A 137,472-nucleotide genomic window follows, 5' to 3' on the forward strand; every position below is an offset into this window, starting at 1 on the left:
CATGGTTACTCACTGGGCAAAACCTGTTGGCCACTTTGTGTGACAAATCCCTGTCCTGTGCCTGTCCTGGAGATGAGAAGTTCCCACCACAGCTGGAGAAGCCGTGCTTTAGCTGCAGATGCCTGCAGGTTCACCTTGGCTGCTGGCTCTGCTGTGTTAGCCAGATGTGAGGGCTGAGGGACCACTGCTCCTGGACTTACAGAAGCTCTGGGGACACCACCATGCCTCCCCCACCACGGCTTTAACTTCATTCCTTATGTCTCAGGGCCAGTGCCCCTGGCAGCTCTGTGCCACCAGCCGTGGGTGACAGGGCATCAGCCCTGTGCTCTGTCTTGGGACTGCTGTCTCTGTGCACAGACAGGAGATCCAGGAGCACTTTCCCAAGGGACTGTGGCAAGTTCCTGGTGCACTGCCCATCCACTGAGGCAGATGGACAGTCCTGTGCTGTGCTGAGCTCCAGTGGGATGAGAGCTGGTGTGGGGCAGGTGCCAGCAGAACTCACCCCACCCCTTCCTTGGTCACTGCCATCAGTGTGGCCCGGGGTGTGGCCAGGTTGTCACATGTGGGTGATGTTCTGCTCTTCTCCACAAAAGCAAGTCTGTCCCGTCCTGAGGCTCCCTCCTCTGCCATCAGCTGTGGAGCCAGACCCAGAGCCTCTCCAAACAGAATATGGCTCTGAGCAAAGCCCAGGGCGTAATGACTCTGAACACCACAGGGTAGTTCTGATTGTGGGAAAACAGCAGAGAGAGGCTGGGGGGTTCCTGCCTCTCCTTATCCCTGGCAGCTGCCCATTTTGGAGGAGGCAGTCCTGGCTGGGCTGTGGGGACACTCTGGGAGCAAGGAGGACTTGTCCCTGCAGAGCCCTGGGCTGAGGGGAGTTGTCCCTGCAGAGCCCTGAGGGGTGATGTGGTGCCAAGAAGGACAATGCCCACCCATCCAGGGGGGCAGCCAGCAGCACAAGTCCCACACACTGGCTGCCAGGCCCTAGAGAGCAAAACCACTGGTCAACATTCTTCTGTGCCCCTCACAAGGCTCCTGCTGGCCCATGGCATCCTCACTGTCACTGTGACTGGCCCTGCTTTGCAGGTAGGGCACTCCACAGATCTTGAAATCCTCTGAGACAATGAGCATCAGGTGTTTTAACATCATAAACCCTGCAGGGACATACAGGTGCACAGGCTTGTCTGTGTTGAGTGGAGACTGCACGCCTTGAACAAAAGCCTGATGCTAAACCTCATCTCTATGCACACCTTGGGGACTTTACTGTGCTCAGCACCCGGGATTCCTGTGCCACACAAAGCCAGGAGAGCCACAGGCTGCATCCAGCAGCACCAGCCGGGTGACGCTGGAGTTGGATCCAGGTCTGGATCATCTCTGCCCTGTTTGAGGCCATGACACCAGCCCTTCCCCACACCAGCAGCTCTCTCACTCCTTCCCACACAGGGAGCTCTGCCTTCACGTGCTTTGCAGATCACCTGTGCTGAGAGAGAAGCAGTGAGAGGAGCACTCCCAGTGGATGGGATTGAGTCTCCAGTGTGAAAGTATCAGCATTTTCACTGTTCTTCTAGGGGTATGTTGGACTAGACCTGCAGGTCCTGGCAGAAAGGCTGCTGTCCTGTAGCACAATAATTATTTTTAAGGCTGGATGCAGCTGGAGAGTGAAAGCTGGACATCAGGGTTGTTTCCAGTGGAGGATGGGGCTATGTGCATGTGTGAGCAGGACACATGGTCTTTGAGACTTCTCCTTCTTGGGGGCTCTTGGGGTAAAAGCCCCAGCACTGGTGAGATTCTGTGCTGCTGGGCAGGTCTCAACTTCACCAGCCTGTCAGCTCCAGACTCTGGACAGACAAATGGCACATCATTCTTTGGACCAGGCTTGATTTTGCAGCTTGGTTGCTTGATGCCAACATCCAGTGCGCACTGCTGTGTCCTCCAGTGGTGGTCCAGATGCACAGGGCAGGTGCTGCTGCTGCAAAGCATGGGGACCTCATGTGCAGCCAACAGCCCCACCCCACTGATCCTGGCTACGGGGCTGTGGAAACAAATGTTTCCCTGTTGTGGCCCTCATCCTGCAGCACCAGTGTGGTTTAGGGGTTACTGGTTACATAAAAGTCATAAAGCCATCAGGCTCCCTGTGAGCAAGGGCAAGGGCTGGGCTCCTCCCAGAGCAACATCATAAATCCTTTTGTGCACATAAGAATATCCACTGAGCTTCACAAGCCCTTTTCATGTTGGAAGTATTCACTCATCCTCCTGCAGAGCCCCTGGCATGTTGGCACCTCACCAGGAACAGCAATGCAACGAGTCACTGGATGGTCACTTGTGCAGGCTGAGCAGTGAGTGATGGGTCACATCACACGGGTGGGTGACCCTGGTAAAAAGATGTAGTGACATAGAAACATTCCCAAACAGCAACTGGATCCAGGACAATGCAGGTCAGGATGGGTGAGGGTGGCCATGGGCAATCAGGATGCTCTGGGCTATGCTGAAGCCAGCACTGCACACACAGCATGTCCAGGGTGGGAGGAAAACCAGCCCTCTATGGGGCTAAGGCTCTGCACTGCCTGGGTTTCCTCCAGCCCAGGAATGCTGCAGCTCGGAGCTGGGAGCAGAGCACGAATACACGGAGGCAGAGGGAACTGAGCAGCTCTGCCAGCAGTACAGGAGGTTTGTTGTGTGCAGGGAGAGACTGCTCCCACCCAGCTGTGCCCCTCCTGTGGCCACACCTGGGCAGTGGGTGCAGGGGACAACGGGCAGGACTTGGCTGGGGGCTGCACAGCTCTGCTGGGTGGTGGGGATGGGTGGTGCACGGTGGGAGCAGGAGGTGCCTGGGACAGCAACTGCCAAAGAGGAATGTGATTTAGGAGAGGGAAAAAAGGACACCCAGTTGCAAAAGAGGCCTCAGCCCAGTGCTGGGATGGCTGATGCTGAGGTGCCCTGGGTGTCCCATTCTGGGGGGCAGATCCTCGTTCTGGAAGAGGGAGAAGCTTCTTGTGGAAACACAGGGGCATTAGGATGAGTGGCCAACTCAAGTCACCCACCTGGGGCTCTCAGCTCCTTGTAACAGGTCTTGGGAGCCCCTCATCAGACCTGTTATGTCTCCTCACCCCACTCCAAGGCAGCTGCCACAGGACATGGAATAGTGGGCAGGAGTGTGGGCCACACTGGGACAGGGTTACTGCTTTGGGACTGCACTATAACCCCACCCTGCTTGAAGGGGCAAAGAAGGGTAAACAGGCTCCCAGGTACAGTTTTATCTACATGAGGAATATGCTTGTGAAACCATCTCCTTTTTTTAAACTCTTCCTTCTGTCCTGTACTTGCAGCTCAGTGAACTGAGTTGTTACTTGTGATTTCAGCTTGTGCATGGCCACTCCTGCTTGCAGAGCAGCCGTGTCCCTGCATGGACAACCCAGTTCCCAGAGCAGCAGGACTGCTGGGGCTGCCAGCTGCTTACCAGTGTGTCAGCTGAACCAGGTGGCTCTGCCCTGTTCCTTGGTGCTGGGGAGCCAGCAGGTTCACAGCTTGGAGCCCAGGCTTCATCTGAAAATGTGTCCCTTCCTCGTGAAGCTGTGGGTGGGCTGGAGATTCACTGCAGAAGTGTTGCCTCAGGGGAAGGAGCAGATGAGAGTGAGCAGAAGCTGCTGTGCCATGGACTGCAGCATTGAGTGCCCAAGGGACACTGCAGTGTCCCATGGCTGGGGACACAGCTGCCCTTTTGGGAACAGCTGCTATGCTGTAGCCTTCACATCAGCTGGACCCCTCAAAATCCAAGCCTCCCTTACAAGCACACGCTTTCCTAGGGCTGTTTATTGTTTGTACCTAAGACCATTCCACCAGCCGAGACAAGCCAGCTCTGTCCACAGCACATCTGAGACCTCCACACGCCGGTGCCCACGGGCACGGGGAGACCACGGTGCTCCATACTCGTGCTGGGCCTCAGGGGCACCGTAGAGCCCCATGGTGTGTGGTGAGGGGGGCTAGAGAACCTTCCAGGCACCAGGAATCCCAGGAGATGTCCAAAGCAAGAGAGCATCCTGCCCAGCCCGTCACCGTGTCTGCACTGAGGGCTGCAGCGCTGCGTGGCAGGACACTGTCCGTCTGTCCAGGACACCCCACGTCACAGCTCACACTGTGAGCGACACACTGGGGACAGTGCCAGGGGAGGCCACCGCTCGCTGCAGGGCTCACTCTGTGCCAGGAGTCCCATGGTGCTCTCACCAGCTCCCGGCTCTGTACAGGACCCTGCAGAAGGGGAGGCAGAAGGGTGCCAGGAAGGGCCAGGTGGTGCTAGAGCTGGTTCTGAGCAGTGATGTCCTGGATGCAGGTGTACAGGAGCATGTACTGGTCCTGCAAGAGAGAAAGGGGCATCAGAGTCAGGTTTCTGACAGAGACCTCCTGGTCACAGATTAACCTCGCAGTTTGCCTTAAAAAATCCTAATTAAGGAACAGTGTCTGATGGCAGAGCAGGATTTGCTCTCCCAAGTAGTCCACGATGGTCCTGTGCCACCACAATCACCCAGAAAGGAAGAATCAAGCCTGTTACACCATGTTTGTTTCCCCTTCTTCACCCCCCTGGGATGGGGCTGAGAGGAACATCCCATCTGAGATGGAGAGGAATAATTTCATTGGGCTTCCTCCAAGTGCCCCAGTGGCTTTTGGATGTGCTGTGGTGTTTGCACCCGAAACAAGAGCAAAGAGCAACTCCAGTGATGCTGCAGGGCATGAAGCTGGAGTGCATGGGGTCTGGCAGTGACCTGAGGCCATGAGGGACCTCTGGACCAGAAGTTTCCCTTGGTGTAGTCCCAGTGTACCAGTCAGGTGCTGACAGCAGGTCAGGGTAGATGCTTGTAGGCTCACAGAGGTACAGAAAAATCTGTGTGGGTTTAGCCCAGCTGCATTGTTTGTCTCTTTTTAATATCACCAAACGGATCCATCAGGTCCAAATGTGGGTTCAGAGGTCCCAAGTCCCCTGTGCGTTTGCTATGAGGTTCTGCCCGAATGCCAGGCTGCCCCAAAATGACACCAGGCTACAAACGCCCAGGACTGCCTAGGCAAGATGTGAGCAAGGTAAATGGGGTTGTACTCAGGGCACAGAGCTGGAGGGCACGGCCAGCTGGCACATGGTGTGGGTTGGAATCACATGGCAGTGGGCAGGGGGGATTAGAGACTCGCAGAGGGGCCCTGACCAGCATTCCCCAACAGCTCGTTAATGTGCTGGCTGAGCCGCAAGTCACGAGGAGCCTCCTCCCTGTGGTGGCGGGTTCAGCCTCACCGGAGGGCTGGGAATGCCGCGGATCACACAATGGCTGAGGCTCCAGGTCACCAGAGCGTGCTTTCAACGAGTCAGGTCTGATTGTGAAATCTGCAGCGACAGCCCAGGGCTGACTCCAGCCCAGGCACACTCAGTGACTGCCACATGCAAGAGCACATCCCCTGAGACACGCACCACTCTGGAGCTGCTGGTGCTTAATATCCGACAGTTAGCCAAGGATATCCATCAAAAGTTCATCCTCCTCCTTGCTTCCCCCCCCCAAAATCTGATGCCTTCAGCACGACAGCAGCCGCTGACCCCGCCAGACATTAAGGGGTGCTGGCAAGCCCCCACCGGGATGGAGGAGCCTGGAGGGCTGCAGGACAGCAGCGTTTGATGGGCGCTGGTTGTGCCTTTATGGGTTATTGTGTCCCTGCAGGGCCGGGCGCTGCGGGAACACAAAGCGGCTCTGAAGCGGGGGCAGTGGACGCCTTGCCCTCCTCTGGCTCCCACCACGCACATGGTTCACATTAATTAAGAATGTAATTAGCTTCTTGAAGGAGGCTCTGCATCTGGGAAGCCTTGGAGAGATCTTCCCCAGTTCTGCCGTGCCCTGTGGGGAGCGTTTCCAGGGCTGTGCATCAGCTCGTTCAGCAGTGGCAGCAACTGAAGCACGTCCAGAGGCATTGGTGCCAGGAGCAGGACTGGCACGCCGAGGCTGGGCTGGCACGGATCGGCACCGGCAGACAGTGCTACAGCCCACAGGGCACCTGCCCGTGTGGCAGCGTGTCCCACCGACCCCCTGACAGGCAGCCCCAGCTGCAACACCAGGCTCTGGGGGATGCACCAGGAAAGGTACTGGCCAAGGGGGTACCCAGCAAATTCGGGGTGCCCAGGCTGACAGCCACGCCCAGGAGCCAAGGGCGAGCAGGCAGGTTGTGTAGGACGACACCAGTGCTCCATACTTCTCTGAGTACAATGGGAAGAGTGCCTTGCACTTACTGTGAGCTCACATGCAATTTAACTGATCTTAACTCCAGAACTGAGGAGATGGAAAACTTTTGCCTGGGAGAAGTCAGTGCCCTCAGCCCTTGGTGGCTGGCAGAGCCACAGGGTGGAGAGGAAGCATAAAGTAAATCCCTGCTGAGGCTGGACAGGCTCCCAGGCAGCAGGGAACACCCAGGAGTGGGCAGGATGCTGCCAGCTCCAGGCAGGTCAGCACGAAGCCTCTGCTCCACCCTGTCCCCCACCCCTTCTTCCCACCTACCAGAGTTGGGGTCATGAGGCAGCAGCTTCTGGCCAGCTGGAGGGTCACGCCGTAGATGTCCACGGTTCTCTCAGCTTTCATCTGGTACAACAGGCAGTCCAGGGAGATCAGTGTGCCCATCTGGCTCATATCACCACTGCAGGGGACAAGGGAGGGTCACTGATGCCAGGCCAGGCTGAGCTGAACCTCTTTGGAAGAGGGCACCAGTCCAAGGAGCCATGTGGGCACCGTGCTCTGTGAGCTCTCTCTGTGTGCAAGTGAGGATATCAGGGCTGCTCCCAGTATCCCTGCAGTTACCCAGGGCTGGCCTGGGCACCCCAGCCTGGGAATGCCTGCTCCACCCACGCTCCTCGCCCAGCCCCATTAGCCCTGTCCCAGTCCTCAGCAGAGCACTGCTCCCTGTGACCTCCCAGGCTCAGAACCTCCACTGGCTCCCATGGACCTACATCAACGTGTCCCCAGGGCATGGAGGGGAAGGCTTGTTGGTACCATGCCAAGGAGCTGTGGTGGCTCCCAGCTCGGGAGGCTGCCCATGGATGGAGATGTACCCTGGGGTACCTGCAGTGCAGCAGGAGAGGACCGGCTCTCCTCCGGTGGGGCGTGCACCGTCTGACAGCCACGAGCAGCTCCACCAGGCTCTGGACATCGGGCTGCTTCTTGCTGCTCCAGAGCGTGTACAGGAACCTCTGTACCTGCCTCTCCTTTGCTTTCTTCTCCTGCGAGACCAAAGAGCTGACATGGATGTTGGGGAGGGATGGGTGAGTTCTCCCATCCTGAGGCTCCCTAAGGCTTCCCTGAGCTGACTGCCAGCTCCTGTAGAGCTGTGCAGGCATCTCTGCTGGGGCACTGCCCACCACCCATGCTGTGGGTGTGATGATTCTGGCAACCTGCTCTCCTTCCCCATGGCACTCTGACTTGTCCCTGGAGAGGCAACTGAGAACTGTGTGGGCCTTTCCAAAGGGGTCAGAATGACCCATCAGCAAGGGGTGGGGGAAGCCCCCAGGGCCTCTCCCATGTATCTCCTGTGTCCACTCAGTTCTGGATGTTGCAATCCAGACTCACTCCTGCATTTGTGGACTGCTGACACTCTGCTCTTGCAGCCTGGAGAAGTCCCACACACCTTTCAGCCCCTACAGATCCCTACAGACCCACCCCCATCCCAGGAGGTGGGAGCCAGGACAGCCCCACGGACACACACGTGTTTCAGTTTGAGCTGGGTACATCTCCATCCCGAGACAAGCTTCTCCGAGTCACACTGGATGGTCAGCGTCTTCGTGCACAGCGAGTCTCCTTCCAGGGGCCAGCACACCTCACCTGGCACCTGTGTACAACAAGAAATTTGGCTTCCTGTTGAAATTTGGCTTCTCTGTCAATCAGTCACCATCTTCAGGGTCTGTGGTAGGGCTGGACCAAGAGCACTCCCGGCATCTCTCCATGTCAGTTCATCCCCCACCTAAAGCCTGAGGGAGTTCTGGGAACACCAGCAGGTTCAGCCGGGTCATCTGGGAACCCAGAGCTGCCTGGCAGCTCTGCTCAGAGCTCTGAGCTGGAATCTGCTCTGCCAGTGTCTACACCTTGGCTGGGCAGAGCAGGAGCTGCTGCCCTTAGTCCCACACAGATACAGCTTGAAGGGCACCAGCTGAGTCCAGGCATGGGGGGCAGACAGAACCTGGCTCCCATGACAAGCTGTGGGAGCACCTGGACACAGGAAAGGTCCGGCTCCAGCTAAGCTGGATCTGCACCCAGGACTCAGGAGGCAGTGAAGTGTTTCAAGAGCTCTGCTAGTCCCAACTCCACTGAACAGATTCGCCCAGTGCCATGGCACAGGTGGGCACAGTGCCTTACCTCCCCCTTCTCCTGCCATGGGAGAAGTGTTAGGATTGTGTGAACATCCTGTTCCCACACCAGGGTCCAGAAGTCCTCCATGGTCAGCTTGTCAGGGCCGTGGACAGCCAGATAGTCCCTGCTGGAGCTGCAGCCCTGGGTGGGGAATGAGAGTGTTACTCTGCTGCTGGAGAGAGTGCTCTGTTGGCTCAGGTGGCTGCAGGAAAGGTCAGGAAGAGAAGAAAGCTCAGCAGGTCAGGAGGCAAGGAGAGAAGAGAAAGAGGGAGGGAAGTGAGGACAGCCCAAAGTGGGCAGGCAAGGGAAGTGATGTCCTCAATCCTCGTACTCCCCTCTTCTCCACGCAGGATCACAGTGACAGTGACCAGTGGAGCAGTGCAGGGCACAGGAGCACAGCCAGGATGGGGGACCCAGGCACAGGGGTGGGCGTTGCTGCTGGGGGTGAGACTCACCGGGACGCGCCACACCTGCAGCAGCCCTGAGAAAGGGCCCTGTTCCAGCAGGGAAAACTTCACTCTGGAGCGATCATCTGCAAAGAAAGTGGGAGCTGCAGGGATTCAAGGCAGTCTTGAGCTCCAACGGGTTTTGCAGAGTGACTGCCACACAAATCCAATCCTTCCTTGACCATTTCTTGGCAAAGGCACTCCCTTCTGCAGGGCTCATCTCCAGCCTGTGCATGTTGGCTCCCAAAGGACAGGTCTCTATCCCAAGCTCCTGTAGTGCAGGTCACTCAGTGTCTGAGCCAGTGGAGACCTGCCTCTCTCCAAGGACGGAGAGCCTGCAGGTGCTCTGGGCCTCTGTTCCAGTGTTTGACCACCTTCAGGGAAATTTACTATTCCTTCTGCTGAGCTGGATTACCCTCCCAAATCATCCTCCTTGCATCTTGTCCCTCCATGGCACATCTCTGAGAAGACTCCACTCTTCCCTGTGCCTCCCCGCAGGTAGCTGAAAACAGCAACAAGATCTCCCTTCTCTTCTCCAGGCTGAGCAAACCTACCAATCCCAGTCCCAAACACCATATGCTCCACCCAAACACCTTGGTAACCTTCTGGTTTCACCCGAAGTCTCAAAATACTTTCTTGTGCTGTGGGCTACCGGCCCTGGTCCAGCCTAGCTCCATGCAGGAGGAAGAGGAACAGAAAGGAAGAGGATGCAGGTGTCACAGAACTTACATGGCAGGATGCTGGAAGAGGGCCGTGTCTGCTGGCTGCCTGAAGATGGTGGTGCAGAGCTGGCTTCTTCCTTGACAACTTCCAGGAGGGCCTGCCAGAGTGAGAGAGAGTGGAGGAGGCAGTGGGCAGGAAGGGTCAGGAACAGGAGGAACCAGGGCCTCCTGAGGACACCTGCACTCGGCAGAGGGGGGTCATGGCTGCACATGCAGAAGCCTGAGCAGGAGTGCCATGAGACCAGCTCCAGAGTGGGCTGCCAGGTCTGTGCCATGCTGCCAGGAGAGGGCTGCTGCTGTCCAGGGAGGGACCTGGGAAGGAGTGGGTGATGGACAGACCCTGAGCAGTGCAGAATGCATGAGGGAGCTGTGCCTGGGCATGCAATGCCATGGAGAGGGGACACTGCCAGAACCACTGTGAAACGGGGGCATGCGACCCACTCAGGAGGCACTTACAGGGCATCTCTCAGCCCGAGCAGGTACAATCCTTCCCCAGGTCCCCTCAGCACATACAGCCATGGCAGCACTCCCTGCCCAGGACAGCTCTCACCTCGTACTCCCTCAGGAAGCCCATGTGGGACTTGGCTGCCTTCTGGGCGTAGTGCTGGGCAAAGTTCTTCAGTGGGATGGGGCAGGACCTGGGGAGAGAGCCAGGGCACAAGGGTGAGGCTGAGCTCATTCAGCAGCACCCAGGCTGTGTCTGCAGCAGGTGGACAGGGCTGTGAGCAGACCTTCACTCCTCAAATGCCAGGGATCTCCCAGGTTCCCAGCCCAGCTCTGGCCTGTGACAACCCGGTCTCCCCTAGACAGAGGCAGGTCTCAGGGGTGGCACAGCCCAGGGCTCATTCCCAAGAGGCAGCAAGGACAAGGACATCCTGTTCTGTGTGAGGGAGGAGACAATCTGGCCACAAAGACAGGTGCATGACCTCCAGATGTAGCCCCAAGACAATGAGATAGGTGGCCAAGGCCATGCCCAGCTGCACCCTGCTCTGTCCTCTTGGCCTCCATTAGGAGGCACATCCCAAGGCCACCTAGCTGCCACGAGCTTCTCCAGTTTGAATCACAGAATCACAGAATAAACTAGGTTGGAAAAGACCTTTAAGGTAATCTAGTCCAACCTATGACCTAACACCTCATCAACTAAACCATGGCACTGAGTGCCACGTCCAGGCTTTTTTTAAACACCTCCAAGGACGGTGACTCCACCACCTCCCTGGGCAGATGATTTCAGTGCCCAATCACTCTTTCAGTGAAGAATTTTTTCCTGATGTCCAGCCTAAACTTCCCCTGGCACAGGGAAGCCGGTGTCCTCTTGTTCTGTCACAGCTGCTGCCTGGAGAAGAGCCCGACCCCTACCTGAAAACAACCACCTTTCAGGGACTTGTAGAGAGTGATAAGGTCACCCCTGAGTCTTCTTTTTTCCAGGTTAAACAGCCTCAGCTGCCTCAGCCGCTCTTCATAGGGCTTGTGCTCCAAGCCCCTCACCAGCCTTGTTGCCCTCCTCTGGACACGTTCAAGCATCTCAATATCCTTCCTGAACTGAGGGGCCCAGAACTGGACACAGCACTCAAGGTACAGCCTCACCAGTGCAAAGTACAGGGGAACACATCACTAGGGCATGCCTGTGGGCTGGGAAGCCAGGGGCTGAGGGAAGTGCTTTCCCCAGCACAGCTCTGCAGATCTCTGGCATTGGCGTACCCAGGAGATGGCACTTTGTTCTGTGCTGGGCTCCCCGTGCTGCAGGGAACAGCCCCCCCTGTGCTGACCCTGCTCACAACACCAGGTGGGATGGCTGGCTGGGCTTCCCTGTCCTTCTGTCCTGGAGCCAAGGCTTTGCCGGGAGGGGTTGTGGATCAGGGTGGGCATAGTGGCAAAGCACAGCAAGGCCTTACCTCTCTGCCCCTGATAAATCCAGGGGAGGTTCCTCCAAGATCTTTTCCAAAATGCAGCTGTGCAGGAAAATGTACTGGGACTGGAAGGCAAAGGCAGACAGCAACACAGACTGTCACACTGCAGAGACAGCATGAGAGGGTGGGTATGGTCTCTGTCCTGAAGGGTCATTCTGACACCTTGTCCCAGCCCCAAGGGCTGGAGATAGGAGACAGGCTGTGGAGCATCACAGATCAACAACATGGTGTGAGCTAAGGATTGCCTGCAAAGGGCCTCATCCTGTTCCTCAGTGCTCCGGGGTGTTCCTGAGCCTCCTGGGAGGTCTCTGGATGCTGCCGTTGTGGGTCTAGCAGGGCATGAAGCTGCTGAAGACCCCCCCCGGCAATTTCCACTCCAGCAGAGCTGCTGCTTTCAGCAGCACGATGACACAGTGACAGGCTGGCGACCAGCCTGGGGGTGCTGGGGCTGGCCAGCCAGCTCATCCAACTGCCAGCCCTATGAACTTCAATGGAATGAAGTGAGGGGCCAGGGAAAAGAGGGAGCAGAGATCTCACCAGCGTCTGAATCATCAGGTACCGGTTCATCCGCAAGGCGTAAACGACACCGAAAATGTCCACCACCTTCTCCTGCTTCATCTGCTGCAGCAGCCGGTCCAGGGCAATGAAGGTGCCAGTGCGGCCCACGCCAGCACTGGGAGCACAGACAGCAAGGGTTGAACAAGGCCTGAATCACAGTCCACGGGCTACCTCCTGCTACTGGACATGCTCCTAAAGGCTGCTCCCTGGGCACCGCCTGAGCACACCCAGGCACCGGTCCCAGCACAGTACGGGGCTGGGAGCCATTCAGGCTGCCCTGGGTTGGTGCTGACCATCTCCACCTGCCCCATGCCCTGGGGCTAGGGGCAGACTGCCAGTAGACTTGTAGTCCTCAACACCTGAGCAGGAGACTCCACAAGCAGCTGTGTCTCCTGGGCACTGCCCTCCCTCACAGTCTGTGCACGAGTAGGACCCCCCTTGCTCTCTCCCACCCTCTCCTCCCACCATCCCCTGGGGCAGAGCCTCACCTACAGTGCACGAGGGTCGGCCCTGCATCCTTAGTGCTCTGGATGCGCTCCCGGACCAGCTCTCGGAAGGTCATGATGGAAGTGGTGGACTCCGGGATGCCGTGGTCGGGCCACGCCGTGTAGTGCAGGTGGGACACAAACCGCTCTGCCCGGAGACCCTCCTGCACGGGGATTGGTGATGGGTGTGCAGCCCCCCGAGGCAGGCTCACACCCCACAGCCCTGGCAGCACCTGGGGACTTGAGGACACCTGCCTCAGCTGCAGGGAACAGCCAAAGTCAGGTCTGCACTGCCTGGTGGCTCCTGCTCCTCCATCCTCCCCCACAGTCCCTGCCATGCTGGGACATGTGCAGGTGGGAGGGAGGAGACCTGCCTTTGACTGCCAGGGAACATGCCCTGGAAACTGCAGGCTGTCCCAGGGCAGGGACATGGAAAGGAGAGAGTGAGGGTGGAGAGCAGCATGACACATGCTGGACACCCCTGTGTCACCCATCTGAAGGGGCAGACTGCTCCTAAGGGCTCAGATCTTCTCTGAGCCCCACAAATGGCAGGGAAAGGTGCCACCACCACTGAGTGCCTACCCCCAACCCCTGACAGGTTCCCACATCCCCTGGGGTCTGTACTCACGTGCCACAGCTTGAACTCCCGGATGGTCCACTCCTCAGAGCTGCTCTGCATCAGCAGGTGGACCCGCACCTGCCCGTAGGACACTGGGGCAGATTCTGATGGCCAGTAATGATCACAGAGGACCTAGAACAGGACAGGGTCCCAGTGAGGCCAGTGAGGGACCAGGTGATCTTCTGGCTCCCAGGGAGCATCTGGAGAGCAGTGGCTGTGAGGGGAGCCAGGACAAGCCCTGGGGAGCAGGCAGGGGTGCTTCCCCTTCCCACTGGGAGCTTTGCACAGCTCTCCCTGACAGCCCCTTCATTTGGATTTCAGCCTCCTCCAGAAAAAAGGACCTGTGAGGGTCTCATCATCCCTGGAGATTGGAGGAACAGTCCACGTGAGGTGGCCCAGAGGACATGGCAATTTCAGATTCTGCGGAAATAGCCGAGGGTGGTGGGCATGGTCCTAGCTAAGCGCCAGTGCTGGCTCAGCCCGCCCCAAGCTACAGCTGAGCTGCACAGATCAGCCTCTCTTCCCCCAAACTGCCTTTTCATGGAAGCTGTATGGACTGTGCTCATCCTGGAGCCATATGAGAGCAGGGGTTTTGTGGAGGACACAGACCCAGCCCTGGGCTCAGCTCACACTGCCAGGGCAGGGCTGGGCTGGGGCTGGCACCGACCTACCCGCCCGTTCTCCATGCACACTGTCAGCATGATGATGTTGCATACGTTCTGCTCCCACACCAGCCTCCAGAAGTCCTCTATGGTTTTCTTTAGGGGCCCCTGGGTGGCAATGAACTCTTGCTGGGATGTGTAGCCCTGAGCAAGAGGCAGACATGAGCAAGACGAGTTGTCAGGTTGCCAAGGCAGGTGGGTCCTGCCCTGGGACCAGTCAGTGCCTGGTCTGCTTTTGTGGTAGAAGGCAAAATTCCTGTTGCCCCTAGCCCACACAGGCACAGTTCCCAGGCAGCTGATCTCAGAAGCAGCTGATTTCACAGGAAGCATGAGCTGCCCAGCACACACTCTCTACACATTTGGAATAAAGTGACCCACGCCATTTCCCTCCAAGCAGTTCCTCATTCAGTGTAACCAGAGAAAGTCACATTTGGGTCTTCCCTGTGCTTCCCCCTCACTGCTGAGGGTAGGGTAAGCATGCAAGGCCTCAGGGTATTTCTTTGCCCTTGGACACACACATGCCCCACAGATCCACACAACGGCACTGCATGCTGTGTGCCCTGCTGTTACCTGGGAACCTCCCGGATGGGGATGAAGGCACAGCTCCAGGGTTGTTCAAATGCAGCTGCACAGACCAGAAGGAAAAAGAGCAGGCAGAAAGACAGGGCAGTAAGCTGGGAGGTGATGGAAGAGGACAGACAGTCCACGAGCAGAAAGCAGAGAGACTTGCCAGTCTTCCCACAATCACACCTCTGCATCACAGCATTTGCCATCTGACAGGCTCCATCATCCCCTGCTAAAGGGCACCTACACATCTCCATCTTCCCCCCAGAACCTCGCTGGCCTGTGCCAGCTGTGCCTTCACCAGCATCTCATGTCCCCCAGCCCTCACACAAGGACACTCTGCCTCCAGAGTTTCTGTGACAGTGCCCTGTGGCCATCTCTCTGTGGGGAAGGCAAGTGGGCACTCACAGGCATGAAGTTGGCATTGATGTAGTCTGAGTGTGGATCCTCCCCCAGCTGGCTCAGCTTGACCCGAGAATGATCATCTGAAAGAGACCCCACACAGGTGAACCCCAAGGCAGCCCTTCACCAGGACATGGACAACTGGGTAACCCAGTGGGAGAAGCCTCAGCAGCTCCAGCAGGGAGGCTCTGTGCTCTGCCAGGCACCTTCTCCCTGGGGACGTGAGCACTGCCTGCCAGCTAGGCTAGCAGGGGACTGGAAAACAGAGCTGGGGTCATGAGGTCCATCAGTGAAGCTCACGGACCCCCTTTGGTCTCCTGCTGGGACCTGTCCTGAGCAGGGCTCACCCAGCAGCCTGCTGGAGGAGCTGGGGAGGACGGTGGCTCAGCTCTGGCTCAACCATCAAGCCTCAGGTCTCCAGAAGGAAAATGGAAACTGAGGCCCATTTCAAGAGTCCTCCTGCTCCCAGGAGAGGAGCAGGCACTGACCCCGGCAGCGAAGCAAGGTGAGCCTGTCCTTGAGCACTGCCCTCTGGGCTCCCACACCAGATGCTGGGGGAGAAGGGAGGGGACAGCACTTACAGGGCAACACATGGCGATATCTGTTCTTGGAGACATTTGCTGGGAGCTCAGCCTCCACCTTCGACTGCTCCTTCCCAACTTCCTTCAGCTCCTGTAGGACAGGGGAAAAGATAAGCACAAACATTTCCTCTGGAGAGCTCCTGGTCAGCTCAGCTCCCTGCTCATGGCCAGTGGCTCTGTCTGGAGGGTAAAGAGGATTACTCTCACACAGAGAACTGCTCCACTCATCCCTCAGATGGCCTGCACACTCTGAGCCATGGTGGCTTTTCCCAGTGCCTTTTCCAACAGCACTGTTCATATTTAAAAGAAAAGCCCAAGAACAAGTACTGGTGAAAAAAGCCTCAGAAATCTACCAAATCTACCACAAAGCTCAGAGGATTTTCCACCGAGCAAACAGAAATATCTTGTGCTGCATCAGCTTCTGCCCCTGTCCTCACTCAAGAAGCCAGAAACAGGTGATCTGAGGAGGGCTTGAAATTGCTGATGGGAATTTGAAAGATGCTGCAGCAGAACAGTCCAGAGGCTGCAGATGTTGGCAGTGGGAGCAGCCTGAGGTGAAGCTCACAGCCTGACCCTGGAGGTCTGAGAGTGCTCCTCGACCTTCCCTCTGGCTGCACACTCTTTTCTAACAATGTCAGGGTGGTTCTCATCGCCACCCCTCTCATCTTCACCTCCAGTCAGGGCTGGGGCACTTTGCTGTGTCCTAGTTCACCCCACACCACACGTGTTTTGACCAGAACTTGAACAAAACAGGTTTTGAGCAAAGGAACTGCTTGATCACTTGGTCCATCCAATCTTTGGCCTCCAAGGCTGCTTCACAGGGTGGCTGGATTGCTAGACATGGGAGACCCACCGAGTGGAGAAATCAAATGTCATCTCTAGGAGGAGTCTCATCTCACCTCAAACTCCTGGAAAAAGGCGTGGTTAGCACTTGCTGTCTTCATCTCATAGTACTGCTTGAAGTTCTGCAGGGGCACTGGCCGGTGGACGTTTCTGCAGGAAATGAAGTCCAGAGGAAAACCTGCCTTAGTTACTGGGAGGCCTGGCCAGCCAGTCAGATGCCACTGAGACAGCCCAGCCGTGAGACCTGCGGTACCTGGATGCACACAGGGATGGTTTATAGCCCACCTCAATCCCAGGGAAGTGGGTACAACAGTTTAAATACTGGGAGGGACTTCAGGGTGATGAGGATATTCCCCTGCTGCAGAAGACCCACAGAGGAGGTGTAGACAATGCATTGACTTGGAATGGAGCTGGGCAGTAAATGCTGAACTTGGGAAAGACTGGTTTATAAAATAACTGAGGAGAGGAGACAGCTGGGTTTTTCCGGAGTCAAAGCATGAAAAAGGAAGTAGGTACAGGACAGTGGGAGCTGCAGGGAGGCCATACAGAGGGCAGACTCCAGCACTCACCTCAAGCTGTAGGTCACCATTTCCTGGGGCAGGCTGCTCTTCTTGGTTCTAGAATCAAAGCACAGGAGCTGTTACTTTTGCCTGCAGTGCAGGGATCGATGCCATGAGGTATTGTGTGCCACTGGCAGGCACACTGCCTTGCACACCTGTAGGGTTTTGTAACTTAACTGCACATGGGCAGCTCCTCCTTCCCCTCTGCCTTTGGCTTCTGAGCTTGCCAGGCACAATTCCACTAGCCCACATTCTAGTTTGTCTAAGTCTCTTTTTACACCCTCTTCCTGCTCTCCTCCAGGCTTGGCACTGAAGGTTGGGTACCTCAGCCTGCACTCAGCAGGTAAGATACGGCCCATGCTCACCTCTTTGCTTTGAGCTGTTTCCAGTAAACCAAAGCAAAAACAGCTGCAAGTGTGAGAAGAAATCCCACAATGATTCCAGCAATTATTGGCATTGAGAGTGGAGCTGTGTCTGCACTGGATCCAGCAGCTGGAATTAAAAAAAGAGAGTATAGAGAGAAGTAAGAATCAGTAAAAAAGTTTTTTATGATGAGAGTGGTGAGGCCCTGGCACAGGTTGCCCAGAGCAGCTGTGGCTGCCTCATCCCTGGAAGTGTCCAAGGCCAGGTTGGACGGGGCCTGGAGCACTCTGGGATAGTGGAAAGTGTCCCTGTCCATGACAGGGGGTGAAATGAGTTGAGCTTTAAGGTCCCTTCTGACCCAATCCATTTTATAATTCTATGATAGATTGCTGCATTTATTCTATTTATTGTATTTCCTGTAGCCTATGAGCTCCCTCTGGCTGTTCGTTACCTCTAACCCACACAGCCAGGTAGGGAAGAGGCTCTTCAGCTTACCTGAGAACAGGGTAAATGTCACAGCAGGGGCTACTGGGTCATACTTGGTGAAGGCAGCAATGCTGAACCTAAAGGCAAAGCAGAGTCCTGTGTCAGGGACACCCTGAGCCAAGCACAGTGCCCAGAACCCAGCACCCAGCAGGCAGCACCCAGGGGAACAGGACCCTGCCTCTGTCCTGAAATGCTGAATTGGAAAAAGCTGGTTTTCTGTTATGGATTTAGGGGATGTGTGGGAATGGTCTTTCCTCCCTTTTCTACCTCTTGGACAAGTTTGTTCCACTGGGGGGAGCATGAGAAATTGTTCAGAAAGCACAAATGGGAAGCAGCTCTGCTCCGAAGGGTTATCTGCAGAGAAAGGTAGTGTCTGGTCTCTCATAGGACACAAAACATTAAAAACACACAGTTCATGTCAACTGGTTAACTGGGTTGATGGGAAAGAGCTGAGCCCTGTTTGACACAGCGGCATTTCAGCTGGAAGCTGGCTGACCCTTCCTTGCACACACAGAGGTGGCTGGTGCACCCTCTTCCCCATGGAGATCTGCCCCTCGTCCCCATCCTGGCAGCGGGCACACCAATCTCCACAGCTCTCTGCAGAGCTGACTCCCTTCTGAGCAGGTGACTTGGAAGGGCCCCTCCTTGTGCCCTAAATGCAAGCCAAAGCTTTTAAAGATAGCATTGGATTTTAGCAGCCAAGAGCTTGTCGACTGTGTGTGGGTCCCCTCTGGCAGCACCCCACACCTGGCTGCCAGGGCACAGACCTCCTTTGAAAAGTGAGCCTGCAGAAGTCATGGCATGAAAGATGAGGGCTTGTGAATAAATAACTCACTGGAAGACAGGAAACAAGAACAGAAATTCTGAGTGGGGATGGGCTGTCAGCTTTTCACCACCCTAATAATCACTAACTCAGAGAGCAGCACAGTCTACTGAGGATATTTAGGTCGGATATTTAGGTTGAGTGTTCCATGTACTGAAGAGTATTTAGGCTGGATATTTAGGTCAAGTGCTGTTTGAACTGAGAGTATTTAGGTTGTTGAGGGCAGCCAAACGGAAAGAAAGCTGTGGTGTAAAAGTATCTTCTAGTCCTGAATAACTGGACAGTTCAGTCCATGTTACTGAATCATGTCACTGAATCATGGCAGGTGGACTAATGACAGGGCCTGATGTCCCTGAGTAAGCTGCTCCTCCGTGGGAGGCTCCTGTTGGAGTGAAAACTGGGAGGTGGCTGGGGCAGGTACAGAGCCTGGTTCTTCAGTGCCTGCATGTGGAGGCTGTCCTGGAGTGATTGTGCCGTTGTTAAAGTCCCCTCCAGGCTGCTGATACACCCTGGTCTGAGGCCTCTGCCCTGCTGTTCCCTCTCCATCCCCAGCTGACCCTCCAGAGCTGAAGCTGAGGGGTGAAGCAGTAAGTCCTGCCCTGCCACACCTGAGGTGACGCGTGAGCAATACAGAACAGACAGATTTGATGGGTGGTCAGCTTTCATCTCCAAGCTTCTGAAACTTTCTGAGATCTCCACGCCAGCTCAGGGACCTGGGATGGGCATGAGATGGACACGGGATGGGAGTGCACTGCCAGCCATTCTCCTGCCAGGCAGGATAACACAGCACACAGGAATTGCCCTCTGCTCTTGATGACCCCACTCTGGGGGAAATTTCCAAGGCAATGGCTCTCTGGAAACTCCCCTTTTTTTTTCCCTGGGAGAAAACAGCCATTTCCCACCTCCTGTGTGTTATCACCAATCTGGACCAGTGCTGCCCCAACCAGCAGTTTAAGAGCCCGTTTAGCATGAGTGTGAATATAAAACAACTCAGTAAGAATCAGTTAAAAATTTTCCATGTCTGCACATAGGAAAAGTAGTGAGAATGAAAAAGGAAAGGAAAGGGAAAGGGAAAGGGAAAGGGAAAGGCAGCAGGTCCAACCCCAACACCCACTCACCACAACACTCATGGGCAGATTTAATTCTCCCTTAATTCCCAGTGGAAAGGGCAGCTCTCTCATGCACATGCTCTCCCCTGGACTTTCAGTCTCTTTTCATAATGCTCTCAGTGTCTTTATCACCCATCAGCCACCTTGCTGCAAGTTTCTTAAAAATGAAATGGGATAACCTTCCAGAACTCTGGGGGATCAGAGAAATGCCTGTGGAGATGGTCCCCATTTGATGAAACTGTGAGCTGCTAAATTAACAGGACTGACTAAAGATACTATTCTTTGTTGGCAGTGGAAAACCTCTTTTTCCATCAACAGTTTTAAAGGTACCCTACAAGAAAACATGTACCTCCATGTTCCTGGATTCTATTTACTGTCAAATAAGACTCTGAACTTAGGACTATTGGGATCTATGTGTGTGTCTCATGGGGAACTTGGACCTTAGCCTGAGTGTTTGCTACCCCCAGCCTCTGGGCCCCACACTGAATAGGCACCACTCGAACTGTTTCTAAATCGGTTTCATTTTTGCACTGTCTGCACATGGTTCTGAGTCACACACCAAAGTCCTACAAGTAACAGCATCTGTTTTAGTTCCTGTCCTGGGGCTGGACATCTGCTCAGCTCCCGAGACAACACACACAGCCCTTCGCAGCCTCAGCTTTCCCTCTCCCTGCCCACTACACTGCCTAATATTCCCTGCATGCCAGCCCCTGCCTTCTGCAAATGCTGCTTGGTGGAGAACCCTTGGGGTCCCCTGCTAGGGATTTGGGGGTGTGAGGGTGAGGTGACATCCAGGGAGCTGGTGGCACCAAGGACACATGCAGTCCTTCTTCTCCTCCAGCCCCTTCCCTCAGGAGGGATGCTGACATCTCTCACCTGTACTGTTCGTTGTCTTTCAGCTTCCCATTGCACGTTGCCCTGGACTGGCCGCACTCCTCTGTTCCCACCGGCACTCGCCAGCTTTCGGGGGAGCTCCTCTGACGGAAGGGGTTGGGGATGAGCACTGCCAGGTAGGAGTCCTCTGTCCCGTAGTAGTGGTCATACCATGTGCTGGACATGATCTCCTGGGTGGGCCTCAGCACTGGAGGGGAATGTTCAAGGTGACAGTGACAGCCCCAAAGTGACGTCCAGGGGCCCTGCTGCCCTCCAGGGAGCCACTGCAGACTGGGACAGGCAGGGACACTTACATGACTCATTAGTGGTGGCAATGACACCGTAGTACTGGATCTGGCCATTCTCCTCGCTGAACAGGTCGGGTGAAATGATAACTGTGGAACTGGCCTCCACTGGGAAGACGTCTGCACGCAGGGGTGGGGGCAGGGCTGGAAGAGGAACCGGCAAGCACAGCCTCGTAGTGTGTCCCTGATCCCAGACCCCCCCTTTGCTCAGTCTGTGACTGGTTGCAGCAGCACTGCCAGAGCCCCAACCCACCGCAGGTCAGTGCAGCCATGTGGGCCTCACAAGCACCTCAAAGAGCCCCTGGGTTTAACCAGCAATACCAGGGGTTTTCTCCTGGGGCCTGTGGTAAGGCCTGTGGGAAAGAAGGGGACTCACGCTCCACTGCTGTGCTGCAGAGCAGAGTCACAGCCTGGCTCCTCAGCGTGTTCATGCCCACGGTGCTCACAGTGATTTGGTAGGAGGAGTTTGGCTCCAGCCCCTCCAGACTGGCCTCGCTTGAAGGGATGCTCATGGTATACTTGGAGGTGGGAGGTCCTTCAGAGAGTCTCTCTGTCACCACCTCATAAGCCTCCACATCTCCAGGAGAGCTCGTCCAGTTCAAGTAAAGGCTCCTTGACTCTGGTAGGCATTGCACATTTTTCACCGGATTTGGCTCTGCAAAGGAGATAGGGCAGGCTCTGGACTCACTGGGTCAGAGAAATCCCAACCTCTACCCCTGCCAGCATCTGCCCCCATGGCCAGTGAGACGAGCAGAGCCGGACACCTGCAGCCTGGGGGCCTGCTGTGCCATGGACCACAGGACAGTGGGAATGGGCAGGGCCTGAGCTCATGTCTTACAGGAGATCTCTGCAAAGTCTGCTCTGCTTCACAGGTAGCCAGGAGACAGGAGATCTCTGTGCTGGGACTAGCTTAGGGAGCCAATGGCTACCAGAAGGTCACCTTGCTGGCTTTCCCCATCTCCCACCACAAGACTTCCCATGCCTCTGTTGACACTCAAGGGTCGATCCAGACTTGAGACCACCCAGGTGTTTCTCCCCCTTCCAGCCTGCCCTGCTGCCTCCCTATGGCAGCGTGTACCCACCCATGGGCACTGCCAAGGGCTTGGTGCTGCTCCAGTACGGCCCGGCCACGCAGCTCAAGGACACAGAGTAGTTCCTGCCCGGGATCAGCCCCTGGAGGAGGTGCTGGACTTGTCCTCTGCCCAGGGAGTGCTGCCAGGGCAGCGAGCTGTTCCGGGGGTCCCGCAGCCACAGCTGGCAGTCGTCCTGCTGTCCAGAGACACTGCCCCAGGAGATCAGCATTGTGTTGTTCCCTTCAGCCACCGCCGAGAGATTTTGGGGAACTGAGGGAGCTACAACAAAAACCACACCAGGAAGAGTTACTGGCATGCATTCTATTCTACAGCGACACAAGCAGGAGATGGGTGACACACAAGGAGACTCCACATGCTCAGTGATAACATTCCCGCAGCTGCTGTTTGCCAGAAATGACCTTTAAGTGGCAGCTGAAGGACATACAGAGTGAGGAGCGTGGGGGAGATGGATTCTTCTTCCTGCTAATTAGCAAGTTTCACTAGAGACCTGCCCGAAGGGCTCTGCACATGACTCCCTGCACCCTGCCAGGGGATGGCTGAGCGTGGGAGCAGGGACCGCTGGATTCCCCAAGCAAAGTGCAGGGGCTGTGGGGACAAGCACATGAAAAGGCTTATTGTGCTTATCTGCATTTCCACATTCCTTAAAAAGAAAAAAAAAAGCCCATCCTCCCCTTATATCCCATGCCAGCAATTCTCGGAGTGCCTGGAAGAAAGGCAGCAGGAATGGTGGGGTGAGGCCTCATGGTCCCCCAGGCTGTGGGTGTCATCTACCAGAGCAGCACTACTGCCATGGGACCCTGTGCTCTTGTTCAGTCACCCGTGCCTGGAGGAGCCAGACTGTGCAAGCAGGGCGCCGTGGGCCGGAGGCTGCCTCCTGAAACAGCACTCGTGGCTGCCAGGCCCTCCCACAGGCAGCAGCACCGCCCTGCCTGGCTCTGCCACCCACCAGGGCTTGCCCAGCCCTAGATCCCATTGCTACACTGGTACATCCCACCCCATCTCATCTCGTCCCACCCCATCTCATCCCACCTCATCTCACCCCATCCCTGGAAATATGCAAGGTCAGGTTTGACAGGGCTCTGAGCAACCGGATCTAGTTGAAGATGTCCCTGCTAGTAGCAGGGGGGTTGGACTAAATGGCCTTTAAAAGGTCCCTTCCAACCCAAACCATTCTCTGATCCTACAGCTCCCAGGCAGCAGTCCTGGCTGAGTCTCTGCCCCTTCCCACCACAGGTGCTGAGCCCACCCAGGTGGGAAGGCTGAGCCTCATGCAAGATGAAGAATCTCTGGCTCTGACACTTACTTGTCCAGTCACTGATGTTCCCTGCGGAGGCTGCATAGGGCCCTGCCATGGACACCACTTCCAGCAGGTATTTGTGTCCTGGAGCCAGGCCAGAAAAGGTGAATTTGCTGGTGCCTTTCCCAACAGAGACATTGGCTGCCACAATACCTGACCCCGAATGATACAGGAGGAGCCTGTAACTGTCTTGTCCTTGGGGTTCGGCTCGCCAGGACGCGCTCAGTCTGTTGGGATACCCCTGGTTCGTCATGTACACATTACGGGGTGCCAAGGGGTCTGGAGAGACAGGATGGGAGACATGTCAGCAGTGGGCCCGGGGACATTGCCTGGGTCTCTTGGCAGTGCCATCAGAAGGGAGGCACCACGTTGGACAGGGCACTTAGCCTCGACTGTGTGGCAGCACCCAACAGCCCAGAGGAAGCTTAAAGCTTCCGCAAACTTCTCTGTGCTTGTCTGAGCAGGGACAGCCCTGTCCCAGATGGAGCCAGACACCTGGGGAGAGGTGAGGAGGGAACATGCAGCCAGCCAAAGGACAGGGAAGGTGAACGCCCTGCCCTGTCTGCTGCTCCCTCCTCCATGGCTCTCCCCAGATGCATGGCTCTGGAGCTCCAGCTTCCCTCACCCAGGCTGGTGGAGCTGATGATGGGAGTGCTCCTGTCAGCACCTGCTCAGTGCCATGGCACTGACATGCCCCAGGCAGGGCTTGGGGTCTGCTATGAAGGTCAGTGGGGCCATGCTCTTGGCCATGAGCTTTTGTGACTGCCCAGAAAGGCACACATCCCCTCAGAAAAGGTACTCACATGTCCAGTTGCTGACATTCCCTGCAGGTGCCCTGAAGGACCCAGCCACAGATGCCACCTCCAGCATGTATTTGCTTCCTGGGACCAGTCCCGTGAAGGTGAAGTTGTGGGTGTCTCTCCCAAGCAAGGCTGTAGCTGCCACAGTGCCCAGTTGTGCGTGGTACAGGGTCAGTGTGTATCCATCTCTGCCCCCGGCCGTGGCTCCCCAGGCCACGCTCAGCTTGTTGGGGTGCCCTGTGCTCAGCAAGCGCACGGAGACCGGGGGCAGCGGGCCTGGGGAACCAGCACACCTCACGTTAGGGACCGGACACCGTGCAGAAGGAAACAGACACCCGACGGGTCACTGTGCAGCAGGACAGGTGCCCCCTGAGGGAGGATCCCCTCTGGCCCATGCCTCCTCATCCTCATTTTTCTCTCTTCCACTCCCATCTCACCTCACCTTTAACGATGCTCATCCCTACTGGTGCCTCAGATGCCAACCCCTGCTCATCCAGGTCACCCTCATTCCCACAGCCCAGTGGGAACACTTCACCCCACTGTGTGCACACGTGTGCTCCCACACCCTGCTGCCCAGACAGCACCAGCACAGCCTCTGTACTCTGACCAGCCCTAAAATCTTAGCCCATCAAAGACCTGCTCTCCTGGGAGGACTGTGGAGTGGCTTATTGTACTCCACTGATTAATTTCATGAACCTTTATGGTAAGGTGGTTTCTACCTGTGGGAGGAGACTCAGTGAGTCTCCTGTACACAGGTACAGTACAGGTGCCCTGTACACCTCTGTGCTCCTGTACACAGGGAGATGGGTCAGCACGGGCAGGAAATGTCCCAGCACAGGCACATCTGGGCAGCCTTGTTTCATCAGCACATCCTTGTGCAAGCCTACAGCTGAACACCCCAGTGCCATGAGGGCCCCTGCACTAACTGCTGTGTGTCACACCTGTGCACGGCTGTGTGCACATCTCCAAAGCCACCAGGTCCCCTGTGAACCTCCCAACTCTCTTCAGGACAGCCCAGTGGTGTGATATCTCCCACCCCTCTGCAGGGGACAGTGCTCCAGGTACTCACATGTCCAGCCGCTGATTTTGGGTGCTGCTGTCTGGTACTGTCCAGCTGTGGCAGTGGCTTCCAGGGAGTACTCATATCCTGGGGCCAGTCCCGTGAAGGTGAAGTTGTGGGTGTCTCTCCCAAGCGAGGCTGTAGCTGCCACAGTGCCCAGTTGTGCGTGGTACAGGGTCAGTGTGTATCCATCTCTGCCCCCGGCCGTGGCTCCCCAGGCCACGCTCAGCTGGTCAGGATGCCCCGTGCTCAGCCAGCGCAGGGCGGCTGGGGGCAGCGGGCCTGGGGAGGAAACACAGGTCACTGCCAGGAGCCACATCTGGCCTGAGCTCAAGCAGATGCCCCACGTCTGTGCCAAGCCCGTGCTGCAGGAGATGGGTCAGCTCCACCAGGTCCCACGGGCTGGCTGTGACTCTGTGGCAGCTGCTTCCTCCCTGGCTGCTGTCTGAGACTGTGGATCACTGTGGATGGCTGCCAGGGGTGGGGTGTGGCACAAGATCAGGCACAGACTCCTCATGCTACGTCCAGCAGGGAGTAAGCACTGGGTGCTTGCACAGGTGGGAGAGGAAAGCAGGAAGGCTGCACCAGTGTGGTCTCTGACTAAACTGGGAAGGGGAGATCTGGTAAAGAATACCTGGCTGTAAGGAGAGCATCACACTCACGTGTGCAGTGGGTGAGGTTGGGGGTGCTGGCGTGGAAGGGCCCAGCTGTGGCCCTCACTGCCACGCTGTAGCGGGTGCCAGGGCTCAGGCTCCTCAGGATGTGACTCCTGGCATCGCCACCCAGCACCGTGTGCCCGACGGGAGCGCCGGAGGCTGCGTCACCAACATTCACTACGAAGCCTTCTGCCCCTCGTCCCACCACTGCCCAGGACACCACCAGCGCTGAGGCTGCAGGGCTGCTCAGGGTGAGGTTGACAGGGGCCAAGGGATCTGGAAAGCAACATGGAGACAGTCAGTTACCCCCCTGCTCAGTGCTGAGAGCTGCCTGCTGTGCCCAGGGGCCCTCCAGGCGGTGGGCAGGCTGGACCAGAGATCCTCTGGAGAGAAGCTGGGGCACAAAGAGCCAGGCAGGGCACATGACTTTGAGTGTATCGCCCCTGGGGTCTGCAGCTGGATGTGGCAGGGGAGATACCCAGAGCCTCTGGGGTGGATGGGGGGATTGGCTCTGTGTCAGGGATGGAGTGAGGGCAGTGAGCAGAGAGGTAGGACCATTGAATAGAAGCTGTGGGCACGGCTTGGGATGGGGAAGGTGGCAGAGGGTGCTCTGGAAGGCTCAGGTGGAGGCTCACACCGGAGCACTGTGCCCAACCCAACCAAGCAGACTCACATGTCCATTGGGTGACATTGATGGAAGAGGCTTCTAATGAGCCTTTCACAGCAGTGACCTGCACAGCAAACTTGCTGCCTGCCTCCAGGTGAGTCCAGGTGCAGTTCAGGGCATCTGCACTCAAGGTCTGGACCGGAATCCTGCTCTGGGTGCTGAGGCTATACAGAGTGATGCGGTAGTGGTCCCTCCTGCCCGGGGGCTTCTTCCAGGATGTGTAAAGCTCTGAGGAGCTGCCTGGGTTGGTAAGACTCAGGTTTGTTGGTGCAGCAGGAACTGTGAGGAAAAAAAGACACATGAGTCAGAGAGGAAAAAATCCACTTCTGAACATGCAGCCATCTTGGTACAAGGAGGCTGTGAGAGGCACGATGTGACTACAGGCCAGCTTCACCAGGAACCAGGCCAGGGTGCCCTCCTCCTCCCCTCCTCTCATTTCCTCTCCCAGGTGCCAACACTGATCCCACTACCCGTGGGTGTCACAGATGCTGACCTGTGCAGCGGGTGATGTTCTTGGGGAGGGAGCGGTAGGGTCCAGCCACTGCCCAGATCCCAACAAGGTAGCACGTTCCTGGTTCCAGCTGTGGCACAGTGACATTGGTGCTGTCCTTCCCTGCTTCCAGGGTCCTTGGCGCTGCAGAAGAGTCCTCCTCAAGCACGCTGAGCAGGTATCCATCCCTGTGCCCAGGAGCAGGCTCCCAGTGCACAGCCAGAGCCCAGGCTGTGCTGACAGGACTGGCAGACAGAGAACGAGGAGGCAGTGGGACTGTGGGAGAGAAACAATGTCACTGGGGACAAGCCTGGGGTGCTCAGGACAGACTTTAGTTTGGGAGTGAAGCTGGGAGCTGGAGGACTGTGAGCATCCAGACAATGTGTAAAGGCTGGTGGGAGCAGGGGAGCTGTGTTTCTACCAGTGTAGCCGATGGCAGTCTGAGAGGAGATGCGGTGAGGCCCAGCCTGGGAAATGATCTCCACGCGGTACCGGGACCCTGGCACCAGCCCCTCCAGGTCGAGCTGGGTGACTCCACGGGGGACAGACACATTCCTGATGATGGACAGGGACTCGGCCACTGAGAGCTGTACCAAGTGATCTCTGCCACCTCCGGATTCCACCCAGCTCACGTGCAGCTCCTGGGGTTTCCGGCCAGGCTGCACACTCACGTTAGCCAGGGACAGTGGATCTGGAGGTAAGCAGAGCATGGACACCCGTGAGGTGGTGGAGGAGCCACCTGGAGAAGCCAGGGTACAGCCTGCACCTCTGCCCAGGGCTCAAAGAGAAGTGGTGGCACCTGACCACCAGATCTCCTGTTCTCCTGGGGGACATGCAATCTGCCTGTGCATGTCCCCAGGGTGCTGCTGGCAGGCAGGTGCTGAGACCACTCAGCTCCCTGTGGGCTGCCCTGCTCCACGGACAGGAAGCAGACAGCCTATACAGGTCTCTGTGCTTCCTCTCTCACATCCCCCTCCCACTAATCCCTGGCTGGCCTTGAGATCACCAGTGGTCTAGGCAGAAGGTTCAGCTTGACTGGGGAAAACCTAAGCTGGGGAAAACGGTCTTTTGGGGCCCAGCAGCTAGCACACAGTACCTAACCTATGACATGTGCTCTGTCTTCCAGGACAGGGAGCATGCAGGTCTCACCAGAGCCCTCCCTCCACCCAGACAAGTTTGTGTCACTGCTAGTCTTGCAGGCAGTGCCAGGATGTCCCATCTCCGCAAGAGACTGCGAATACTTCTGACTCACATGTCCACTCAGTGGCAAAGTGTGACGAGGATCTGTATGGGCCAGCAAGGACAGTCACCTTCAGGAAGTACTGAGTGCCAGGGGACAGCCCCAGGAATGTGAAGTTGTGAGTGTTTGGCCCCACTGAGATGTTCCTCTGTGCTGCATGGCTCTTGCTGTAGAGCTGGAGGTGGAACTGGTCCACGTCACCAGCAGCCTTGTCCCAGAAGGCCGAGAGCCCCATCGGGCGCCGGGTGTTGGTCAGGGTCACGCCGGCCGGAGCCAGGGGGTCTGAGAGAGAAGAGACACCTGGCCAGTGAGAGCTGGCTGTGGTGTGGGGGCTGCACACCCTTGTCCTGGGCACCCTCCACTGCCTGTGCCTGCTGGGGTTGGGTCAGGAGTCAGCCCTAGCACACCAAATCCAGAGCAGCAGACATGGGAGTGGGTCCCCACCTTCCCCTGGGTGCTGCTTGGAAATGTTTTCTGTTTGGTGATGGGTCCCTCCTGCACTGCAGGTCCTTTTACTTCCAACATGGCTGAATGTGGCTCCAGTTGACCTCCCATTCTGTCTCTGCACCCCTGTCCCTGGTTCCCCACCTCCCCACACCACCTGTGAGCATTCTGCTCTGGTGGGCAGGTGGTGGTTGTGACCTGCAGTAGGGTGAGGTAGGACTGTCGCACTCACACGTCCAGTCGGTGGCCGATCGCACCGGGGATCTGTAGGGTCCAGCCACAGCAGCCATCTCCAGTGTGTACGGTCGCCCAGGGATCAGGTTCTCCAAGGTGACATTTGTCCAGTCATTCCCCACAGTCACATTCCTGACCTGCACCTGGGACTTGGTTTCCCAGAGGGTCCCTGTGTAGCCAGTGCTGCCAGAGGAAGCTGCTCTCCAGGAGGCTTGCAGAGAGGTGCTGTGGCCCCCATTGCTGAGGGTCAGCTGCTCTGGGGGCAAAGGGTCTAGAAAAGAAAAGGTCTACAATCACCTGGCAGAAGTGCAACTCCAGATGTGCTGGGGCAGGAGCTCCTTCCCTGGGAGAACCTGCATGCAGGTGCTTTGACCACTGTCACTCCTGCTGACACCCACACACCAGTCTGGCAGGGACTGGGCCAGCACACTTCAAACTGGCACAGAGAAAAAATTGTTCTGGTGCTGGGGCAGGTGGTGGGTGGTGGAGGGGGTGGCTCAAGGCAGTGGCAGCCTGAGTAGCGCCATAGGAGGGTGGGCTGAGGAGAAAGGCACTGGGCTCAGCTGCCCCTTGTGCCTGGTGATTGGCAAACAGAGCAGGGACAGACACATCCAGCAGCACCTCTGCCTCCTCCTGAGCCTTTTGCCCAGTTATTGGATGAAGCTGTAGAAGACGTGTGCTGTCAGTGCCCTGAGGTGTGACATCAGGGGGAAGGGAACCCAGTGGGGATCCAGTGGGAACCCAGGGCTGTGGTACTCACACGTCCAGTTGGAGATGCACCGGGGTGAGGATGTGTAGGGACCAGCCACAGTGCTGACCTCAAAGGTGTAGAGGGTCCCAGGGTGGAGGCCCTCATAGGTGAAGCTCGTGACACCCCTGAGCAAGGAGCTGTTCTTCACGGGGTGCTCTGTGAGGCTGAGGGCCAGCAGATAGCCCTCCCCCATCACCTCCTCCCAGCTGGCCAGCAAGCTGTGGGGGCTACCCTGGCTGGACAGGCTCACGCCAGATGGAGCTTGTGGTTCTGCAAGGGAAAAGGACAGCACAACACAGGGCAGTGCATCAGGCAGGAAGATTGCTTTCACGAGGTATTTTCTGCTTTTCAGATTGCTCTAGGTGACCCTAGAACAGAGGGGTTGGACTAGATGATCTCCAGAGGTCCCTTCCAACCCTAATAGTTCTGTGATTCTGTGACACTGCAGTTGTCTCCATCCCACACAGGGGCAGCCGGGGCTGCAGAGAGAGCTCTTAGTGGCCCCAGCACCACAGGCTGGGTGGGTGCCTCCCCACACTGTGTACAGCTTCCATCGTCCCTTCCCGGAGTGGCAGCTCTGGGACAGCACCAACTGTGGCTCCACAAGTCACCCAGGAGAGACTGGGCATGGGGAGATGCTGATCTGAGGGGGCTGATGGTGCTTCCCTGCCCACCCACCCAGCTGTGGTGAGGGGAAGGGGAGAAGCTGCCTGGAACCTGCCGAACACTGAGTCCAGAAGGCACGAAGCAGGATCTGTTCTTGATTTGTGCCTGATGCTGGCACAAACCCTTCCAGGACCTCTGAGCCCACCCTCACCAGGAACCGTGGGGAGGCAGATTTTGCTGCTCCAATCCACAACCTGCTCTTGAGACCAGGTGTCACATGTGTCCTGTCCTTGCGCCTGCCTCCCCCTCAGCCCCCTGCAGGCAGCAGCCCCTTCATCGGGCAGCAGGAACAGCCCAAGGGCCACACATGGGCTTATGCTCACCTGTCCAGGCTACTGTGCTGTGCGCTGATGCCCTGTACGGCCCTGCCACCGCCACCACCTGGACAGAGTACTGCTGGCCAGGGCTCAGCCCGTGGAAGGTGACATGATCGTTGTCCCCACCAACAGAGATGTTCCTTGTTGGAATGCTGTCCTCTCCTTCTCGCAGCGTCACCAGGTAGAAGTCCCTCTGTCCCCCTGGGATACTCCAGCGAGCCTGCAAGGAGTTCTGCTCCTCTGCACTGCTCAGGGTCACATTGCCAGGGCTCAGGGGGTCTGGAAGGGAATAGGATTGTGTGAGTCAGGATTATGGGGTACCCTGTATCCCATATTCTCCTGGGCCTCATTCCCAGCAAGGTTACGTCCAGCCTCAGACATCCTTTTGGAGCGTGCCATCTCCACTCCCCAGCACAAGCATTCCTGGACTAACAAGAGTCCAGACAAAGCTGGCAGCCTTGCTGAGAAATTCCTGAGAGTCTCCCTCCACTCCACTCACATCCCACCATGAGCTTGCTGATATTCCCAGGAACTGGCCTGGACCAAACTCCTGGCCAGACGCCCCTGGCTTGTGCGTCTGGCACGGGGGAATTTTGTTCAGTGGAGCAGGTCAGAGCCGCAGACAGCAACAGCAGGAATCAGCCTCACTCCAGAGCAGAAACAAACCAGCTGGAGCTCTGGAGGCCTTCCAAAATCCCATCTGCACAGTCAGCAGGGAGCAGGCTCCAGCTTCCTGGGCTGGCAGGTGGACCAGGAAGAGTTGGAGACTTGACACCTGGTGGCACCAGGTCCTCCCAGCGTGCACCTGACCAGTGTCTGGACAGTGCCAGGACAAGTCACTGGCCACAGCAGCTCTGAGTCTGCAGCTTGGCACCGCCATCGTTTGAGGGCCAACGCTACCTTGGTGTTCAGTGTGAACCTACTCTGCCCTCTCTATTTCCCTCCTGGTTTTTCTGGAAACATCTGGGAGAGCAAGTTCAGGACTGGAACTTTTTACTGTGCTGTGGACATGGTGTCACTAGCAAAGTCCCCCTCTTCCAGGGTCCTCATCAGTCTGAGGCCGGAGCAGAGAGTGGGCTGGGGGAATGGTGCAATAGTCCCCACACTGTTTTGACCTGCCAGAGGCTCCTGGATTCCTTGGCTGTATTTGCACAGCACCCATCATGTTGGGAACATCCACCCGGATGAGTTTATTAGGTGCTACCACAACACGTCCTTGACAGCAATCAAAGAGCACCAAAAATCCATTTCATAGAATCATAGAATTGTGGAATAGTTTGGATTGGAAAGGATCTTAAAGCTCATTCATTCCACCCCCTGCCATGGGCAGGGACACCTTCCACTATCCCAGGTTGCTCCAAGCCCTGTCCAACCCAGGCTTGGACACTGCCAGGGATGGGGCAGCCACAGCTGCTCTGGGCACCCTGTGCCAGGGCTTCATCACCCTCACAGGAAAGAATTTCTTCCTAAAATCTAATCTAAATCTCTCACATTTTAGTTTAAAACCCTTCACCTCTTGTCCTATCACTGTCTGCCCATGTGAAAAGTCTTTCTTGCTTTTCTATAAGCCCCTCCAGAGGCCTCCAGTTCAAACCAGCTCAACTGCTGCCCCCCTGCCCCATTTTTTCTGCTGCTCCTGTACAGCCCTGAGGCACATGAGGGCCAAGCCCCAGCAGCACTGAACACCAGTGGGATCTGCTGCCCTTCCATCCTTCTCCTTGGGGAGAGACCACAGGCTGCTCCCACTGCATCCCAGGGAGAAGCAGGCCAGCACAGGGAATCCACCTGCTGAAGGGATTCACTGGCCCCACTACAGCAGTACCCCAGAGCTGGGTCCTGGAGCAGCTTTCAGCCAGGTCCAAGGAAGATCACCCTGTGCACCTGAGACTCTGGCAGGAGGCCTTTGGATTCAGAGGCTGGACCAGAGGCAGGGAGAAAGCTGGGGTCACCAAGTTCATACTCACATGTCCAGGCAGTGGCATTGGGTCCCACTGCGGTGTGGGACCCAGCCATGGCGCTGAGCCCCAGCCAGTACTGAGTGCCGGGGTGGAGATGCTGGAAGGTGTAGCTGGTGAGGCCCCTCCTGGCCGACAGGGTTGTGCTGACCTTTTGGGTGAGGAGGTTGCGGAGCTCGAGGTGAAGCCAGGCAGCCCCTGCAGCACCTGCCCAGGAGGCGACAAGGCTGGTGCTGGAACCCGGGCTGAGCCTCAGCTGGGTGGGGATGGAGGGAGCTGAGGGGAAGAGCAGGAGACAATGAGGCTCAGCACTGGGGCCGGTGGTCCCTGGACCCTCCTCTCTCCCCAGGGGCCTCTGTGCCCACAGTTGCTCTCTATGGCGTGGGGGCTGAAGGTCTGGTAGGGGACTACCCTCTCGTGCCCCCTCCCATGCAGGTTGGGGGGCCCTTGGGGTCCCTCCATACTGTCATGTTCTTTCAGGCTGCAGGGCAGAGGGGTGGCAGACTGGGTAATGCAGCACTCCTGCAGCTCTCAGCAGCCAAGAGATCCAGGACCCCCAGACTGCATCCCTCCCTTGGGAACACACAAACCCAAGCTGTGGGTGCTGCAAGGCAGGCCCAAGTTTTCCCCTGAAACACTCCAGCTGCTCCCCACCATACACAAGCTCCCCATCCAAAGCCTGGAGACCTCCTCTCCTCACCAGCCCAGCACATGTGCTGCATCCTTCCTGCCAAACCCCTTCTACCACCCCTTCCTCCTTGGGCAGGCACACCCATCCTTCCCTACCTGTCCACTGGTGGATACTGGTGCTGGCCTGGCTGGTCCCAGCCAGCGTGCTGACCTTCAAGGCATACTCGCTGCCAGCCAGCAGCCCGTCGAAGAGGAAGGTGGAGGTGCTGGGCAGGAGGGACACGTTCCTCACCAGGGTCTGGGAGTCGCTGTGCCACAGGGCCAGGCGGTACCCGTCACGCTGGCCGTGCCCATGTGCCCAGGCTGCTCGCAGCGAGGCAGAGCTCCCGCCGCTGCTCAGGCTCAGGTTGCGGACAGCTGACGGACCTGCATCAGACATGGCACAGGCACTGCTGGCTGCTTGCCTGGGGGTGCCTGACCTGGCAAGCTGCTCACAGGCTGGTGGAACTTGCCTTTGCCTGGTGAGGTGCTGCCAGCCAGCTTCACAGGACCCAGTCACAGAATCACAGGATGGTTTGGGTTAGAAGGGAACTTAAAGCTCATCTAGTTCCACCTCCCACCATGGGCAGGGACAACTTCCATCAGACCAAGCTGCTCCAAGCCCCGGCCAACCTGGCCTTGGACACTTCCAGGGATGGAGCAGCCACAGCTTCTCTGGACAACCTGTGCCAGGGCTTCATCACCCTCACAGGGAAGAATTTCTTCCTAAGATCTGATGTAAACTTCTCTTCTGCCAGTTTAAAACTCTTCCCTCTTGTCCTGCCACCATCTGCCCACATAAAAAGTCCCTTTCTCTATTTTCAAATCCCCTTTAGGTACTAAAACGCACTTCAAGGTCACCCTGGAGCCTTCTTTTCTCCAGGCTGAACAACCCCATCTCTCTCAGCCTGTCTCCAGAGCAGAGAGGCTCCAGCAAGGATCCCTGAAGCACAGCCCCATCACCTCCCTCACTGCTCACCAGCCTCCCATGGGCTGTGTGGGCTGCACCATCCCCTTGGATCAGTCTCAGCAGTTACTCTGAACTGAGCAGGGAGGCTTGGTCAGGGCCAACATATAAAGGCGAAGCAATCATCACCTGGAAGCTTACCTGCTGCCAGGTCATCTGTTCCTGCTAGCCCTGTGGGTCCTGCCACCTGCCTTTCTATGAGAACCAGCTTCTGCTTCCGCCACTGCTGCCTGACACCAGCCCTTGCACTGTCCAATCTCCTCCCTCCAGCTCTACTCTCCTTTGCTAGGTTTCCCACCTTCACTTGCACTGATTTACTCAATGATCTTCTGGAGAGGTGCAGGCAAGGGCTGCCATCCCCACCTGAGTCGTAGAGCCACCAGCCCTGTCCCCTTCCCCAGCCCTTGGCACAGAGCAAGGCCTGGGGGTGAGCAGTGATTGACAGAGACGTGCCAAAAGTGTGGAGCAGATGCTCCTTCCTTGTAGCTATTTCTAGACCTCCAGGCATGACATTTTCCACCCCTCAGCTCTCTGCAAGCCACATCACGGGCTGGTCTATCATTAGCTCCGTTATTGTAGGAGAAGATACAGCATGAACCCAGCCCATATAAAGTGCAGGGGCAGGACCCTTCCTCCACAAGGAAGAGGGAATGACCCCTGGGACTCTGGGGACCAAGGAAGGACCCTGGTTCTTGTGAAAGTGAGGAAAAGCCCAACGACCCCACAAACTAGTAGGACTCCAAACAGCACAACGATGCAAACAGCACAACACCCTCCAAAGCAGCACAACGATCACTGGTAGGAGCACTGAGATGAGCCCTTACTTGTCTGTGCTGTGATGGTCTGGCTGGTGGTGCCCATGCAGGCCAGCACGGCTGTCACCTCGATCTCGTAGCGTGTGCCAGGGGTCAGCTCATGGAACCAGAAGCTGGTGGCGTTGGGTCCAGCAGACCCATTCTGCAGCAGCGTGCCTGACTCCAGGGAGGAGAGGGCAAGCAAGTACCCCTTGGCACCTCCCTCTGGCTCATCCCAGGACAGAAGGAGGGAGTCTGACCGGTCGTGGTCACTCACACTGACATTCAGGAGGGTGCCTGCAGAGGCAAATCCGAAACCCTCAGCAGGGAGTGGTGGTGCTGGGTGCCAGCCTGCAGGGCCAGCTCCCAGCCACCCACCCTTGCTGGGTACACCAGGCAGTGGCCACCACCCCGACCCCGAGGGCTCTGAACAGCCTTTGGCAAACACAAGAATGTTCAGAAACCTTCATGGACTCAGGTCAAAGGAAGCTGTCAAGGGAAGCTGTCAAAGAGATGCTCCTAAGCATGGAGCATCTGCTCCACTGGAGAAAGACCAGAAGGCTTCAGGTCATCATGTGCTTTGTCCAGAGAGTCCTTGTTTAAGGCAGAGAAGTTCCCTGGCTGGGTATAATCCATTGCTCACCACCTGTGTTGGCTTGAGCCCCCCAAAAAGATGTTGAAGGCTCTGAGTCCACCATGGAGAAGCAAGACAGTGGCCAGTTGGGGGGCAGGATGGATATGGCAGGGGGGCCATTCTGCTCCCTGCAATAATCTCTGCCTCTGTGTGGGCTCTGACAGAGAAGGGGGCAAAGGCTGCTTTGAGGGGACCCAGACAATGAGTTGCCTCCGTCCTGCCCAGTTCAGAGGTGACATGGGAAGAGTGGGACACTGCACACATGGAGGAAATGTGGGACCAGACTGGCCCCAGCCCGTGCTGAGCTGTGTCCCTGCCTTGCTTGTGCTGCAGCAGCCAGGTCAGTGCACTGGGGCTGTGGGGCCAGTGCTGTGGCATCCCAATGGAGAGTGTCTGGGGACAGGGAAGTGGCAAACTGGGCTTGGCCTAATTGGTGGGTCAGTGGCCGAAACTGCTATTGAATTCCTGCCCTTAAAGCCGCTCAGGAACCACCTACACAACAGGAGCCAGGCAGAGCCTGTCTGTCAGGGCCAAGCTGGCAGAGTGACCAGGGCAGGGTCCATCTCTGCCTCCCAATGCCTCCAGCAGATTGTTACACACCCCCATCCTCAGCCTTGCTGTCAGTCATGGAATCATTTAGGTTGGAAAAGCCCTTTAAGATCATTGAGTCCAACTGTTCCCCCAGCACTGCCAAGTCCAGCACTAACCCGAGTCCCCAAGTGCCACATCCATGAGCTCTCTGTGGCTCTCAGCCTTTGGAAAATGCCAAGAGAGCTCTAGTGCTAATAAGACATTTGTGTAATAATTAGCACTTAAAATTTATGGTGTACAACACGTTATGACAGGCTTACGTAGGGTCTGGCAGGGAGACAGCATGAACCAAGCACAATGACTGCCCCAGAGGTCTGCCCAGGGGCACCCTTTCCACAGCCAGGGAGGAGCAGTGGGGTGAGCCCGGGGCAGGGACACCTTTGGCACAGATCAGGAGCTGTGTGTGTCTTTCCCAGAGCTGAACACTTCCAGAACTACATGCAACTTCTGTTCCATGCAATGCTGTGGTTTGGAGCCTGCTGGTGAGGGCAGAGGGACCAGAGGACATCAGATGGGACACAAATAGGGGCATGTAGTGTCCCTGGGAAAGGCCTTCTCAGTGCCATCCCTGAGAAATTCAAGTTCATGTTTAGGATCAGACTGCTTAGGAAGGGTTGGCTGAATGTAGCTGGGTGCCCATGAGTGAGGTGTCTGTACCTGGGCCAGCTGCCCTGGACTACCCTCACTGTCAGCAGACACCCAGAGCACCAGGCACAGCTGAGCTCCTCCTGAAGGCAACCCACAGGTCTGTGTCCTGCCTGGAGTTCAAGCAGGGATGGTTTGTTACTGCAGGCTCTTTCTTATCTCCTGAAGGTATGAGTTCTCAACCTAGGCTTCTCTGCTACTCTTGAGTTTCCAGCAGCTTCACTGCCTGCCTCCCTCTGTCACCTTCCTCACATCTGCAGCACAAATGTACCTGAACTGGGCCAGAGGCCCGTGACCCCAGCACTGCTCTCATGTTCCCACTAACCCCATCGCAGACAGCCACATCCAGGTACACCCCATGCCCTGACAGGTGCCTGTGGATCATCCAGGTGATTTCTCACTGGCATAGGCTGATGCCATGTGGGCACTGTGCTGACTCCCGGCCCACAGCAGCTGTGGGGCTGCCTTACAGACTCTGATCCTACCCAGGCAACCCCAAGGCTCTGAGCAGGGCACCTATGGCTGTGCTGCTGCTGAGCCCACCTGGTGTTCTGTGGAAGCAGGGAGCTTTGGAGCCTTGTCCATCTCTCACAGTGCCCCCATACAGATGGGACTGACTCTCCCCCTTCCCTGGGCATGATCTGTAGCTCGTAGTTAGCCTAAAGCAGAGTATTTACAAAGCTACTCAACTCCAAGAGTGGTCCAGCACATCTGCTCATCTCACCACTCCAGGTACCGAGACCATCCCACCCCTCTCAGCCTGGGAACCTCGTTCCTGTGTCTTACCTCTTTCACCTCGTGCATCCAGCCCTGCCTGTGCTGTGTGGTTGCATCCATCACCCTGGGGGATTGAAGGTGTCAAGTGAGAGAGGGGCAGGATGGGGGGGGGGGCTGAGCTGAGACCAACAGCTGGGAGAGGTGCCCGTGCCAGGCCAGGGGTCAGGCTGGCCAGGCATGGGTCCCACCCTGACATGGCATCTGTGGGCTGTGACCCCTTTTCCTAGGAGAGCCTGGGTCACTTCTCACACCTCCCTTAGCCACGGCAGGGAGACAGACTTGGCAGATGCAGCTTGTGGGCTGCCCTGGCCTTTTGCACGGGTCCTGGGGCTGCAGACCAACACGGGGCCATGCCCACAGGGGAAGAGGCCACCAAACCAGCCAGAGCACAGGAGAAGATCTGGAGAGGGAGGGAAGGAGCGAGCTCTGGACAGGGCCTGGCAATCTCATTCCCTCTACACCTCCTTCCCCACCACGGGGAGAGCATGGACGGACCACAGACTCCAGTTCAGCTGCCACCCCCCACGGGCAGAACAGAGCCCCCGGAGCCCCCAGCACCTTGCCCGGCAGCGGGGACACCCGTTCTCTCACAGCCTGCTCCCAGCAGGGTGTGCCCGGCTTTGGACTGGCGTCAGTTCCCCCCACGTTAAAGGAAATGTCTCCTGCCCACTCCCTGTCCTGCAACAAGCCACAGCAAAACTAGCATGTTCCTGGCGTTCTTTCCCCTCGGCTCTGCGGGCGGACTCGTTCCGACTCCTCACCGATGGCGGGGCTTTTGGGAGAGAAGAGCGAAGCGGATGGGGACCCTTGGGAACAGCAGCCGGGCCACTGCCGGGCGAGGAGCGGCGCAGCCACGGCAGCAGGGACACGCTGCGGTCCCGGGAGCTGGGGCGAGGGGCAGCGGGGACAGCGGGGGCAGCGGCTCTCGGAATAGAGAACACCGCTGATGGGGCGCAGCTGCACGGCCAGAGAGAGGCACCCGCAGTCCCGCGTCCTTCCCCGGCGGGGCAGCCCCTCGCGGCAGCGAGCTGCGGCCAAGAGCTGCGGAGCCAAAGAGGGGGCTGGGGAGTCAGGCGCTTACCTCTGCCAGGGTCCCTGGGAGCCGCGGCACCCACAACACCAGCAGCGGGAGCAGCAGTGACCTCATGGGGGACCTGGTGGCTGCAGATCAGAGGGATGACAAGTTGGGGAGGGAGTGGGGGGGAAGGCAATTTCTTAGCAGTGGCTGTCCCCAGCCAGCCCCTTCTCCCACGGCTGCCAGGAGTCGCGTCCCCACGTGCTTTCCGAGCGCAGGTGGCAAGATAACATCAGTGGGGACCGGCCAGCGCTTGGCACCTCGGCCGGGCCCGCTGTCCCTGGGCAGGGGCAGAGCTCGCCTCCGGCCCGGGAGAAGCCCAGCGGGGGCGGCTGCCTCTCGCCGGGAGCATTTGCTGTTGTCCCCGCGGGTCCGTGTCCTCTGAAGTGACTCCGCAGCTGGCCCGGAGAGAGCGGCTGCGGGCAGAGCTGCCGGCTGGGGTGGGGGGCTCGCTGCTGGCCGGGGGCTCAGGGAACCTCGCTGCGGCGGGGGCTCTGCGTGACTGGAGCCCTCTCTGGCATCGGCAGGAGCTCCGGGAGCTGCAGCGGAGGGGCGGGAGGAGCGGGAGGGGAGGAGACAGGACTGGCCGCTGATGGCGGCCCCAGGCTGGGAGGGAGCGCCCGAACCAGCCCCCAGCGCGGGGAGGGAGGGAAGGAGGGCGCAGCGATGAGCTGGGATGGTGCAGGGGGCGACGACACGAGTGTGGCCGCGGGTGCTGTGCCCCCCGGCTCTCTGTGTGCCGCACCCTCAGACACCCTTCAGCTCTGTGGGCATTAATTCCTGCGCAGGTGCGGCCGGGGAGCGGGGATTTGGGTACGCCGAGGGCAGGGATTGGGGGTGTTTCTGTGCCGTGCCCCCGCAGGCTGCGGCGGGCGGAGCGCACACTGTGGGAGACTCCTGGGAGTGGCATCTGGCGGGCACAGAGGTGCCCGAACCACGCTTCGCCCTTCTGAGGGGGTGGCTGTGCCCTGTGCCCGGGTGGGTAGGCGCTGTGCTTTGGGGGTTGCCTGGGGATCAGGCTGCGCCCCCGGGCTGCGTGCAGGGCCGTGCTCTGCGGTGTCTGTGCAATGCGTGGCAGAATGCCAGCTCTCATTCAGAGCAGAGATGCCATTGGCTTCACATCAGCGCTGGAGATCTGGGACAGTGCTGGAAGAGGTTCAGTGATGCATCAGTCCGGAAGCCAGTACAGCCTTTGTGGCCGTGGGAGTCTGTCCCAGTGGCCAGCACGGCCACCTATGGGGGTTATTCAAACTCTGCTCATTACTGTGAGCCACCGAGCTGTCAGAGTAGGACACATCCCCCACTTGTCCGTTGGAACACCAAAATCCCTCGACAAAAGACTCAGAAGTTTGTCAGGTGGGACCTGTGACAGACAGAACAATCCCCAGTATCTGGACAAAGACACGGAAAAGCTCCAGCTCTGCATGCAATTGAGAGGAGAGGGGGACACAGGGGACCTGGTCTAGGACCCATCTCCAACCCCGCGTCCATACCCCAACCCTTCTGACAACCCCCAGGCTGATGGAGCCAGCTGGGAAAGGAGACTGAGAATATGAATCCCCTTCCCTTTGCATGGGCGACAGTTAATTTCCCAGGTCCTGGCCAAATGGGACTGGTGCCAGGAGTCCGGGGCCGTGGTCACAGTCACGTTTCTGCAGAGGTCCCTGCCTGGAGTGGGCTGAGGATAAAGGAGCCCTGGCCCCGCAGCCCAGCCCAGCAGTGAGGGCTTGTTTGTCACTTCTGTCTAGGACTCAGATGTCCCCCAGCAGAAAGGTACAGCTCTACCACCAGAGCCTCTTCGTGTCACTCTGTCTCCAGACCTACCTTTCCCCTGCACCCTGAACACAGAGATCAGGGTGGGAGCAGAAGGCAATGCCTTGGCTCCAGCACAGGCAAGATTTTTAACCCTTAATGCCCACAGCTCGAAGGGCTGAATGCCAAAAATGCCGTGGGTGCATCTGCTTAAGTGATGGATGCCCAAGGTAAGAGCTCTGGCTCTTAGAGATCCCCTGATAAGCATTTGGGACTGAGATCCATTAGCACGTGGCATTATCAACCAGTGACACAGCCAGCTCTGGGATACCCATCCCTGCTGCTGGACACTGGCATGATGGGCAGCTGGCCACCCCCCCTCACCTGAGTGCCAGGTGAGTGCTCACAGGTACTGGGGGTGAGGTCCTCCAGCCCCTGAGATGGAGTACCTCCCAAGAAATGAGACAGGGGGAGATTTGGGCCTGATTGCTGCTGTCTCCAGTGGGCTGGGGACTGTTTTTAAAGGCCCCTTTCCAGAGCTGGGCAGCTGCAGCCAGCTGGGAGGAGACTGGAGCTCCTCGCTGCAGTGAGGGTTTGCCAGGTTTACCCAGGGGCCCAGGGCAGGATCAAGGAGGTTACAGCTGGCTGGTCCCCAAAACATGTTTGCAAAGAGGCTTTCAGTGGATGTCCATTGTGGGGTGCAGGCTGCCAGCACAGGTAACAGGGTTGTTTGCTCCCATGAGCAGCCTGGAGGGTCACCTGGAGGGTGGCTGGGATAGAGGCAGTGCAGGCAGCGCTGGGGACTCTGGTGTCCCTCGAGCGTGGCAGGTGATGGCAGAGCTGAATTCAAGGAGCCCCTGGCTGATGAAGCAGGGGCTGGCAGTGAGGATGGAGGGCCTTGCTGGGCTGAGAATTGTGACCCAGGGACATGGGACAGGAGGGAACCTTGATTATGAAGGAAAACCCTGGAAGGAGATGTTGCATCCCCCAGTGTCAAAGGGAGTGTCCCCTGCAGTGATGGCACAGACAGGAGGTTTTCCCAGACTACAGAGTCAAGGTGGGGCTCCTGCAGCTTCAAAGCATACCAAAGAGCAGCTCCAGGCCAACAAGAGGACAAACCCAGCCACTGGAGTCCTGGGACATTCCAGCTGGGTTGTGCCTGCCCGGCCCAGCTGGAGAGAATCTGTGCATACTTACTGCACCTGCCTGGGCACAGCCTCTGTGCCCCTGCACCAGCCTCTCTGCAAAGCCAGCCATCTCCAGCTCTGGCCACAACCTCTGCTGCTGCAGCCCTGCACGGGGGCACAGCTCCACCATGGAAGCAGTTTCTCTGGACACTGGCTTGCCCTCAGAGCAAAGGGTCTGTTCTGCCTGCTCTGCTCTCTGGGCTGGGCAGCCAAGCAGGGACTCCTGGAACACAATGTCTGTTCTCTCGGATCTTGCTGCCACACCGTGCCACTGCTCCACACCTCCCCAGCCAGGGGAGAGCTAACCTCACTTGGCATGAGGATGGGCTTAGGGGGTGCCTTGCTGCCCCCCAGGATGGGATTGGCCTCTGAGCATGAACCAGGAAACATCCCAGCAGCTTTTGCAGCCTCTGCCTATCCTAGTGGCACAGCGAACTGTCACCCCCTGCCATGGGAACACATGTTTATACCAGCCCCGCTGATTTAACCTCGGGTCCCAGTGGCTGTGCTCCCTGAGCTCAGGGAGTTTGGGCTGTGGCTGCAGTGGAAACAGCCCAAAGCACTGTTGGGAGCTGAGCCCAGGGCCTGTCCCTGGCGCTGCAGGGCTCAGCAGCCTCCACACGGGACTGAAGCTGCTCATGCTGTGCCAGCACTGCCTCCCCCACGGCCACCCCAGTGACACCGTGCCACCTCAGGTAGGGACACAGAGAGAGAGAGCCCTCCTTCGGCTGGGGATACCAGATCTCCCCTCCAATCACCCTTGATAGTGAAGCCTTCAGCTGTGCCAAACCCAAACACAACTGCAGAAGGTTTCTCCACCCAGCAGCTGGAACCAGGCCTGGAAACTCAGGGGCTGCCGAGTCATCACATTTTCCGCGAAGCAGTGAGCGCTACCGCAAGGCGCAGGGGGATGGGGACGCCCCGCTGGCCGGGATGGCTGCAGAGCTCGGCTGGCCAGGGCTGGGAGGGGACTGGGGCTCTGCAGCCAAGCCACTGCCTCTGGCAAGCGGCAGAGCCTCAGCACGGGACATGCTCATGCCCTGTGCTCCAGGGGGATCATCCAGGAGCAGAGATGGGAAAGGGGGCCCCCGACAGCATGCCTGTCACTGTGGTGTCAGGTCTTGCTTATGCTGAGGTGAGGGACAACAGCCACAGTGCAGTGGCAAAGGTCCTGCCTGGCAAAGGCTCTGGGCTGTCCTCCCGAGCAGAGCCAACCCCAGAGCAGAGTAGAGCAGGGTGCACCCACTTCGCACTCCATGCACTGGCCTTCTCTCCAGGTGCCCTGGGCATGGAGCTGGCAGCACTGGGTTTGTCCCTGCTGAGGCATCTCCCAGACTTGAGCATGGTCCTGCACACCTGGTGGGAGTTGAGGCCTCCCTGAGAAGCACCTGCTCGGGTGAGGATGGGCAGGGTGGACAGCAGAGTGCCCGCCTCGCCCAAAGGTCCCAGTTGTGTCACAGGGTCTGTGTGAGGTGACAGTAGCAGGTGATACTCCCAAGGCTGGGCACGGGCAAAGCCTTGCAGGGCCCCTGCCAGGGAGGCAGCATGTGGCTGAGGACACTCCCACAGGGACTCAGCCTACCACTCAGAGGGCACAGCCATGACCTGGTGCTGTGGGCAATGCTGTCACTGCACAGAAGAGCCTCTGCTGCTGTCTGAACATGCAGCCCTGATGTCTCCGTGGGAGCTCTGCCATCCCTCCCTGGGCAGGATTCTGCGCATCCAACCTGGCACCCTACGACAACATATGCCCAGGGGTCCCATGATATGGGGTACTGGTGCCACTGGGATTGGGCTGGAAACAGCTCTGGGGCTCCTGTCCTGCCTCAGCCCAACAACAACCCTTTGGTCCCTATCCCTCAGTCCCTCCCAGTGCCCACCAGCACTGTGAACTGCCCCAGGCCACAGTTTCTTCCCTTTGCCACTCTGAGGTGCTGAGTGCTGCCCAGTGCTGCGAGGGAGGAACGAGAGGAACAGGCTGCTCCCAGGGCAGAACCTGCAGAGGATGCAGGTGCTGCTGGGACCTCTCGCTTTGCAAGGTTCACACGCCATGGTTCTCCAACGCTAAACCCTAGAGCATGGGGATGCTCCTTCTCCAACCCCGTGCAAGTATTTAGTCATTCCCACATGGAGCCCTGCCAGCACCGCCGCTGCCTCCTGCCCCACGCTTTGATACCTTGGAACCCTTCCCATTTTGCAGAGGCAGGAGGGCAGGCAGGGAGTGGCGGACATCACCCCCTGCAGGGCAGGGCACAGCCACACTGTCCGGGCTGATGGACAGCCAGGAGTGGCAGGAGTGACTCTGTTACCATCACCTGGGTGATGCTCTTCGCTCCCCCCACTCGCTGCTGAAGCCCTGGCAGCTGAGCCCGGGATGCCTGCGGGTTCGAGCCAGGCGCCTCGCAGAGCTGGGAGCGCAGGGCTGCGGTGACTCAGAGCACGCCCAAAGCCGGCAAAGCAGGGCAGACCTGCTCTGCACCCCCGGGGTGTGGGTGCCGCCCCTGGGGCTGAGCAGGCTCCGCTTCCCCTGGCCAAGCAACAGGCACCCGCTGGGGAGGGCTGAGAGCAGCCTGGACAGTGCTGGCCCCAGATCTACTGTGAGTATTGCTGGGGCAACACCTGGCTCCAGAATCACCCACCCAGTCACCAACAGCCTGTGCAATCCCGTGGGACTCTGCTCCCACCCTGTGATGCAGTGCCAGCACAGGCTGGCAGTAAGGGTGCCCGATGCTGCAAGGATGCCGTGCACATGACGCCAAGAAGCCACAAAGCAGCTCCCAGTGCCCACTTGTGCCGCACCGTGCCGAGGGGCCCAGCACCAGATTCCCCCGTGCAGGCACAGCCACCGAGTGCCAGGCTCTGTTCCTGGCACAGCCGTGCTCGGAGGCTGCCCATCCCCTGCCGCCTTTCCCGGGGCTGTGGCATCAGATTTGCCCTGCACCTTTCCCTGCTGCACACATCCTGGCTTCAACCATGCATCCGGGAAGAGCGAGAGGGACAAAGAATGGGAGTCGTACCTCAGCTGGTGGGTGTCCCTGGCGTGGTCCACAGCCCGTTCCTGCGCGCCTGGCGCGTGCGGTGTCAACTTGGCACGCTCACACTCGCCCGTTTACTCTGCTTGTGCACGGCCCTGACGTTCAAGTCTGGGCTGGACCGGCGGGAAGGCCCGCCTGGGCTCGCCCAGCTCTCAGCTGCAGGATGCTGGGGAGGAGGGATCAGCTGGACAGGGATGTCTCCTGTGGCCCCTTGAGGGCAAGGGTCTGCACTCTGGAGCAGGAGCTGTGTGCCAACGCTGCAGGTTGGGCATGGCTCACTTCTCCCCGCACCTTGCCAGAGTTTGTCCCACATGCTGTGGGTTCAGCCAGGTGCTGGGGACCCTTGGTCATGGTGAGCATCCCCTCGTGCTGCCGCTGCAAGGAGGAACAGGGAGAGCCCCAGGACAGTGATGAAGTCAGCACAGGCATCCAGCCCATGCCCCAGCCCTGAAGGTGTCTGAGGGTTGTGATTGCCAAAGGCTTTGCTGCCCTGAGCCCCATCAGACCAGGCACCATCCTGGCCCCTCAGTCCCTCATCAGGAGGGATGGAGAGGAGCTGGCGCATTGGCTCAAGAGGTGCAGAGCATTCCAAGGGCTTGTCCAGAATGGCACTTATCCTTGCCCTGGGGAACGGGTGGCAGCTGCTCCCAGGGGGAAAGGAGAAGGGTCTTGCCAGTGGGTTTGGGGGAGAGCTGGAAGCAGGTCCCAAGGTGCTCCTGCTCCCATCTCGATGGCTGCAGCCAGAGGAGGTGCAATAGCCATGGCACTGAGTGTGACAACTCCTGTCTCCTTCAGTCCCAGCTGTGAGCAAGGTCTGGACTTCACAGGTCCCATCTCCTTGCCAGGGACTGGCAGGATGCACCCAGCTTAGCCTGGCATGGGAGCAGAGGGTTCCTGCATGGCTGTGCAGCTCATGGTGGAGGAGTTCTGCACCCAACCCTTCTCAGTCCCACACAGGAGGGTCACACATTTCAGCTGCCACTCAAGGTATTCAACCTTTCCCCAAAGGGCACCCATCCCCACCTCAGCTGGGCTAAGCTTTCTGCAAACAGGGAGAGGGACAGCAACAGGAAGCCCTGGACACTGCTGCCACACTCAGCAATGATGTGAAAACCCAGCCTCCAAATTTGGAAAGCAGCTCAGTTCCAAATACTGCCATGAACTGAAAATCCCAAGTCAAAACGAAACAAGCCCCAGCCTCTGGTTCAAAGTTTCCTGTATAAAAACAAATCTGCAGACGGGTGCATTTGCACACAAAAGGTTTTGTTTCCAGGAGGAAGGTTTCTTTTTCGGAGGAGTAAACACAAAGCCTGCCCATCTTTCATGTCACAGGGTAGGAAAGAGATCTGCCTGGCAGCTGTGGTCACAGGCAGGGCATTGTCCCCTCTTACTGCCCAGCTGCTGTCCCTCTCCCATGTGCCCTGGCCTGTGTCAGTGCCAACACCAATGCCCCCACCAATGCCACCACCAATGCCCCCACCAATGCCCCCACCACCACCGTATCCAGCGGCAAGCCCTGGACTGAGGCTTTTCACACCCGTTCCTGTAGCTGTGCCACCTTTGAGTGTCCCATGGCACGGGGACAGGCCTTTGCACTGCAGCAGTCCTGGGATGCTGTGGTGTGGCACCCAGGGGTGTTCCTGTCCCTGCAGTGTGTGGCCACAGCCTTGGCAGTGCCTGCTTATGCAGCTCCTCGGCTTCTCCCTGGCATCTCCTGCAGCTCCTGGAGCCAAACACGAGTCCACCTTGTAGACTGTCAGCAGTGCCTGCTGCTTTCTGCATCCAGACCCCAGCAGAAGCAGCTCTGCTTCTTCACAGGAGCAGCTGGGGGACCCCTTCTGGGTTCTACTCCCCCAGCCCAGCTGCAGGGAGCCCCAACACCACCCTCCTCAGGCTGAGGCATGTTTGGGGCTGGCACAGCCTGGCTGCTCCCCAGGGCGCTGCTGTGGGCAGTCACACATCCCAGCGGTAGCTGCTTCTTGGGACACATCCTGGCCACAGGCTCGGGTCCCACAGCCATTGATTGCCAAAGGCTTTGCTGGCACGGGCTCAGCCTCGCCTGGTGGCTGCTGCAGTTCTGGAGCATGGGTGAGGCGGTCGCAGAGGGATGCAGGATCAGCACCCTCCACTGCTGCCTGCTGACAGTTCTGTCTGTTCCTTTCAGCTACAACCTCTGCTGCTTGACTAGGGTCAGTGGGATCATTCACTAGGCCTTCCAGAGTGACACAGCTCAGCCTTGCCTCTCCAGGAGTCCCCAGTGAGGTGTCCATTGAACCGGACATCCTGGTTTGAGGGTTTGGGAGCATGGAGCACCTGTGAGGCTTGGAGACCTGCCCAGATGCCAGACTTGGAGTGCTGGTCCCTACCCAAAGCACTGGCAGAAGCTATTTTCACCTCTGAGCTGGAACACACCTGCCTTGCCTCAGTTTACCACTCACACACCAGGAAGCAGAGACGCTCTGCTGCTGGAGGGAAGGCTGGTAACGGGGATGCATCAAGCTTTTGCGAGCCTACTCATCTGCTCCTGGGCTCTCATTAACAGCACGTTTGGCATCTGGGCTGCAAAGCCACGCTGTCCTGCATCTCTCGTGGATGGTGGCTGGGTTGGGTTGGGTTGGGCTGGGCTGGGCTCACGGCAAGGCCTGGAGGAATGGCCCCACGGCTCAGAGGGATCAGCCGAACTGCTGTTCAGCTTGAGCCGCTTGGCTGGGAGAGCCTAAAACAACAAACATCGCAGAACAAGGGAATGTTTCACTGCTTCTTCTGGTTGAGTGGTTTCCTGTTTTCTAAGGAGCTCTTCCAGCACCTCTGGGGCAGAGGACTTGCCTGCACAGAGCCTGGTCCCAGAGCAGACCCCTGTCCAGGAGGCAAGTTCTGCTGCTTGACATCTGGCAGAGGAAGAGGTTGCAAAAGATCAGCTGCGACCTTTGCCAGAGACCTGCAGCAGGACTGTTGGAGGTCAGGATTTTTCCTTTTTTTTTTTTTTTCCTTTCTCTCAGGGCATTTTGTCCCATTTGTTGCCTAAGAGATTATAACAACCAGTACTTAAAAGAAGTGGCCAAGGTGGAGGGAAGGGTGCAGCTGGCTACTCTCTTAGCTGGGGGGGTTTTCTTTTGGGAAGGGCAGAGATACCCAGAGATTTTGGCTGGGGGGTCAGGGGCTGGGCTCAGCTCCTCACTCTCCCGCTCTCGGATCGCAGGGGAACGGTCAAGTTGCTGCTACCACTGGGAGAATTCGCTGCCACCGCAGAGTCCAACCCTTTTACTGTTTTCTTCCTTACCGCGGGTGAGCCTTTGCTGTTGAACTGGGACCTTATTAACACCTGACTGTTCTGGAACAGCGCCCTCACCATCTACTCAGGTGCCTCAGGGGAAAACCCGGGACCCCAACCCCCTGCCCTTCCCACAGGGCGCGTCTCCCCGGCTTTTGCTTGCCGCAGTTGCCTGCAAAAACCCGGCTGCCGCTGCCCAGCCCCGCTGCTTTGTGCCGCTGCTCCGGGTTTTTCGTCACACTATAACCCAACACCCCGTGCCTGCGGGGACACCCCGCAGCTGCTGCTATGGCTGCGGAGTTTCTGCTGCATTTTGTTTGTCACCCCGGGTGTGGCCGCCTCTGCTGTTCCAGCCGCCGCTCCGGGGTTCCTGCTACAGCCCATTCTGCCATCCCGAGGGGCACCGGGCTCAGCTGCCCCATGGGTTTGTAAAGGAAGCCGCTTTTCCATCCCTCCCGCCGGCCGAGCCGCCACCGCCGCCTGAGGGGAGACGCGGCCGAGCTCGCGCCACAGCGCCCCCTGCCGGCGCGGGGGAATCACCGCACCCGCCCTGCCCGGCCGGGAGCCGCCAGCGCCCCTGGCGGCCGCGAGAGGAACTGCAGCGAGGGGAACGGGCCCGCGGCGGGAGAGGCGGCACCGGGTCTGGAACCGGCACCGGGTCTGGAACCGGCACCGGGTCTGGAACCGGGTCTGGAACCGGCACCGGGTCTGGAACCGGGTCTGGAACCGGCACCGCGTCTGGAACGGGAACCGGGTCGGGAACCGGGTCTGGAACCGGGTCTGGAACCGGCACCGCGTCTGGAACCGGGTCTGGAACGGGAACCGGGTCTTCTGGAACGGGAACCGGGTCTGGCACCGGCACCGGGTCTGGAACCGGGTCTGGAACCGGGTCTGGAACCGGCACCGGGTCTGGAACCGGGTCTGGAACCGGCACCGCGTCTGGAACGGGAACCGGGTCTGGAACCGGGTCTGGAACCGGGTCTGGAACCGGCACCGCGTCTGGAACCGGGTCTGGAACGGGAACTGGGTCTTCTGGAACGGGAACCGGGTCTGGCACCGGCACCGGGTCTGGAACCGGGTCTGGAACGGGAACCGGGTCTGGAACCGGGCCTGGAAACGGGTCTGGAAACGGGTCTGGAACCGGCACCGCGTCTGGAACCGGGTCTGGAACCGGGTCTGGAACCGGCACCGGGTCTGGCACCGGCACCGGGTCTGGCACCGGCACCGGGTCTGGAACCGGCACCGGGTCTGGAAACGGGTCTGGAAACGGGTCTGGAACCGGCACCGCGTCTGGAACCGGGTCTGGAAACGGGTCTGGAACCGGCACCGGGTCTGGAACGGGAACCGGGTCTGGCACCGGGTCTGGAACCGGCACCGGGTCTGGAACGGGAACCGGGTCTGGAACCGGGTCTGGAACCGGCACCGGGTCTGGAACCGCGTCTGGAACCGGCACCGCGTCTGGAACCGGCACCGCGTCTGGAACCGGGTCTGGCACCGGGTCTGGAACCGAGTCTGGAACCGGCACCGGGTCTGGAACGGGAACCGGGTCTGGAACGGGAACCGGGTCTGGCACCGGGTCTGGAACCGGCACCGGGTCTGGAACGGGCACCGGGTCTGGAACGGGAACTGGATCTGGAACGGGAACCGGGTCTGGCACCGGGTCTGGAACCGGCACCGGGTCTGGACTGGGAACCGGGTCTGGCACCGGGTCTGGTACCGGCACCGGGTCTGGAACGGGAACCGGGTCTGGAACCGGCACCGGGGTCTGGGACCGGCACTGGGTCTGGAACGGGAACCGGGTCTGGCACCAGCACCGGGTCTGGAGCCGGCACCGGGTCTGGAACGGGAACCGGGTCTGGAACCGGCACCGGGTCTGGAACCGGGTCTGGTACCGGAACCGGGTCTGGAGCCGGCACCGCGTCTGGAACGGGAACTGGGTCTGGAACGGGCACCGGGTCTGGAACGGGCACCGGGGTCTGGCACCGGGTCTGGAACCGGCACCGGGTCTGGAACGGGAACCGGGTCTGGAACGGGAACCGGGTCTGGAACCGGCACCAGGTCTGGAACCGGGTCTGGTACTGGCACCGGGTCTGGTACGGGAACCGGGTCTGGCACTGGGTCTGGTACCGGAACCGGGTCTGGTACCAGCACCGGGGCTGGTACCGGGGCTGGTACTGGCACTGGGTCTGGCACCAGCACCGGGTTTGGTACTGGCACCGGGGTCTGGTTCTTGCACCGAGTCTGGTTCTGGCACCGGGTTCTGGTTCCGGCACCGGGTCTGGCACCGGCACCGGAGTCTGGCACCGGCACCGGGTCTGGTTCTGGCACCGGGTTCTGGTTCTGGCACTAGGTTCTGGTTCTGTCTGGCGTTGCTGCCACTGCTGTTGTTTGTTTGTCTTGTTATACATATATACACTAATAAAGAACTGTTATTCCTTTTCCATAGCTTTGCCCGAAAGCCCCGTAATTTCAAAGTTATAATAATTTGGAGGGAAAGGGGTCATATTTTCCATTCCAAGGGAGGTTCCCGTCTTCCTCGGCTGACACCTGTCTTTCAAACCAAGACAAGGAGACAGCTTTATTCCTTCCCCTCTGGGCCAAAAGCATCCGTGAATGTGTGGTCGCACCCCGGCCAAGGACACCACTTGCAGCACAGCCTGGCTGGTGATTCTTACCGACAGCTTCCCATGGCCTGACAATCACAGGCATGGCCAGCAGCTCCTCAGGCTGCCCAGCCCGGGAAGCGGGCATTCCTGGGCTCAGTGCACTCTGGCTGGTGCTTGGGGAGCAGGAACAGCTCAGTGCTGCAGATCTGCAGGGTGCTGCTGAAGGCGGAGACCAGGGCAGGGAACCCCATGGCACATCCCTGCTGTCTCCATCTCCCCCAGCCCTGCTCCACCCAGCCCAGGTCATGCACCCCGACTGAGCAGTTTCAGTGTTGTTCCAGCCTGGGGTCATCCCTGCTCCCCCTGAGCCCGTCTGCAGTGGTGCACACAGGTAAGGTCACCCTGCCTGGTGGTGCCCACCCAGCTCCTGCCGCTGCTCCTCTGTTCCAGCCCGGAGCCCTCTGCCCAGCTCTCCTTCTTTGTCCCTGCCTGTCACTGAAACTCCCCTCTGCCCTGGAGGGTACCAGGGCTGGTGGAACTGTCCCACCAGGTCTCCAGGGAAACACACAGATATTTTCTCCCTTGACAAACATACCTTTCCCCTCCTTCACTGCACATTGTTAAAAGAGGTCATGGCAGAGTCTGCGCTTCGTCAGCCCCTGGGGCCTGGCTGATCCCTGGGGAAGAAGCAGCAGAGAGGAGGACGCTGACATGCAGGGGGGCTGTCACTGCTTGAATTTTCCTGACTCCTCGTGGGAGACAGGATCCATCTGGACCTCCTCAGGGTCCAGTCCTGGATCCTTACATGCTTAGTCATCCCTGACCATGACAAAAACATGAACCAGCCCCTTGCAGGGATGGAGCAAGAGGCACATATGGGGGGTCCTGTCAGAGCCCTGGAGCCAGGCAGCTCTGCAGGATTCAGCCCCACACACAACATCTGCCCAGAGTGCTGCATGGGTTCTGTGGGGCCTCTGGCTGGACTCCAGCTCCCCAAAGTCGAGCAACCCTAAAGCTCACTGAACTGTCCCCACTAGTGCTTCTGGGGACAGGCTCAGGAGGCCCACAGGAGAGGGGCAGGCAGAGCTGCCCAGGGGGCTGTGAGAGGAGCTGGAGATGCCCCTGGCAGGAGTAGTGCCCAAGTGGGACGTGATCTGCCACAGTGTTATGATGCCAAGCTGGCTGGTGGCATGGCAGGGCAGGGGTGGCCTGCCCCAGCTGAGAGCAGAGCTCGCTGCCTTGCACCCTTCTCTTCAGCCCTGGGAGTGCTCAGCTGGTGCTTCTCCATCCTCTCCCTGACTTGCCAGCAGCACAGATCTCTCCTGCCCTGTCCTGGTATCACAGGCCTGGGCCCCAACACCACGGGCAAGCACCCCAGCAGTTCTGCTGCATCTGGGGCTCCGGTGACACCAGCTGCTGCCTCGATTTCTCCTCCAGTGCTGAAAGCTCCATGGCTCCATCCTTGAACTTGCTGGCAGGAAGTCCCCAGAGCAGCTAGGGACCCCTCTCAGCCCCAACAGCAGAAGAAAAGAAACTAAAAAACTCACAATTTCTTTGCTTTTCCTCCAGATCTGGGGCAGCTGTGGCTCCAAGCACCATAGCTTCCCTACTGTGAGCAGACATGAACATTTCTGGTGCCTGGAACTGGGACAAAGCAGACCCCACGTTCTGCAAGCTCCCATGGCTCACACCTATGGCCACACAGTTGCAGCAAGACCAAGAGGACTCAGAGGAATAGCACAGCATCTCTCAGCAGGAGCATGCATGGCCCAACACAGCAGCTTCTTGAATTTCTGAGGCCAGAAAGCACAATCCAGAACAGCTTTCAAAAGCAGCCAGGCCCACATTCTGTTGTGGCTCAGAGCCGGAGGAGCAGCATTGGGCAGATCCATCGTCTCTGCATTGCTGCCCTCTGGCTGCCTCTGCTCATCCATGGCCAGTCTCCTCCAGAGAGAGATGGGACGTGCCACGGCTGTCAGGGACTGCCTCTTGCTATGCAAGAATCATCATACAGTTCTTCAGGTTGGAAAAGCCCTCTAAGATCATCAAGTTCAACCACTGCCCTAGCAGTGCCATGTTCACCACTAAACCATGTCCCCAAGTGCCATATTTATGTGCCTTTGACTCCACCCTGGGCAGCCAGTGCCAGTGCCTGATCGCCCTTTCAGTGAAGATATTTGTCCTAAAATAAAAGCTGCTGGCACATCCTCCCTGGCCTTTTGGCCCCAGGCAGCTGCATCCACAGACCCATCCTGTGCCAGCACCGGAGGACACAGGCAGCATCACATGCACAGTCTGTCTTTAGCAAGGTTAAGAATCCTAACCCCCCAGCAGTGACTCCCTTGCCAGCGGCTGGGCTCACCACACACTATTTCTGCACCAGACAGTGGCTGAGCATGGGCTATTTTAGCCACCTTTCTAGCTGTTATCAAAGGCCAGACGAGGATCTGGGCCCTCGTCACAAGCACTCCCTGGAGATCCCAGAGCAGATCAGGCTGCGGAAGGGCAGCACTGTTCCCCCGCGCCCGTCGGTGCGTGGGCGCAGGTTCTCTTGCAGCAGAAATGGAAGTGACGGCTTTCTAACCGCTTCCTTTCTTTCTGGGTCTCTGTCTCCCCTGCCCCTCCTGCCCAGCTCGTTTCCTGTTATTGATAATGGCCCCTGCACCTGGCAAGAGGTCACCAGGCTCAAGAGGTCACCAGGCTCAAGAGTTCCCCTGAGGGAGCAGCCCAGGGACTGGGCCAGCAGGGCTGTGCTGGGCAAACCCAGCAGGGCACAAGGCTCAGCCCTCGTGCTGGCTGCCGAGGTCCCCGCTGCTACAGCGTGCCAAGGGACGCAGAACAGGAATAACGTGATGAGTCTTCAGGATTTTCAGGCCTTTTTGTGCCTTTTTCATTGAGACCTGCTTTGCCCTGTGTGCTGCGAGGAATGAGAGGAGCTGGGGGTTTTTCTGTTCCTAGGAGACTTCTTCCTGCCCACACAGCTCGCAGGGTTCTGCAGGCAGTTCGAGAGGATGTGTGTGTGCCCTGCAGGTGTCCAAGCAAGGCGGACAGCTCACTCCCCAAGGGAAACTGAAGCACACAGCATCTTCTAAAAGCACAGCTCTCTTGGAGGCATCCAGGGAAGCACAGAAAAAGCCCAAGTGACACGTGGATGAGACGGGTGCTGCCACAGGTGCTGGGGCTGTGTCCCCAGCAGTCTGTCATGGTGACCAAGTCATTCTGTGGCTCTTGCCGTCCCTCTGTGGCTTCTCCAGTGGCATTTGTTGGCTAGATTGTCAAAGTCTCAGCACTTGGAGGTCTGGTCCCACGTGTTGGCTTAGATCCCCTTTACCCTCACCCCCTGGGGACATGATTTAGTGAATGTGGCAGTGCTCAGTTAATGGCTGGACTTGATGATCTTAGAGGGATTTTTCAACCTTAGTGTTTCTGTCATTTCATTGTTCTATACTCCTGGCTTAGGAACAGTCCTCCATGCAATTACTCCACTGCAGAATGAACGGGGGGAGCTTCTTCCCACATGAGGAGAGGAACAAACCAAGCACTTTCAGTCTGGGAGATCACCTTTCCCAGGGGAGCTGTTCCTGTGCCAAGGCGCCTTCTGTAGTCCACAGCATCACCAGCTCTGCGTCACTGTTAGCCCAGCCCAGCAGTGCTGGTGGTTCACCTGCTCTGCCCTTCTGCTGGCAAATTTGGACGAAAGCTCAGCTTGTTTGCAGGAGATACAGGAGGGTATCTAATTCCAGAAACCAAAAGTGGTTCTACTCAGCAGTCATGGAACCACAGAATATGCTGAGTTGGAAAGGATCCATCAGGGTTATCAAGTCCAACTCCTGGCCCCGCACAGACACCCCAACAATCCCACCCTGTGCCTGAGAGCTTTGTCCAAGTGCTCCTTGAGCTCAGACGGGTTTGGAGCTGTGATCACTTCCCAGGGGAGCCCGTTTCAGTGCTCAGCCACCCTTTGGGTGAAAAACTTTTTCCTTTCTAATTTATACCTCCCCTGACACGGATCCAGCTGTTCCTGCTAGTCCTGGTCACAGAGAGCAGAGACTGGAGCTGCCCCTCCACTGCCCCTCATAAGGATGCTGAAGAGCTCAGTGAGATCTCCTGTCAGACTCCTCTTCTCTAGGCTGAACAAACCGAGCGATTCAAAGAAGAAAACAACCCAGCAGTTAAGCAGGAAATCCAGGTCCTGAACTCTTCCTCTGGTTCTCCTTGAGGAGAGGGCAGAAGCACAGGGGCTAGCAGGATCAGCGGCAATACCTTGCCAAAATGAACCAGCAATTGCTTCATTGCTCCCAGCTCAAGCCACAGCAGGAGCAAACTCTGCACAGACCGTCACCGGCCACGGGAGAAAGGTCACACAACCACTGCCTCCGAGTGGCTGCCCAGGTCAGCTCCATCCCGGCGGGATGCCCGAGCGTCCAGGCTGGCCGGCAGCGCTGCGCTGCGGGCTCTGAGCTCCCGCAGCCCCGCCAGCCCGGGAGGATGCTCTGCCGGGGCTGTCCTTGGGAACGCGCTCCCGTGGAGGACGCTGGAATAGCGAGCCGCTGCTCCCCGGAACAGCAATCCGCGGAGCTGCTTCCCTCCGCTCCCGGCTCCGGGCTGTCCCCAGGCCGGCGGGCGGGTGGCTCGGGCCCCCCAGGTAAGGTGCCCCACCTCGGCTGTTCGCTGCCCCAGGCCGGCTCCGCGGGATGCTCGGGATGACCGCACCGTCCTCCTCTGCCCCGCCGGCAGCCGATCGGCCAGTTCGCACAGCGTCTGCTCGGTCCCGAGGCAGCTGCTTCACCTTCAAGCCTGCGAGCGATGTTTCGGCAGTGGAGGAGATGGGCTAATTTCCAAAAGCCTGCAGGACATCCTGACTCCCAGTCGTGTCAACGGAAGCAGGACCAGCCCTTCCTGAGTGCCGGACCCAGAGGTGAAGGGGCCTGATGGGACCAAGCCGTGGTGTGGTAGGCAATCCTGGGGAGCGAGACCACTGGGAAGCGCCTGTGCTTTGGGTGCCAGCTCAGTGCCTGCCTAGGCTGAGGTGACTTTGGGGCTACCTCCTGTCTGGAGGGGGTGAGGAGAGGTGCTGGGGTGTGTGTATCAGGGCAGGGAGGCTGCATGAGGAACCCCGTGCTCAGGGGGCTGGGGGGGGCAGAAATGGGCATAAAGATTGGCTGGTTGTTAGTGGGAAAACAGGTCCCAGTCTGGGGCTGGAAGGTGCTCCTTGCACCAAGGGAACTGGCTGTGAAATCATGGCCAGAGGTGCGAGATGACCCCATGGAAGTGGAGTTTTAAAATGCAAGTGAACAAACAGCAAGTACCAGTCAGGGATAAATCCAGATCTTCCTCCCCAGGGCAACTACTCCATAGGGTCCCCATGTCTTGCAGGAAGTAAACCCACAGCTATACAGACCCTTCAAGGCCCCTGAGACTCTGTCACAGAGCTCTCTAGTCCTTACATTCCAACAGATAATCCTAATGCACAGATGTCCACGGACAGAGGACACAGGGGATCCCATGTCTGGCACATCCCTGGTTGGGCCAGGCTGAATGGCTGCTGTGGTAACAGCTGGGACTCTTCCCTCCATGTCCATCCCTCCGTCGCCAACCCTCCCAGCACCACTCTGGGCATCATCATCACCCCTGACACCCCATTGCTACCAAGGTCAGAGCAGCAAGGAGTGCTGGGGGACAAGGGATGTTCTTGTTCTGGGACCTCACCAGTCCTTCCCCACCAGGGGAGGGAGGCAGGAAGGTGAGTGGCACAGCAGTGACCCTATGGGACCCCCTGCCCAGAGCCATTTCCTTCAGTGTTGCTTCCTCCCACCCCCTCCTGGGTTTCACCCTCTGGAGACTGTCAGGTTCCTCTTTGCTGACACCAGATTGCAATGGCTGTCCCGGCGTCCTGGTCCTGTCCTTACAGCACACTGACCCTGGCTTGGGATCTGCCCCCAGACTGGACACCGTCTGTCCTCAAAGCCAGGTCCTCCCTGGCCCCAGCAGTCCCTGCTTGTAGGCCCCAGCAGCTCCCTCTCTGCTCCCTGGGCCAGCCTGGTGCAGCTGGTGCAGACCTGGTGATGTGACACAGGACAAGCATGGCTGCACACGAAAGGCACAGTCCATGGCCAGAGCATCTCCCAGCTCTTTGCTCCCCACTGCACCCTTCTGCAAACCCAGCTGGTGTCCCTCAGGAGCAGCCAGCTGGCAGCATCATGTTCCAAGCAGGGGCTCAGAGGTGGCCGGAAGTGATGTGCCCTAAAGTGCATTTGGGGGGAGGGAGGGAGGGCATGTCTGGACTTCACTGCCCGAGGTCTGTGCACGCCCGCACGGATGGGCACCGATGAGTGACCAGGGATGTTTGCTCTGCACGTGTGGGTGTGCACCTGCTGTGTGCCCCAGCGGGGAGGCAGGAGGGGGCAGGTGTCATTCCCAGGAGGGCAGCAGACGTAGGTGGGTGCAGCAAGGTACAGGGGAAAGCTTGCTGCCCCAGTGGCACTGAGAGCTGAAAAATGCCCTGGGTCAAGCAGTGTGTTCTGGCTCCATCTGCTTCTGGTCTCTCTCATATCCAGTCTGTCTCTACCAGCTCATGCCTTGTTTTCCACCAGTACCTTCATTTTCGTGCTGGGGGTCTCCACAGGTCTGTGTCCCCTCCCATGCTCTCCCTTCAAATGCACCTCCTCAGCATGCTGGTGCTTCGGCAGAAGGGAGGAAGAGCAGCCATGCTGGCAGGTGGGAGCACAGTGAGGTCCAGCTGTGCACCGTCAGAGGCAGCTAAGGGTCAGGACATCTCAGCAGTGCAGACTTTTCTGCTCCTAGGAGCCTGGGCCATGGCACATCTCTGGACTACATCCCTACTTCCCTCCTGCGTTCCTTCTATCCTGGGTGAGTTGCCATGGCCAGGACAGGCCCCTCAGTCGCCATTGGAGTTTTCTGCATAAGGAAAAGCCAAAGGGGGCCAGGTGTGGTTTCCAGAGGCTGTATCCTGGGTGTCCTGCACAGGCACGTGCATGACTGGTAGAGCCAAGCCAGCAGCACAGGGAGGTCTGTGAGCAGCACAGGGAAAGTGCTGCAGGGCTTTTCTGGGGACATCCCTGAGCATGAGTACCTTGGTGTTGTGATGCTTCAGAGGCAGAGGATACGCTGCATCCCAGCATCTCAGTTTCCTCTTTTTACCCTGAGCGTGGTCCATTGTCATGACCAAATTCGAGTGGAACCAAATAAGCCATTTTGGAAAGGAAGTGCATCAGCATCTTTCCTGAAGCATCCAGGGGCAGTTCATGACCAAGGCGGAAACTGGCAGGAGGAAGAAGGGATTTACTGCTGAAATCCTTTGAAATGCCCATCAAATCTCTTAAATCACACTGGGCCACAGATCACTGAGACAAGCAGTGCACAGGGAGCTCCTGGCCTCCACAAAAGCCTTTGTTCCATACCCCTTTTGCGGCTGGAGTTTGCGTCTTGCAGAAAATCATGTGTTGGTAAAAGGTTCCCATTCCCTTTGGGTAAAACCAGCCTAAACCCAGCTCCCAAAGGCCTGTGCTGTCCCGGGTCTCCTGCTCACTGTGCTCTGTGCAGAGGATCAGGATGTGCTGTGGTGCCTCCCGGGTCCAGCGAGGGACCCTGGACAGCCCCGCTGTCACAGCCCCGCTGTCACAGCCCCATTGCTCTGCTCCTCTGGGGTGCTGGCAGATTTGTGGCTGTTCCCTGGACCCTATGAGGTCTGTGAGGGTCCAGCTGTCTCCACCCTCCCTGTCACAGGTGGGGATGTTGGGAGGGAGTGTGGGCGCACAGGTGTCACTGACACATTCCCAGTGACTTCCATGTGCTGGCGGCCCTGTGGCATCTGCCCCAATGCCACACTGAGCTTGTCCCCCGCTTGTCCACCAGTGGCAGAGGAACAGGGCAGTGAGGAGGCAGCAAGATCAGATCAGCAAAAGGCAGGAAAAGCAGCTCCAGGGGTTTGCATCTTGGCTGCATCCTCAGGAATCCCTTAAGCTCAAAGACACCCAGATGGGACAGGTGCCCTCTGCACTTAGAGGGCAGATACAGTCCCAGCCTCAGGACACTTCTGCATGTCTGACAGCCTGCTACTGCAGCACAGAACCCTGTTTGTTTACTCTGGTTCCTACTGAGAGCAAGTTTATGCAGCCACCTTGTTAAGTCCTGCTGGTCATCCCAGCAATTCCTGAGTTCCGTCAGGGACAGGTGGGAAGGAAGGGCAGTGTGTGGTGGGGCTGCCTCTAGGCCTTACAGCCGTGTTCGCTCATCCCACCTAGGGCAGGGAACAATTCCCCAGTCAGTCTATCCTCTGGCCACTCCAGGATCTGCAGGTCAGACACAGGCGCTGGTGGCCTTTCCTCCAGGATAAGGCTGTTCTGCTGCTGGCCAAGCCCAGCACTTTGCTCTGGAGCTTGGGCCCTCTGATCTCCTAACCCTTGGGTAGAAGGTGGCACTGGCAGGGTCTCCCAGGGTTGCCCAGGGAAGATGTCCTGGCACACCTGCAAGCACACACAGGCGTGCACGGACACAGCTCTCCAGCGAGGTGAGCGGGCACCGCACGGCCCAGGGACAGCACGGTCACCACAGTGAGCTGGGCTGGAGTGGCTCTGGCCGGGGCTCCCCGGGGCAGCGGGAGGAGCCCGCGGAGCAGACACGGGAAAGGTGTTTGGGGTGCGTGTGGCTGGGGGAAGCAGCGGGAGCTGCTGCAGCGCAGCGGGGTGGGGGCTGAGGAGGAAGGAAGCGTGCAGAGCCCAGGCAAGAGCAAACAGGAAGAACCGTGGGGATGCGTCAGGAAGGATGTGCAGTACCCCAAGGGCAGACCTGTCCTACCTGAGCCAGACCCCTGAGCCAGGGACCTTCCTCCCCAGATACACCCCTGCCCTGCCCTGCTGGGGAGGGGGAGCCCACACGTCTTCCCCCGAGGTACCCAGGGATGGTTGTGGGTGCAGAGGGGTGTCCCCACATGGACATGGGTTGGGGGACGGTGGGGTGGCACAAGGAGCACACTGCACAGGGGCAGGCACTGAGGTGGGAGGCACTGAGCGAGTCCTGGCACATTCCACAGCGGGATGGGGACAGCTGGGCACGGCCTGGGCGAGAGGACACGGGCAGGACAGCAGGCATGGGAGGATTCATTCTGGCTCCCTGCGGGGCAGGTGGGGTCTGGTGCCCCCAGAGCAGCAGCACTGCACCATGCCAAGCATCCTGCCTCACCCCTCCTGCCAGTGGTCCCCCATGGCTGAGCCTTGCCCATCCCTCCGTGCCCCACGGGTGGCACCAGTGCTGGTCATGGCTTGTCACAGAGGGCATCAAGCACACCCCACCAGCCCCATCGGAGATGCCTATGGAGACACTGCAGGGTTTTGGGGGAGGCCAGGCCGTGCCCACAGGCGCAGGACGAAGGTGGGGCGGTGGGGAGCAGGGCTGGGTGTGCAGGCGGCCCAGCAGAGCCGAGCTGCAGAGATGTGGCCGGTATGTGTGTGGGCGGCAGCCGGGGTGGGGGAGAAGGAGGGAGAGGAAGCAGCAGAAGCAGCAGCTCCTTTGATAAGCAGCTTCCTGAACACTTTCAAACCGTGGTGTCAGACCGACACGCGCGGTGCCTGCGGCCTGTGCCGGGACCGACCAGCCCACGCCACAGGGCAGCAGGTAGGCAGCCCCCCAGCCCAGCCCAGCCCAGCCCAGCCACGCTGCCCGCTGGAGAGGAGACCCCCGCCGGGCAGCGCCGGGCCCTGGTGCCCAGGGGCGGTGGGCATGTGCTCGTGGACAGGCAGCCCCAGGCAGGGCTGGGATGCTGGGCAGGTGATGCGAGCACTCTCCCTGCAGGTGCTGGCAGCTGAGGTACTTCCCAGGGCCCCTCTGCTGGCGAGGGCATCTCCCAGGTGTTTCCTGGCTGGAGTGCGAGGGACAGCTGCTGGGATGGGAGCTGGGCTGTCTCTGGTCAGGATCTCTCCTGATGCTGCCGCTCCTGCTAAGGAGCTGCTCTTGTCCTGCCTGTCTGGAGAACACCGGGACACCCTGCATGGGGTATAGGGATGATGTGAGTGGCAGTGGTGGCACTGCCACCCCCAGAAATGCCACCGGGCAGCAGGGAATCATGGGGAACAGCTCCTGCCCTAGCTGTGTTCCCAGCACCATGTGGACCCCGGCTCTCCACAAGACCTCCCTGAGCAGATGGGCTGCCTGGGATCCCACTCTTCGCCCACCAAGAGCTCTGACTCTGCATCATTCCCTGTCTCTGTGGGTCTGTCTCCTCCTCATGGAGGCAGCTGGGGATGAGCAGGAGGCTCAGGATCCCAGGGTGCTGCCTGCCCCATGAGGAGCTCTGCCTGGAAGTGAATCAGCATCACCTGCACCTCCCCAGCCCTGCCAGGGGCTGACCCGTAGCTGGTGATGGGGAGAGCCTGGCACCTTCCCCAGCCCGGCTGCCCCATCGCCTCTTGCTCAACCACCCAGATAAAGCAGCTTCCTCTTGACAGTTGCTGAGACCCACAGGATGGAGGAGGCTGTCCCAGGGCCATCCCTCCCTTGCCAGAGCCATGAGGCTGCTGAGGGTGCCTGGTCTGTGTCTCTGGGCAGCAGGAGATGGCCAGACTCCGTGTGGTGGCTACAGCCACCTCGTGCCACCTGCTGGACACTGCTGTGCTCACACGTTCCAGCTCTCATTCTTCCCATCGTGTCCCCAGGCCGAAGCAGGGGGATGTGATGGGGAAGGGCTGGAAGCGCAGGGCATGTGCTTCCATGGAGGGGAAGAGCTTCTGGGGCTCCCCCAAACCACACCACACCCTGCCACCACACAGAGTGGGTGTCCTCCCCTCAGGGGAAGCAGGTGCTCCTTGGTGCCATGCCCAGCATCACCAGTGGTGCCCGTGTGGGCTGCAGTGCTGCAGGCATCCCCGAGGGTGGGTGTGCTGGGAGCTCTCCATCTGCCTGGATACGGGGGCTGGGGGTCCTGGTTCCAGGACAACTGAGGACTTAAAACCCATCCCTTGCTTGCAGACCATCTGCCAGGGGCTCCACCCAGCCTCTCACATCTGCCTTTTCTTTTCCAGCTGCTTTTCCTCTGATGGCTCCATGATTTCCCAGGAGCTGAGGGCCCCCCGTGTCCCCCCGCTGTGCTTCAGGACGAGGGCTCCGTGGCTGCTGCAGCATGGTCCAAGCCTGCTTGGTGTGCTCCAGAGTTCATAGGGGCAGCCTGGCAGCCCAGGCAGCTGCAGCAGACATGGACAAGCCAGACAAGCCCAGTCCCTCTGCCAAGAAGCACGTGCGCCTCCAGGAGAGGTGAGTGTGGCTCCCCCCTGGCCGGGGTACCCATGGCACTGCTCATCCCCAGGGCTCCCCTAAAATTCCTTCCTGCCAGCCCTCTGCCTGCCAGCCTGTGCAGGTGCCAGGTCTGAGTGTGGGGGCAGCCCTGGCCCCCACCCAGCCCAGGACAAATCTCGACACCGTCCTTCAGGGGCTTCCCAGCCAAAAGGCAAAATGATCAGCTAGTTCCTTGTTCCCCATCTGCCGGGTGTCTATCTGGCTTTTGCTCAGTGTGGGGTGATTTTATCTGATGATACGGGGGGTGGGCTGTCCTTCTGTCCCAGCGGGGCAGTAGGTCAGCCAGGGACCCCTCTGCCTTCCAGGAGGGGCTCCAATGTGTCACTAGTGCTGGACATGAGCTCTCTAGGGAACGTGGAGCCCATCCAGCCTGTCTGCACACCACGGGACATCACGCTGAAGTTTCTGAGGACATCCAGCCACGTGCTGAGGAAACAGGAGCTCCAGCAGCACGCCCAGAGCCTGGCACAGCTCCAGGAGGAGTTTTCGGTGCGGTGATTCCCTCTCTCTCCTCACAGGAAGGGTGGCAGGGGCTGGCGGTGGTGGGACTGACAGGGGTGAGCATCAGGCTCTGAGCCCGGCTGTGCCCCACAGCCCCAGTGGGAGGGCAGGGGGTGTGGGCACACAGAGGGGAGGGGTGCCCGGGTACCACCTGCTCCTCGGTGCACACATGTCCCATTGGGGTGCCTGGAAAACCCTGTCCTGCCCTCCCATGCCACCCTCTTCTCCCAAGGTTGCGTCTCTGGAAGGAGTCCCACCACAGCTGGACTCATCCCAGGAGCTGGCACCTCTGGTGATGCCCCTGGGTTAGCTCTACCCTGCTGGGAGACCAGGTCTGCCACCACCAGGGGACACAAGTGGCAGCGAGGGGCTTTTCCTTATTGCTGGTTTCTCCCCCTGCAGAAAATCCCACCCAACTTCGTGAGTCCGGAGGAGCTGGAAATCCCTGGACGTGCCTTCAAGGACAGATACAAAACCATTCTCCCCAGTATGTGCCACTGTGACCCTTTGCCTCCCACTTGCCTGTGTTTGCTTGTGGGTGAGGGTGACTCAGAGCAGCCCTGGCACTGGAGTGGGCACTCCTGGGGTTCTGCCATGCCTGCTCCTACTGCCCGTGCTGCAGGAGCTGGGTGCCGTGTTCCAGGGGGTGGGCACAGTGCTGTGGGGTGGCACATGGGGAGCTGTCCCTGGGGTGGGTGTTACTTGTCCCCAGGGCACGGCCTTAAGGGTGTAAAGGCTGAGCATGTTCTGGAAGGACTCAGCTGGGCTCTGGTCAGGTGCTGTGGGGATGTCCTGAGGGGACACTGGGGATGAGTTATCCCACCTGCTCACCACGGTACCTGCAGGTTTGGGCTGCAGCCAGGCTGTGCCCTGCCAGGTCAGGGAGGCTGAATGGGACAAGAGCAGCTGTGAGGGAGGGTGCAGGCAGCTCTGAGCATGGCATGCAGCAGGAGGACTCAGCCTCCAGGCAGGATCAGTCCCTTGGGCAATACCTGCAACATCTTTCAGATCCTGAGAGCCGGGTCTGCCTCAGGAGGGCCAGGAACCAGGAGGAAGAGAGCTACATAAATGCCAACTACATCACGGTGAGTGTCCTGCCAGGGCCTGCAGCCCAGGACTCACAAGGCACCGGGCTGCAGCTGCCACACTGCGTCACGTGCTGGACACTGTCGCCTGTCCCTTAGCTGGGCCAGTGTGACTTCTTGTGAGACCAAACCATAACAGGATTGCTGGGAAGGCCTGGATTTTTGGTACCTTTAGCAGTTTTATACTAGGAGAAGTGGCTGGAGATGGAGGATGTTTGGAGCTGTGAAACAGGGATTCCTGTGTCCTGTGGCTGCCCTGGGGCAGCAGACTTAACTTGCCAGCCCTTTTGGGGCTGGAGAGATGTGGCTCCAGCTGTGCAGGGCAGACACGCTGTTCCTTTTGGGGGGGAGAGTCTCCTGAGGGAGCTGCTCTCAGCTCCTGGGCAGATGGAGCACCCCGAGAGGCTCCCTTGCAGGGGCTGCTCCATCTCCTCCTCACACACTAGCCCATGGTCTGGAAAAGCCATGGGAGGCAAGCTGTGTCAGCAGATTATGGCAGCTCAGAGATCCTCAAACCTCACACATCCTGGGATTTCCTCTCTGCTCAGGGAGCTTGTGGCAATTTCCCAGGAGGGGAGCTAATGAAGGTGGGGTGTGGCTTATTTTTGGCACCCAGTGGGGTCCCTTTCCAGCGACTGAGAAGTCCCCAGACCCTAGGGTGTTACTGAGACAGCCTGATTTTGATATCCATCCCTGTGCCAACCTTCCAGGCTGCAGTCTCTCCCACGACAGGATCTCGTGTCAGCCAGGTGCCAGCTTTGCCTGGTGGGCAGGCTTCTTTCTGAGCAATTAATCTTCAGCACCCTTCCCTTGGGGCTGGCCAGGGCACTGGGAAGCAGAGGTGGGGCCGTGGCTGCTGTGAGTGCTTGGCAGTGAGGGAAAGCAGGGCTTGGGAAAGCAGCCCACAGAAAATGCTGTCTGGGGTGGCAGACAAACCCCTGGGAGGTGCTCGGAGGGTGTGGGTTGGAGCTGGAGGGCACTGAGGAGCATTTCTTTTCTGATGGTGCTTGTGGCTGAGATCCACTGAGACAGCAGCACCCAGCACCCCGCAGGGAGGGTCAGAGCAGTTTTGGGACAGGAGCACTGTGCCCAAAGCTGCTGGGAGGCTTGTCTGGTCCGAGGGCAGTGTGACCACGGGCAGCAGAGGAACTGTGCCTTCCCGAGGCAGCCTGGCAGCGTGCAGCTGCATGCCAGCTGACACTGGCACTCTGTCCCTACAGCCCAGGCTGTGCCTGGCATCCCCTCTGTCTCACATGAGTGCTGACTGTGCTGCCCGTCCCCCTGGCACACACACCTGAGCACACCTGTGCCCACACACCCCTGTGTGCAGCTGACATTTCCTGACCCCTTCCTTCCCCTTACCTCTCCAAGGGTGTAGCAGTGCAGGAATTTGTGGGCACATCAGAAAAATCAGCAACCCAGCCTGCCTGGGCATGCCTGGGAGGCACAGGAATCTGGGAGGGCTCTGCAGGCCTTTGATCAGCCCCACCTGGGACTGATGCTCTTCCTGCTGCTGGTGTTCCATGAAGTGTTTTTGAGCATGGGGTGGTGGGGAGAAGGTGGAATTCCCAGGGTTGACACCTCCAGGTCTCCTGAATGGAAAATCATGTTTCCTAGGAAAAAAATGATCCTGAGGCCTGAAAATAGGGCTCTGCAAAATGTTCCTGAGAACATTCCTGTCCCTTAGCTGGGCCAGTGCGACTTCTTGTGAGACCAAACCATTAGCAGGACTGCTGGGAAGGCCTGGATTTTTGATACCTTTAGCAGTTTTATACTAGGACAGGAAGTGATTGGAGACAGAAGATGCTTGGAGCTGTGAAACGGGGATTCCTGCTTGTCCTTGTGGAAACACCCACAGTGAGGAGTGCAGCTCCCTGTGTGAGCTTTGCCTCGCCAAGGCATCCATCACGCTGGCTCTTGTCACACTGATAGCCTGGGGATGCTTGCAGGCACTTGGGTGTACAAGGCCAGCTTCAAGGACTTGCTCCTGGGTGAGGGGACCAGCGGGATGGGGGGGAAGCCGGGGGGTTCCTCAGCAGATCTATAAAAGCTTTTTAGGGACAGGTTTAGTAGGAAACAGCATGTGTGGCTCAGCCTCTAAACTGTAGAGGCAGAAAAGCTTCATGAGGGCCGGAGTGGCCTGGAGACAGGCCCCCCTCCCCTCGAGGCCCCCCAGCCTCCCTGACGGGCCGTGTGCTGGGCAGGGCTACGCGGGGCGGCCCCGGGAGTACATTGCCACGCAGGGACCCTTGCTGAACACCGTGACCGACTTCTGGGAGATGGTGTGGCAGGAGGAGGCGCCTCTCATCGTCATGATCACCGAGCTCCAGGAGCGCAAGGAGGTACCGCTGACCCTCCCCGGGCTCAGGCACCGCCCGGCCAGGGCACAGGGGGAGCGGGGTGCTGATGACAGCAGAGGGTTGTGTGAGGCCAAACGTGGGGTCTGTGCACCCACTTAGTGTGCTTTCGTCTCAGAGGATTCCCTGATGGATCACAAGTGGAGGAGAGAGCCCCAGGGCTGCAGCCTTGGCCCTACCTGGCAAAGCTTTTCCTCCTCACATGGCTGTGTGCCCTGGGCACGCTTTACCAGCTGGATAATAGGATAAAAACACCTGGGGATGGGGCAGAAGCAGTGGGCAGCAGTGCCCCTCTGGCCCCCCAAGCTCTCCCCTGGGCTGGGAGCTCTCAGCCAGGGGATCCAGCCGGGATGGAGCTGACAGCACCTGCCTGGGGGAACTGAGAACTGGAAATTCTCCTGTCCATGTCCTTGCTCCCTTCTCTCCCAACAGCCTCCCTGTGCCCTGGGTCCTGCTGCGTCTGGAAGCTTCCAGGGCTGAGGAAGGCTGTGCATCCCTGGGGCCTGAAAGCCAGGGCAGGGCACGGGAGAGGGTGCAGAGCAGCAGGTGCAGGGACAGGGATCCATCCCTTGCTTGCTTTCCCTCTGTATCACCCTACATCCACCTTCCCCGCTCTCCTACCACCCCCACAGTGATGCCCCCTCCCAAGAGCACTGACCCAAGCACAGTTCAGACATCCAGGGGGTGCCTTGAGCATCTCCACAGCTACAAACCTGCCTTGTTCTCCAGAAATGCGTCCACTACTGGCCCGAGAAGGAGGGCACCTATGGCCCCTTCACCATCCGTGTGCAGGCAGTGAGCGAGTCTGTGGAGTACGTGGTCCGGGAGCTCTCCATCCAGGTGGGTCAGAGAGGGAGCACGCTGGGGCCCAGCAGTGCCCCTGACACCCCTGGGATGTCCAGTGAGATGGCAATGCTGTGTGACAGGAAAGAGCAGGGTCCATGATTCTCAGGAGCCCCTCCTGCCTGGGGAGGCTGGGAGGGAGCAGGACCCAGCCCTGGGCTACAGAGGAGAAGGGGTCAGCTGGGCAGCACCACCAGCCCGGTGTTTGTGTGCTGTGCTGTCGGGCTCTGCCCCATGGGCTGTCTGTACTCTCTGGCTGACACCAGCCTAAAGGATCCTGCTTTGCCTGGACGCTGGTGACAGTGTTGGAACACTCTGCATCTGTTCTTGTCTTCTGGGATGGGACACATCCATCGTCTCTGGCCCATGGGTCTCTCCCTCATGTCTGGCAGAGGCTCAAAGAGGGATTTGGGAGGAGGGTGGCAGAGATGGGTACAGGCTGCCTGGCCTCTGCTGGAGCTGCGCTCCACGTTTCATTTGGCCCCTGCTCTCACATCCCGATTTCTCTTTGTTCTGTGCTGGAGAAGCTTGAAAAGGAACGCCGCAAGGTCAAACACATCCTCTTCCCTTCCTGGCCGGACCAGCAAACACCTGAGTCAGCCAAGCCCCTGCTGCACCTGGTGTCCAAGGTGGAGGAGACTCTGCAGACTGCAGCCAGCCCAGGGCCCATCGTGGTGCACTGCAGGTAAGGGCTTGCACCTCACCTGAGCCCCATCTGTGCTTCACCTCGGGGTCAGGCTGCAAATGCCTGAGGGGAAAATCCCACGTGAGTCCTCATGCACGAGTCCTGCTGTGGTGCAGAAATCCTGGGGCACAGCCACCCCACAGCAGAGCTGTCAACCAGCAGCTCCTGTCCTGGCAGCAGGATGGTGGCAGATCCTGCACCTGCGTCCATGGGCAGCTGGGTGGGAGCAGGAGAGGTCTGCATTTGGGACCCAGCCACCAGCCCCACTGTACACCCACAGGTCTGGCTCTGGAAGATCCTTGCTTGAGCAGGGAGATGGAACCAGATGACCCCATGTGATGCCTTTTCCCTGGTCCTAGAACTATGAGCCAGACACAGTTAAGGGATGAAAGGGTTCTTACTTCGGTATTTAATAAGGATCCTTATGGTGCAACAGTTTGTGAAGGTGGAATACACCAAAATGCACACACACGGTATATCACATATATAATCTTCTACACCTTATAAATTAGCATATCTGACCAAGATTCCCCAATGAGGAGCTTAAATGAATGGTGTGACATCTCCTTATTCTAAAGTATTTCCTCCCAGATGGGCTTAATCCTAGTTTACAGGATATCTTCTAGAGGGGCCTTGCTTTCTCAAGATAGCGTAAGGCTTTTCGGCCTCCAGCTGTGAGGCCTTTAGGATGTTTGGTCTTCTCGCTTAGCAGAATACCAGGACTATGTTAAGATATCAGGCTTAAAGTATTACAAGTATGTATGCTAAGAATACTGGGAATACATAAGAGGTATATAAAAAGAAAAGGCAAAAAATCATGGCATCACAAGGCCGGTCCCTTCGAACTTGACCCATTCTGTAATTCTGTGATTCCTGCTCTCTGTGTCACCAAGCATGGCCTGTGGCTTGGATGTGGAGCCATGTTTCAGGACAGCCCTCCTGCAGGATGTGGCCTCTGCCTGTTTCCTCTCCTTGCTAAGTGAATTTGGGGACAGTGGAGCAGAGCACCCAGTTGTCCCTGTGGAACACGCTCAGCATGCACTGCTGCAGGCTGAGTGCAAAGCACGGGTGCTGGGGTTAGAGCCCAGCTGGGAGGGGAAGGGGCTGCAGAGCCCCCTGCACTGCACAAGGACGGGGCACAGACTGGTGTTGTGCTTCCAGAGCAGCTTCAGCTGCTGTGCAACACGGCAAGAACTCCTTGCCATGGCAGAGTGACCCCAGCCCACGGCTTTTGGTGCCTGGCTGAGAAGCTTGGTCTGGCAGCTGGGGCCAGGACCCCCTCATCCCTCTAGGAAGAAATCACAGCAGCAAACCAATCCAGGAGTGCATCCAGCTCAGCAAGATGCAGGTGTGGGCAGTGGATGCTGTCGGTGCTCAGCACAGCTGTGTCTGTCCTGCAGCGCAGGCATTGGCCGCACCGGCTGCTTCATCGCCACCAGGATCGGGTGCCAGCAGCTGAAGGACAAAGGGGAGGTGGATATCCTTGGAATCGTGTGCCGTCTCCGCATAGACAGGTGGGTACTCAGAGCACGTGGCTCCTTGGAGGCCTGGGAGGAGGGGTGTGGGAGAGATGTGGCAGAGACATGGGGATGGGCATCCCAAGGCGACTATTTCTGATGGAAACCAGAAGGGTTGCTGGAGGATACAGATGTGTGGATGGCAAACAATTCCCAGTGCTGGGCTGGTTCTGCTGTCAGAGCTGCTGTAGCTCTGACCTGAGGACATGAGGGAGAGTAAAGGGGCTGGGAACCTGGCAGCCGTCTGCTCCTCCCTTCCAGCTCAGCCACTAAACCCAGAAACACTCCATCTGGCCACTTTTGAAGAAGCACAGGTGAAAATTAGCACCAAATCAGTTGCTAATCTCATTTTGAACAGCCCAGCAATGCTTCTGAACCTCTGCACTCTTTGGGCTGCTCTGGTGCCTGTTTCAGAGGCATCTTGACATGGCTGGTGAAGCAGGAATATCTGTGCCCTGGGAGCAGAGAGCTGGGAACAGGGTTCTGTGTTTGGTGAAGCGTCAGCAAGCCCTGCCTTTCCCTTGCAGAGGTGGGATGATCCAGACGAGCGAGCAGTACCAGTTCCTCCATCACACACTAGCTCTCTACGCTTCCCAGCTGCCAGAGGGGGAAGGCCGCTAGTGCAGGGCTCCCACCGGGCTTCTGGCTCTCTGCTCTGACCTCTCCTGCACCAGCCTCGGGGGACACCTTCACCAAAACCTCTCCTGATGCTGCCAGGCCACAGAGCAGCAGCACAAACGTCCCTCAGGATGAGTACAGCTGAGTGAACCCACGGGGACGGTGGCTTTGGACCCTGGGGATGAGCAAGGTGTGGTGGTGTGGTGGGTGCTCGAGGTGGCCACTGCTGCCGGCTCGAGGCAGATTTCACCCATAGAAAGAAGCTTTGGCTTTTGAGAGGTGCAAGATCCTGAAGCAGAAGAGCAAGCTGTGCAGAGGAACTGCAGCTGGCAAGCGCCGGGAGCACGGTTTGCCTTTCGGCTGCACTCAAATGTTCACCCCGTGAGACGCAGCGCTGGTAGAACTACCCCGAAATAAACGGAGCCTCTGTCCTGGCTGTGCATCCTTTGTGGGCAGGGCTGGGCTTGCTCCAAACATGCACCATGAAGCTCTTCTTGCTGAAGACACCTTGGTGGCTTGGTGCATGGTCGGCTAACAGCGTTCCGTAGCTTGCTTTCCTCTCCACCTTCAGCCAACACCTTCTCACCAGCCTTAAAGTAGAACCATGGAATATTACTAAGGTTGGAAAAGAGCTCCAAGGTCATTGAGTCCAACCTCTGATCGAATCCCACTGTGCCCACTAAACTGTATCATGAATTGCCATGTGTAGTTGTTTCTTGAACAGCTCCAGGGATGGTGACTCCACCACCTCGCTGGGCAGCCTGTGTCAGTGCCTCACCACCCTTTCAGGGAAGAAATTCTCCCTAACACCCAACCTGAACCTGCCCTCTCCCTAGCAGGGGAGAGTCCCAAGCTCAGTTTGCAACTGATGTGTCCCCAGTTGCCTTCTGTTGTTACATGAGGGTGGGGATTTTGAATTCTTGGGGTTTTTTTCTGAAATCAGAACAAAATAATATTTGGGTTTTATTCGGTTGTCTTTTTAACTGATAAATCCGGGGGGGGGAGGGAAATAGAAGATGGAAAAACATTTTGGCATAAAGCACGGAGATGGGAATATTCTGTGACGTATTTTGAAGCTATTCAAAGCTGCCCTTGGCTGATGCACATCACACACCTGCTTGGGCAGTGAGGACTGGGAAGGAGATGGGATCTGCCCAGCCTGTGCCAGCCTATGTCACAAGCCCTGACATGACCCAGTGTGAGATCCAGGGAAGAAAGGGCCAGTCTTCCTGCTTTCCTGGGCTCCCTGAGCTTCCCCAGCTCAGGGCTGTGTGCATGACCTACCCCTTCACCACTCCATGGGTCCCCGAAATGCAGCTGAATCGCTGCCCAATGGTCTTCCCTGTCCAGTTTCCTCGCTTGGCACCAGGAACAAATCTGCTCCCTGGCCCAGCAGCAGGAAAAGGGACAGATCTCAAGTAATGTCCTTTCACCTGCTGCATTTCGATCATCCTGGCAGAGAAATCCCCCTGTTCCTAGTGCCAGGTCAGCCTTTCCTCATGCCTGAGCCTGCCCAGCCAGGTGCTTTGGGGGGGAATTGTGTTCTCTGTGGGACTCCTGCACGATGCTCAGGCTCTTGGAGAGGCTGTGGAGCTCCTGCAAGCTCCTGTAGGTGGATGCATGGCTCAGGACCTTGCCTTCTCAGGTAATTTAGTGTAACACTGTTGCCTTTAATGGTGCCTCTGGAGACACTGACAGAGGTTTGAGTTGTGAGACAGGCTTTATTCAGCATTCCCCTCCTCAAGTGTTTCCTCCCCCACTGCCATCAGGCAGGAGAACTTGAAGACTTGCAAACTGCAGGTGTACAGTTTTCCTGCACTCCCTGGACAGCAGGACACACAGCATTTTCCTCATGCTTTCAGTTTTCTATCCAGAGGAGAGATCATAGGGAGCTCAGGCTCAGGCCAGGAGCTGCACAAGGGTCTCCCAAGGCATGCAGGAGCAGTGCCAGGATCACAGCTGGACCAGGGCTGTTGTCTCCCCCTCTCAGATTCCCCATTAGGTGCTGGGAGTTTTTCCAGTTCAGCTGTCTGATGCAGATTATCATCAGTTTCCTGCCTTTTGACCGCAATTTCTACCAGCTCCATCTGTTCCACACTTACCTGGCCGCTATGTGAGCTCTCTCCATCCTCCGTGCGCTGACTCCCTGAGCAGCGCCGGGGGCTGTGCCGAACCATCGCCTGTGTTATTGCCAAACCCCATCCTGGGCTCACCCCGTGTCAGGGGTGAGCAGGGTTTGATCTGCTCTGGCTGTGTCCTGAGCGTTCTGAGAAACTGCCTCACCCTGTCCATAGAGAGCACAGGGTGCCCAGCAGACAAAGGGAAGGAATCTCTCCAAAATCTCATGCTTCCCCATGCCCTGGGCTAGGGTTCAGCCCCTGAGCTCAGCCAGGGGTTTCAGCACAGCCAAGATTGCTCCAGTTCCTCACTACCCCACTCAAAGCCCAGGTATGGACCCAGCTGTCCTTATCCTTCTCGTGGTGTTTCTGTGCTTCACAGGAGGGACAGCCCAGAGCATGCTGGCACTGAGGGCCCTGGGCTGCAGCATCCTGAGAACCATGTTCCCAGGAGGCCAGGTCCTGCCCAGGGCTCAGGAAAATCCTTCCTCTGCAGGACCATAGACCAGTTTAGGTTGGAAGGCCATCCACTCCCAACCCCTTCCGCTATCCCATGTTGCTCCAAGCCCCATCCAGCTTGGCCTTGGACACTTGCAGGGCTGGGGCAGCCACAGCTTCTCTGGGCAACCTGTGCCAGAGCTTCCCCACCCTCTTTGTAAAACATTACTTTCTTACATCTAAGAAAATATATTAGGTATAAAGATACAAGATCATGTCCTATCCACATGACTGTAATTTTGGCCTGGGGTTTTCCAGGCTGGTAATCCATCCCCTCCCCTTGCAACAACTCACTGGGATGGGAGGAACAAACATGGTGGCCACGTGGCACACATCACAGCTGTGGCACACACCAGCATTGGTGGTGGCAAGTAGACCCAGAATGCTCTAAATTCACTTGCAGCTGCTGGAAAGCTTCAATGCCATCAAACATAGCACTGCTCCAGCAGGTCCTGGGAAAGGCAGAGCATATGCCAAAATCCAGGGTCTTGAGTATTTAATAACAGCTTTGTTCTCAGGTGAGTGATGGTAACCACAGGCCCCAACAGCACCCGTGGACTCCAAGTAATCAGTGACCAAGCCATCACCTGGAAAGGACACTTTTTTGTGGCATGCTTTGACATTTCCAGGCAGCACTGTGGGGGCCCAGGATCTCAAGAAGGCCCCATGAGAGCTCCCACAGAGGATGAGGCTCACCCAGCAGCACTCACCCAGCATCAGAGGGAGGGCTGAGCTGGTGGCAGGGGGCATGGCAGGGACACCTCTTTGTGCTGGTCCTTGGTCACTCAGGGGCTAAACCCTGAGCCAGGGGAGCACAAGGATAAGCCACCCCTTACCCACGTGGGCTGGCACAGCCCTGACCTCTCCGTTTCCTTAAGGAACTCGATTGAGCAAACACATCAAAACCTCCTGGGAATGTCAGACATGCTCTTGTCTGGAGAGGCCCTGGGGTGGTGCTGGGCCTTGCACAAGACTCTGCCCAGTCCCCAACTCCTGGCACGGAGACCACAGGGTGACACAGTGGGGGACAGAGCTGCAGCCGTGGGGACCAGAGCTGGTGTGCCCATCTCTGCATGTGCCACCACGGACCCTCTGCAGGCAGCAGAGCTTGGGACCCTGGGTCAAACCAGTGGGAAACAGCCAGATGTCCCCAAACCAGTCAGGGATGGCTCCCCTTGACGGGAATAAGGGAAATAGGATGGGTGGAGTGGGGATGGTGCATGAAAATGATCTTTTTTGCTCATTTGTTCATGCCTCTCCCAGCGCGGGGATGGTCAACAACCCAGCTGTTGTCCCGGCTGTGAGGGGTGAGTTTGGTTGGAGCACTGGATGGGCAGTTTCTGTGGCAGGGGCTGCAGGAACATCCCTATGATGCCAGGGCAGTCTCTGACAGCTTCAGTGCTACAGGAATCCTGAGGGGGGGGAGCCCCAGACTGGTGCAGGGACATTCTTTGGGCTGGAATGTTAAACAAAAATCTCTTTTCTTCCTGTATTTGTGGGGCCCCACCTCAAATGCTGGGTACAGTTTTGGGCCCCCCATGAAAAGAAAGACACCTCAAGTGCTCGAGCATGTCCCGAGAAAGGAACAGAGCTGGGGAAGGGTCTGGAGCCCCAGGAGTGGCTGAGGGAGCTGGGAAAGGGGCTCAGCCTGGAGCAAAGGAGGCTCAGGAGGGACCTTGTGGCTCTGCACAAGTCCCTGACAGGAGGGGGCAGCCGGGGGGGGTCGGGCTCTGCTGCCAGGGAACAGGGACAGGACAAGAGGAAATGGCCTCAAGTTGCACTGGGGGCAGTTTAGATTAGATATTAAGAAGAATTTCTTCACCAAAAGGGTGGCCAGGCCCTGGAACAGGCTGCCCAGGGCAGTGGTGGAGTTGCCATCCCTGCAGGATGGTCACTTGTGGACATGGTTCAGTGGTGACCATGGCAGTGCTGGGATTACAGTTGGACTCGATGATATCAGGGGTCTTTTCCAACCTGAACAATTCTCTGAATTCTATGAAAAGAAAATATCCTCAAGCAGAAATTACATTCAAGATTTGGGGGATGATGAATTTTTCACTGGTATGAGGAGTTATGATGGGGTGATTACAGAAAACAATGATATTTCTGCTTCCTCAGGCCTCCCTTGCAGAGCACAGGGATCCTGAGCAGGCTGCAGCAGCTTGGAAAGCAAAATGCTTAGTGTCTCTGAAAACAAAGGCAGCTTCCCAGTGACTCACAGCACATGAGGAAAACTTTCCCACCATTAATTGTCAGGGGCTGACATAGCCCCTGTGAGGTGAATCGAACCCCAGCCCAGTTTCCCTATTTTCTGTGCACACACATTTGTCTCAGGCAGCCCCAGCAGTGGATTCAGCATCTTTGTCTCTCACGAGAACACGAGCAACCTCTACCCATGGGTTCTCCCCAGCAACTGCTGGAATAAAGGACCTGGTGTAAGGGAACTGCACCTTCAATGTGCCAGTCCTCACTTTAGGACTGGCTCAAATCCCACATGGATGGAACCCTGTTGGCATGGCACAGCCAGGCAGCCCTGCCCTGAGCGCTCAGCAGAGCGAAGGCACGGCCAGCACACACAGCTGGAGCAGCTGTGTCCCCCCAACCCAGCAGAGCTGAGCAGGGGGAAAGAAAAGGGGTTTTGAGCCTGCAGGGCCCGGCCTGATGGCGAAAGGCTGGGTAAAGGTCTCACAGGAACATCCTTCGAGGAAGCTGTGCCTTTGGGTTGTGTCTCGCTCTCCAGGTGGGAATCGTCGGCTTCTGTGGGATTGCTCAGGGCTCCTAGCACTCAGCACACCCCACACTGCCCACCCTGCCTGCTGGCACCCAGCATCCTACACACCCCTATACACCCCTGTACACCCCTACACACCCTTACACACCCCTGTACACCCCTGTACACCCCTGTACACCCCTGTACACCCCTACACACCCCTATACACCCCTATACACCCCTGTACACCCCTACACACCCCTACACACCCCTACACACCCCTATACACCCCTGTACACCCCTACACACCCCTACACACCCCTGTACACCCCTGTACACCCCTACACACCCCTACACACCCCTACACACCCCTATACACCCCTGTACACCCCTACACACCCTTACACACCCCTGTACACCCCTGTACACCCCTACACACCCCTGTACACCCCTACACACCCCTATACACCCCTATACACCCCTGTACACCCCTACACACCCCTACACACCCCTGTACACCCCTACACACCCCTATACACCCCTGTACACCCCTGTACACCCCTATACACCCCTACACACCCCTCTACACCCCTCTACACCCCTGTACACCCCTACACACCCCTACACACCCCTATACACTCCTGTACACCCCTGTACACCCCTACACACCCCTACACACCCCTATACACCCCTACACACCCCTATACACCCCTATACACCCCTGTACACCCCTACACACCCCTACACACCCCTATACACCCCACAGCCCTGTACCCCCAATTCTCCTGCACTGATCACACCCTGCACCCCCAAGTGCCTCAGGAACTCTGCAACTCCAGCACCTTTGCACCCCTGTGCCCTGCATCTCCCCCACCCAGCACTGCCCACACCGCCTGCACCCCTCGAACACCTGCAGCCCCAGTACTCCCCATATCCCTGCAGCCTGCACCCGAATCATCCCTGCCCACTGCACCCACTGCACCCTGCACCCGAACCAACACACAGGCATCACCTGGGGAAACTGAGGCCTGAGGCCAAGCACCAGGTCAAAGCACAGCCTCCAAAGCCACAAAACCCATGAGTGAAGGAAACAGCAAGTGGGTGAGGTCTTCTCTGTGCCCATCGAGGTCCCATCACAGCAGGATGCATCTCCCTGGAGCTCCAGGTCCCCCCACCTCACCCACTGCTGCTCCCCGAGTCTCAGGAGCCAGGGTCCCTGCTTGGGCCACCACTGGTGTTACCTTGCCACACCATCCTTCGGGTGCACCTGCCACCAGCCCTGGGCAAGGGGCACCTGTGGCCAGGGGCAGTTCTTGCCTTGGCTGCTGGCCAAGTGCTGTTTTCTCTGCCACGGCTGTACTCTGGCAGGTTCCTGGGGGTACCAGGAACACTGTGGGACATGGCAGGGACACCTCTTTGTGCTGGTCCTTGGTCACTCAGGGGCTAAACCCTGAGCCAGGGGAGCACAAGGATAAGCCACCCCTTACCCACATGGGCTGGCACAGCCCTGACCTCTCCGTTTCCTTAAGGAACTCGGTTGAGCAACCACATCAAAACCTCCTGGGAATGTCAGACGTGCTCTTGTCTGGAGAGGCAGGTAATATCAGGGGGACGGTGGCATGGGCCGCAGTGGGGCAGGAGGGCAGAGGAGCAGCCCCACGGGCTGGCTCAGTCCTGCTGTGTGTGCCAGGGGTCCCAGTGGCCCTCCCAGGTGTGCAGGAGGGCTGGGGTCCAGGGGGGCTGGTACGGGTGCAGGATTGGGGTGTGCCCAGCGGCACGGCTGGAGGGCACTGCCAGGGCTGCAGGTGACCAGTGCGGAGGTCACTGGGGCACAAGGGCACAGGGCGTGATGGAGATGGGGGTGCCGGGGGTGCTGGGTCAGTGGGCACCAGGAGGAGCTGGGAGCACAGGAGTGCAGGCCGGAGGGATATTGGGGGTGCGGAGGTACTGGGGGTGCAGCAAGTGCAGGGGGCACGGGGAGAAGGCTGCGGAAGGCTTTGGGTGCAGGCTGCCGGGGCGTACAGGTGTGTCGGGGAGCAGAGGTCCCGGGGAGGACGTGCCGGGTCCGGGGTGCAGTGGTGCATCCCCCCTCCCTCAGGCCGTGCTATGATCTGAGAAGGCCTAGATTACCGAGGGTGCGAGGCTGCAGAGAGTGACCAGGGCAGGGGTGTGGGGTACTCCAGGCTGTCCGGGCTGTCCGGAGGGCTGTACGGTGCCCGGTGCGGCGGGTCCTCCGGGCCGGCAGGGGGCGCGGCAGCGGCGGCGGGGCAGGCGGCGCGCGGGCCCCACCCGGCGCGGCGGTGCGGCAGCAGGGCCCGCGGCGCGCGGACAATACCGGGGGGCGGCGGCGGCGGCTCGGCCTCCATCGGCACCGCTCGGCGCAGCCCGGACGCATTCGGCTCCGATCGGCTCCGCTCGGCCCTGCCCGGCTCCACCCCGACTGGCCCCGCCCCGACTCGGCCTCGCTCGGCTCCACTCGTCCCCGCTCGGCCCTGCCCGGCCCGGCCCCGCTCGGCTCGGCTAGGCTTGGCTCGGCTTGGCTCGGCTCGGCCCGGCCCAGCCCGGCTTGGCTCGGCCCGGCCCTGCCCGGCCCGGCTCCGCACGGCTCAGCTCGGCCCCGCTCAGCGCGGCCCGGCCCGGCCGGCACCATGCTGGCACTCTTCAACAAGCTGCTGGACTGGTTCCGGGCGCTGTTCTGGAAGGAGGAGATGGAACTGACCCTGGTGGGGCTGCAGTACTCGGGCAAGACCACCTTCGTCAACGTTATCGCGGTGAGCCCGGGGGACACCCCGCATCCCCCCCATCCCCGACGGGTCACGTGCCCATCCCAGGGCTTCACCTCTGCGCCTTGGACCCCCCAGTGCCCCCCAGTGCCCCCCCAGTGCCCCCCCAGTGCACCCCCAGTACCCCCCCCAGTGCACCCCTGCGCCTTCCACCCCCCCTTCGCACCCCTGCTGCACCCTCTTTGCATGCCCCCATTGCACGCCCTGGGTGCTCCTCAGAATGTCTCCGCCCTATCGCACCCCAGCCTGAAAACGCATTTGTGGGGTGCAGCAGTGGGGTACGGTGTGGGGTGCGGGGTGCAGGGTGGGGGTGTGGGGTGCAGGGTGGGGGTGTGGGGTGCAGCAGTGGGTACGGTGTGGGTTGTGGGGTACGGTGTGGGGTGCGGGGTGCAGCAGTGGGTACGGTGTGGGGTGTGGGGTGCGGGGTGGGGGTGTGGGGTGCAGCAGTGGGTACGGTGTAGGGTGCGGGGTGCAGCAGTGGGTACGGTGTGGGGTGCAGCAGTGGGTACGGTGTAGGGTGCGGGGTGCAGCAGTGGGTACGGTGTGGGGTGCAGGGTGCAGCAGTGGGTACGGTGTGGGGTGTGGGGTGCGGGGTGGGGGTGCGGGGTGCAGCAGTGGGTACGGTGTGGGGTGCAGCAGTGGGTACGGTGTAGGGTGCGGGGTGCAGCAGTGGGTACGGTGTGGGGTGCGGGGTGCAGGCCCGGCACGGCCCAGGCAGCCCGCAGTGTTTGCTCCCCGCATCCCCGGAGCCGAGCGCGGTGCTCGCGGCCACAGCCGGAGCAGGGCCTGGGGAAGGGTCCTGGCACCGCCTCGCCCTTCCCGGCCAGTGGACAGCAGCCAGTGCCGGTGCCCCGGACGGGACTGCGGGAGCCTCGGCCCCGGGAGCCGGGAAGCTCCTGCTCTCGTACCCGTAACAGCAGGCGCTTTGTCATCGTCCCCGCCGCCGCCGGGACGCGCAGGTGGGGCCTCATGGCGACCCTGCCGGGCTCGGTGCCACCGGGGTTCCTTGCCTGGGGGCCGGTGTAGGAGGTGTTTGCCTGGTGACCTTCCTTGGGAAGCATTCCCCAGCAGCAGCGTCCTGTGGGTGCCGGCTGCTCTTGCAGCAGCACACGCTCCGCACCCGAGCGGGGCAGCGGCACCCGCCTTAGGCTCCTCCAGCCCTGGCCTCTCCCTGGCTGCGCTGCCTCGTCCACCGGGTCCCTGCTGTGGATCAGGAGCTGCATGTCCTGGATCCCAAAGCCCAGGGCGTGGCTTTGCCCATGGGGATGCTTGGCAGAGTCTCCCCTCTTGCTTTTTGGGTTGTTCTCGTCCTCTCAATACATGATCGTTCGAGGCGGGAGGATCCTGAAGGGGTGGATTTGGGCTGTTGCTCCCAGGGGGTTTCATGGAAGGAAGTGGATGCAGATCCATCCTGGTTGCCCCCTGGTCCCTGCACATTGCTCCAAAGTCCATGCTCGCCATGGCTCCAAAGCAGAGTGAGTTGTTGCTGCTTGCTCAGGGTGCTGGAAGCTGCTGGACTGTCAGAGGGGATTTCCAGCTCGTATGGAGGCTTCGTTGCACTGGAGCCATGCTCTTTGGGAGGTGCTGAGGGATGAAAATGTCCTTTCTGAAGTGTCTAGGGGCAGAGAGAGGACACCCTAAAATGCTTTTCATCCTGGAGACAATGGCACTCCCGCTCTTGAGCTGTTTTGCTGGAAGTCACTGCTCAGTGCTCCGGTCTCCTGCTGGTTCCTCCATAAAACAACACCAGCCTCTGGGGACAGGGAGCGTTTCGGCTCTGGGGCAGTGACTGAGCACCAATCCTATTTTCGGGGGACCTCTCCCTGTTATTTGTGTGTTTAATAGTCAATTTTTGCAATCCCGTGCCAGGGTGGGACGCGGCAGTGCCACGTGTGGGCTGCTCCTGCTCTGGATCCGCTGGATGCTGCTGCCTGTTAACAGCACCCAGACTACCTTAAAAATGGCAAAGTAATTTAGTGTCGGTTTTAATCACCCAGATAAGCTGCGAAGGGTGATGGAGCTTTATCCCAGACCTGCTGCACAGTTCTGCCTGCACAGGGCTGGAAATCCCAAGGGTTGGTGTTGCTCGGCTCCCTGTTCCCCACATGTTTCCTCCTCTCCCAGCTGTATCTGGAGCAGACAGGGCTCAGTGTGGGCTTTGTGGGGTTTGCTTCTGCGAGTAAATACTTTGTGCCTGGCAGTTTTATTGTGGGCAAGACCCCACTGGCAAGACCCATGCACTAGGACACTCTCCACTTAGCCAGGATTGCTGGTGTCGGGAAAAGGGACTTTGAGGAATTATAGCAGCTCTTGAGGCTGCTGAAGTTGGCACCATAGCCTGCTGGTCTGTCAGGTCTGGGGTGGGGTGTTTAAGACCCTCACATGGCAGTCGGGCTCAGGGTGCTGAGTTCGACTCTCAAGTTATTCGGAAAGTTCAAGTTTTGTGGCAGATGCACACAAAAAGGGGCACCAACTTTTGAGAAGACATCCTGGAAAGAAGGACTTGTTGGGCACAGTGAAATAGACGCATGACAGAAAATGCCAACCCGACAGGAACTGCCTGAGAAGGTCTGGAGGCGCCTGGCATTAGGGTGTTGCAATGGGGTTGTCAGAAGGGGAAATAGCTGTGATGTGGGCTTTGTGGGGCGGGAAAAACCTGAAGAAGAATGGGATTTTGGTGTTGTTGGAGAGATCTCACAAGAAGCCTTTCTGGGATTGGACCTGCTCTGGGGGGGTTGGCACCGTCCTTTTCTTTCAGGATTTGTAGCTGCACCTGACTGAAAAGTGGACTCCGGTTCCCTGGAAGGTGGCTGGTTCCCTCCAGCAGCCAGGCTGTGGTTGTGCCAGGCAAGGGCTTTGCTGAAGGCAGCTATGATCAGGGTGACTCCTCCTGGGTCACCTGTCTGGGGACTTTGATTTTCCAGGACTTATATTTTCTTTTCCTGGCTGTTGAGAGCTGAGGCTTGAAGTCTTGCCTGTAAGGAGAAGTGAAAACTGCAAATACATGTGGTCTTGATTTAACCTGAAGCCAGTGGGCTTTTAGCTGCCTTTACCCCAGTCTGGTGGTGACAAGGGTGACTCGAGGCCATTGAGAGCTCCTCAGCAGGTGCTGGGGCCCAAAACCTGTCAGTGCAGGCCATGGTTAGAACAAGAGGGTGTTGCTGCTTTTTAACATCACACGCGTTCTATCTGTGCTAGAGCCTTCCAGGAGAGTGAAGCCACAAGTGCCGGGGTGTTGGACATGTGGTGGGAGCGCTGGGGCATCATCCTGTGCTTCAGCCCTGCTTAGAAAGTGATTCAGAGCAGTGCTGCAAGAGGAAGCATGCAGCTCCTGGAGTGAGTTCAGTGGAGGCTGTGAAGATGCTGAAGAGGGCTAGTGCGTCTCTCTTATGAGGACAGGCTGCGGGAGCTGGGGCTGTTGAGCCAAACAGCCAAGAAGAGATGGCTGAGAGGGGCCCTCATCAATGTCAGTCAATGTCTGCAGGGAGGGGTCAGAGGATGCACCAGGCTCTGCTCCCTGGGGCCCAGCAATGGGACAAGAGGCAATGGGCAGAAAATGATGCCCAGGAAGTTTCACCTGAACATGAGGAAGAACTTCTTTCCTGTGCAGTGACTGTGCACTGAACAGGCTGCCCAGACAGGGTGTGGAGTCCCCCTCACTGGAGATATTCCAGAACTGTCTGGGAATAATGCTGTGCCATGTGCTCTGGGATGAACGTGGTTGAGCAGGGAGGTTGGATCAGATGACCCACTGTGGTCCTTCCAACCTGACCCATCCTATGAAACCACATCAGCCTCATATTTGGCACCAGGTAGGCTGGTGGCTGGTGTGGCAGGTAGCCGGTGCTCCAACAGTGAGCCTGATAGTGGCTCAGAGCACTGCAGAGCTCAGCACCTGCTCCTGGCCATCCTCAGACACACGCCAACCCCTTCACTAGCCACTTGACCCATCTTGGCAGGATGTGCTCTGGTGCCTGAGCCCGAGAGGGAAGGTGCGGCTCCAGGTCTGCAAGGTCCCCAGGGTTTGCTGGGGAGGTAGAGGAGAGAGAGGTGCTGAGGAAGTAGTAGGGAGATGTTGTTCTGATGCATTTGGACCGGTCTGTCTTGACACCCACCTCTGGATGTGCCCCTTGTGTGGGGTCTGGCAGGGCCAGGGTGGGTGGGAGGTGGCCGTGGGCTCTCATGCTGCTTCACGGTCCTTCTGCCTCCAGATGCAGCCCCTGGGCCCTCCACAGGTGTGTCTTTGCACCTTAGCTTCATAATGCAGAAGGTGGTAGGTTTTCTGGGGGGTTTCTCGGTATTTCTGGAAGAGGAGGAGAATCTGTCTGGGGCATGGTTTTGTGTTGCTGCTGCAAGCTCTGTCAACATGAGCCAAGAAAAATGGACAGTGTGGCTTTCCTGAGACAGGATCATACAGTGATTTGGGTTGGAAGGGACCTTTAAAGATGACCTTGTCCAACACTCCTACCATTGGCAGGCACATACAGGGACACCTTTCACTAGACTGGTTTGCTCCAAGACCCATCCAACCTGACCTTGAACATTTCCAGGGATGGGGCAGCCACAGCTTCTCCGGGCAACCTGTGCCAGGGCCTCACCTCTCACATCATAAAAAGTTTCTTTCTTCTATCTTTTATATCTAAGTTTCCCTCCATGTTAGAGCTTGGACAGGGTATGGCAGGAGATGCCTGCAGGAGTGCCAGTTGTGGGGATGGTCCAGGCAGTGGTGGGAGACACCCAACCCGAGGTGCTCTGGGCTCCTGCCTCTGTCCCACAGAGGGCCATGCTTTGGTGGAGACACAACTGCATGGCCCAGCACTGCCATCTCTGCCCTCTGGAGAACAGGGCTGCAGAACAGCCAGCAGTGATTTATCCAGAGCAGGTCACATCAGTTCAATGTCATCCGGTGAGGAGCAGGGCCTGGCCACCTCAGCCCTGCATGCTGCTCACCAGAGCTGGGGGAGGCTGAGGTGGCTTCTCTGCATGTGCCAGCAAGCCGAGGTCCTGGGCCCGTCTGAGCAAGGGATGATGGCTGAACTGGCAGGTGATGTGGAATCCTTGTGCATGTGTCAGGGGATGGGGCTCAGCGTGAGCTGGGGACACTGCCTGCCCTGGCAAAAGCTGAATTCTGGCCACTTCTGCCAGTAACCCAACTGGAAAGTGTTGGGGCTGGGTGGAAAGGTCACTTGCCTTCCGGGCAGGGCCTTGGGCAGAGAGCAGTGAGTGACCCTGGCAAAAGCAGTGATGAGCTCGAGTCTGTAAAGACCTGATCTGCCATTTGTAGCCACAAAATCCATCTTGCCTGCAACGATTTTTGTGCTTCCCAGTGCAATCCCATTCTTAAGCAATTGGTGTGGCTTGGCATCATCTTCAGAGTCAGCATGGATGCTATGTTCATTACTGTGCTAGTTTGAAAACAAACCAGTGGGAGGCACTAAGTCAGAATAACAATTTAATGGAAATTAAAGAAAAGGGGAAAAAAAAGGTAAAAGAAAACACTGTCAAACTGACAGAGTCAAGGTACAACCTGACACCCTGTTAGGCAGGGTGGTGGTAGCAGTCTGGTAGAATGGTGGCTGCAGTCCTCTGAAGCGGTGATCCTGTAGTAAAACAGTCTGCTCTTCCTCAGGAAGTCCAATGGTGGCTGTGTAGCTCCCATCCTCTGGAAATCCAGTGGGAAGCCGGTGTCTCTGGTGTTCAGCCTCAGCTTATATCCACGATGGGATGCTTGGTTCCTCCCTCTGGGTGGAGCATCTCACAATGGGGTAATGAGTCATGAGGCAAAGTGTTGATTAGGCTCATTAACAGAAGATAGTCCGGAGGGAGTTATCTCTGAGTCAGGCGGCAGGACAATGATGGGCAATTAACAGAAAGATAGTCTGGGGGGAGGAGGCAAGGAAACACTGCCCCACCTGATTTCAACGGCTGATGGGGATGGTAATAGAATACACTGCAACCCAGGACAATTACATAACAAAAATTTGGGGGAAGAATGTGTCCCGTGAAGCTTTTGCTTGTCTCCATCAGGGTGCTCACTGCTTTCCTGGCAGTGGACCTGTGGATGGCTGAACCCTGCAGGGAGTTGAAAATGTGTTGAAGGCACCAGGGGTGGTTGGAGAGGGAAGAGGGACCATTGTGTTTCCACCACTGAGAGTTGTGTTCAGAGAGAAGCTGATGCAGGAGGAGCTGATGGAGGAGGAGCACGTACAAGATGCTTCTGTGGGTGCTGGGACAGCAGGGAGCACGTGTGAGCCATCCTGGACCACAAGGCCTTGCACTCCCAGCTTGGCCTGTTTTGGACAGCTCAAGTGGTTTTGTTTCGGCCCCTTGGCCGTGGGCAGCCTGGAGGCAGGTGCTGCAGGGAGAGGGGTTTGGGGCAGGGAGCAAGGCTGTGGTCACTCACACAGACATGCTCTCTCCCACCCATGGAGGAAAGAAGAGGTGACTCCTGGCTCCTGCAGCCCACCCCTTCCTGGAAGAAGCTTCTATCACACCAGAACCATATCTTGTGTGGCTTTTGCACAGCCAGCAGATCGCGTGGTGTGGTCTGGGATCCCTGAGGGAGGTGCCTGCAGCTTCCAAGAAGCTCTTCAGCAATTGCTCTCTGTGCCCACTGATCAAAGCCTGAGAATTTCTTAGTTTCATAAAGCTCAGTTGTGTGTTGAACCTCAGTCCATAGGAGACATCCCCTGTGGATCCCTGCCTGCTTCCCCTCCTCTCCCCGTGCCCTTACCCACAGTCCTTTCTGGGTGCAGCGGGGCCTGAACACCCCTTGGCTGCTGGGTTTTACTGCTGAATGCAAAAGGGATATGAAAAAGGGAAGCAGTGTGTACTGCAGAGCGTTTGGAAGAGGTCAGGAAAACCCTGGTGACTTGCTGATGTGGTGCATCCGGAGGAGCCACAGGCTCAATCAGGCACAAAAATCTGCTTATGAGAAAATAGCATGAACTGACTTCCTGTTTTGAAGTTTGTGTTAACTAACAGAAAAGCCCTCAAGAAACGGAGGTTTTAAGGTAGTAAGGACCTGCTAGGATGAGTTTGGCCATGGTTGGTGGTTCCTGCAAGTTTCTGGCATTGATGGCCAAATTCCCCGCAGCTGCATTATCCTGGCTATCAAACAGTCTTCCCTACTGGCTCCTCAGCATTCCCCAGGATGCATTTACAGGCCATAAGCCTGATGTGAGTCCCAGGGAAGCTGCTGGAGGCAGTGGCTGAGGGGCTGTGCCAGCTCCTGTCCTGCCCCAGCGATGCCACATCACTGCTGGGACTGCCCCTAACATCCCTGCTCCGCCTGGGCCCGTCCTGCAGCGCTGGAACTGGAGCAGCAAACTGGACGGTGGGGTGGGCATTAGCAGAGCCTTCGGCGTGGTGCTGGGCATGTGGGCTTGTGAGCCAGCTTCAGCAGAGGGATGGTCCCTGCTCCGACAGGCCTGACCCATCCACAGCAGCACTGGGGTGCTCGACCCCCCCAGGGATCTCCTGCATCTGATGCATAAACTCAGCAGACATTGGAGCTGCATGAGAGCAGCTTCTAGGGAGGGGGGCCCTTTGTGACCCCCCACGTCACCCAGCACAGGCAGGATGCAGGACTGGGGACCAGCGCAGACAGCACTCTCTTGAAAGCAGAAGTCAGTCTGGTTTGAGCTAGACCATAAGTGATCGGAAACATGAAACCTGCTGGTGCCCCCAGGACTTGCAACTGGAAAGGAGCTGGAGCAGGAGGTGGCTCTCTGGGTGAAAAGCCCAGCCTAAAACCCCGGGGGTCCTTGCAGGGCTGCCTCACCAGAGGTCACTGTGCAGGACGAAGGTCTCAGCCTCCTCCCACGAAGGGCTTGGGAGTCACACCTGGAAAGAGCTGGGATGGGCAAGCCCCGAGCCCACCGAGACAACAGGGTGTCCAGGGCTGAGGCTGGCAGCTCGCTGCAGGGTTGGGGACTGCACTGGGGCACCCAGGGCACCTGTGCCCATTGCAGCAGCCACAGCGTCGTGGTTTAGGAATGGTAGTCCCCAGTTTGGTGCTCCCGATGTTCCCGGTTGCTTCCCCTTCCCCCTCCAACTGGAAGCACAAAAGGCAAAGATCACGGGTTGAGATAAGAACAATTTACTAGAAACAGCAACGAGATAAGAAAACAGTAAGAGCAACACTACTAATAACAACAGTGTACAAAGAGAGGGTGATTTACATGCAAAATGCTCACCAAGCCCGGGACAATGAAACAATGGCTTCCCTCCACCCACCAGGCTTTTTCCCAACTGGAAAAGAACTCAGTCCCTTTTCCCTGGCCATGGCAATGATGTCAGGTGGTACTGAATAACACAGTGTCTTGGCCACATCCCGTCCCTCTGGGCGGAACCAGGACGCACAGCATTCCTGGTGGCACTGTGCCTCCTGGGCTCTGCGTCCTGGCGTGGACCTGCAGGAGGGTTGTGCTGTGCCCACGGCAGGGCTGGCAGAGCCTTTGGGGTTATCTCAGGCTGTCAGCCTTGCTGCCCTGCCAGGGCAGGCTGGCCCCGTTCCTCTGCCTCCTAACGCTGTTTCACCTTGTTCCTTGCAGTCAGGACAGTTCAACGAAGACATGATCCCGACAGTGGGCTTCAACATGAGGAAGATCACCAAAGGGAATGTTACCATAAAGGTGAGATGCAGTTGTTACTGCTGGTGAGGGCTCTTGGGATGGAAGGTGGAGGTGAGGAAGATTGGTGGCTGTTCTGCTGGAGGTGGAAGAATTCCAGGCACCCCAGATGCAGCTCATAGAATAGAAGCACAGCATCATTAAGGCTGGATAATCGCTTTAAGATCGAGTCTAAATGTTCCCCCAGGAGTGCCATGTTCACCACTAAACCATGTCTCCAAGTGCCACATCCACATTTTGTTAACATTTCCAGGGATTGTGATTCCACCATCTGGAAGGGAAAGATTTGCCCTGTTAGGGTCCTGCAGGTACCCACCAGGGGAGGTGGTGGGGAGGGGTGTAGGAGATCCAGACTTGGGCAATAAGAGCCAGTTCAGGCTGCAAAGCTGGAGGTTTCTTATGTCTCTGGGACTTACGGATGTGGTCACGCTGCTGAGGGTGGTAGTGCTGGGAAAAACAGGTCGTGGCTTGCAGTGGTGGCCTCTGCCTTGGGAGCAAAGGAAAAGGAGGGTTCTACCTCTTCTGGATCTTTCAAGGGGCTGGGGTTGTACTGGGAAATAGCTGTTGGACAGACTTGAAAAGCTGGCTGGGGATCTGTGGCTGCTGCAGGAACACTTTTGAGAGTGTGCCGAATGTTCTGAAATGGGAAATGTCTCAGGGCAGTGCCAGGAGATGTGATGGGCATGGGGAGGAGCAGCCAGCTTGGGCCAGAGGGTCCCTCCATGCCAGCAGAGGCACATTACAGGGGGATTCAGCATCCTCCAGCTGCCCCTCCTGAGGTTTCTCCCTTCTTCATCAAGTCAGGAGCCTCCTCCTGAAATTTGAGCTGAAGAGGAGGAGATGGGGGTGGGTTTGGTTCGTGGCCAAAATGCTCCGGGTGGCCACATGGGGGAGGAAAGAGTGTTGGGCAGGACTGTGGGGGTAACGCTGCCATCTCCCTGTCACAGCTCTGGGACATCGGGGGGCAGCCACGGTTCCGCAGCATGTGGGAGCGATACTGCCGTGGAGTGAGTGCCATCGTGTGAGTATCCCCAGGGCCCTGCTCTCACCCACGTGCTGATGCTGAGCCTTGCTGCTGGCTGGGGGCATCATCCCACCCCGGGGTGCTGGGGGGACAGGGGAGCTGCGGTGCCTTTGCTGCCAGAGCCAGACGCCTGTGCCAAGGGGTGGAATCACTGAATCATCCCGGAATCGTTAAGGGTGGAAAAGGCCTCGAAGATCATTCGGTCCAACCGTTAGCCCAACACCACCATATTCACCACTAGACCATGTCCCCAGGTGGTTTTTGAACACCTCCAGGGATGGTGACTCCACCACTGCCCTGGGCAGCCTTTGCCAGGGCCTGACCACCCTTTCAGAGAAGAAATTTTCCCCCATATCCAACCTGAACCCCGCCTGGTGCAACTTGAGGCCGTTTCCTCTGGTCCTGTAGCCTGTTCCCTGGGAGAAGAGCCCGACCCCCACCTGGCTCCACCCTCTTGTCAGGGAACTGGAGAGACTGAGAAAGTCCCCCCCGAGCCTCCTTTTTTCCAGATACTTCCCCTGGGGACTGATGTCTACATGGGCTTTGAGCAAAGGACAGCCAGGTCCCTCCAGCTGTGGCAGACCCTTCTCTTCCCTTCCAGCATCACTCAGTCCAGCTCTGTTCCTCAGATCTTGCCCTTCCAGGCTCCCATGCGTCCTCTCTGCTGGCTGCTCACTGCTGGGGCTGAGCAGAGCCCAATGGTGGGGCTCAGCCCTTCCCAGAGGCTGGTTTCCAGGTCAGGATGTTCATGTGCTGCCAGATAAATCTTGTGCTGAGAGCAGGAGTCTCAGTGCAACACCCGCTACTGAGTCAGCAAATCTGAGTGTCCCTGGGCATCCCCTGCCTGCAAACAGCACAGTGAAAGCAATCCCAGGGAGTCGAGGCCCAGGGTGAGCCTGGCAAGGCATTCTTGGGAAGCAGGTTGCCTATTCCAAAGGACAAATACTCATCCTGGGACACCATACTGGGGTTCCTTAAACCCAGTCAGAAAATGAGATTTATGGGATCTTTTCCAAGTGACTGTGCCCTGAGATGTGGAGGGCTGGTTTCTGTGCTGCCCTTCCCAACTCCAAGCCTTTGCAGGTGAGGAGGAGTGTGGTACTGCTTGTCCTGCATGCTGGGACAGTGGTGTCTGCTCCTGCCCTTGCAGATTGTCACCATGGTGGGACATGGCCTTGGACCTGCAGGAGGGTTTTTATTACACTTTTTATTACAGTGAGCTTTGCTGGAAATGACAAAATCTCTGTCTTCTCACTCCTTTTGCTGCCTCCTTCCATAATGTCATAATTTTGGCCCACGTAGTTGTCAGGAAACAAAAGGACCTGTCAGCATCCAGGTCACACTCCAGTCTGCCCTCATCACCTCGAGCTGTGTCATGTTCCTTTCCCTTTGCTCTCAGCCCTTTCCCCTGCCCAACATGCCAAGGTCTGGGGCAGTCCCTGGGGGTGTTTTTCCCTCTGGCACCTCGTTCCCATTTTCCTGTGTTAAGCACTTCATTAGTAGCTTTTTTCCTATTTTTAAGTAACTCCCCACAGCCTGATGAGCTGGTGTTTCTCACTCCTTCTCTCCCAGCTTCTTGATCTTTGAAATCAAGGCTGCTTTGATCGGTTCCTCACCCAAGTTTTGGCTTCACTGACATTCTTTGCAGGATAAAAGTTGCCCTGTAAGAATGAAATCCTTTCCCAAATCTCCTGCTCTGCTCAGAGAAGCATTGCTGGCCACCGGCTTCACATCCATGTGCTCCATGGCCCTTCCCAAGATTACCCCATCGATGGGACAAGGAGCTCCTTCCCCTTCTTGGGTCACTGTCACCTCTCCATCCTCAGCTTCTCTTGCCTTCTCTGCTTGTCCTCTATCCTGGCTGTTTACATGGGAGCTGCCATGTGCACGAGTCTCACTGGGCACATGGAGACAATGTGTGTCCTGCAGCTTCTCCTGCCTGGGCTTCCCTCACCCAGCCTGTCCCTGCTGTCAGCAGGTTGACACCTGCAGGGACAAGGCTGGGGTGGTCCCCTACTCCCCTGGGAGACATGAGGGGTTTTTAGCTCCACAGCCATCCTTGGGAAGAGGCATCCTGGTGGAAGGATCCTGTTATCAACCCCCTGCATGTCCTGGGGCAGTGAGCTGCCATGGGAGGAGGTTTGGGGGTGGCACGGACCTCAGCACAGCACGAGGCCGTGGAGACCTGGGCACCTGTGCTCAGGATTGTCCCTTCCCTTGCAGGTACATGGTGGATGCTGCTGACCAGGAGAAGATAGAGGCCTCCAAGAACGAACTGCACAACCTGCTTGACAAGCCACAGCTCCAGGGCATCCCGGTGAGCTGGTGCCTCGGTCGGTCCCCAGGCTGGGGACTGCCAGGGCTTGCAGAGCAGATTCAGGAAGGGACATCCCATGAATCTCCTTTTCTTGGAGGCGTCGCTTCCCCGCTGCACTCCCGAGGGAGCCGGCTGGGGCAATGACGCTTTCTAGGTCAGAACTGGGCCAAGCAACAGAGAGGGAGCTTTAGGGCAGCTTTAGGGCACGGATCAGGCCCCCTGGGTGAAATCTGTCCCCTCACATGGATTTGCACCTGATTTATGGTGTGATAGGAAGGTCCCCTCTCCTGGGAGTGGAGCTGCTGGACTGTGACACGTGCAGGAGGTGGGACGTGGTGCAGTGCTGGGCACCCTGTACGTGTCAGGTGGGATGTGCACCAACCCCCCCAGATCAGCATCCTTTGAAAGGAGCTAATTGAAGATCTTGCCACGGATCCCAAATGTCCGCTGCCAGCTAAATTCAGCTCCTGACACACCACGCTGCAGTTGCAGGCCTCTGAAGGCTCTCTTCTGAGAACAAGCCTCCAGACTGAAGCAGGGGATGCTGCATCCTGTGCTGCTGCAGAGCCCCAGCACAGTCCGGGCAGCCACAGCCTCAGCACCGCCCCATCAGGTGACAGTCACATGGCTGCTCCGGAGGGACAAACCAGCCCTGCTGGGTGGTTATTTTCCTTACACAGTCTGAGAATGCTTTTGTGGCTGTGGAGAGCCTTGAGGGAGAGATCAGTGATGGCACAAACGGCTGATCCTGGTTTGGGCTGGCTGCCTGCAGAGTGGGTTCTACCCGGCATCCACAGCTTGCTCCTGCTGGGTAACCTCAGGGTTGGCCATTTCACTTGACTTTTTGCTCAGAGGCAGTGGGAGGCTCCTGGGAGACCATCCTGGATGGCACAGCAGATGCTGGTACCCTTGAGAGAGGATGTGCTGTGGGAACATCTCCACACTGGGAGTAGAGAGTGCACAGGAGATGCTGTGTACAGGCTAAGTAAGGCAGTTAATTGAATTGCCCTGCCTCCTGAGTGCTGCTGAAGGGGGTTTCTCTGTCTGGGACATCCTAGTGGGGTAGCCAGGGCTGTCCTGTGTCACAAGCAGGCTCTGCTTCTGAGTGGCAGAAGCAGGTTCCTGCCTGGTCTGGTGGCCGGGTGCTTCAGGTGTCCCCTGTCCTGCCCTGCAGGTCCTCGTCCTGGGCAACAAGCGGGACCTGCCCGGTGCCTTGGATGAGAAGGAGCTCATTGAGAAGATGTAAGTGTGCCAGTGTGACACAGTGTGACCCCTCCCCGTTCTGCCGTGTCCCCACCAGCACCATCACCTGTCTGGGCTGGCACTGTGGTGCCTGGGGTGGGCTGGCACACACGGGTGGCTGGGGATCTCCTAGGTGACACCTTGTGGAGACAGAGAGGAGCTGGAACCACCAGTGCCAGGGCTGGGTCCCGCGTGCCACATGGTGGCATGGGTGCCCGACCGCAGCATGGCACTGGCTGGTCGAGCTGGTCTCCCCCAGATACCGCACTGGACAGTGGCACTGGGCTCCTCCATGCTGGGGATCTGGGATGCTGCACTGGCTCACAGCATCTCCTCCCCTTCAGCCACCCCTCTGAGCCCCCCTGGCCATGGGCACCTGTGCAGCTCCCATGCTGCCAGCCTTGTGCCGCTCCCAAAACCTCCCTGCCCCATCTGGCTGCAGGGCTGGGGGGGACCTATGGGATTTGGTGGCCAGGGTCTCCGTGGGATTGGGTCCATCCTTTCCTGTCACATAGGCCCCCCCCAGACCACCCCTGCCCCTCAGGCATGGAGCGATGGTGCCCTCCCCTGGCTCACGTGCAGCTCCTGGAGAGCCTGGGGAGCTGCTGCCCCTTCAGTGTGCTCTGTCTCAGAGACTGGGTCCGAAGGGACCCTTCAAAGGCTGCCCAGAGGTGTCTCCCATGGCCACCCCACACAGCTCAGAGTCTGCAGCCAGCACTTGCTCCTTTCCCACAGGAACCTCTCCGCCATCCAGGACCGAGAGATCTGTTGCTATTCCATCTCCTGCAAAGAAAAGGACAACATCGGTGAGTGCCGTGGGCTGGGGTCACGGGGGGCGTGGGGGGCAGCCCGTGCCCACGTGCTTGCCCAGGTGTGGGAGGAGGTGACAGCCAGAGGCAGAGGCTGTAAGTGTCCCCTTACCTCTGCAGACATCACCCTACAGTGGCTTATCCAGCACTCGAAGTCCAGGCGAAGCTGAGGTCCCGCAGGCCTGGCTCGGATTGGGAAGATGCCATTGTACAAGCCCACGCCCCTCTCTCCTGCTCTGTCCCTCCAGCTCTCTCTCTAGATGGGTATTTTTAGGGGACCCCAGACTCTGCTCACATTGGGGCAGAATCCTTGTTTTTATTGTAAAGAAGATGTCCGACTGCCCTCCTCTCCCCCTGTCCTCTCCTCCCCTCTCTCTCTCCCTCCATTTTGGCACTGTTCTGTTGTTGTCTGTGTATACAGTATATATATATATGTATATATATTTTAATTTTTTAATTTAAGGGATAGTGCTGTTACTGAACTGGGCCCTGTGAGCAGTAGGAAAGCTGGGGCTCCCCAAGGCCAGCCATGGGTCAGCGCTGGGAGGAGGAGGAGGGTGGTAGCAGAAGGCAGCCCTTGGGAATGGGGCTGTGCCAGCTGCAGGCGAGTCCCCTGGGGCTCCCTCTCCCCTTCTCTGGGTGTCCTGCTGCTGCCTCCAGGCAGAGACCACCCTGGGGGTGTTGGAGGTGCCCACCTTGCCCTGCCTGCCTCGGGCTTCAGTGGGGGGGGAAGGGTGTGTCATTGCCACCCGCAGGCTCCTCACCCCTCCAGGGGACAGGGATTGGTCACAAGCCACTGTCATCAGCCTCCCCCTATTGCCTCCACTTCCCCAACCCCCCCTTGGGGGCCCAGGGCCACTTGTCCCCCTGCCCCACATGGCCCCTGCTCTCCTGCCCTCTGCCCAGCCTGGCTGCTCAGGGGGGAGGATCTGGGGCACTGGTACCAGTGCTGGGGGCCCAGCAATGCCAGCAGCCCCTGGGGGAGCAGGGGGCTGGCACCTGCCTCCCACCCGTCCTGGGGCTGGCTCAACCCCGTGCAGCCTCTCAGGACAGCTGTGCTGGCTCCCCACATGCCAAGTGGCATCGCCTGTGCCCGGCTGGGGCGGCTGGCTCTGCCCTGGCCAGGGACATCCCTTGGGATGCCAGAGAGGGAGGGACACATGGAGGCGCCCGGAGACACACTGAGAGCATCTGTGCACTGTCAGTGCTGCTCGCCAGACCCAGGGGGCTGTGCCCTGTGCCTGCTCCCAGTGCCCTGCTCCCCATGCCCTGCTCCCTGTGCCTGCTCCCCATGCTCTGCTCCCCACTCCCTACTCCCCATGCCACCCCCTGCCCTGCTGCCCTGGCTGGGCCGCACAGGAGCCGTGGGGCAGGGGGCAGCAGGGCTTGTGGGGACGACGGTCAGGTCTGTGTCTGCAGAGGGTGGAGGTCTGTGGAAGTTGTGTGGGGTGAGAAAGGCTGTGGCTGTCCGTGCCATGTCTGTGCCATTGGCTGGGGCTCTGCAGGTGCAGCCTGGGGCTCTGGCCAGGCTGTTTGGGGCCAGTTTGGGGGGACTGGGCTGGCATTGGAGGGTGGGTGTGCAGGAGGAGGCAGCTGCTGGTCCCAGTGCAGGGCTGGGACATAGGGTCAGGATGGCTGGGGGGCTGCAGGGCCCCCTCTCAGCCTCTTCCCACTCAGCTCCAGCGCATCAGGCCAGGGATTTATCTTCTGTTCTTGTTTTTGCAGAATTGCACAAAGAGAGGTTTCTTTTTGTTGGTTTTTTTTTTTTAATTTAATGACTTGTAAAGTGTTGTCACCCCCCACCCCCCCTTTTTTTTTGTAAGAGATATTTTGACTCAGATTTGACCTCTGTTGGGAAATGATTCTTGTAACTGTACAATTTTTTTGCCTCCTAACAATAAATTAACAATTTTGCGTTGCGGGTGTGGTTGCAGTCACGTTTCTTCCTCCCCATCGTTACCACCCATCCTTCGGGGCCCTGCCTGGAAGGGAGGTCCCCGTCCTCTGGGTGCCACTGGGCATCTGTGGGGTCATGCTCACCCGAGAGGTGCTGGAGGCACCTCTGACGGCTGCAGTTGCTTTGTTTCCTTGGCCTGGGTGCCAAGGCCAGCTCGGACACTCTGTTTGTGGTCATCCCTGCTGCTGGACCTTCCTCTGCCCCTGTCACGTCCCAAGCTGCTGTGGAACCCTGCTGGGTTTGGGGGGGCTGCAGTGCCCCCTCTCCCTGCTCCCTCCTGGGGGCTGTGCCCACTGCTGCTGGGGTCCCCCTGCCCTGTGTCCTTTGGAGGTGGCCCCATGTCCTCGGGAGGGTGTGGCCATTGCTGCTGGGCTCCCACCGCCCCGTGGCCCGGGGGTGGCCCCCTGCCCTGCGCTTGTCAGGCGCCCAGGCAGCAGGGTGGGAGCAGGGCCGGGGTTCAGCGCAGCCCCGGGGTGCTGTGCCTGCTGGGGGGGGGCCTGTGCTGCCGCAGCCCCCGCCCCGCCCGCGCTCCGCTCCCCACGCGTGCAGCCCCGCAGCACAAGCCTGGCTTTGTTCGCCCTTGGCCCGGGCTCAGGACGGAGCGATGTGGACCAGGCGCGTGGGAGATGCCCTCCCCCACCTCCCCCACTGCCCCTCACCGGGACCCCGCTCACCCCGTGGGCACTGGAGGTACGGCCCGGACTCTGAACCCCCCTGCATCCCTGTGCCAAGATGAGACCCCTCTTCTCCCAAGCCGTGGGGCCCAGCACGGGGTGGGGGGGAGGAGGATGAAAGGAAAAACCCAGTTTTGTGCTCTCGAAAGAAAACTGGGGCTTTTGTTTCCCTGGAAACGGGTCTGCGAAAGCAAAGCCCGCGCGGAGCCCGGTGGGTGTTGCGCACAAAGCCCGCAGTGAGCCCCTCGCTTTCACTGCCCGTGGCAACCGTCTCCCTCGCCCCGGCATCTCGGGGGCTGGGGCGGCTGCCAGCAGCTGGGACAAGGAGCTCTAACAGCTCCGGTGGATGGGCTGCCACGGCCAGGCTGCCCTCAGGCAGATCCGTCCCGCCTGCTCCTTGACCCGCCCTGCCCCATGCAGGGGCCGTGGCCAGGGGGTGGGTGTGGGGTTGGAAACCCTGAAGCCCTGAAAGCATCCTCCTGGGACAATGCTGTCCCTGCAGCGGGCAGGGGGATGAGGGCCAGGAGCCCTGGGGGGCAGTTTGGGTGAGGTGCACTCACCCCGAGGCTCCCTGAGGGGTGCTGGGGGTGGTGGTCCCACATCTTCCCCCAGCACTGTGCAGCAGCACCGCGCCGTGGTGCACAGCACACATGGGGGAAGCAGCAGGCTGTGGGGCACCTCAGCCCTGGGCTGGGCTGGCTGGGCTTTACTGAGACCAGTTCAAGTCCTACAAATCACCCCAAGCCCAGCGCTTCAGAGGGCACCCTCTCACCGGCACTGCTCAGCATCACTCCAGAGGGAGGGAGCACAGGGGCTGGGGGCCTTTCCCCATCTCCCCTCACCGCTGCCCACCCTGGCACAGCTGCTTCCCTGCCCTCCTGCCCCCCAGCTGCCCATGCCCACCCCAGAGCCCCCCAGGTTTAGGGAAGAGCCATCCAAGGTGCTCATACAGGGCTCAGCCCAGCAGTGCCAGTGGCTGCAAGCACGATGTGCTCTAGGTTACTGGTTTATTGAGCTCATACAGGGCACGGCTTGAACCCGTGGGATACGGCCAGTTGGACCTTCTCCTCTTGGGGAGGGGCTGGCAGGAAGGGAGGGGGCAGGAGGAGGGCAGTTTGTGTTTGCTGTGTCCTCTGTGAGCCATCACGGCCAGCCTCTGTGGTTTCAGGTAAGACCTTCCTGGCACAACACCATCTCCAGAGCAGCAGCCCCACGGAGCCCGGCCAGGCAGCCGGGACAGGAGGGTGCTGCTGTCCTCGCTGACCTTTGGGCAGAGGCAAGAGGGTCACCAGTGTAGCCACGGGGACTGGGATTTCAAGCCCCACCTGCCCAGTGCTGGGTTTGAAGCCCACGGCACAGCCCCCTGATCTGTCTCTTCTGCTTGCTCCATGTCCAGACATGAGTACTAATGGCAAAACAACGTTTGGTCTTGGGAGGAGGTGGTGAAACGATCGCTACAGCTCCCCAGTGGCACTTAGCATGGGGTGCCCAGGGCCAGGAGGGGTGGGGGAGTCTCCCGGGGCTTGTCGAAGAAGATGGAGGAGGACATCTCGGTTTTGAGCTTGCTGTCGGCGCTGCCCTCGCTGGAGGTGGTGTCGGGGCCGCAGCCCTCACAGCAGCAGCAGCAGCAGTCCATGAAGGCCTGGCCCAGGGGACGACAGAGGCACAGGAGCAGGACAGGCGTCACGGAGCACTTGAAGAACAGGAAGAACTGGTTGATGAGGTTGAGCAGATCCAAGGTCTGCTTAGACATGTCAGGGGACATGTAGGCCACCACGATGTTGCAGACGTTCTCGGGGGTGGTGCAGAGCCCGTAGATGACGGTCAGCGCGATGATGGTGCAGTTCAGGTGGCTCTCGCACTGGCCGTGCTTGGTGCCCCGGCACTCGCTCTTCTTCTCGGTGCCGCGGATGCGCCGCGTCACCAGCTGGCAGCTGACGGTGAAGAGGATGGGCAGGCAGAAGTAGCAGCCGAAATACCACCACATGCGAGCGTTCTGGTAGGTGAGCACCAGGGAGTAGATGGACTCGGGCAGGTTGGACAAGGGCTTCATGGTGCAAAACTCCGTCACCCCACCGGACACGGGCGACGTGTCCTGCGCCAGCTGCCAGAGCAGGATCTCTGGCACCGACAGCGTCATGGAGCCCACCCAGATGACGGCCAGCTTGGCGATGATGGACTGGCACTGCTCGATGGGCCGCGTGCTGGCCTGGGGGCTGGTGGCTGCGTGGAACCTGTCGATGCCCAGGGCACAGAGGCTGAAGGTGGTAACTCCCAGTGACGATACCTGGTGAGGGAGGAGGCAGAACAGGTGGGCCCTGCTGCAGGGACATCACAGGGGGCTGGGCTCTACCAGGCTTGGGGCAAACCCCTGGCTACCTAAGACCACAACCTCTCCTTCAAAGCTTGTAGGGAGGTCACAGCCTGTGGCTGCATCCCAGGGTTTAGAGCCACTTTTCTGTGACTCCTGAAAGGTTTTGAAAAATGTCCCCCGACCCTCAGTCCCTGCCCAGCTCCCTTTTCTGAGGAAGGGAGAAGTTTAGCTGGATGTCTGTCTGTTGATCCAGCCAAGGTGGGAACAGCAGGATTGTCTTTCAGGCTCTTCCTCTATTCTGGATGGCTCTTGCAGAGGAGAAGCAGGGGCCATCACACCCACCAGCACCTTCCCAGGGTTCTCAAGGCCTGCCTGGACAGGCCAAGTGAGTTGAAGGCACTCTTGTCCCAAATCAGCTTGGGGCAATTTCCGCTGCATTGAGAATAGCAAGAAAAACATCCCCTTTGCCAAAGGAGGAGGCCAAAGGAGGGACAGGAATCGCTGTGGCTCTGGGAGGGCTGGCCAGGCACTGGTCAGCATTCCCAGTCCCAGCCCCAGAGCTGGGAGCCAAGTCCCACAGCCCTTGGCCAAAATGATGGCAGAGTCACATGCTGGTGCCCCCAGTGCTGTGGCCATTCCTGGCTCACGAAGCCATCAAACATCACCCTGTGCTGAAAGACCTTCCCAGCTCTCAGGAAACTTCCCAGGGCTCCACGTGGTGCGTGGGGAACAGCCTGGAACACTGCCCCCCCGGTCCCCCAGCCACTTCCTTGGCCCTGGGCTGGTCACTCCAGCAGCTGATGACCAGAGCGGTGCCAGCCCTCAGCAGCACCATCGCTTATGCCCAGCAGCATCGCCCCAGACACAGAATCAGGACACCGGCCCAGCACCAGCATTCTGCACCCAGCACCACCTCCCAGCATGTCCCAGCTCCTCTGCCCAAAGCCCAGAGCCAGCCTGGGCACCCAGCACCCTGCTCTGCCCCACAGCCAGCACCCAGCACACTGGACCTGTTCCCTGGCTGGCACCTGCAGCCCTCGGCACTGCTGTGCTGCTGCCTCCTCCCCCTACAGCCTTCACAGGGTGTCTCTCTGGGCACCCTTGGTCCTGCAGAACACCCATCTCCAGTGCCCTGGCAGGGATGTAGCTGGTGGCATCAGTCAGCCCAGCACATCCCTGCACAGGGCCTGTCCCCAAGCAGCCCCTGTAACCAGCTTTGCTCCCAAAACCTGGCTCTGTGCCAGAGCACTGAGCAGCTCCAGAGGATGGATCTGCTTCTCACTGCATCCATCCAGTGGCCCGAGCCACTCACAGTCCCACCAGACACGAACCCTTGGTTCCCCTCTCATCGCTGACCCTCTGCTGGGGATTTGGCTCTGGCCTGGCTGTGGCTCCCAGCCAGGCTCCCTGCAGCTGGGTCCCAGGTGAAGCCCTGGAGCCTCTCTCTGCCCATGCCTTGGGGGGCAGGAGGGCAGTGTAGGGCTGGGTGCTGGGGGGCAGAGCAAGGGTAGCCCCACACCAGGACCATGCTTCCCATCTGTGGCACGCTCGTCCTTCTGCAGCACCAACATCCCACCGACCCTGTTCCCTCCTGACTCCTCTGGGACCGAGCTGTCCCAGGGCACCCTGGTGCTGCTGAATCCCTGCACCTGGTGCTGCCACCCTCAGGGTTCTCTCACAGGGACAGGGAGCCCATGATCAGCAGATCCTCCTCAAGACAGGGTCTGTTTTGGGGACATCTTCCCTCCCCTTCCCCTTCCCCTTCCCCTTCCCCTTCCCCTTCCCCTTCCCCTTCCCCTTCCCCTTCCCTTCCCGGGACACTGAGCCAGCTTGGGCAAATTCCTGCCCCTCTCTGAGTCCACCCAGATGCAGCGTTGGAGGCCTGAGGTGGAGGACAGGGATGGGGTAAACTCTCCATTTAGTGAGAGGATGGGGTGGGACACCCGTGGAAAGGAGCAGCTCTTGCCTGCTGGGCAGGGACACAGGGGAGCAGGGAGGCTGCAGGGGGCTGCAGGGCTCCCCCAGCAAACACCACATCCCCGTGCTGGGCTGGGCTGGGCTGCTTTGGGGCTGTGCTCAGTGGGACACCCCGGTCCACCACCCTGCACCCAGAGGACCCAGGCATTGCTGGGGCTTCTAGGGCTGTGCACAGGTGGGGACCCCGTGAGCAGCCAGGGACCCCTGCACAGCTGCAGACCCTGCACAGGGGCACCAGGGCATGCACAGGTAATGTTCTGGGGCACGCACAGGTGATGTTCTGGTGCCAGCAGGGCACACAGCAGCCGGGACCCCTGAACACTGGTGTGGGTGCTCAGGGGGAGGGGCAGGTTCTGAACCCCGTCTGGTCTGACCAAGCCTGAGAGGGTCTTCAGCGACCTGGCACTGTCTCTAAGCTCTTCCACCCTTTGAAAGACGGGGTGCTGACCTCAGAGAACAGCCAGGCTTGGTCTGTCTGTCCCACCAGGGCACGGAGGGGCACAGCTGGACCCCAAGGTTCCCCTGAGGATGGGAGATGAGCACAGCAAGGGTTGGTTTCCAGCACCAGAGCAGCATCAGGCCAAATCCTGCCATCTGGGGCATTTTTGCTCGTTCTGCCATCCCCTGTCACCACAGTCCCTCTGGCCTTCTCGGTGGGTACCTGGCTCTCCCCGAGTGTGGCCAACCTGTCACACGTGGGGTTTGAGGACAAACACAGATTTCAGGTTTCCACACCTAATTCCTGGGCTGGTCCCATTCCAGTGCTGACCAGCACTGTCCACCTGCAGCCCCCTGCCCCTGGACCATCCTCAGCAGCCCCCAGTGGCCAGTTTCTGGGCCAGCACACTGCAGGGCTGAGCCCCCAGGCTTTGGGGCATCAGGCTGGGACAGGAACAGACAAATGGAGGGAGTCCCTGTGCGGGCTGGAGGAGGGTCTAATGGGCTTTTCCCAGCCCTGGCAGCATCAGTGGTGGCTGCAGAGCCTGAGGAATGGCCTGGGACCAAGGGAAGGTCACTATGGGGACTGTCCCTTGACTCCTTGCTGTGCCCCACAGTCGGGTGTCTGGCCACCAGGCCACCAGCAGCAGGGACTGCCCCGGAGCAAGAGGGCAGAGAGGAGTTGAGTCCTTGATCCCTGCAGGGACCTGTGCAGCTCCTTACCTCCATGAAGGGCACGATGCGACAGGACATGTCCCCCAGCAGCCTCTTCTTGGTGATCTCGTTGAAGATGACCACAGGCAGGCAGAAGAAGAGGATGAGGAAGTCCCAGAAAGCCAGACTGGCCAGGATGGAGTTCCAGGCACTCTTCATGTAGTAGTTGTGCCACACGATGCACATCACGGACAGGTTCCCGATGATCCCCACCGTGAAGACGATGAGGGACAGGAACATGACAGCGTAGGCGCTGTAGGAGCTCTCTGTCACCGGGTACAGGGGGTTGTGGATTTGCAGCCGCTTGTCAGACACCGTGGTGAGGTTGGCTCGGGGCTCTGACCTGTCCCTGTCCGTGGGGACCCCCGGCTGCTGCTCCGACGGGTCCGTGCTGGATGGCAGCAGGGCCCTGGTGGGGTGCAGGCTGGCGGAGTTGAGGGGCCGCGGGAACTCCACGCGCACCCCCGGCACGTACTGCTGCACCGACTTGGAGTCCTCCTCCGTGCCCCGGCGCAGCCGCTCCCTCATCCCCTGCACCTCCGGGATGTCCCGGGCAGCCGTGGGCAGCGTCCTGCCCCTGTCCGCACCCTGGCCGTGGGGAGTGCTGCCGGTGCCTCGCATCCCCGCGGCCCCCGGGGCCAGCAGCAGCAGCAGCAGCAGCAGGAGAAGCGGTGGCGAAGGCATTGTGCCCCCGCGATGGTCCCCGCACCCTCCGGGAGCGCGTGCGGCGGAGGCGGCGCAGCCCCCGGGGCTGCTCGGGAGCTGTGTGCGGGCGCAGCCGCTCGGTCCGGCTCCGGCCGCGGCTCTGGGCGCTCGGGGAGCGCTGGGCAGGATAAAGCGGTGGCGGGAGGGGAGCCGAGCCCTCTGCTGGTCACCCACCGCCCAGAAGATGGGACAGCGGCCAGACTGGGCAGGTCCACATCCCCCAACGCCCACCCCAGCATTTCCCTCAACATCCCCCAACACCCCCCCAACATCCCCCAGCATTGCCCAAACATCCTCAAACCTCTCCCCAGCATCCTCGCAAATCCCCCAGTATCCCCAAACATTCCCCAATATCCCCCCAGCATCCCAAAAAAATCCTCCAACATCCCCAAACGTCCCTTCAGCATCCTCCCCCCAGAATACCCCACCACCCTTCGACATCCCCCAGCATCCCCCAAGTTTCTCCAATATTCCCCAACAGCCTCAAGCATCCCCCAACAGCCCCTGAGACCAGGCCAGGGGTGAGGGATGCCCACAGCCTGGCACTGGCCATGGCCTGCTGAGCTCAGCTTTTCCCATGGCAGGTGTTCCACTCTCTCCCTGGAGCAGGCGGCACTCAGGAGCCTGAGGGCCGGCACTGGGCACGATGTGGCACATCCCCTGCACACTCAGCCTGGGCTCAGGACACCCTCAAATGGCCAAACCACCTCCCTGGGGATGGGGGGCTGACAGGGCTGCCCTTGGCAGGAGGAAGGACGAGTGACTCCAGGTGATGCTTCTGGCGGCAGCGCGGGGTCAGATCTGCTGGCCTGGTTCTCCCAGGGTTTGCTGCTGCTTTTCCTCCTGACTCGCCCTCGGGACAGCGGTTTGAACAGAACTGGGGTGCCTGACCCCTGTATCTGTGACTCCTCCGCAGACCCATAAGCTCTCTCCCATACCCATCATCTCTCCGTCTCCCGCTCCTATCCCCATATCCACCTCCTCTCCTCTGTCCTAGTCTCCTGCTCCCCTACCTGTTATCCCTCCCTGCACTGTCACCCCTTTTTTCTCTGCCTGTGGGACTGGAGGGCCCAGGGGATCCCTCTGGGGACTCGCCCCGTGGCATGCAGACAGCCTGTGGGGGTGGATGTCTGCCAGGCTTGGAGCTGCAGAGCTGCCCCACGCCAGGGGAGCTCCAGGAGTGTGTCCCTGTCCTGCCCAGGGCAGTGGCAAGGGCCAGGACACCTCAACCCTGGCAGCCAGCAAACCCCAGCTCCTCCCCACCTGGGGCTGCCCCTGCCTGAGCCAGAAGGGACAATGGGCTGGCATCCCAGAGCACTGGGGGACAGGGGCCTCCTGCTGTGTCCCTGGGAACTGCGACAGACAATGCCACTGAAGCCAGAGCAGGGAATCTGAGTCCTGGGACTCAGAGGGTGCTCCTTCCAGGGGAGTGGGTGGCTCCAGATGGCAGGACATCACTGACAGGGCTTTTGTGGAGGGATGTGGGACGTTGCTGACAGGTGCTTTGGTGGTGGGATGCCTCCTGCTCTACTGCAGTCACGTCGTGCTCAGCTGGCACTTGGTGCTTGGCCACTGCAGCTGGGCTGGCAGAAGCTCTGGCGGGGGCAGAAGGAGTGAGTGTCTGCTCCCAGATCAATGGGCTCAGTGAAGCACAAGCCCTTCACCACCCCTGCGCTGGAGCCGTCCCTCGGTGTGGGACAGCGCGGGTCAGCCGCGGCCACAGAGCTCGGAGGCACCGCGGCAGCCCTGGCCATGCCCAGCTGTGCCCAGCTGTGCCCAGCTGCTCTCCCTCCCCACACTGCTTCTGCAGCCAGGTGCTGCTCCCTGACTCTCAGTAACATTTGGACTTTGGAGCATCATTTGGAAACTTTCCATGAGAAGAGGAGGGTTTTAGCTCTCGCTGGGCTCCACGGGAGCAGACGGTGGCAATGCTCGAGGTCTGGCCCGGGTGGGGGAGGCACTGCTGCCTCCAAGGGATCCCTGGCCTGATGCTGGACGAGCCTGACTGCAATAGAGGAAGGACAGCTCAGCCTGAGCTCACTGCCAGCCCAAGGATCTCACAGGACTCCTGTGTGCTTCAGGTGCTCTGGCTGCAAGGACTGCAGGGCATCTGTAAAAGTTCACGTGACAACCTCAAGGTTCATGACTGCTCCGGCCTTGGTCCACTGCCCCATACCTAAAATGAGCCAAGGATCTTCCCTAGTGGAGAACAAATGCCCAAAAGAGCTGAACTGTGCCCAGTTTGAACGGGGCACAGTGCTGTGCCCAGGTGTGGGGGTGCCAGGAGAGGCAGGGCAGGGGCAGCTTGGCCAGCCAAGCACAAAGTCAGGTTCACTGAAAGATGAATAACTTGAACTTGCTCCTCAGCAAACCCCCAGTGCTGGCCCCAGCTCCCTCTGCAAAGGTCAGGTAGGAGAGGGGGTGGCATCAGTCCCCATATTCGGCTCAGGGAGTGATGACACTGCACCTTGGCGAGGCTTGGGCAAAAAACACACTGTGCCAGGAGCCAGGATGGGCAGCTTGGCAGCCCCCAACATCCCCTGGACATCCTCCAACATCCCCCAGCATCTCCCACCTTTCCCCCAAAATCTCCAGCAACACCCTAACATCCCCCAGCATCCACCTAAGACGTCCCAGCATCCCACAGCATCCTCCAGCATCCTTCCAACACGCCCCAGACTGCTGAGCAAGGGATGAGCAGAGGACAGGCAAGGCCTGGGGCAGGAGAGCAGCAGGCTGAGGTCTTCCCTCAGTGCCCACATCAGCTCGGAGGAGGGAGCCCTTGGAGCGCAGCTGTGGCAGGTGCTGCAGCCAGGTGTTCTGTAAGGAGCCGCAGCTATTTTTAGTTTCATTTCGTGGTCGTTGCACAAAGGCCAGGCGTTGTCATGGAGCTGCCTGAAGACAACAGCAGAGTTCACTGGGGCAAGGTGACACTTCAGTGGCACAGGAGCGACCTTGGGCTGGCTCTGTAACCCACGGAATCGCTGCCTCTTCGAGATTCTCCTCTTCCTTCCCTCCCTCTTTCCAGAAGCTCCCAGCCAGTGAGGCTCCCTGGCTGTCACCAAACCGGGGGCCAGACAGCAGCCCTGGACACTGTTTGGGAAGGGCACATTTATCTTCTCCAGCCCGAATTCACAGCGGGGTGAGGCTGTTTCTGGGGAGATGAGTGTGTGTTTTGCAGATGTCTCCTGGGAGGTGCCTCCTCAGAGCCCAAGTATTCCACTGTGACCCAGGAGAGGTTTCTTCCTACATCCCCCCTTCCAGATATTTCACTCAACCCTCTGTGTTTTGGACAAGCCTGCATAAAAACCACACACTACCTCCATCCATCCCCCAGTCCGTGGCCCACAGGTACATCCCCTCAGGAACACATCCCAAACACTCTGACAGAACAGGGACACAAGGTCAGGAGCGTTCCTGAGCCTGCACTGCACCACACCAACTGTCTGCCCCACTCCGAGGCTTTTTAAAGCTGTTCCTCTGGGGCAGGGCAGCTCTGCTGTAGCCAAGGGCAGATATAAAACCACCTGGCAATGGCTCACCCCATCCCCCATGTCCATGTACCCCCATGGCTCCCCAGGTGCTGGGGGTGGTGGAACAGGGACACGTGTGATCCCACTGGTGGGCTCTTTCTCCCTGCCTGGAGGGGATAGCGAGGGTGCCAGCACCAAAACACCAGGGGGAGGGGGTGGGCACAGCTGGGACCCCCGGTCTCTCTGATGAGTTTCTCAGACTCCCTCCTTGCCTCTGTGTTCTCCTGCTCCAGCATCTCCCTCGTGGAGGATCCCAGTGGGGTGAGCTGTGCCTGGTCCCTCTGCCACTGCTCACTGACTTGGGGATTTCTGGGGGGAAGGAGAATTTCTCCATGCCACTTGTTCCAGTCCAAGCCCAGAAGAGTGGCTGAGATGGAGAAAGTCTGGGCAGCAATAAGGCAGCAGTGCCTGCAAGAGTGATGCTTGTGCTGAGATGGACAGTGGGGTGGGCTGGAGGGATGGACAGCGGGGTGGGCTGTGGAGATGGAGAGTGGGGTGGGCTGTGGGGATGGACAGTGGGGTGGGCTGGAGGGATGGACAGTGGGGTGGACTGTGGAGATGGACAGTGGGGTGGGTCACCTGAAGGCACATGGGGCTGCCTGTGTGCAGGAGGAGGAGCATCTTTGCCAGGAGGTGCCTTTGCCAGTGATGCTGAGCTGTTTGCCTTAGGCTGGGAGGGCAGCAGGGTGGCAGGGACAAGCCACCCTGTCCCCCATGGCGTGCAGCACACTGACACCTTGGCACTGAGGCTCTTGTCCATGACCTCAGGCTCCTCTTTGCATGGCCATCATACAGAGCATCCTCACACCGAGCTCTGGGGATGTCAGAGCTGTCCAGCTCCTCTGCTCTTGGCAGAAGCACGTCCCTTATCAGACCCTGACAGCGAGAGCAGGTCCAGCGTAGCTCAGCTCCCCAGAGCCCTGCAGGGCTCAGACCCTTTCACCCCTGCTCTGTTAACGAAAACGTCTTTTTTTCTTAAATCAGAATCCATGTCAGAACCCTGTGAGGCTTCAGCTGGCCTTCTGGAGAGCTTTGGTGAGCTGCCAGGGCTGCCACGAGCTGTCTCTGACAGCACACAGCAGACCTGTCCCGGTAGCCTTGCAGAGGTGGCGGGGGACACTGCTGGAGACCCTCTCCACCCCCTGCTACTGCGTGAGCCCCTCACCCCATGGCACCTCTCCTGCTGGAGAGAGTCAGGGCACGTGAGGCCCAAATACCCCGTGGGAGGAGGAAAAGTTCCCTTTTGTTTCCACCAAACAGTCCGGCCTCGGGAACAAAGCAATAACCAGGCTGGTACACGCCTGTTTGCCCGGGAAAGGAGGGACAGGGCAGGGAGGGGACACGGTAAACACAGACGGCTGCTGCTGGAGGGCAGCACCACCGAGGAGATCCCCAGGGCTGCTGTCCCCCCTGGTCCCGAGGGACAATACTCCCCAGTGATTTTCTAGCCCTGCCACAGGGGGCTGAGGCCAGCCCAGTGTCTGTGCCAGCCCCCGTGTTAGAGGTGCACAAAGCTGAGCCTGCCCCACTCAGCCTGGGGGTTCCCCTCAGCGTCCCCGTGGCACCGATCTCGCACCCTGCCGGGCTCCTCCGGGCGGTGGCGATGGAACATGAGAGGGGACCACAGGGGCTTCCTGCAGAGGCAAGGACGGACTCAGAGGAACTCGTCCACTCCAGTCCCAGGCTCTGTCATTGCTCCCTGCGGGGATGGTGTGCAATGGAAGTTGGGGCTTTGGGGAGTGAAGCACCCTCAGTGTTTGACCTGCACACCACGGTGCCAACCAGGAGCCAGGACAGGCTCTGGAGCTGCAGTTTCTCCTGCCCTGCTCCCTGGAGGTAATGAAAAGCTGCTCCCATCCGACCATGCCCCAGTGCACTGAGCTCACTGCTGCCAGCGCTGCTGGAGTGAACTCGCAGCCCGTGGCCTCCGTGGTCTCCTGTGGGATCCCAGCTCTGCTCCCATGAGCAGGTTCCCCAGGAGCCACGGGTGTAAGGCACGACAGGAACACTCAAACCCAGTCCACAGCGGTAGAATCAAAAGCACAGTGGGATTGTCCTTGAGCCACAGCAGGAGGTGAGTTGCCGGGGCTGCCTCCAGGGAACAGCCCAGGGACATCCAGGCACTCCGTGGGTCGGTATCACGGGTGTGCAGGGGAGCGTTCCCAGCTCTGTGAGCAGGGGCTGCTCTTTTGGCTCGTTGGGGTGGTCACGTAGGGCTCCAAGAGGAACTGAGAACCCACAGCAAGGCCAGCTTAGGGCACAGGCAGTATTTTCCTGTGGAATTAAACAAGGAATGGTCTGGAAACAGCAAAAGGCCATTGGGACAGGCCCTGAGCTCTCCCCTTTGGTGGATCCCCCTTGGTGATTTACCTCCAAGTTCCCTGTAAATGCCAGGGAAAAGTCACAAATGCAAAAATGGGACTTGGAGCAAAAGCTCTCCTAAGTTGTGTAGAAAACAAACCATCCTCAAGTCCACTACCTTTCCTCTGGGACGAGTATTTGGTTTCTCCATTTGTCTCAATTCAGTCCCTCTGGCTCTAGCAAGAAATCCTTCATCCTGCTGTGGGTAAACCTCATGTTCCCTTGCTGCTGTGTCCCCCTCCTCTGGCCATCACACACTGTGCCCAGGGGCTCCAGCACTTTGTGGAGCTTGGGTTTGGCTCACAGCTGCACGGGGGTGCAGCAGCAGCTCCCCTAAGCCCTGGAGCCACCCTGGTGAAGGTGATACGCTCCCTCTGTTTCTAGCACCACTCTCAGGGTGCTTTGGCATCCCTGGCTGCTCTCAGTGAACCCCAGCACCTCCTGCAGCCACGGGGGTCCAAGCCCAGCTGGCCATAGTGCACACTGAGGCTCCAGAGAAACACCAGAGGGGTCTGGGGGAGCTCTGAGAGCAGAGTCTGTGCTGGGTGACTCGTGCTGGGGCTGCCATTCAGCTGGGGGTGGCAGACTGGGTGACCTGTGGCTGCTGGCCAAGGCACTGGTGCTGGGGAAGCACCTGTGGAAAGCAACCTGCACACAGAGCTGTGGAGCCCTGAGCCAGGCACAGAGCTGGTGCCTGGCCATGCTCTGCCCCAGGTGTTCCAGGGCTCTGAGCAAAAGTCAAGGTGATTTGTGCTTCCCAGGAATACTGCCGTTTGTGTTTGTGCTTCCTCAGAACGCTGCGAGGAGGGAGGTGCTGTGTGGGCAGTCTGTGCTTTGTGTGCTTCTCAGGGCCACGGACACACCCCAAAGGCTGCGGGGCTTCAAGGCTGGCAGCGGGTGGACCAGTGCCACCCCCTCCTGTGGGGTCTGTGCCCAGCGCAGAGCCAGGCGGGCTGGGAGCTTTGGGAGAGGCTGCGGTGCATCCAGAGCTCCGTGTGTGCCGTCAGCCCTGCCTGCACGGGCTGTCAGACCCTTGGGGGTGGTGAGCACAGGTCTCCCAGCTGCAGGGGTTCTATTCAGAGACCTCCAACCCATATTCTTTGTCTCCTGAGTGGCCTCTTCCGGCTGCCCCACTTCTTGCCCTCAAACAGACAGTTCACCCACTCCATCCTGACCGGATACTGCCCATCCTGCACCCACGGGCAGCACCTGACCACTGCGGCCAGAGTCTGATGCTGTGATGTGCTGAGTGACCCCAGAAATGTGTCTGTCCATCATCTGCCAGCAGACTCCACAGAGCCTGTGCCACAGCTCAGCCCCTCCTGTGGGGCCGGGTCAGCACCAGGGGCTGGGGCAGGGGGGACTGGGGGCTCTGATGCCCAGCGGTGGCTGGGACCAGAGTCCCTGCCGTCCCTGGGGGAGCTCTGGGGGGTCCTGCTGGTTTAGCACCGAGCTGGCAGTGCGAGGGTGTGGGGGCAGGACGCTGTCCCCTGGCTGCCCGCAGCTCAGGCTGTCCCACTGCACCGGGGGAGCAGGGCACCGCAATGACATTTGTCAGCTGCCGTGGGCTCCCCAGCCCAGCTGGGGACAAAGGTCACCGTGCAGAAATATCAGCTGCTTGCGGATGGAAAATTCCCTGCTTTGCACACATGCAAATGAGAGCTGGGAATCCTGTGCCCACGCCCCTGCCACTGCACTCCCTTCTCCACGCCCCAGCCAGGCTGGGGGGTTCCATACTGTCCCCACTAAGGTCACCATCACACATCTTGGCCCCTCAAAACCTGTCTTTCCTCCTGGAGATGTCCTGGTCACAGGGCATGGCTGTGTCCCCAGGGCAGCTCTCACTGCCCACAGCCTGTCTATGCACCTGGGGTGGGCTGTGCCCCTGCCCTGCCATACAGACTGCAGTTCCACTGGACCCTTGCTCTGGAGCCAGAGAAGCCTTTGCTGAAGCCAGATACAGCCAGGGCCATACTGAGGGCCCAGGGACCAGGGGTGTCCCACGGAGCAGGTCCCATCCCCACTGCTGTGCACAAGCGGGGAAAAAGGATATGCCAGGGTCCTTGGAGGTAGGAGGTCGTGGGAGGAGACAGGCATCCATCCGTGCTCTGCCCTGTAAGTTTGGTACCTGTGCCCACTGCAGGGCACTGCAGTGCTGGCGCTGTGCTGATGCTGCGTGGACTGGGGGGAAGGAGCCCCCAAGGGCGCAGAGCTGCACCCCATCAGCATCGTGTGCTCTGAGGATACCTACAGAGCAGGCTCAGGGAAGGGCAGAGGACAGAACAGGAATCTCCTAAGCCTTTACCTTGGAAGTCCTGTTTCCCACAGTGCTGCCTGGGATGTTGAAGGGTGATACAGGAAGGGAAAAACCTCCCTACCAAGATTATTACCTTGCAGACTCTCAGCACCTTGGGATACCCACTTTGCAGCCACGAGGACACGTCCACGGGTGGGCAGGATGTGCTCACCTGTGTCAGAACTGCTCTACCTCAACACCCGCAGTATCAGCAAGGCCAGTCACAAGCACAGAGGTGCAAGTGGGATTCCTGAGGCTGCTAGCACCATCCACCGCCCATCCCAGGCTCCAAGCCCTGCCACCTGCAGGACACAGCTACGGCTGTGGCAGCAGAAGAGCAAGAGGGAGAGGATGGAGAAATCTCCAGGCTCCCTGTGCAGTCTTCCCCAGTCTCCAGTGACTCTGTCCTACGCAGCGAATTGCTCAGCACTGACCCTCTGACCCACACGGCCTTCAGCCAGCGACCCGCAGAGGCCTGGAACTCCTCAGTGCCACAGTCAGGCAGGGCCAGCAGCTTGCTCTAGGCTCAGGTGAGAGGCTCCAGCTTAGAGCCAAAGCCAGCGGCCCTGAGTCACCAGGTGACGACATCCTGCTGGTATCTCTCAGGTGTGGCAGCACCATGGGTGATGTGAGGCAAGGCAGCAACTGCAGCTTGGTGCTGATAGCGCTCGTGACTGTAGGTGGGGGATGTCTCTCTGCTATTCACAGCTTTGGGCAATTGCTGAGGAGCTGGTGAGACAGTTCACTTGGCTGGCAGATGTCCAATGCCTGCCAGGATTTGGGCTCTTCTTCCCTGGGAGAAGCTATTGAGCTCCAAGGAAGCCACCTCACCCCTCTGTCCCTGTCCCTGACAGCGCAGCCATGGGCATGGGCTGCTGCCCACATGTCCTGACCATCACACTGGGACCTTTCCTGCCCGCTCCACAGAGTCAGATGCAGCACCTGGGAACAAAGCCAGGGCCCCACATCCTCTTCTGTGATAGGACCTAACTTGTGATAGGACCTAACTTGTGATAGGACCTGAGGGAATGGCATGAAGGTGTGCCAGGGGAGGGTTAGGCTGGATACCAGGAAAGGTTCTTCCCCCAGAGGGTGCTGGGCACTGCCCAGGCTCCCCAGGGAATGAATGGGCACGGCCCCAGGGCTGCCAGAGCTCCAGGAGTGTTTGGACACGGCTCCCAGGGGTGCACAGGGTGGGATGGTTGGGGTTTCTGTGCAGGGCCAGGGGTTGGACTAGATGATCCCTGTGGGTCCCTTCCAACACAGGAGATTCCATGATCTCTGATTGTGTAATGGAGCAGGGGTCCAGGGCTGGCTGCAACCCCAGCACACTCCTGGGGACTATCTGTATTCGGGGCAGATGGTCCCTTGGTCCTACCAGGCTGTCTTAACTCCTAATCGTGGTCATGCAGGGGACCATGTCCTGCCCAGTCTGGCAGGTCTCTCTCTCTCTCCTGTCTGGGATTCTCAGAATACTAAAAAATTTCTCTGCTCTCTCTCTGTAGGAGCAATCCTGGGGCTGCCAGCAGGGAGCAAGGCCAGAGGGGGCAGCAGGAGGGTAGGATCCAAGTGGCAATACTCCATGAGCATCACGCGACAAAGCTCTGGAGGATTTCCAGCACCTCAGGACCTGCCATCCCATTGTCTGTGGGGTGCTGAGTGAGCCCCAAAGAAGGGCTGGGAGAGCAGAGGGCCAGTGCTGAGCAGAGCCAGTGGGGCACAGCCAGGATGCTCCTGCCCTGTGTGTCTGTGCTCTGGCGAACTCGTGGCTGTGGACACAGGAAACCCATGAAATGGAATATCTGGGCCATCTCCCCACTCCCAGTGTGCAGCAGGCTGGCAGATAAGACACCACAGGCAGGTATTTCAGTTAGTGCCGTGTCAGGTGCCGGGACCGGCGAGAGGACGGGCTGCCAGGCAGGTGGCAGTGCTGCCAGGCGGTGCAAGGACGCTGCTGCCAGCCCAGAGTGCCAGCCCACTGCTGTAGCGCGAGGTGATGCCAGCAGATACCCCATGTCTTCCTCCTTTCCCAACGCTTTGACAGATTGCAGTCAAAAAAGACACCCAGAATGAGAATGAACAGCTAAAAAGCAGTAGCTCTGCCTGAGTCTTGTGGAAGGTGAAGAGAGCAATGTTTGGAGGTGAAAGATCCCGCAATAATAACTGCTGATGCACCCAAAACCTGCCCCAAAACTGTTTTGTCACTGCCAGTTGAGAGAACCCCATGCAGAGGAGACCTGACGTGGCAGCCCTGTCCTATGTCTCAGCCTGAAGGCCCAGCCATGCCCCTTGTGCAAACACCTCAGGGTGGGGGCGGCTGTGAGGGTGACAGAGACCAGCAAGAAGAGTGAGAGACTGAGTCAGTTCCATTTAAAATAGAAATCCCGTCAACAAGGTCTGGCCCTGAGTTTTTTAAAATAGAAATCCCGTCAACAAGGTCTGGCCCTGAGTTTTGGTACGTGCTTGGAAGGAAGTCATTGCTCCTCCTGCACTCCTGCTCCGATCTTCACCAGCCTAATTTGATCAATGCCATGGCCCCAGTTAGGAGGTCACCAGTTCACTGGGGACAATACCTGCTTTCAGGTAGAGTTTCAGACACAAACAGTCCCTGGAACTTGAGGAAAGGTCTGCAATTTCTGCTGTCCCACATGGTTTTTAGCCTACAGTGTCTCTCTTCCCATCTCATCTCCTCTGCCACTGGCAGAGACACCTCTGGTCTCTCATCCATGTTCAGGTTTGGGACCCATCTTTGGGCATCTCTTCCTCCAAGCTTTGTTGAAATGGACTGATTTGCTGAAATGACTTTTCTCTTTTCCCTATCACCATTTTCTCACTCTTCTTCTCGTCCAGTATTTGCAGATGCTGAGGTTTTCTAACCTCAGCCTGAAAGATGGAAGGACCCTTCTAATCCTACTGGTCTTTTCCCACTCAGTGACTGAGAAGTGACAAGGAGCATTAACTGCTGGTGCCATCACTCAGTGTTCCTGCGGTTTCCTTGGAGTCTGCTTTGGAGGGGTGCTGAGCCTGGGATATCCTGACAGGATCATGCTGATGGGTCGCTGCAGAGGGAGCAGGTCTCCTCCCACAGGAGCAAGGAGCCCTGCAAGATGCATCTACTGTAGCTCCAAATCTCCCATGATGGTACCCACACTCCTCCCTCCCCTTTTCCCTGATTCCAAACACCTTTCTGACCTTGACTGACCGAGTTCTGCCAACCTGCTCTGCCAGGAGGAGGGGCTGAGCCCTCCCGGGTGGCTGGGCAGGCGTAGGCAGTATCTGCAAACCCTGAGTCAGGCTGCAGGAATGCAGTCGGGATGGGGTGGCAGGGAAGGACAACTAAAGGACAACAACACGACCCACGGTGCAGGGGATCTCCGAGTCTGTGGGTGATGTCTTTCCCTGCAGGTGGCATGGCCACAAGCCCTCATGCCCACACCTGCACCTTGCTGTGAGCACACGCCCCATCTCTGCTGGGGTAGCGGCATCCCCTGAGCTGCCCCTTTCCCAGGCAGCCAGAGCTCCCTGCGCTGGCCTGACACCACAGGGATCTTCTCCTGGGTGAAGCCTGTCCAGCCACGGATCTGTAGGGTTTCAGCAGGGTCAGGGTGATCACTAGCACTGATCCTGTTATTCTCCTCCTACAGTGTTGGAGCCAGAATGAGGAGAGCCCTCCCTGGCTCCGGGGCACAGAAGCAGTGCTGCCCTCCAGAGAGGAACCGCAGCACAGAACCACGGCCCTGGCTGCCCTCAGGAGACCCCCTCTCCCTGGACCTCCTTGAGTCTGGGCAGGTTTGAGGAGCGCACAGCACCAGCCATCACTCTCTGCATACCATACCCAGCTCGCAGCTGCTCTGGCAGCTCTCTGCAGCTCTCTAGGATTTCACAGGGGCTCTGCCTTTGTGGAATCCAACCTTACTCTCCAAGAATGTGTTCCCAGCAGCTGCTGGAAACAGCATCGCAAGCCTGGCCAGCACATCTGCAACTCCTCAGCCCACAGGCAACTGCACTGGGAAATGGATCGCAGTTCCAGGAACAGCCCCAGCCAAGGCACAGGTGTGTGGCAGAGGCTGAATGCACACAGGTACCACGGGCACCTCAGCCCCCCAAAACCGGGCTGTGGACCAGGAAAGCCCTCCAAGGCCATACCAATGGGGTGCATGCCAGGGCTTGTGCTTCCATTGGGCCAGGCACATCATACGATGTAGATTCCTTGGAGAAGGGGATTTTTATTAAAATGAACTGCCTGAATCACTCACACTGCTCGTCTCCCAGTTACACTCACACTCACCCCCACAGGGTCTGACCAGGTGACCAGTGCAGCACTGGTGTGAGGGGTGGTGGTAGGTGGGTCCTTACTGTGGCTCAGGGTTCCTCTTTACTGGCTACAGCAAGCGCTGCCAACAGCTCCTTTAGACCCTGTAGGAACTGACCATTTTCATGGAGCCTCTGATCCACCTTCCAAGAGCCTCAGGCTGGATTTTTGCCTCTGTCTGGGTTTCCCTGCTGTGGGTGCCTTTACAGGTGCTATCACGGTGTCAGGGGAGGAGGATGATGTGAGGGATGTGCCTGTATCTTGTTGCCATTCTTCTGCTATCAAAGCAGAGGTCTCCTGCTGGTGTCACCTACACCCCAGCCCTCATCAGAGTGCAGCCATCTGGGCTGATGCAAACAACAGATTGCTCAGCATCTTCCTGGTGTTGACTGTGCCCCGTGCAAGCCACGCTCATAATTTTCCTCTTTAGAGTTCCTTCTGGTACTTTCAAACCCAGCCAGTCCCACAGACACTTCCTTCATCCCAGCCGCAGTGTACATGTTAACAGGACTTCACCTGCAGGACAACAAACCTAGGCCAAAAATGTTCTTCTGATGACCACAAAGATCTCTAGGACAGGAAAACCAGCAGCAGAAAACCTGCAGCAATAATTATGTGCAAAAAGAGGGACACTTTTAAAATTAAGAAACTAAAAAAAAAAAAGGAGGCAATTAAGGAATTAAAATTAGCAACCAGAGGAGTTCCTGAGCTGGAAGTGGCCTTTGAGTCCAACCTCTGGCCCTACACAGGACACTCCAACAATCCCACCCTGTCCCTGAGAGTGTTGTCCAAACGCTCCTGGAGCTCTGGCAGCCTCGGGGCCGTGCCCATTCCCTGGGGAGCCTGGGCAGTGCCCAGCACCCTCTGGGGGAAGAACCTTTCCCTGCTCTCCAGCCTGACCCTGCCCTGGCCCAGCTCCAGCTGTTACACTGGGTCCTGTCCCTGCCACAGAGAGCAGAGATCGGAGCTGCCCCCCATGAGGAGCTGCAGCCCCCAGTGGGGTCTGACCTCAGGCTCCTTCAGGCTGAACAGACCAAGTGCCCTCAGCCGCCCCTCGTGTGGCCCCTCCAGACCTTTCACCACCTTCACAGCCCTCCTTTGGCTATTCTCTAACAGCTTTATCTCTTGCCTTTATAACACGTTGGATGTTATGTAAATATGATGCTGGAGGCAGAGAGCAAGTGTGTGTCTGTCCACAGAGGTTTGAGCAGGTGTTATAGCAAATGTTTTTGAAAAGCAAGCGTGGGAGCCTGTTGGAAGTAAAGTGATATCTTTGAATAAGCCATAACCGTGTCCAAACACCGGGGAGGGTAAACCTGGGCAAGTGAAATGTGAAACCACGGTCAGGCAAGCCAAAATTTTTTTTGAGGAACAACTAGCTAAAGGCGTAACAACTAACTTCCAAGGGCTTTTGTGAGTAGACAAAAGGTGGTTGCCTGCCAAAGAGTTTGAAGTCAACAAACAACGGAGTACAACAGGACCACTCATGAAAAGAAGCTGCAAGGAGAAGTGAGATGAATCCCTCACATTGTTGTCCCTGCTGAGGCACTCAGGGGCTTCCCAGGCTGTGCTCTTTCTGCACAGTGAAGAAGTTCAAGGAGGTCCCTCACATGAGGATGCCAGGAGAGGAGCATTTCAGAGCACATTAGTTTACATGAACAGAGAGAAAAATGGCAGGATCTTCACATGGAGAAATGTCTCCACAGAAGGGTTTGGGAACTCACAGGTGGAGTTGCTGCCTAGCAGGGGATCCATGGCACGTGGCTTAGCAGTAGGCTGTGGTTAAGGGTCAGAGTGATTTTGGCAGTAAGTGCTCTCCAAAGACTGAGGTCACCAGCTGACTGTGTCAGGAATCCTTTCTGAGCTGGTGCTGCTGGTGGCATTAAAAGCTCCAGAAGCCCTTATGGTGACACAGGATCAGCAGTTAGGTTGGTGCCTCGGACAGAGCTCCTCAGGAACCCCCGTGCGTGTGATGGAGCAGGAAAGGACTGTTGTGGTGCCACAAAGGGAGATTCAAGCACAAGGTGGGAAAGAACACGAGCAATGCCTCACACTCATCTCCCCTGACCTTGCCCGGTGCCTCTCCCTGCCCATGTGCTTCGTGCCCTGCTCCGTGATCTGCTGCACGGATGGAGTCCCTCCCTTCCACTCTTCTCCTAAGGAACCCCAGACATTGTTCAAAGCTCTCAGCCTGCACCCAGGAATCATTTTCCACCTGTAGTGCTTTGGGTTTTTTTCAGGCTCTGGGGCTTGTCCCAAGATCACAGACTGGAGCAAGAAAGCCTGGGAACTGATGGTTAAACCCTGGCCCAGGCCCCTGATGGCCATCAGTGGCCATTCCCAGAAGATGATGATGTCAGGGGTTTAGGAGACAGAGGAGTTCTGTAACTTTATTCAAATAAAGGGAGAGGCCATGGGGCATTTCCCAGGGGGTCTCTCAAATTGCTAGAGGACACAGACTCCTTTTTATCCTAATTTCCCAGCCACATTTCCCTTTCTCTTTCCCCATTGGCTGAGGTATTTGAGAGGTACAGATTTCCCAAATCGTCTAGTACAGACCCTCTTCTAATGTGCATCCCTCCCCCCACCCCTTCTTTTTCTTTGTGTCTCTGTCCTTTTTTCTATGTCCAGGAATTTAGCACGGCCTTGAGCACGCCACAGTCAATATCAATTAGTGGAATTCCGATCGAATTTATGGTTCCTCCCGCTGCTTCTCTCACCTCTCAGTATCTAGCTTTATCTACCAGCAGGCCCACAGCTTGTTTGTAAAGACACCTCTCTCTCATTCCTTTCAACGATCACAAGGAAGGTGGCAGGGACAGGGCTCTGCCTCCTTAAGGTGGGATGTGGGTGTCAGGGCTGGCCTGCAACAGAGCGTGCACTGCTGGGGTGAGCCAAGGGAAGGCTCTGCCCCACCGGAGACCCCGCCCCACACAGAGGTGAAGGGCCAGGGTCGGGGCCGGGGCCTCCCTCACGCCGCACTGCCCCCGCCACCACCGCCACACCCAGCAAGGAACCAATGAGCGTCCAGCAGAGACCGAAGCAGCCAATCAGCGCCAGGCGTTCACCAATAAACCCTCAGGAGAGGCCCTGTAGCCAATCAGAGACCGCCTGTCGCTGCCACACCCGGGCGGGTGGTAGCTGTGTTCTGATTGGCCGCGTGCGCCACCTTGTTCGCGCCGCAGCCAATCAGGAGCGGCGGCTCTGCAGGGTTACTCGGGGTCAGGAGTGCCTGCGCCGCACCAGCCGTGACGTCACGGCCGCCGAGGTGAGGGGAGGCACCTGAGGCGCCCCCGGGGCTGCGGGGCCGGGCGGCTCCTCCCCAGCCCCGGCTGGCCCGGGGCACTCTGTGGCCCAGGGAGACACCTGCCCAGAGGTTGAGGCTGGAGGAGGTTGCTCAGGATCGTGCCCAGATGGTGCCTCCACAGCTTCCCTGGGTAACCTCTTCCAGGGTTCTCTGCAGCTGTGCCATGCAGTGCCATGAGCTGCCTCGGAGCAGAGAGTCCCTCCCTGCTCCAGGGATGGGTGATAAGCTCCTGTGCAGCCCCGTGCTGGGTTGCCCCATGGAGGCGTGAGGCAGTGCAGCACCGGCTGCTTTCCCCCAGAAGTCACTGACTCCCAGTGAGATCTCCACGTGGGAATACCCTGCCGCTGTGTGACGGGGTGCACAGGGTGCCACCACCCTCCATCGTAGCTCGGAGAAGCACAGGATGGGGCAGAGGCTCTCCCAGTCCAAGGTGGGACTGCCAGTGGGAAGCTCCTACCTGCAGCAAAGAGCTGGTGGGGTGCAGGCTGGGCTGAACGAGGGCAGGTCCCTGTCCTGCTCCCTCAGCTGTGAAACTGCAGAAATCCCTCTTGGCTCTGTTGTTTGCAGAGCAGGACAGTATAGCAAAGGCAGCAGGTAGAGAAACCAGGAAAGGATGGACTCCGCAGCTGAGGGACCCTGCTTTAGTTGTCATGGGGCTCTTCAAGAGGCCGTGCTGGCCCCTGTGTCACCAGGGTCTGCGCTGGAGATTGGCAGAAAGGGCACTGTCTCCAAAGAGTTTATTCCTGGTTGCCATAGAAACTGGGGTTTTTTGGTGCCCCCTCTGTCTTTCACTGTTACAAAAATAAATTCATTTTCAGGCCCTGGATGTGGCTGGAGGGATGGGTGTACCCCAGGAGACCACCAAGGGGCTATGTAAATTCCCATCACATCTGCACAGGTGATGAGAGGTGGTCAGGGAAGAGCTGGTCCCAAATGAGGGGCATTGCTAAACAAGCACTGGGAGAAGAAGAGGCTCCGGTGTGTGTGCCAGGGCTGAGGCCCCAGCCCCACAGCACCGGGAGCGTGGGGTGAGCACGACCCCCAGGGAACAGGAGCTGCCCCCTCCCTGCCCTGCTGCCGGCCACCCCTGAGCACGTCCCGCAGCGCCGCCGGGGTGCGTGGCACTCGAGAGCCACATCAGTGCCCGTTCCTGCCTGCCATCCACGGGGAGAGGCCACAGACTGCCGTCACATGAGGACCTGTGGCTTTGTCACTGATTTACTGCACAGGTAGCTCCTGAATGTGCCGTGCGGCACCTTCCCCACCTCCCTGGACACCCTCTGAACCCGGGAATGGGGACAGGAGTTTGATCCCTGCCTGGTACTGCTGCAGCATGGGAGCTGCAGGTCAGCCCCAGAGAGGAAGGGGCTGGGCTGAATATGCATTTGGGGACCCTTTAGAGAATCAGCCAAGGGAAAACGTGCCATGCCCATGAGTGCACATGGCCTGCAGGCAGATATTCCTGGCATGGGGTGGGTGAAGACATTTCTCTTTCATGTGTGGGCCCTGCCCTCTCGGATGTTCCTGCTGTGGAGCTGGGGCAGCAAAGCAGTCAGGGTGAATGCTGGGGCACCGTCAGGGTGGAGCCTGGCAGGAGCCTGGCAGGAGCCTGGAGGGCAGCGAGAATGGCTGGGCCCTCCCCAGGCAGCCAGAGAGCTGCCACGCCAAGCCATGGCACTGCCCAGCTGCCTCTCACCATCCATCCCCACAGCACTGTGATGCTGGAGGAGCCCGGTCAGCTGCCCACCCTGACCCAGCCACAGCTCCTGCCAGGCTGGGGACGCCAGTTTCTGCCTGCAGTGTGAGCTCCTGCCAGCCTGAACCTTGATCAGTAACCAAGCAGTAAATATCCCAGGGACAATGCAATGACACAGGTTCCTTCTCAGGCGTTGGCACTGGAACTGACGTGAATCATGCGATGGAAATGGGCCAGCGAAGAGGCCAGCAGGAGACAAGCCCACACGTGGTTTTCTCTAGAGGGCCCAGCCTTGCCCAGAGCCAATCTAGGTTAACTGGGAACGGTGTTTTGAGGTTAACTCCTGCGCACAGGTCATCTGCTCAGCGTGACAAAAGGTCTGGGCTGGCCAGGTGCCAGCAGGATGCAGCAGGCAATGGCATCGCTCTGCAGTGCCCCATGGCCAGTGTGGTGGAGATCAACACGGACCTGCTGAAAGCACCTGAGATCTCCACTGAAGGCTTCAGGACCTCTTATCTGGGGTCATCATGTGCCAGGCACTCCTGCCCATGGCACAGCAGTTGTTTCCAGTTGCAGCAGAAACACTGATGACCATCGTGCTGTGTGTCCACCCCTGGCAGTGCTGTAGCAGCAAAACCAAGTTAATCTAGAGCAGAAAGCAGGGAGATGGGCCTGACACCCTCCTTCCCGGCCCACTGTGGAAGGAAATGTTGGTGTTTCTGCTTCTGACCAGCATTTCCCATCTCAAGCTCCACAAGAAGCTGAATTGAAATAAAAAACTTTTTGCGTCTGTTGCCCTTGACTTTCCTCTAGGGAAATTTCTCAAAACAGCATATTTAGTTCTAAAACTATCCATATAAAGGGACTTTCCCCTGACTGTCCCCTGCCCACACAGGACACGTATCCTGCCAGCTGGCAGAAGGTGGCCAGGTGGCTGGGATGGCAGTCAGCAAATAGCGTAAGGAATGCAGGGGAATTTCTGTCCCTCTCCCTGGGCTGACATCATGCTGATACAACTGCTTCAGTGTGCCACCACCTTCCCATGGTTTGGGACTGTGTTTTGGTGCACCTGCCAGTTTTTGGCTGCCCTAGGAGGACACTCCAGGACCTCAGTTTGTGTCACTGCTGTCCCCTGGGCAGGGGCAGCAGGCCAGCAGCAGTGCTGGAGCAGAGGGCTGGCCAGAGGCTCCCTGCCCAGCTCCCCAGCATGAGCCAGGCAGACTGGGGTGGGAACAGGTCACTCCTCAGCTGCGCTGAGCCTGGCCAGCAGGTTCGGTGCTGAGGAGGAGGGGCTGCTCGTCCTGGAAGGCAGCGGCCACCCAGGTGCTGGTAAACACATTGCGAAAGGCTGGGCTGAGCCTCACCCCCACACATCACAGCTGAGTCATCCCAGGCCGCTCCTCCTGCCACCATCCTGCCCTCTCCTCTCACTCCACAGTGCCAGCAGTGTGGGTCCCCTCTCCTGCGAGGTGCCGGGGCCCAGATCCTCCTCAGCATGCCTGAAAATGGGAGTAAGTCACGACTTCTCACTGCTTTGGTTTCCCCGTCCATGGCAGAAGGGCTCCCAGGTAGGAGGCAGCTGCCTCAGTTTAGCAGTGAGAGGACAGACCCGACAGACCCATCAGACCCAGGCTGAGCACATCACGCTCTACCCCATGCAGGGAGGACAGCACGACCCAAACCCCTCAGCTTCCCAAGAGGAGTCTCAGAGCTGGGGGCAATTTCTGCACCCTGCAAAGGTTTGGCAGTGCGCCCCTTCCAAGTTCCATCAGGACGCGCACCCAGGGCCAGCCACTGCTGCTGGCAGAGGGAAATGACTCTTAGCCGAGCACAGTGAAAATGCAGCTTGGAAAAAAAGTGCTTGCGTGGAGAATTTGACTCTGCCTCTGAGCCAGCAGGAACCCTCTCCCTGGCAGCGGTGCTCAGCTGGTCCCTCACTCCTTCATCACTGGGGCCCAGTCAGGACTGGTGCTGGGAGACTCTCAAGGCAATCTCTACATCTTGCAGGACCTCTGAGAAGAGCCAGCTGTGCCAAGGTTCCATGAGGGAGGACTTCAGCTCCTTTACCCTTGTTCTGAAGTAATGCTCCTTATGGCAGCGTGGCAGGATGGTGCTGGCACCCACCTGGTGCAGGGTGACACAAGGACCTGTGGCACAGGGCACTGGGCTGGGAGTTCCCCAAAACTCCCAGCCTGGGCTGCTCCAGGAGCCCAGCCATGGCTCTGCTCCCAGCACCCATGGGCAAAAGGAGAGGCAGGGGCTGGAGGGGTCCGGGCTGGCCTCCACTGGGCTGGTGGCCACAGAGCCTGTGCTGGGGCCCAGCCCTGCCCGTGGGCCGTCAGCCTGGGTGCTGCTGCCAGCGCCAGCTTCATGGGGAAGGCGTGAGCAGCCCTCTACGGCAGTGTCGGGTCTCAGCTCTTGGCTCACCCCAGCACCTGGCAGTGCCCAGGGGGACTTGTGCCATGTTAGGGGAGCAGGCTGGTGTGAGTCACTGGCTCATTCCCGTGTGCCTGGAGCTGGTCCAGGCACAGCCCACCAGCTTGGAGAGGTGGAAGTGGTAGATCAGCTCCTGGGGCTGCCCGGCATTTCTGTCTCAGGCAGGTGAACCCCACAATCACGTGCTCCTCCACTTTACTGGTTTGCATACCATGGGGATCCACATCCTTTGGCTCTGCACATGCTGCTGTTTATCACCCTGGGCACTTCCACCCACCACTTCTTCCAGCATGGGGCTGCCCTGTGGCTGTGAGCAGCCTTGCTGAGCATGAGCCATACTGCCTGGGACTGAACAGAGTGCCCGGAAACCTGCTCCAGGCTGGGTGCTGGTGCTGGAAGATGCCCTGGAGCAGACTTCCTTCCTTAGCCACAAGATCTAAATCTGGTCTCGTCACCAAGCTGGGGTTTCCCTAAACTCCTTTCACTCCAGAGCTGGCAATACTGGAACAGCAGTAACACCTGAGGAGATGGAAATACAGCATATGTGCCAGACCCATCTCTGCTCCAGCTGCTCTGAGCTCCTTGCCTGGCTTTCCCTGCTCACCTCCATGCCGTGTCCCCGGCACTGTAGCAGAGCTCTGTCACTCAGACCTGCATCCCCAGCTCAGGTCAGCTCAGCTTGCCCTCAGGGACCACTCACTTGGGTGCTGCCATTAGAGGCCTGCGAAATACCTGCCAGCCAGAGCGTGCTGGTGGGGAGAGCTGAGCTCAGGCTGGCACAGCCTGGACCAGCCACCACCTGGCAGAGCCTCTTGGACTACAGGGCCAGTGGGCAGAACTCACAGCTGAGGAGTCTCTGGGCTAGCAGTCCCACAAATCTCCTGGGATCCACCTCTCCAGGAAACCAACAAAAATCTGCTGGCCCCCCTGGGCAGCTCAGACTCCATCCCACCCTTCTACCTAGCAAAGGACCTGGAGCACGGTGTGCACTGGGTGCTGCCTGTGTGTAGCTCACCTTTAGTGTCCTCCAGAGGCACCTGCATGGTCTCACATGATGCTTCATGGTGGGCCTGCCCCTTTCCTTCTTTGTGCCACTTGCTAGGGCTTCAAAATATCGCTGCTAACACCCAGCACCCCCGAGAGCCATGCCTGTCCTGATGCTTGGGCTCTCTCTTCTTCTCTGGTCTCAGGCACAGAACTTCCCACCCGTGGTTTTGCCCCATCCTGTAGACCTCCTGCTCCACTGTGGGCTGTGCAGGTTTGTGAGGAGCTGGAGCTGCAGCAGAGAGGCTGAGGGTGTCCAGACAACCCCCACACCCCTGTGAAGTTAGGGCTTTGGCTAGAGGGCTCTTGGAGCATGGACCTGGATGGCATGAGTCTCTGGATACTGTCAGGATAGGCTCAGGGGGAAGAATCACTTCAGGCAGTCCCAGGGTGTCAAACTCTGCAGCATGGGCTGCCTGAAGCCAGGCAGACAGCAGGCTGGAGGATGCAGGAGAAGCTTGTAGTGTGGGTGTCTCAGTTTTGAGAGAAATTTAAGAGGAGACACTCTGCAATGAGTAGTCTCCTCCAAAGGGTTTCAACAATCTCCCTCCACTGATGGAAAAATGAAGGGTGATAGGGGAAAGTGAAAAAAAAAAACCCAACAATTCATTAACAACAGTGCCCACAAAGCAAGGAAGAAGAGGAAACAACAGCTAAACACTGAACTATCAGAACTCACACTCCCCACCAACAGGAACAAAGACCCAAAAATGCCTGGAGAATGGGGCAAACATTGAAGAAATACATACCCCTTCCCAACACATGGTATGAGATTTCACACTGAGGGAAGTGGAGCTTCCACAGAGGAGCTCCAGCAGGAGGCAAAACCCTGGTGGCTCTCTGGTGTCGACGTCCTCTCCAGGGCAGCTGAAGCAGCTGGGCTGGATTCTCTTGGTGTGCTTTCTCTCCCGGGCTCAGCTCCCGTAGGCTTGGGGCTGCAACAGCGTGCCCCAATCCCACCAGTCCCACTTCTCTGGCCTCCAACCAGCAGCTGTTCAGTTCACCTCAAGGCAGCTGAAAGATTGCTGCTGCAGCTTCTCCAAGCCAGGGAAGGGAAAAGCTTTTTGCCTGGGCCAAAAAAAAAACCAAGCAAGCCAAGCAAAACCAAACTGCAAAGTGCCACGGAACACCTGGGTAGCAAGGCTTTGAAAATGCCACCAAAAAACCCAAAGCTCCCCTCCTTCCCTGGCCCTGCACGCACCCAGTCCTGGGACTGAGAGATACAGCAACTGTTTTGGGGCATAAAGCAGAGGGTCATGGAATAGACTATCATCATAAATCACTCCAAGACAGTGGGTTAAGCAGGACGTGGCAGAAAGATGAGTGGGGAGATCTTATGGAGTCCTTGCAATGAGAACTGATGGTGAAAGAGTAGGACTTGTAGCTCTTGGACAGGCATAATGGGATTCTCTTCTCCAGGCATCCACCCTGCAGAGAGCACCCAGAACCAGGAGAACACACAAACACCTGAAAGCAGCCTGGGGACCCAGCTGTATGCAGACTCTCACCTTCTGAGGCATCTACACAAAGGCACACACATCCACATGCATGCCAAAATGGAAACACAGCACTTGCATCCCCAGTCATGCACGAAGAGCTTCCTGTCTGCTCTGACATGGGCTCAGCTGGATCTCAGACTCCAGCAGAAAAGACATCTTCCTCCTCCAAGGATGTGTGAAGTGTGAGCTGGGAGGTTTGCAATGAACCAGAGGAGCCACACAGCTGTAGATCAGGTTGATTTGTCCCCAGGCTCCCTTCCTGCATGTTCCAGGTTTGGGTGCAGGATGTGTCAGATCGCCATGGCCTGAGCATGGGGTGAGTGCTTGCTGGGAGCGGCCACCGGTAGCCAGTGGGTAGCTGGCCATGCTGCATCTGGGAGAGGGAGATGCTGCAGGGAACGTGGTGGACCTTTCAGCATCCTGGAGATAAGCAGGGATCCAGTCTGATCCCCCTGAACACTGCTTAGGGCAGACAAAGAGCTGCGGGGAAGCTGCCACCTGCAGTGGACTCTGTACATTGTGACTTGCATGGTGACTTAGGACGTAGGAGAAGGGGGAATGGTTCAAATCCTGAGGGCAGGGTTACATTGGAGAATGGGAAGAAATTCTTCCCTGTGAGCATGCTGAGACTCTGGCACAGGCTGCCCAGAGAGGCAACCCCCAGAGTGGCTGCCCCATCCCTGGAGGTGTCCAAGGCCAGGTTGGACAGGACTTGGAGCACCCTGGGATAGTGAAAGGTGTCCCTGCCCGTGGCAGGGGGGTGGAATGTGATGATTTATTGTCCCTTCCAACCCAAACCATTCTATGACTTCTGTTTCTCTAAGGCAGCTGGGAGCATCCTTGTCTGAGGGGATGATGGAGGGAGGTGCAGTCACAGTGCCACAGGGGTGGTAGCAGAATAGGTGACAGGGTTAGAGGAGGGTGAGCTGTGCTGTAGTTTGTTCATGGCTGGAAGGACACGTGCAGAGGCAGCAAAGCCAAGTTTTGGCACCACCGAGGCTCTTGGCTCCTGGCCTAGGGGTGTGCCAGCACCGCCTACACTGTGGTGTGCAGGACCCTCAGGGTGCTGGAACTGGGTCTGGAGGCCAGTGGCACCCTTGGGAGACCAGCAGCACCCTTGGGAGACCAGCACTCAGCTGGCGTTGCTGCCTGGACAATGGGAAAGGGTTAGCAATCCTGGTGCGTGGTGATGCCTGCATCCAGCTATGTGAGGTATGTGTGGCACCAGCACACCTCGGCAGGGGAGAGACTCTCCTTGCTCTGGCTGGGTTGCCTGGAGACAGCTCTGCTAGAGCATGGTGGGGAGAGGGAGCAGGGTGGGGTGTGTGTGCCCCCACGTCCCACACCCCACTGACAGAGAGGCTGACAGCTGGCTGCAGCTCTGGTCCCTGGGGAATTGATCTGTCCAAAAAGCAGGTGTCCCCACTGCATTGCCCCTGCACCGCCAGGATTTGCTTTGCAAAACCAGGAGGTGACATGCAGTGCAAGGAGAGGCCAGCAAGCACACAGACAAACTGCGCCCTGCTGGCTGCGTTCCCGTTGTCCATGAATCGATCAGCCAGGCCGTTACCACCACCACAGACCTCCACACCAGCTGCTGCACAGGATCTGTGCTCTGGCTTCAGCATGCCCCATCCCACAGTGCCTACCAAGCCTCCATGGGTACAGAGAGACGTGGGCTGGTCTCTGGCACTGGAGCCGGTTGCTGTTGGAACGTGGAAGGCTGTGGCTGACACTGCTGGCCTCCACACGGACAACTCATTGCATTCCTCAGGCCGGGAACAGCCATGCTCCATCAGGCGTAGAGGGGTGAAATCATCACCCAAGCACAGCCCAAGGGGGTCAGACTGGACCCAGTGGGTGTCCCCAGTGTGTGTTCCCAGAGCACCTGTGGGGACACCCTGTTCCCCAGGGACCAGACCTTGGAGCTTATCCAGTTAAAATCTTACCTTGTACCCCAGCAAAAACTGCCCCAACCAAGGGAACTGGCAGGACCGGTCCCCACGCCTGCAGCTGCCACCAAACAATTCGTTGTTTTGACAAAGGCAAAACCACAGCCTCCAGCAGCCCCAGCCAAGCTGGGACCAGCAGGAGATGGGTACAGACTCCCAGGGAGCCTGACAGGAGAGGAAAGGGAGAGGAAGGTGTCACTGCAGATTCCCAGGCTGAGGAAGGCTGTGAAGCTGGAAAAGGCACGGACAGACCACATCAACCAGGAAAATGCTGGGTTTTTTCAGATGCTGCTTTTTCAGTTCAGACAAAATCCCGTAGTGTTGGGAGTGTTGAGGGGCATGTCCTCCCCAAGTCCTTCTCTGTCCTTGCCTTGTCCCCAGCTTCCAGGCTCTACAGCATGGCTCTCCCCCCAGCAAAGTTCATGTTGCCCTGAGAAATACAGGCTTAGGGCTTTCTGCTACTGCCTGGGCACCAGCAGAGCACAGGGGCTGAGCGTGGGGCAGTGAGGAGACCCAGGACAGTGCTGGGGACCTGCTGGTTTGGGGGCTATGCCAGGAGCCCTCCAAACAGCACACAGCAGAGGTGCCCACCCTGCAGTGCCCTGGCTTGGGGACCTGCTCAGGAACCCTGACATTTCCTGCTCCCCACCATGAGGTGTTGGGTCCACTGCACTGGGAGGCACAGAAATTCCCCCATGTGCAGACTCCCTGTGTGACCCATCCCAGAGGCCGGACTTTGCCACTGGGGCTGGGGATGTGCAGGGCTTTTCTCCAGGGGGGCAGGAAGTTCTGGGTACATGCTGGGGACTAAAGGCTCTCTCACAGGGCTGTGCATTGGGTAAATTTGACCTCCTGGCATTAAGAGGTCAAATGGAAAATTCCCCATTTTCCATTGGGAATGAGGATGCTGAGCTGGGTGGGCTCTCCTGCTGCTGTCCCTCACCCACCCAGAGAAGGACTTGAGGCCAACAGGGCTTGTGCAGCAGCACATCCTCCTGCACAGCAGCTCGTTCCACACAGGGATAGTCCAGCACACAGGGCAGCATAAAGGCCTCATTGTTCCCAGATGGAAATGATCATCCTGGTGACCTGGAAATACAGAGCAGCTCTGTCAGCAAATCTATAGGGTTTCAAAAGCTGAGATCAAAGGGCCCCCCGGGTCAGACTCTGCAGGCCCTCACAGACACCTGTAATAAAGGCACCTCCTTCTAATTATTCTCATTTTGCCTGCCAGAGTCACCAGGGCCATGGGGCTCATCCCTCACTCATGGAGCAGCAGTGGGGACAGGGACATGGCAGGAACAAAGGACTCTTGTGTGGGGATGGGTGGGTGCAGGGAGCTTTGGCAGAGCAGCATTTGCTCTCCCCTGCCTGCTGTGAGCCCCAGCCATGCCTCTTGCTCTCTCCCACCTCCTGCATGGGCAGGCTGGGCTGGGCTGGGCAGTTCCCGCTGCTCCAGCACGTCCCAGTGATGTCCCCCTGCCCCTCTGCACAGCTGGCCGGATAGGAGGCAGCCAGCCCCGCACCGGACCGGTGCTGCTGGGGACCTGACCTCTCCCAGCACAAGCTGGCAGCACCAGCACTCTGCACTGGGAACCTGTTCCACACCCTCTGCCAGACCCTGGAATCTCTCCCACAGCAGCTCCGCAGAGTGCTTTCCCCAGCCTCTTATCTCCTGGACTTCAGACCCCACCGTGGGACAGATAATGTATCTGCAGACACACCTCAAGTACGCAACGATCAGCCTGTGAACGCCAGATTTCTCTTTCTCCTTTGAATTGGCAGAGGTGGTTCTGGAAATGCCCGTGGTTTTGTGCAACCCGGGTCACATCCCTTTGGCCTGGGTCAGGGTGGCTCCTGGCACGGCAGGGACGCTGTGGCCCCTCTGCCACTACCTGTGGAGTGGATGGGGGGAGGTGAGAAGTTATTTTGGGTGCCCTCTTCAGAGGTGTACGAATGGCTCCCAAAGTGCAGGGGCAGGCACCCTCCTGCGTGGGCCCAGCAGAGAGCAAAGGCTGCTGCGGCACACGTGTGATGAGCGGGCTCTGTTCTCAGCAGGTCAGGCTCAGCAGGCGTTAGGAGGAAAACCAGGACTGTCCCTGACCTGAGATGTCATAGGAGAAAATTAGCACAGCTCCCCAGCAAATGGCTGTGCTAATTAGAGGCGGAGGAGGTGACTTACATTGTTCAGAGGCTCCTACGGCCAAGGGTCAGCCAGGTCCCAGCCTGGCACAGGGTCAGCTCTCTGGCTGTGGGGTGCAGACTCCCGAGGAGCCAGATGTGCAAAGTCCCACCATGTCTCTTTTTGGGTCAGATGGGCACCATGTCTGCCCCGGGTGCTGCTGGTTTGAACTTGGCTTGTCCTTCCCCAGCAGCACTGGAAAGATCCTTCGCCTTCTCCCTTCCCTCCCCTCCACTGGGGCAGCCAAAGGGAGCTGAGAGCAGAGGGGGACGGGCTGCAGAGGTGACAGCATCAGAGGACATGCCTGGGGCTTAGAGAGGAGGGACAGGCACTGCCTGTGGGGTGGGGGGACACTGCCAATGGTGCACAGGGTCACCGACCAGTCCAGGCTCTTCTTCTCAGGATGGCACACAACGATGACAAATTTAGTGTGATGGCATTAGCCACTCTCCTGCTGGGGACTGTCTCTGTGTCCTCAGGAGCCACCAAGCTCTCTGTTCTGGGGAGTTTGGTCCGCCTGGTTCACATGGCACAGTTTGAATCTGCACTCTGTGAAAGCAGTTTGGGAGGACAGGGGGACACTGCGGGGCTGTGGCAGCCAGAGCCCCTGGACAGGGAGTCCCACACCACTGAAAGAGGTGAGGGGCTGTCGGGGCCCTGGGGTGCCATCGGCTTCGGCTGTGCCCTGGAAACCCCCAAACACCACTCAGCACGCCCGGTGGCTGCAGGACTGGGACAGCTTCTGTTTGCCCTCGTTTCTGCTCCTCCCGGCACAGCCGTGTTTGCCATCACACGGTACCCAGCGCTGAGCAAACAGCACATGGGGAGAGCCAGCAGCTGGCAGGGAGGAACAGCGCTGGCTGTGTCCCCAGGGCTGCCTCCCCTGCTCCTCCCATAGCAGGCTTTGCAATAAAAACGCAGATCCAGTTTGAGCTGGGAGGCTGCAGGGTGGGGGATACTGGCAAGCCACGACTGCCAGAGCAGAAGGGTTGTTGTGGGGCACAGGAGGGATTCACCAGCTTGCTTCCAGGAGTGAACAGGCCTGCATTATCCTGCAGATGCTGTCATCCCCATATGATGGTCGCGGGGATGACACAAGAATTTCTACATGGGAAAGGCAACTTGCCCTGACTGGGTGAGTGCTGGGAGCAAGGGTCAGAACAAGTCTAGCTATGGCACCTGAACCTGTACCCTCCTCTGTGCAATCATTCTCCCATGGTCTCAGCCATGACAGGGCACTGAACTCTGCTTTTTGCTCTTAGGGTCTGTTATCTCCTGTTTGGTGGCTGTCCACAGCTAAGGGCTGGGGAGAGCTCAAGCACCCCAGTGACTTGTCAGGCTTCTCCCAGGCAAGTGGCCACTGGGGAACTGCACTGATCAAACAGCTGGGCTGGTTTGAACTGATTTCTCCTTGTTCAGAAGGATAACACAAAGACATCTACAGACCAGTCTGCTGACAGAGCAAAACCTCTCCAGACTCAGTCTTCGATGGATTCAAAGCAGGAAAGCTACACACTGGTTGCTGCAGGTGTCTTTTTTCAGCAGAAATGGAACAGTTGATGTGCTCATTTCTGTCACTTGAGAGCTCTGAAGCCAAACTGGAAGACAGCCCGTGCTATACAAGCAAAAGAACAAACAGCCCAGCTCTGTGCCTGGAGGGAAGCCCACAGTGTTACGTGGGCTCACCAGCTCCATGTAGGACAGGTCTCAATTGATAGAGTTTGTTACAAGTACTGTCCAGGTGTCCTGTGTGGTCATTGCCCTCCTGTGGCCATTCCCAGGCCAGCCAAGTCCAGCTCTGTGTGTGTGGAGAAGGCTGGAGATGGTCCAGGCTGGTTTGGCCACCCCATCAGCAACATCAGCTGTGCTCAGAGAAGCAGCTGCAATAGGTCAGGGTGCTCCTACAGCTCCCCAGATCTGCTGGACCTCATCCTAAAGCACTGCTGGCCATCAGCTTCTCCTGGTGATGAGCTTAAATCCCACCTGCTCCCACTGAACCTGCCCCAGCCTCACTAGACATGAGGGCCATGATGCTGTGCTGTTGGGAGACCACCAGCCAAGCTGCAGCAGGACCGATGGGCATGACTCAGACACTCACACCATCACTGCTGGTCATCATCCCACAGGATGCCAGAGGCTGGAGAGCTGGGTGTCCCCAGAAGCACACATTCCCCTCTGCAGGTCACTGGCACTGAAGAATGAGCACACGCTGCTGGAACACCTCCGGCTTCTTGAGGTCCTGACCCAAAATTACCATTACCTCCTGGAGGGAGTCACCCCTGTGGCTGTGATCAGCACGGGGCCAACTGGGTGAGACTCCAGCAGGAACTGCCCCAAGGATCTGATGATGCTCCTTGATGGAGGAGAGGCAGGACCACTCTGCCATCTCCACTGGTGGGGAAGAAGATGCCCCGGTGTACCAGGCACAGGGTGGCCAAGGTGGCACCGTGGTTAGTGAGATGACACTCACTGAGGGAGGATAAATATGAGCATTTCAGCAGCTTTCCTCCACAGCCCAAGGCTACACACATTTCCCCCCAGCACACCTACCAGCTTCTCACTTGCCTGTCCCCAAAACACACAGACACTCCTCTCTGCAGGCAAGTGAGCTGCACCTTGGGAGGGGTTTGGCCAGCTGAGCTCATGCCACGGAGAACTCTGCTGCTGCCAGGCTGTGGGAGTGAAGTCTGATGGCAGCCAAGACCTGTAGTTTGGGTAGACATGAAGCTCCTCTGCCCACAGGACAGCCCAAAATTGATCAAGACCGTTCCTTTTCCTAACTGCAACCTCACTAAGTTTGCCTCCTGATCTTCCCTGCCCACTGCTCCCAGTCCCAGGAGCAGAGGGATTCCGGGGGATGTGGCATCAGCTGTCACATCAGGCATTCTGCGGCAGCCTCGTGGCATCTTCACTATGGTTGTGAGCCAAAGGCAGGGAGGAGCTGCCCGCTGTGGGTGCAGCACTCCATGCGCTGGTCCAGGTGTGGGATGAGCTTGTGTCAGGGCTGGAGCAGATCCAGACAAGCCCTGAGGGGCTGGATGTGGTGCTTGCCTCAAGTCCTAGCCACAGGACAGTGCTGGAACGATCCTGGACAAGCACTTTCACTGTCCTGTCCTTCTTGCCTCAGTGTCCCCTTTCCCAAAAAGCCGGCAGCAGGGCTGGGGTGGGCTCTGCACTGGCACTGAGTGACACCTGGGTGCGCCGAGCCTTTCCCACCCTGCAGGACACATGCCCAGCTCTGCGTGCCCGGGCTGGACCGTGGGGAGGCACCGCTGCCTGCACCCCGAGGTGCCGTGTTTTCCTTTCAAACAAGCCGTAAGCGTTCACCTCCGTAAATAGATAAATCAGTCCCGGGAGCACGGCACCCGCCTGCTCCCGGCCATACAAAGAGGCCACTGTTCGCAGCCAGCTCCGCCTGCAGCGCTGTCAGGGCTTGCTCATCACGGCTTTTGCAGCGTCAGGACACGGGCTGCGCTCCAGGCACGGGGGAGAGGCGCAGCCCGGCCTGGGGACAGCCCTCGGGCTCTCTGGGCACTGAGGCGGAGCAGGTCCTGCCTTGGGAGGGAGGTGGGGAATTTCCACGGGCAGCTGAGCCCAGCCCAGTCCCCGCAAAGTCCGGTGACAGGGGAGCCGCGGTGCCAGCGCGAGGTCGGGCAGCGAGGGGCAGAGCTGGGGACAGCCTGCAGACCCCACGGCGTGTGGGGCAGCCAGGCAATGCCTCTGGGGCTGCAGGGCTCCAGGGTGCCACATGGACTGCCCTGTTACCAGGAGCAAAGTTCAGAGGGTCCCACAGTCCTTCCCCTCCCTGACAGCTCTTCCTTTCTCCGGGAAATGGGGGCACGGTGCTGCCTTTATCTGAGTGGGTATCTCATGCAGTCCTGCATTAAAAGGAGTAAGAGCTCTGCGACCCTCGCTGAGCCCCTGATCTGCTGTCCAGGGCCTGCACAGCTCTGTGTCAGAGGGCAGGGGCAGGTGAGCACCTGCGAGAGCAGGGCTGCAGGGCTGCAGGCTGGGGGAAAGGAGGGCTTCCAAAATGGGCCTTAGCTTGGGCTCTCCACTGGCACCTTCAGTGTTGCATTTTATTTCTGTGAGCAACAGGTTTGAAGGCAAATTAGTTTCAGGACCAGCACGTCTGAAAAGAGACAGCTCCCCAGAGTCTGCAGCCCCACAAGGTTCCCTCTGGGGCACAGAGCCGCCGCCCCTGCACCCTAAATGCCCTCTGCAGCTGAGAGAACCACCCAAGGCGCTGAAGAAGCAGCGCTGTGTCAAGGCTTCCACATCCTTTTTCTGGGAAACCAGCAGTTCAGGCTGATGAGGTGTCCTTGGGTCCCACCGGGCTGTGCCCTGCTGTCCCTGCCTGCAGGATGTCTGGGATGGAAGGTGGAATAGCAGACAGTGGGATCCCCAGCCACTGCAGGACTGCCGTGAGAGCAGGGAGGGCAGGGGCAGGAGCATCTCGGCCAGAACATCCAGCCCTGGCTTTGGCCACTGCACCAAGGAACAGGTAAGTGGTGTTGGGGTCACCACAGCTAAACTGAATCAGAAGCCTGGCTACCCTTCAGCAGCCCCGGGAGACCCAGCAAGACTGCAAGATCCCCAGCTGCCCTGGAGATCTGGATGGGTGCCAGGAACCTCCCTGGCTTCCCACATCTCCACTGGGAGTCCAGCCAGCTGGTCATGAACCCCAGATCCTTGTGCTGGGGGAGGTGCACAGGAATGCAGCTCCAGCTGTTACAGACCCACCAGGCACTTGGCTGGGGGAATCCTCCGTCCCTCGTCTTGGTTTCGCATGAGTTGGTGCTGTGCTTTATTTGTCCCAGGGCTGGGAGTTTCCCTGCGTCCTTCCATGCACTCCCTGTGCCCCACTGCATCTCCCGGGATGGGAGATGAGGTTCGGCATGGGCATTGGCACTACGTACACTTGCCCTTTATGCTGCTCATGACCCCACGACTGTTTGCAAAATGAATGTATGGGTGGTGCCCAGCCCGTCTGACACGGCATTCTCACCGAGCTCCATGCGCGGGGGCCCTGCCCACACGTACGCACGCGTGCGCACACTCACCTCCCACAGCACAAACAGCACTTGGGTCACACCACGCCAGGGGGGCCCTGCAAGGAGCTCCCTCCACCCACCAGGTCAGGGAGGGACCCAGGGACCCGCTCTGGCAGCAGGCATCGTGCAGCTCAGCCGTGCCTGGCCGTGCCCCTGGCAGGGTGGCAGGTGTGTAGGTCTCCCAAACCCTCTCTCCTTTACACTGCTGACGTGCCCCCTGCACTGGGCTGGTGCTTCTGTGTGGGGTCATCCCTCTGCAGGGCGTCCTTCTGCCCCCATCCAGGGCAGGTGCCCTCAGCTCTGCTCTTCCCTCCATCCCCAGATATCGGGGTGTGGGTGCAGCCCAGCCTGATGGCCTCCAACAAGTACCGTCAGGAGTGGGGGACAGCTCTTCTAGCCGCACACAAAGGTCACAGAAAGAGAAGTGACTGGACGACAGTGTCTCTGGCCATACTGCAACACGAAAAGAGAAAATTTCCAACTATCATCAGGACAGGGAGGAGCTGCAACCATTTCCCAGGCAGGTGTCTGGAACAAGGACCAGATGCACTGTTGGGGCAATGCTTGACCTCTCCACAAGAAGGGGACTCCTGTAGTCCCTCAGCCCTTGTGAGCAGAGGCCCCTGCTGGCTCTTGCCCTGGGCTAGGAATGGAGCCCCATAAGTCCTTTGCCGGTGTCCAGTTGTGTGCTGGTGACAGGGCTGGCTCTGGGACACCATGGGGTTGGCAGGTTTGGGAGCATCCTCACCTCTCGTAGTGCTTCCCCAGCCCCTCCTCTGTTTTCTGGAGACCTTTGCAGAAGCCAAATCTTTGTACAAATGTGGTGCCAAGTTCCCAGCCCTGAGCTCTCCAAGACAACCCTCAGTGTCAGCATCCATGACCCCCTGCAAGACCCCAACCTCCAGCCCAAGGAGTAGAGCAGGGAGGGACATGGATGAGGGGAAAGATGGGGGCACGGATGGTGAGTGTGTGTGTGTGCAGGGTTGGGATGTGCGTGACAGGAGGGTCAGCCTCCAGTCTTCCGTGGGTGGTGGAGGTGGGACATGGGTGTGACTTGGGCCACCACCACCATGTTGGGTGCAACCTGCCTGAGAGAGTGTGTGAGCCCAGGGGGCGAGGAGCTGTGTGGGGGCTCGTGTGAGTAACTCACAGGGGGTACAGTGCAGGGGAAGGGGGCACAGCACTACAGCCTCCCCCACATCCCCAAAGGCATGTGGGATGAGCACGTGGGGCTCAGGGGCTCTGGCTGCAGCCAGTGGTTGAAGCAGAAGAGAAGGAACTGTATTCTGTGCAGCATCACCAGGTCTCCAAGGTGCCCAGAGGGTCCAATGCCCTGGGATAGCAGAGCAGAAGGGCTCCTGTGCCCAGTCCCTGTGCCTTGCAGGGTCGTGGCCTCCCCAAAAGGAGTTTGTCCAGTTTGCTGGACAGGTGGTAAAGAAGAGCCTGGGGAGGGCAGGAGGTGCTCCAGTGCTGTGGAATTGTTCTGGTCCATCTGGGCACATTGAACCTGCTGGTTCTCAGGCTGGGAATGTGACAGTGGGGGACACACCGACTAGTGAGGAGCCCCAGGCACGGAGGGAGGCTGTCATGCTGCAAAACCCATCACAGGGGCGTTCTGTTGATCCCATGCAGGTCAGCTCTCCTGACCTGACCCAAATATGACCCCTCCTGATCCCAACCCACCTGTTCCGGCTTTGATGATAATTATGCCCTGCAGACTGTTCAGTCTCTGTGCCACACCTTGTAGGCGGGGGCAAAGTCTGCTGCTCCCTCCATTCGTGCCCTGTGGCTGTACCGCAGTGCCCGGCGCTGACTCCTTCCTGAGCCCCCCTTTCCTGGAGCTCCTGTGCAAAGGGGAGGGGGCTGCACCCTGCCTGCTGGCCCCCCTCTCCTGCCCCCAACCCCTGCCCTCACCCTGTTTGTGCCCTGGGCCCTGCAGACCTTGAATAACCTGTTCCCCCTCCTCCTCTTGCCTCATGACAAAGCACCTGGCATGCAGTGCGAGGGTAACCACAGCGGAATGAGCTCATCGCCACCCCGGGGGCAGTGAGGGACAGTCATAGGGTCATCGCAGCTGCAGCCGATGGCCCTTTCCCCATCCAGCTTTCCCTGTGGCACACCGCAAGTTAGGTTTCCTCAGGACAAATGGGATTCGCTCACTGTTTGGGGACGAGGGGAGGAACCAAGCTGTCGACTGCTGTAGTCTCTGCACTGGGATTCCCAGCACGCTGTTGTAGATCCAAGAGCAAGAACTGGTCTCCCCAAAGCCCTGTGCACCAGGAGTTCTGCACAGTGCCAAGGCACCTCTTGCTGTACTGAGCCCTCCTCACCTCCCTCAGCTGCAGAAGTTTGCTTTGAACCCTGGCCAGCGTGTCTGCCTCATGGAGACCTGATCGCTGCTTTCATCCCAGGGAGCTCCATCACCCTCCCCTGTGTTCTGGGACTCGTGTCCTCCACACCCCACAGCCCCAGGGATGCTTGGTGGCTTTTGCCTGGGCAAACTGAGGTAGATAGCAGTCAGCTGGGCTGGTGTGTGTGACTCACTGTGGTTGGCTTGCCAGGGCAGAGGTGCCCACCTACCTCTGCATCTGGGCAGCTGCAGGGCACTCTCACCCCTGCCTGGAGGAGAGAGGCACAGCCCAGACCTCAGCTTGGCTTGTCTGTAGCGCCTTTGGAAGACCTCAAGCTGTTTGGCTTGTTTGGAAGTGGCCGGGCAAGATGCTGCTGGTTGTCACTCAGGGCTGGAGTGGCCCAGCCAGATCCGGGAGGGTGTTTGTGACTCTCAGGTAATGCTGAGGTGCTGTGAATGCTGGAGGTCTCTGAGCCCAGGTGAGCCTGTCCTTGCAGCTCTGAGGCCATCAGTCTGTGGGGACTGAAACTAGGAAAATACACAGTGTGAGGTCACACAGCCCTTGGACACTGCCCAGCCGTGCCCCAAACGGGCCCCACAGCCCCTGCTGGGGACACACGTGGGTGGATGGGTGCCAGAGCAGGCAGGGTGCTGGCTAGCAGGTACAAGCCTGTCTTCGCCATCTCCTGATAAAATGCCAGGGACGAGCAAGAGTCCACCCGTGGTCTGCTTGCACCTTCCCCAGGCAAGGCTGGGGGTCAGCTCCTGACAGCTGGGGGTTCTGCTGCCATGAAACAGGGAGCACTCACCCTACATCATCAGGTGCCCTTCCCTGCTGCCTCCAGCTGGGCTGGATCACAGGGCATGACACACACCACCGTGATTCCTCAGTCCCATCAGCACCCCTCAGGGATTTCTGCCCATCCCAAAGCCCTTCTCAATCCAGGGACCTGGGAGTAGAGACAGGCTGGGGTGTGTAGGGCTGGCCACAGCATGGCTGAGGGCGAGGAGACACCCCGACATCTTCCGTGGGTGGTGGAGGTGGGACATGGGTGTGACTTGGGCCACCAGCACTATGTTGGGTGCAACCTGCCTGAGAGAGTGTGTGAGCCCAGGGGCGAGGAGCTGTGTGGGGGCTCGTGTGAGTAACTGCTTGTGAGTAACCCCGTGTGTAACTGCTGACACACCTGAGGGATGCAGCGTGCATTTCTGCGTGTCTGCGCACACCTGCAGCTCACACACTGCGTGTCCCTGTGTGCATGCACTGCACGCTGTGAGTCTGTGTGTCTGTGTGTGTCTGTCTGTCTGTGTGTCTGTCTGTGTGTGTCTGTGTGTGTCTGTGTGTCTGTGTGTGTCTGTCTGTCTGTGTGTCTGTGTGTGTGTGTCTGTGTGTGTCCGTGTGTGTCTGTCTGTGTGTCTGTCTGTGTCTGTGTGAGTGTGTCTGTGTCTGTGTGTCTGTGTGTGTGTGTCCGTGTGTGTCCGTGTGTGTCTGTATGTCTGTGTGTGTCTGTGTGTCTGTGTGTCTGTCTGTGTGTCTGCGTCTGTGTGTCTGTGTGTGTCTGTGTGTGTCTGTGTGCGTGTGTGTCTGTCTGTGTCTGTCTGTGTGTGTCTGTGTGTGTCTGTCTGTCCGTGTGTGTCTGTCTGTCTGTGTGTCTCTGTGTCTGTGTGTCTCTGTGTCTGTGTGTCCGTGTGTGTCTGTGTGTGTCTGTCTGTCTGTGTGTCTGTGTTTGTCCATGTGTGTCTGTGTGTGTGTGTCCGTGTGTCCATGTGTCCGTGTGTGTCTGTGTGTGTCTCTGTGTCTCTGTGTCTGTGTCCGTGTGTGTCCATGTGTCTGTGTGTGTCTGTCTGTGTGTGTCTGTGTGTCTGCGTCTGTCTGTGTGTGTCCATGTGTCTGTGTGTCCGTATGTGACTGTGTGTCCATGTGTCCATATGTGTCCACGTGTGTCTGTGTGTCTGTGTATCTGTGTGTGTCTGTGTGTCTGTGTGTGTCTCTGTGTCTCTGTGTGTCTGTGTGTGTCTGTGTCCGTGTGTGTCTGTGTGTGTCTCTGTGTCTGTGTGTCCATATGTGACTGTGTGTCCGTATGTCCATGTGTGTCCACGTGTGTCTGTGTGTGTCTGTGTGTCCATGTGTAACTGTGTGTCCGTGTGTGTCTGTGTGTGTCCGTGTGTGGCTGTGTGTCTGTGTGTGTCTGTGTGTGTCTGTGTCCGTGTGTGTCCATGTGTGTCTGTGTGTGTCTGTGTGTGTCTGTGTGTCTGTGTGTCCGTGTGTGTCTGTGTGTCTGTGTGTCCGTGTGTGGCTGTGCCTGTACCCTTCACGTGTCTCTGTGTTTGGGAGTGTTTCCAGTGTAACACGCTCTGTGTGTGCCCGTAGCTGTGTCTGCAGTGTCGGACACCCCGTGCCTCCCCTGTGTGTGGTCACGCGAGTGCAGCTGAGTGTGTGTGCTGGTAACCTGACAGGGTGCAGGATCACAGAGCCACAGAGGCACAGAACTGTGGGAAGGCCTGGGTTGGAAGGGACCTTGAGAGTCATCCAATCCCACCCCTGCCATGGGCAGGGACACCTTCCACTATCCCAGCTGTCTCCAAGCCCCGTCCAACCTGGCCTTGGACATTTCCAGGCATGGGGCAGCCACAGCTGCTCTGGGCACCCTGTGCCAGGGCCTCCCCACCCTCACAGGGAAGAATTTCTTCCTGACATCTAATCTAAGTCTCTCCTCTTTCAGTTTAAGGCTGTTCCCCCTTGTCCTGCCACTATCTTCCCATGTAAAAAGTTGCTCACCCTTTTTTCTAGAAGCCTCTTTTAGGCACTGGAAGGGGCTCCAAGGTCTCTCTGGAGCCTTCTCTTTTCCAGGATGAACAACTCCAACTCCCTTTCTCAGATATCCTCACCCAGCAGTGCCTCACCTCCTGGTTTCCCTCTGTGGTGGGACAGAGCTGTCCCTGCACAGTGGCACTGCTGGCTGGGGGCACCATTCCTCCTGCTCCTGCAGCAGGTGATTCCTGGCAGGACCCTGGCAGGTTGGGACAGGCAGCGGGTGCTAGGCACTGCCCCCACCCTTGCTCTACCTGTCAGACAGGTGGAGCTGGCCACCTGCCACCACCTGCCACCGTCACTTCTGGGAAGGGAGGATGCGGGAGGGATGGGTCTGCACAAAGGCTGAGGACCTGCCCATGGGTAAAGTGACCCTTGGGACCTGCTCCCTGGGATGGCTTGGGAAGGGCTCGCAGTACCAGGGGCCCTAGGAAGCCTCAGGGTGTCCCTGCCTGTGCCCAGGGAGAGGGG

The 137,472-nt window shown here is 58.5% G+C and overlaps 4 protein-coding genes across 13 annotated transcripts; 2 read left to right on the forward strand and 2 right to left on the reverse strand.

The window, feature by feature from the left end:
* Nucleotides 1-3,792: 3,792 nt before the first annotated feature.
* LOC125337788 (receptor-type tyrosine-protein phosphatase V-like) lies at nt 3,793-44,553 on the reverse strand. 5 transcript variants are annotated; one of them, XM_048327908.1, is made up of 40 exons: nt 44,448-44,553; nt 38,498-38,577; nt 37,426-37,480; nt 34,800-35,066; nt 33,126-33,395; nt 32,349-32,615; nt 30,391-30,663; nt 29,411-29,671; nt 28,649-28,921; nt 27,985-28,254; nt 27,154-27,423; nt 26,736-27,008; nt 26,249-26,521; nt 25,582-25,851; nt 24,929-25,201; nt 23,863-24,135; nt 23,066-23,338; nt 21,751-22,020; nt 21,045-21,323; nt 20,678-20,812; nt 20,367-20,571; nt 17,568-17,635; nt 17,075-17,201; nt 16,719-16,766; nt 16,206-16,299; nt 15,307-15,397; nt 14,732-14,808; nt 13,769-13,903; nt 13,107-13,229; nt 12,482-12,642; nt 11,973-12,108; nt 11,421-11,500; nt 10,079-10,166; nt 9,536-9,626; nt 8,816-8,892; nt 8,367-8,501; nt 7,720-7,842; nt 7,080-7,237; nt 6,522-6,657; nt 3,793-4,350 (listed from the first exon to the last, which is right to left on the reverse strand). In XM_048327908.1, exons 2-40 carry the CDS (start codon nt 38,561-38,563, stop codon nt 4,291-4,293), a joined length of 6,804 nt encoding a protein of 2,267 aa, XP_048183865.1. In that variant the 5' UTR covers nt 38,564-38,577; nt 44,448-44,553; the 3' UTR covers nt 3,793-4,290. The 5 variants fall into 5 exon arrangements, with proteins under 5 accessions (XP_048183865.1, XP_048183867.1, XP_048183863.1 ...); XM_048327910.1 differs by lacking the exon at nt 44,448-44,553 and having other exon boundaries at nt 23,863-23,940; nt 25,007-25,201; nt 38,498-39,051; XM_048327906.1 differs by lacking the exon at nt 44,448-44,553 and having other exon boundaries at nt 38,498-39,051.
* Nucleotides 44,554-54,856: 10,303 nt separating this feature from the next.
* On the forward strand, nt 54,857-69,689 carry PTPN7 (protein tyrosine phosphatase non-receptor type 7). Of its 6 annotated transcripts, none has more exons than XM_048327834.1 (11): nt 54,857-55,260; nt 57,147-57,212; nt 61,379-61,607; nt 61,955-62,138; nt 62,553-62,637; nt 63,159-63,235; nt 65,440-65,577; nt 66,322-66,432; nt 66,963-67,120; nt 68,521-68,634; nt 69,165-69,689. In XM_048327834.1, exons 3-11 carry the CDS (start codon nt 61,477-61,479, stop codon nt 69,256-69,258), a joined length of 1,092 nt encoding a protein of 363 aa, XP_048183791.1. In that variant the 5' UTR covers nt 54,857-55,260; nt 57,147-57,212; nt 61,379-61,476; the 3' UTR covers nt 69,259-69,689. The 6 variants fall into 6 exon arrangements, with proteins under 6 accessions (XP_048183791.1, XP_048183789.1, XP_048183792.1 ...); XM_048327832.1 differs by lacking the exon at nt 57,147-57,212 and having other exon boundaries at nt 54,857-54,987; nt 55,080-55,260; XM_048327835.1 differs by lacking the exon at nt 57,147-57,212 and having other exon boundaries at nt 54,857-55,294.
* A 7,447-nt stretch (nt 69,690-77,136) lies between these two features.
* On the forward strand, nt 77,137-93,307 carry ARL8A (ADP ribosylation factor like GTPase 8A). The gene is made up of 7 exons (XM_048327837.1): nt 77,137-77,351; nt 85,919-85,999; nt 86,944-87,017; nt 89,244-89,337; nt 90,512-90,579; nt 91,315-91,385; nt 91,509-93,307. The coding sequence occupies exons 1-7, from the start codon at nt 77,229-77,231 to the stop codon at nt 91,556-91,558; spliced, it is 561 nt and encodes a 186-aa protein (XP_048183794.1). The 5' UTR covers nt 77,137-77,228; the 3' UTR covers nt 91,559-93,307.
* A 1,705-nt stretch (nt 93,308-95,012) lies between these two features.
* GPR37L1 (G protein-coupled receptor 37 like 1) lies at nt 95,013-100,276 on the reverse strand. The gene is made up of 2 exons (XM_048327829.1): nt 99,472-100,276; nt 95,013-96,306 (listed from the first exon to the last, which is right to left on the reverse strand). The coding sequence occupies exons 1-2, from the start codon at nt 100,144-100,146 to the stop codon at nt 95,494-95,496; spliced, it is 1,488 nt and encodes a 495-aa protein (XP_048183786.1). The 5' UTR covers nt 100,147-100,276; the 3' UTR covers nt 95,013-95,493.
* Nucleotides 100,277-137,472: the final 37,196 nt, after the last annotated feature.

This window comes from Corvus hawaiiensis, chromosome 24 (assembly GCF_020740725.1).
Source record: "Corvus hawaiiensis isolate bCorHaw1 chromosome 24, bCorHaw1.pri.cur, whole genome shotgun sequence".
Classification (NCBI taxonomy): domain Eukaryota; kingdom Metazoa; phylum Chordata; class Aves; order Passeriformes; family Corvidae; genus Corvus; species Corvus hawaiiensis.

What these genes read in the sequence shown, in the direction of transcription:
- LOC125337788 (XM_048327908.1), bottom strand. Translation starts at nt 38,563, where the DNA reads ATGAGGTCACTGCTGCTCCCGCTGCTGGTGTTGTGGGTGCCGCGGCTC. An exon ending in GCCCTTGGCAGTGCCCATGG is followed by an intron (nt 21,324 to 21,750) that starts GTGGGTACACGC and finishes TCTCCTTTGCAG; the next exon opens with AGCCAAATCCGGTGAAAAAT. An exon ending in GCTTCCTGAGGGAGTACGAG is followed by an intron (nt 9,627 to 10,078) that starts GTGAGAGCTGTC and finishes TCACTCTGGCAG; the next exon opens with GCCCTCCTGGAAGTTGTCAA.
- PTPN7 (XM_048327835.1), top strand. Translation starts at nt 61,477, where the DNA reads ATGGTCCAAGCCTGCTTGGTGTGCTCCAGAGTTCATAGGGGCAGCCTG. An exon ending in AGCTCCAGGAGCGCAAGGAG is followed by an intron (nt 65,578 to 66,321) that starts GTACCGCTGACC and finishes CTTGTTCTCCAG; the next exon opens with AAATGCGTCCACTACTGGCC. An exon ending in TGCCGTCTCCGCATAGACAG is followed by an intron (nt 68,635 to 69,164) that starts GTGGGTACTCAG and finishes TTTCCCTTGCAG; the next exon opens with AGGTGGGATGATCCAGACGA.
- ARL8A (XM_048327837.1), top strand. Translation starts at nt 77,229, where the DNA reads ATGCTGGCACTCTTCAACAAGCTGCTGGACTGGTTCCGGGCGCTGTTC. An exon ending in AAGGGAATGTTACCATAAAG is followed by an intron (nt 86,000 to 86,943) that starts GTGAGATGCAGT and finishes TCCCTGTCACAG; the next exon opens with CTCTGGGACATCGGGGGGCA. An exon ending in CGTGGAGTGAGTGCCATCGT is followed by an intron (nt 87,018 to 89,243) that starts GTGAGTATCCCC and finishes CTTCCCTTGCAG; the next exon opens with GTACATGGTGGATGCTGCTG.
- GPR37L1 (XM_048327829.1), bottom strand. Translation starts at nt 100,146, where the DNA reads ATGCCTTCGCCACCGCTTCTCCTGCTGCTGCTGCTGCTGCTGCTGGCC. An exon ending in GCATCGTGCCCTTCATGGAG is followed by an intron (nt 96,307 to 99,471) that starts GTAAGGAGCTGC and finishes CTCCCTCACCAG; the next exon opens with GTATCGTCACTGGGAGTTAC.